This window comes from Oratosquilla oratoria, chromosome 6, assembly GCF_046742065.1.
Source record: "Oratosquilla oratoria isolate Oo_2021 chromosome 6, ASM4674206v1, whole genome shotgun sequence".
NCBI lineage: Eukaryota > Metazoa > Arthropoda > Malacostraca > Stomatopoda > Squillidae > Oratosquilla > Oratosquilla oratoria.
Genome location: NC_134782.1, coordinates 33837464 through 33942463, shown reverse-complemented (window position 1 = coordinate 33942463; position 105000 = coordinate 33837464). Strand labels below are relative to the sequence as shown.

Sequence of the window (105000 nt, the reverse complement as noted above, 5' to 3'; positions counted from 1 at the left end):
TTTGTTTTAAATTTATTCATGGTCCTAAATGTAGGTGCCATTTTAACTTGATAATTTTAAATCTATTCATATTAAATTGATGTACCACTGTATTTACCTAACTGTAGCACACAGGAAAAGGAGCAGCACTCATTGGATCCTGTCTCCTATTCTCTAATTACTTATCCTACCTAGCCTCAAATTCATGTACGGTTCCAACGTAACCTCTTCCATATGATAATAAAATGCGAGTGGGTATACAAGGATGCTGATGTTGGCGTCCTGATTATATTTATTTTGTAGTTGTAGCTGAGTGACCCCTGAATTCTATGAACTGACATTATTGCATTTTCTGTGTTTATAATTACTCAAGAGTAAAAGAGAATGAGTAAATTAGGAGTGACTTTATATTTTATAACATGAGTATTGTGATACATCATCAAATCATTGTACATCAGGCATCCAGTGTTGTGCATGAGAATTTGACTCATTTTGAAAAGGTTAATCTATATCCTTGATTTCCAATCATCATATTTAGATCTGAACTCATGTATTGTTTGAGCTTGGGCTATGTCACTTCCTAGGCTATTCCAGGTATTTCTGCATCTACATGGAAAACTGTATTTCTTCACATCCTTTAGACATAAGGTCTCTCTTAATTTGCTCCCATGACCTCTTCTGTCAATGCAACCTATCCCCTTTAGTGACCTGAAAATTGTAATCATATCACCTCTTTCTCTTTGATTTTTCAAAGCTGGCAGACCCAGTGCTTTTAGTCTTTCCTCGTATACTGCAATGTTGTATACAATTACATACTTTATTGCAGGAAGTAGAATTACACAACTAAAACCCAATCAACTTCCCCCACCTCAGCATGTTGACAATGAAAGATCTCCCTGTCCCCTGTCACACTGCTTGGATCAAAGGCAATGCAATTAGGCACAGCTCTTCCACAGCAAGGGCTGATGGCCGGAGCTGGTTTATACCCACAACTTCACTGTATGATGACCTCCACACTCATCCATACAGAATGATTCATGAATTAGATGAAAAGAATATATTTTCGGGCCACATCATCTCTAATATGTCATATGATAATTAAGGAAAAAAATACAGTAAGCAGCATCTGAATTACCTTACGGCCTCCCTTTTTTCGAATCCCTCGATTAGCTGCTTCATGATTTCTTGTGAAAAGCTTAAGAAGAAATGGTTCATCTTCTTTAATTGCATATATTCTATTACTTGTTAGGAAACCAGATGAAAACCATTCTGTGATCTGAAATGAATTCATATATATCAAAATCCATGAAGAAGGGTACAAAGATACATTAAAAAATGAAATAGATAATCACAATTTTATTTGAAACTTATTTCATCTATGACTAATGTCCCCATCCTTCTTCCTATAAAATACTCTTAAATTTTAAACCTCTTCCACCCTACTTCATTCATAGATATTCTATCATCCTCATCTAAGTTCTTCCTTGATCCAGTGGGGCTTTGACTTCTCACTCAGTGAAATAATATACTATACATAGTTGCTGAGCCAAACCCATCTGTTCCTCCTCAACCTTTTCTGTCTTGTTTTACCTCTTTCACATCTCCATTCCCACATACTTCCTAAACTCTGACCATCCAGCCATGCCCTAACCTTCCTCTTTTCTAATTCTGTATCATTCCTTCACTTTACATCATTGGGTGAAATTGTATAACTCTAATCTCTGAAAGTTGTATCATCATCTCATACACTATCTGTCTATTTACATACCAAAGGATTCTTCCACCTTATAAGGAAGTTAGCTAAGTCCCTACCTCATATACTGAATTGTCATACATATCTACCTGTAAATACTGACAATAGAGCCTAAGCAAAATTCTTTGCCTCAGGCAGTTAGTGATTTCATATTATATTCTTTTATTGATATAACACTATACATAGTGATAATGAATTTTAGTGAAATGTAAAACTTGTGTACATGAGACAACTTTTTTTTCTCAAACCAGAGGCCATAGCAACCGATTTACATCTTATGAAGAACACACCTGAAAAAAATTGGGAATCAACACATGTAAACATTATTGTCATATTCTATAAATCAGTCACCTAATTACAAGGCGACATTCAAAATTAGTAACTTGTAACTTATACCAAATATTTAAGATGAAGTGTTTTGGAAATATGATAGGTATTACAGGAATGGATAGTGAAAAATGTGAAGGCTGAGAATAGTGGTGGAAAGAGTGCTGTTGAATACAGTGGATTGAAGACTGCTGAGATGGATGGACTTGAGAGGACACTCAAGAATGAGACAGATAGATATGGACAGGATCTCTCAATTTCAGGTCCTGGAGCCGCAGCGTCTACGTCGTGGGACCACCCCCCAACCCCAAGAGTTGGGGGCCAAACGGCGGCAACCAGCCCTAGCCACCAGCTCTATGCAGGTGGCACCGATCCCCAAGAGGAGCTACGACTGCCTTGGGGAGTACCACAATTCTTTATCTCAACATGCAATGTTACGTTTTTTCTGCACCGAGGGGTGATTTTCCGGCGATCACCCCTCTTCTTCTACTTTTAGCCGGAGATGTAGAGAGCAATCCTGGGCCCACCACAAAATGCACATGCCCAACATGCTCTAAACCCATTACTTCGAGCAGACAGACAAAGGGCTCAGTTCAGTGCAATATGTGCAAAAACTGGGCCCACCTCACTTGTACAACACTTGCTGACACAAACCATTAAACAAACACTTGGACGTGTTCTACCTATCCTCCAGTAACCCCACTCCCACCTCCCCAACCACAGCCAGCACCCTTACCCACTCCCAATTTCCCTTTGCCCTTATCCCCAATCAGTACTCCCCTTCCTTTGTCCCCAATCTCTCCTTTCCCCCCCTCTAACCCAGATCCTATACCTTCCCCATTAACACCCCAACCTCAACCCCAAACAGCAACATACAACACATACAGAACACACAACATCAACATATTACAACACAACATTGACAGTATTAACACGAAAAAACATGAACTCAAACACTTTCTTAAACAACACAACATACACATTGCAATTATACAAGAAACAAAACTAAGACACTCACACAAAACACCATCATTTCATAATTACACCACCATCAGACAAGACCGGACTGACGGCAATGGCGGTGGACTCATCACCCTGATCCACCACTCCATCTGTTTTGTGGACACAAGTGCCACAACCAAAATTCTCCTCCCTACCACAGATAACACTACAGAAATCCAATCCATTCGAATCCGCACAGGCAACAAATCAACACTGACAATAGTTAACATGTACATTCCCCCCCAATCATCCCCCACAGTTCCAAACACCTTCAGACCTCAATTTAGCCAACTAGCCTCAATCCCCAACCTGATCATGGGTGGTGACTTCAATGCCCTGACACAGACAGAGGGCTTGATATACAGACTCAGTTGGACTCATTGACTATCATGAACAACACACATAATCATACACATATCCCACACCAAGCCCTCTACACTCCCTCCTCTCCTGATATCACCTTTTGCTCCCTCTGCCTAACCCCAACAATATCATGGAGAGTGGTCGGAACCCTTGGTTCTGACCACCTTCCAATCATCATCACCACCAAAACAAGATGCACCCCAGTTGGCCACAGACACATACACCAATTACAAGAGAGCTAACTGGGAAGCTTTTACTAAAGAGACAGAACAACATTTTGAAACACTTAACAGTACACCAATCACAAACATAAACAATGCTGTGCACACTTTTAATACAATCATACAAAACGCGGACAAGAGATACATCCCTAGAGGCAACAGAAAATCACACAACCCCAACTTCACACCAGAAATCCAAGGCCTCATCAGACAATGAGACACGCTTAAACACAATACCCCCACACCTATCCCTCAAAACATAGCAGACCAAATACAAACACTAAACACTGTGATTGCCAATAAAATACACAAACAAAAAACACAAAATTGGCAAAACTTTATCAATACACTTGATCACAAAACAAACACCAGCAAATTAAGCAAAACACTCAACAGCATTACACTATCCAACAGTAACACAACACGCTCTCACGCAGCAATAATCACAACAGACAATCTACCCTCAAACAGACAACAAGCAAACACACACATAAATCATTTTGCACAGACAAGCCATCTCACTTCTCACCCTGATGACCGACACACTATTTGACGTAAGAAAGACTTTCCCACAGACTCAGACTATACACCCTTCATAGACAGTCAGACAAAACACATAATACATAATCTCAAGCACTCATCTGCCTGTGGCCCTGATAACATAAGTAACATCCACCTAAAACACATTGGACCACAAGGTATACACGCACTCACAAACATTGCAAACTACAGCTATACCCGACATCTGGAAGCATGATAAAATAATCACCATTCCAAAACCAAACAAAGACCCAACAATCCCAACATCGCACTGCCCAGTCACACTTCTCTGCACCCCCTCTAAAGTCATTGAACGCCTAATACTTCAACTTGTCACACCACCTATTCCCCTTGCTGACTCACAACACGGTTTTAGGCCACTACACTCCACAAACACTTTTCTGATAAACCTCACACAAAGAATTTTAGATGGCATCAATTCAGATAGGCCCCACCACAGAACACTTCTTATAACATTAGACATTAGTAAAGCTTTTGATGCTATCCCCCGCCACAACCTAACAAATAAAATATATAACACAGACATGCACAATAACACCAAAAGATGGCTGGCCAATTATCTGGCATGTAGAAATGCTTATGTGTCATATAATGGCCAATCATCGCACATCAGAAACATTAAGAATGGAGTACCACAGGGCTCTGTTCTATCCCCCACGCTCTTTAATCTATACATGCATGACTTACCCACACCAGACACCTCAGAAATACAAATCTTTTCCTATGCAGACGACATAACAATCACATGCACACATCGTAACACAGACAAAGCTGCAGAAATAATTCAGCCATACCTTGATACACTCAACAAATGGTTCATCACAAACAGACTCAAAATAGCTCCAACCAAATCTACAGCAACACTTCTCACCAACTGGACAAAAGAACACAAATACATACCTCATCTCTACATCAACAACACTCTAATACCACACACAAACACACCGAAAATTCTTGGTGTAACATACGATACATCCATGTCTTTCAAACAACACATCACAACCATAAAAAACAAATGCACACCTAGACTTAATTTACTTAAGTCAATCACTGGAACAACATTTGGACAAACAAAGAAACTTATACAACAATATACAAACAATGCATAAGCTCAGTGATGAATTATGCGAGTCCTGCATGGGCTCCTAATCTCAGTGAGACACACCACAACACCATTCAAATCATACAAAACAAAGCCCTAAAAACAATTACAGGCTGCACAAATACAACACCTACAGACCATTTACACCATGAAACAAAAGTCCTCAAAGTCAAGGACCACCTCGACATGAGAGGCACACAAACACTTGCCGCAGCCACCACAAACACATCACACCTGCTACAATCTCAGGAATAAAAGAATTAAACGATTATCTAGTCTTAGAAGAACCAGACATAATGGGAATTGTAGAAACCAAATTAAAGTACACCCTAACACCCCACACTGTAGGACAAGGTGTATACAACTGTTGGACAAAGAATAGAAAGAACAAACAGGGCGGAGGAGTTCTAACATTGACCAAGAAAGATTTGATTGTAACTAAAATAACTGAAGGAAAAAACAATGTAGAATAAATTATAGTACAAGTCGAAGGTAAACAAATGAAGAAAAGAAAATTTGCAGTGGTATATGTACCTCCTAAAACACAAGCCTGGACAGAAAGGGATCATTCCGAGTTACTAGAAGATACAAAAGATGAATTAATTGAAACACTGAAAGATGGAGGAAATACAGTAATTATGGGTGACTTTAATTCAAAAGAAATATGCTGGGAAGAAATGACAGTGAAGGGGGGAGAGAAACACTGGGGCAATGTACTCCTTGACTTGACCATTGAATACATAATGACCCAATGGATTAAAGAAAATACTAGATACAGAGGAAATGAAGAACCCTCAAAATTGGACTTAATACTTACGACAGAACCTGAGATTATTGAAAAAAATTATTATAAAATTCCGATAGGAAAAAGTGACCATGTACTAATAGAAATGGAATTGAAAGAACAAATGGACCAAAGCAAAAATGATAAACATAGAATAGGAAGACGTATGTATAACAAAACAAACTTTGAGAAACTTAAAACATTCTTTCGCAATACAAACTGGGAAAAATTCCAAAACGAAGATACAGGGATAGAAGAAAAATAGAACATATTAAAAGAAATTTATAATGAAGGAGTGAACAAATATGTACCACAACAAAAAATGGAAAAGGCATACATAAAGAGCTGGTACAACAAAAGATGTAGTGAAGCTAAGGAAAAAAGAGACAAAGCTTGGAAAAAGTTGAAAAGATATAAGAAACAAAGCAAACGGCAAACGTACATCAAACTAAGAAAGGAATATGTAAAAATACGCAGAGATGTAAGGAGGAATTATGAAAAAAAGATAATAGACAAATGTAAGGAAGAACCCAAACTATTTTACAAATATGTAAATGGAAAACTGAAAAACAAACAAGAAATAGAAAAACTACGCCAAGATCAAAAGGAATATACAGAAGAACTGGAAATGGCTGAAATTATGAACAACCACTTCAGATCAGTATTCACAATAGAAAACTCGCCTAACAGTGTAGATAGAGAGAATTATCCCCAGCAATGAAAGAAATAAACGTAACACAAAAAGAAATCAGTGATCAAATTAAAACCCTTGAAAGAGTAAAAACAGAATATCAAAAGATTACAAAATTGGAGAAGAAAAATAAAAAAGCAAACTCTGAAAAAGATCTTGGAGTGATGATTGGAAAGGACATGAAACCTGATAAGCATATAAATAAAATATTAGGAGAAACCTACAATTTATTGAGGTCAATCAGTGGCACTTACTTATATGGATGAAGAAATGATAAAGAAAATACTAACTACACTAATAAGACCAAATCTTGAGTACGCAGCATCACTTTGGACACCCAGTACCAAAAAGAATATTAAGAAACTATAAAGATTACAAAGAGCGACAACCAAACTAGCACCGACTTTCGCCGAACTAACATATGAGCAAAGACTATCCAAACTGAACCTACCAACTCTGGAACAAAGAAGTGAAAGAGGAGATTTGCTGGCTATCTACAAAATAATGAAAGGAATGGAAGTTTTAGACAGGAACGACCTGTTAGTGTGGGACAACGGTAAAACGAGAGGACACGAAAAAAAACTGAAAAAGGATAGTTATAGAAAAAACTTGAAAAGGAACAGTTTCCCACACAGAGCGATTAATACATGGAACAAATTAGACAACAAAACAGTATGTGCAAACACTATACAAGATTTTAAGATAAAACTTGATGCGGAGAAATACAAAGACGGGTCACCACGAGCATAGCTCCCCTCCCGTATATTACAACTAGGTAAATACTACATAGCATAACACCCTCACACACCAAGAAACATTAAAACAACACCCAAAGACCTGTATCACACACAGATACTCTCTTCTCTTCCTCCACAACCACCAAATACCAGCCTCCGGAAACATATTCATAATCATATCACTCACCGCTCCATTAACATACTGAAAGACAACACACTGCTGCATGCCAGACCCCCTGATATTCACCCTTCTGAATCCTCTCTCCCACGAAAGGACAGAGTCCACTTGGCCAGACTGCGGTGCGGCCACCACCCAGCACTTCTAAGCTACCAGAAGAGGCTGGATGACCGCATTGTGAACAGCTGCCCAGGATATAACACTTCACCCCATACCATACAACACATAATGGAAGACTGCATTATACACAATCATGCATGCAAACAACACAACATACACTCTATAAAGGATTTGTGGGAAAACCCAGTTTCGGCTGTGGCATTCCTTGGGGAGACGGGACTGCTCGGACAGACAGTCTAGGGAACGACAACAACAACAACAACCTTTACTAATTCATCTGGGTGGATTATGGGACCAATCTAATAGTATTTTGAGTAGGATTTTACAATTACAGCTTTTGTATCTAGCCTATTAGACTTTTTTTTTGTGGGGTTGGATTCTCTAAATGTCATCTTCTTTGATGAAATATATAATATTTCTTCTAAATGGCTATCCAGTATATACATACACATATAAGGAAGGTAGGCAAGCCAAAGGCATGCACCCACTCTCATCCATCACCCTTGTTTCCCTCTCATTTTAGCACCTCTTGGATGAAGGGGCATCCCTGTCTCCATTGGTGACATAGATTATTCAACTGAAGACATATTATACAGTACCTTGTCTGGATTGGTACGTTCTCCATCTCCTTTACATCTTATGAAGAGCACACCTGAAAAAAATTGGGAATCAACACATGTAAACATTATTGTCATATTCTATAAATCAGTCACCTAATTACAAGGCGACATTCAAAATTAGTAACTTGTAACTTATACCAAATATTTAAGATGAAGTGTTTTGGAAATATGATAGGTGTTACAGGAATGGATAGTGAAAAATGTGAAGGCAGAGAATAGTGGTGGAAAGAGTGCTGTTGAATACAGTGGATTGAAGACTGCTGAGATGGATAGACTTGAGAGGACACTCAAGAATGAAACAGATAGATATGGACAGGAGCTCTCAATTTCAATTATTTCTTATATCTTTCCTAGTATGTGTCTTGCTACACTGCTTCTGATCCAGGGCAATGGGTGAGATGCAAGGATGACCTGTCATCCAGGTAGAGTCAAGATAAGAGGGAGGGATGGGGGTGAATGGGAGTAGAGTATGTAGGGATAAATGGGTGGGAGTGGACTTTATGCCTTTGTTTTTTGGCTACCTCCCTTGTAAAGGGGAAATGGCTGTTGGTATATATATGTATGTATGAAAAAATTACAGCCAGTAAATGCTCTCCTTCTACTACTTTAAGCTAGTGACATAGAAACAATCATATCAATACAACACAGAAAACAGCTCAAATTTTCTTTCTGGTGAGATCTTTGGGAGGTCCCAAGAACTGATGCCAGCCATTGTGAGGATGTGGGTTTTTTACTTAATAAAATTGGAGGCAATAATATTAATAAATTGGCTCTATAATATGGCAACACAAAATTATTAGTGTTTAAACATGAATGGTCATGAAATGGGACTTTGAGAAAACTTTACAATAATTGACAAATCTGTAAAATAAGCCTGGAAGATTATGGTATTTTAGAGTTCTTTATTCATCAGGGTACCACATGTAGGAAGGGAAGAGTGAAGGCATCTCATACATTGTAGGTACGCGCGAATCCACGCGCGGCACCACTGTCGACCATGTACTGTTTACATCGCCATTTTTTGCGGCCCACTAGCTTTTGTTTAGCTTGGTTTGAATGCTTGCTGCGTTCAGCGCATGCGCAAGATATTCAAATTACCTTGTTGTTTTGCAAATGTATGCCCAATTCTTAAAATAGAAACAATTTTTCAGCGATTTAAACGGAAATTTGGTTATCAAACTTGGCAACATAGTTTTCCGAGTAAAAATATTAAGGTAAGGCATCACTAAATATTATTTTAATTTACATAAACATGTTTATCAACTTATTTTCTCCCGGAAATGAGAAGCTTAAGATCGTTGATCACTTAATGTTTGAGCTTAGGGTCATCACATGTAGGCATATGGTCACGCGCGAAACCATGCGCGGCGCCGATATCGCCATCTTTTGCGCCCCGTTGGATTTTGATTTTTGTTTGGCTTAGTTTGAATGCTTGGAGCGTTCAGCACATCCGCAGGGTATTAAAATTATCTTGTTGTTAAACAAGTTTATGCCCAGTTCTTCAAAACTTTACTAATTCTTGCCGGTTTCAACGCAATTTTTTATATTAGCCTTGGCAAATTAGTTTTCCGAGTAAAAGTGTAAAGGCAAGAAGCTAAATCATTTAATATTGAATGTAATAATGTTGTTTATTAGCCTCTATTCTACCGGATATGAGCAACTTTGAAATCGTTGGTAATAGCGCAGTTATGCAATCTAAGTTTCTTGAAGCTTAGATGCCTATTCGACATATTGTTGCCATGGCAACATGATAGGTGTCAGTAAGAACGGTGTAAGAGGAAAGTCCTGCATTGTTTTTGACATGCTCAAGATATTTTTGGACCCATAAAACCTGTGCATGCCAAGTTGCATGTCAGTTGGGCCAGCGGTTTGGATTTTATTGATTATTTCTAAATTGACAACAGTCGCCATGGCAACGTGATAGATATTTGTAAGAATGGTGTCAGAAGAAGGTCCTGCAATGTTATTGACATACTCAGGTGTTTTATTGACCCATAAAACCTAAAAATGCCAAGTTGCATGTCAGTTGGGCCAGGGGTTTGGATTTTATTTATGATAATCTGAAAATTGACAACTTCATGGTTGCCATGAAAAGGCAAATATGGTATGATGGAGATGTCTTGCATTGTTTTTGACATACTCATGTGATTTGTTGATCCTTAAAACCCAAATATTCCAAATTTTAATAAAATTGGACCAGTGGTTTAGAGTTAACATGTATTTCTTTACCGAAATCTTTACAAATGACCACCCTTAATTCTAACATTTTGCTATGGTGAAGTCCAGCCAAAAATGCGGGCTAAAAAAATAATTCAAAAAATCGTATCTCACTTATTTTTTTAGCTATTTCAAAAATTTAAAAAGCATTTTGTTTCTAATAAAATTGCCTTTCATATGCAACAATAATTTAAGAGTTAAAAAAAATGAAAATTTTGTGCCCGTACCTATACATTGCATAACAATGTGGCAGCTCATCTGCCAAAACCCACCACAGTCCACAGCAACTGACTGTGGTGTATAATCCGTATTGTATACATTGTGACAGTAATGCTCACATCTAGGTACCAATTCAATTAAAAAATGGAAATAAGAATGAACATCATACATGCATCAAAATGATAAGGTATATAATATATTTAAACTAACCTGTGCTTTGAGGTATACCATCTAAAGTTATTTTCAATAGACTTCCATCATCTGCATCACTTATGTGATCAACAATAATATCTTCCTTTGAGTCAACTGTCACTGCACAGTCATTCACAGTTTTATCTCTTGTACTTAAATCATTTATATCAGTACTGCACTGAACTTCTTTTTCAGGCATAACTGAATCAATTGCATTGTATGAAGAATTTTGTGTAGGATTTTGATCTTCATTTAACTTTGCCTTTTGATCTTTACAACGAATGTCATTTCCTTCCACACTACTTTCCATGAGAGACATAAATTCTGGAAAAATTACACCATTAGTTTACCAATTCCAGGTGAACTAGGCATATACAGGCAAGAATCTATTTCGATGTTTGATTTCTACGATGAACTCAAAGACTTCTTCTTGCCCCCCATCTAATTTTAGTCCTACTACAACCCTAGATATATGCTATCAAAAATAAGGTTAACACATGTTTGAATTATATGAAAACATAATTAGATAGAATGTTTTTTCTTGTAATATGATCTAAAACAAAATACATATGTATATGGACAGATCTGAATTAGGTTTATATATAATTAATTTTTGTTTAATGCTCTAGTTTAGTGAAATCCCATAATTAATTCTGATCAGGTAATAAGAAAAGATTACGTATATAATATCAATTATTGTTGTATATAGCTGAAAGGCGGGTCACTGATAAATGTATCTGCAGTAAAAGACTGGTAAGGCGTTTGAAGCTTGCAGACTGTATAATGACAACATACATGTTTGTAAACATTGTCTCATAGTTCTTCGAAGTCTCAGTCTTTTGTGTATCTAATCACAGTATTTTGCATATTGCAAGATTATTAAAAATTATTCATATTTCGAATGAATACTCATAATTCTCAGCACCACATACAAAATGCAGTGGAAAATTAGTGCTACCTTCGGATTTTCATACATATACTAGTTGTAGTGAACAATTGGCTTGGACTTCGACTTCATAAATATTGAGTATTCACTGATTGTTTGTCTTACTTTAAACACCGCCAATAAATCATCTGCAACGGTACTTAAACAACATAAAAAATACGTAGTTGATCATTACATTGGTAATTTATGCAAAAAAATATCCTCCATAGTTGTGATGCGGTTTCCACACAAAAAGAAGCGTATAACAAAATCGGATATAATTCAAAGAGCGACTAGGAAATGTACACATGCCAGTGGAAAATATTAGATCAAATGGGATTGCCCACACAAGGAAAGAGAAGAGAAAGAGGTGGTACAACCTCTATCTTAAGAAATGTGAAAAGGATAGACGAATTGATGGAAAGGATCTATAACTATGTCTATGAGATGAAAGAATATCAAGTGAATATTATAAATTCTGTTTCTTGCTATATAGTATATTCAATATAGCAAGAAACTGAATTTATGAAGGACGTCAATAGGTCCATTCTTTTTGGGTTAATAATAATAACAATGAAAATAAAATACCTGTTGTTGAGAGCAGTAGAGATAAGCTTATTACTTACTTTCGGTAATTTTGTCTGTTAATGACACGGCTGAAGTCGGCTTCCGCACGTTCCAGTTGGCCCTACTATCTTCTCTCTCTCTTGGTTCTGTATTGCTTCTGGCAGGGTGTTGTGGTGGCTGTAGGGGTAGCCTGGTATCGGTGGATGGTCTGGTAGCCCATCCAGCCATTTGTCCAGCTTTCTCTTGAAGGTTTCCGGGCTAGTATCAGTCTGGTCTCTGAGATCTCTTGGGAGGCAGTTGAACAAACAGGGTCCATTGTGAGTGAAGGAGTTGTGTTTTAGTATCCTCACTCGTTGTAAGGAGCCTATAGTACCCTTTATGAAGCAGAGCCTTCCTTTTCTAGGATGATATTTTGACACTATCCCCACATTTGGTACTCTGCCTCCCAGGATTTTCCACACATAAATAATTATGTAGCGTTCCCTTTGTAGTGACGTAATGCATCCTACGACCCGTCACACACTGATCAAAGAAATCTTCAAGTTCATGTAGTTGGCAAGCGTAGTTCGCAAGGGTGTCCCTGCCAGCCAGCGGTCAGCCAATCAGGAACTTAGAAAGCTCCTCACGTTCCCGCCAGCCTCCCTTAAAAGGTCGGCGTTTCGCCGAGATGGGCAGAACAGTATCGACCAGCACACACAACAACATCTTCTCGTCCAATCTTCTAGCCGTCCCATCGAGCCTCGCCGTCATCGTCTGCTACCGCCTCGCTGACGTTAGGCTCCACGTCCAGCTACAGCCATAAGCTCCACTAAGCTGTGGCCTTAGTCCGAGCTTCACCTACATTTCTCATGTGACACTTCTAGTGTCGCACCTTGTGGCTAATTACCAAAAGAAAGAGATTAGATATTTTGTGTTGATTTTCATTTGTCCTGCCGTTGTTCCGAACTAAAACTACTACAAAGTGGTGACCCCGGTGAAGGACAACCAGGATTATGGAAAACACACAAGTGAAACTTCCCAGTTTCTCCCGTGACTTGGAGAGTTGGCTAGTTCACACAGAGGCCTATTTAGCCACTCAAGGTAACGTGCCGGACCTCCAAGCCTTCGGCGCGTACATCGCCGCTCTACCAACGGACGTCATCGCCCTTGTCCGTAACGTCGTCTCCTCTCCTCCGCAAGAGGGCAAGTGTTCCGCCCTCAAGACTGCCTTACGGAAGCTTTACACCAAGCCCGACGACCAGCTCTACCGAGATATCCAGCTTAGTGAACTCGGTGACATCACCCCGTCACAATTATACACCCGTATGGCCGCCCTCAACACCCGGGCAAAGGTGTCATTGCCCAAGGAACTCCTCCGCTCCATTCACCTCTCCAAGATGCCGGACGCCCTCCACTTACACCTGGAAGCTCTAGCCGGCGATAAGGACGACGAACAATACTGCGAAATAGCAGATAGATTGTTCCAACGTCATATCTCTGTACAAGTCTGGTCAGCCAGCAGCTTCCACCCCAGTGACAAACCAGTGTAAAGTGTTCAGTGTAGTGGCGACCCAGGTGTTAGTGACAATAGTGCTGTGAGTGAAAACATTCCCGTGTCATATAGTGCCAGTGACCAAAGTGTGCAGCAGCTACGACAGGGAGTGGCCGACATGAAGACTTTGCTCAACCAATTTTTAGCCGAGAAGGGAAGCCATCAACCACCACGTAGCCCCGCTCCACGACAGGATACTACCTCCTGCTGGTACCATACCCGCTTCGGAGCCAAGGCGCTCAGATGCACACAACCATGCAGCTGATCGCAGGGAAACGCCAAACGCGGGGGTCGGTAACCACCCCTACCCCCCCTCTAACCATACCCACACCCTCCTCTCAGTGCATGATCGCCATTCTGGCCTATCCTTCCTGGTAGACACAGGTTCAGCCGGCAGCATCATACCCCCGACGGAAGAATCCAACCACGGTACACGTTGGCCATCCTACGACCTGGTTGCAGCCAACGGTACGCCCATCGCAACGTACGGCAGCCACCACAGCGTCCTGGAACTCCACGATGTCAAGTTCCCTTGGACATTCGTCATAGCAGCGGTACAGCAACCCATTCTTGGCTACGACTTCCTCTAGCACTACAATATGGTAGTTAGCGCCAAGGATAACTGCTTGTATCACGGCACAACAAACATACCAGAAACCACCACTAACGCAACTTCCCACCAGATATCGTCACTCCAGCCCGATGGCGATTATGCACGCATCCTGCAGGAGATTCCCCCGGCTAACATCGCCAGACAAAACCAACACCACCACCACCCCTCACAACATCATGTACCACATCCAGAGATCTGGACCGCCAGTATACAGCAAGCCTCGACGACTTTCCCCAGAAAAGTTGGCCGCTGCCAAACAGGAGTTCCAAGAACTCCTAGACCAGGACATCATCCAACCATCGGAGAGTGCTTGGGCATCACCACTCCACATGGTTCCCAAGCCACCCCCACCGCCAAACCAATGGCGGGCTTGCGGTGACTACCATCAACTTAACCGCATCACGAAGCCCGACCGCTGCCCCATCCCTCACGCTCAGGACTTCCACTTCAAGCTTCACGGGAAACAGGTCTTCTCTAAGATCGACCTGGTCAGGGCGTTTCATCAAATCCCTGTAGCGCTGGAAGACGTCCAGAAGACAGCCATAGCCACTCCGTTCGGCCTCTTCGAATGGAAGATGATGGCCTTTGGCCTCCGAAATGCCGCCCAGACGTTCCAGAGGTTCATAGACCATGCCCTGAGAGACCTCGACTTCATCACCATTTACATCGACGACATCCTCGTAGCCTCCGATACTCACGACCAGCACCGCCAACACTTCCGCCTCCTCTTCCGCCGCCTCCAAGATTATGGCCTCCGGGTACACCCGTCCAAGTGTCTCCTCGGAGTTTCATCTCTCGACTTCCTCGGACACCGTATCTCAACGGCAGGCCTGTATCCTCTCCCTCAAAAAATCGACACCATAAAAGACTTCCCACAGCCAACATCCATCAAAATGCTCCGACGATTCCTAGGAATCGTCAATTATTACCATAGATTCGTCCCCGACGCAGCTGCAAAACTCGCTCCCTTGAACAACCTCACCAAGAACCACTCCAAGCGGTCGGTCAAACCTGTGAAGTGGTCTTCCGAAGCGACCCAAGCATTCGGGCAAGTCAAGGCGGCAATCGCTGAGGCCGCCTGCTTGTCCTACCCGGTAGCTCACGCCCCCACCTTCCTTACCACCGATGCCTCTTCATCAGCAATTGGCGCCGTCCTCCAACAGAAGATCAACGGCCAGCTCCAGCCTATCGCCTTTTTCTCCAAACGTCTGGACCCTCCTCAAATTCGCTACAGCGCCTTTGACAGGGAACTGCTAGCCATAGTCTCGGCCGTCAAGCACTTCCTTTACTTCCTTGAAGGCCGGCCTTTCGTCATCCTTACAGACCACAAGCCACTCGCCCATGCCCTAGACAGGGTCTCCGACCATCACTCTCCAAGAGTCTCCCGGCAGCTGTCATTCCTCTCCCAATTTGATACTCGAATTGAGTATATAAAGGGAGAGGATAACCAGGTGGCCGACGCCCTATCTAGAATCACCTCCAGCATCCTCCCTGACCACAACATAGACTACTCACGCATCGCCGCATCTCAGAATAACGACAGTGAACTCCGCCTCCTACGTATGCACGACACCTCATCTTTACAGCTAAGACAGCTTCCTAACAACCCCGTACCATTGTGGTGTGACGTCTCCACAGGCAAACCCCACCCCTACATCCCCGCCTGCCACCGTAAGGACGTCTTCTCCTCCTTCCATGACCACAGTCATCCGGGCATCCGCGCCACACAACGCCTCATCACGGATCGAGTCGTCTGGCCAGGCATTAACATGGATGTCAGACAATGGACCCGGACCTGCCTCCCCTGCCAGACGGCCAAGGTTACGCGCCACGTCCACGCACCACTCCAGCGTTTTCCTACACCCACGGCACGTTTCCAGTCAGTCCATGTGGACATTGTGGGCCCCCTTCCGCCTTCTCGTGGCATGTGTTACCTCCTTACGTGTATCGACAGGTACATCAGGTGGCCAGAAGCGATCCCCCTTCCGGATATATCCGCCGAGACGACCGCCCGTGCTTTCCTCTCCGGTTGGGTATCCAGATTCGGCGCACCTCACATCACTGTCACCGATAGGGGCCCTCAGTTCGAATCTGACCTATGGTCCAGCCTACTCAGGTTTCTTGGCACCAAACGCAACCGGACTACCGCTTACCACCCCCAAGCCAATGGACTCGTGGAACGGTTCCACCGCCAACTGAAGGAGTCGCTTACGGCACAACCCTCATGCGACTGGGTCGACGCCCTTCCCCTGGTGCTTCTCACGATCCGCGTCACACCAAAGGTCGACAACGACATTTCCCCATCTCAGCTACTTTACGCTGAGAACCTTCGCCTCCCTGGGGAAATTGGCACGCCTGCCGTCGGCGATCATGACCGTCACGCCCTCCTCCAACTTATCAAGGAGACATTCGCCAACACCCGTTCAACCCCCCCTCGCCCACCACAACCTCAACCGGAGCACCTTCCCCCGGCCCTGTCTACAAGTGACTACGTCTTCCTCAGGCGAGACTCCAAACGAACTCCTCTTCAACGCCCATACGATGGCCCCTTCCGAGTCCTCACCAGATCAACAAAACACTTTGTGATGCCAAACCGGATCGCGTCTCCATCGACAGGCTTAAGCCGGCCCACCTCCCACCACTCCCCCTACCAAACCTCCAGGGCCACTACAATACCTCTTTCAACATGGTCCTAACCCCATCCTCACCACCGAACCAAGTCATTCCCCACCCCCCAAAAAACTCTCCCCTCCAAACCAATACTCCCCTCCTGCCCCTAACTCCCCACCACCACAGCACCTGCAGCATCTCCCCCAAACTCACACAGATCACGCGTACGCGACGGCGAACCCTTATCCTTCTCCTATCCCACAACTATACCCTTCTACAACTGTTCCCAGCACCCCCCAAGATCCTCCCCACCCCACGCCCCCGCTCGACCATGCAATGCAACAACTCTCACCCAGCCTTATGTCTCCACAGCTCCATACTTAACCGACCTCCCATCACCAGGCCTCCGACCTCGACAATACCACCCTGCACTCGAGCCCCCCTCCATCAAGGCCCTCCTCGCCAGCCATGCCCCCTGACGGCATGACCACTCGTTCGGGGCGATTGATCCGAAGGCCAGACCGGTTCAAGTACGTCGCGCGCGTCGCTCCCTATCCTCCTCGACGCCCGCTTTCGAAGAGCGGGGGGAGTGGTGTAGGGACGTGATGCATCCTACGACCCGTCACACACTGATCAAATAAATCTTCAAGTTCATGTAGTTGGCAAGCGTAGTTCGCAAGGGTGTCCCTGCCAGCCAGCGGTCAGCCAATCAGGAACTTAGAAAGCTCCTCACGTTCCCGCCAGCCTCCCTTAAAAGGTCGGCGTTTCGTCGAGATGGGCAGAACAGTATCGACCAGCACACACAACAACATCTTCTCGTCCAATCTTCTAGCCGTCCCATCGAGCCTCGCCGTCATCATCTGCTACCGCCTCGCTGACGTTAGGCTCCACGTCCAGCTACAGCCATAAGCTCCACTAAGCTGTGGCCTTAGTCCGAGCTTCACCTACATTTCTCATGTGACACTTCTAGTGTCGCACCTTGTGGCTAATTACCAAAAGAAAGAGATTAGATATTTTGTGTTGATTTTCATTTGTCCTGCCGTTGTTCCGAACTAAAACTACTACACCTTCTCCTCTGCAAGGAGTACAGTTTTAACTGGCTTAGTCTTTCCCAATAGTTTAGGGGCTGCACTCCCTGAATTTTTGCAGTGAAAGAACGCGGGATAGCTTCTAGGTTGGCTATTTCTTGTACTTTGCTGGGAGACCATAGCTGGCAGCAGTACTCAAGCCTTGTGACTACCAGACACTTCCATAGTGTCTTCAGGCACTACCCTTCTCTGGAGTCGAAAGTTCTGAGCACTCACCCACTCAATTTTTTTCCTGCTTCTATTACTTTGTTGATGTGGTGTGAGAATGTTGCATCATCGCTCATGTATACTCCCAGGTCTTTGACATGCTTTTTTTCTTTGATGGGTTGATTGTTATACTTGTAGCTCGTGGAGTTTTTGAGATCTTCATTTCTCCCATAGCGTACAAGTTAAAATTTCTCACCATTCAGTACCATGTTGTTTGATGTTGCCCAAACTTGTATTTCTTTTAGGTCCTTCTGAATATTTGCTGCATCTTCTTGGCCTGCTATCTGCCGTTTCAGCCTGGTGTCATCGGCAAAAGAGGATGCTTCGGTATATTTCAGTTTATCAATATCTCCTACATGGATAATGAAGAGGAGTGGCCCTAGCACTGATCCTTGTGGTACTCCGCTTTTTACATTACTGGGCTCGGACAGTTCGCCTTGGACAGATACTTGTTGTGTTCTACCTATTAGAAAGCTGCGTAACCATCTTCCAAGTGAGCCCTTTATTCCGTGGTCTCGGAGTTTGTGCAGGAGTATAACAATAACTAGCGCTTCTATCCAACTCCGAAGTGATGGAGTCACAGAAGTGGTAATTGAAATATTTAAGGGGAGTTACAGAAGGAAGGAACAGTCAAAATTAAATGTGATCATTATTTTTTGTGAAGTTTCTAGTCATAAACGAACGCTGCGTGACTGATCCAGAGGGCAGGGCTGCCGTGTCGCGGTTTGGTTCGGTATGGATAAGCCAGGGAAAATGAGACTCACAATAACACTTAACTCTAAGATTTAATAGTTAATATGCTCGGAGGTCACGGGCGAGGGCTCATAGAGAGAAGGTCCTAAGTGAGGGCCTCATCAAGCGTCGTGGTCGAGAGCGAAGGGCCACAGGAGAGAACGAGGCGACTTGTTTGAGAGAACTGGTCCCGAGGCGTCTTGCTGGGGAGAACTGGTCCCGAGGCGTCCTGTTGGGGAGAAATGCTGCTTGGAGTTGAGCCCAGGAGAGAACTCCATAGAGAATTGCTGCTTGGAGTTGAGCCCTGGAGAGAGCTTGGTAGAGAACTGCTGCTTGAAGTTGAGCTCGGGAGAGAACTCGGTAGAGAATTGCTGCTTAGAGTTGAGCCCTGGAGAGAACTCGGTAGAGAATTGCTGCTTGGAGTTGAGCCCGGGGGAGAACTCGGTAGAGAACTGCTGCTTGGAGTTGAGCCCGGGAGATAACTCGGTAGAGAACTGCTGTTTGGAGTTGAGCCCGGGAGAGAACTCGGTAAAGAATTGCTGCTTGGAGTTGAGCCCGGGAGAGAACTCCATAGAGAACTGCTGCTTGGAGTTGAGCCCTGGAGAGAACTTGGTAGAGAACTGCTGCTTGGAGATGAGCCCTGGAGAGAACTGCTGCTTGGAGTTGAGCCCTGGAGAGAACTTGGTAGAGAACTGCTGCTTGGAGTTGAGCCCTGGAGAGAACTTGGTAGAGAACTGCTGCTTGGAGTTGAGCCCTGGAGAGAACTAACGGACTAGCTAGGTAAGACCACCCGCTCGCGCGGTTTTTGTGGAGGGGGAAGAATGTCAGTAAGAAAATGAAAAGATAGTAGTAGTGTATAAAAGAGGGCTTCTGCCACCGGGCGATTAGGGATAATTATTTCGTGGCTTTGGAGGTATGGGCAGGAGACTTGGGGTTGGAGACTGGGATTAATAGAAAATAATTTCAGTAGAAGAAAAAGTTTATGTAGTTGTTTGTGCATGTAGTTGTGTTAGTTTTGTTTGCGATGTGGTTGTGTGTGTATTCTGCACATAGAGGGTTGATGCCTCCAACGTGTATGCTTACAGCCTGACAAGTGGCTGTCCTTTACAGCCCACGCCGCCCACCTGAAGGAAAGGGGCCAGGCTGAACGTAATGCGATCCATGACATGACCCATCCTCCGACTGTACTTCGTACTTACAGTGCGCTCCCTGGTAGACTACAGCGCCCCAGTCCTCATATCGCTCTCCCGTAGCCAACAGGAGCGGCTCGAGGTGCTGCAAAACACCGCCATGAGGACGATGCTGGGAGCTCCGAGATGGACCAGTGCGTGCGTCATGCAGAACGAGACCCTCCTGATGCCACTCACCACGAGAGTAGAACAGATAGTGGCCTGCAGCGCGACTCCGAAGGAGTAGCACAGAGAAGACTACGGCTTGCAATGACGCAAGGGAACGATGTCCTCCACCACAACCCGTGGCTACTCCAGTCCACCCTGGCCACCCACAGCCTCGCCCACATTGACAGCTGGCGTTGGCAACACGCCGACCTCCCGACCCCCACCCCCGTGGGAGCCCCTCACAGCAGAGTTCTCCACCACCCGGCTACCGTCTAGCAAGGCGCTCTGCACCACCGAGGAGCTGCGGCATCACACCCTCATAGCGGTGGCGCGGGTGTCTGAGCCGGGTGGTGCCATACACTACACCGACGGCTCGGTCGACCCCGAAAGTGGCAAGACGGGCGCCGCTGCCATCACTGCTGGGACCGAATTGCTCGAGAGGACGCCGGATTACTGCTCCATCCTGCAGACGGAGCTCGTGGCCATCTACCTGGCCCTTGAGCACGCCCAGAGCCGCCAAGAGGCCACTGTGATCCTACACACAGACTCCAGGACGGCGTGGCAGGTCTTCCAGCAGCCGTACCCCAGCGACAACGTGGGACTCGTCACCGCCATCCTGGGCAGCCTGCAGAGCCTTGCCGCACAGGAACGTCGGGTAAGGCTGCACTGGATGCCCAGCCACGTGGGCATGCGAGGCAATGAGTCCGCCGACGTTGCTGCAAGAAGAGCCGCTGGCGCCCCCACGTGACCAGGCACGTGCCACCTAGTCTGTCGTACGTGAAGGCGCGAGCCAGGCGTGCCGCAGCCCACCGCGCCCACCAGACTCACCGGCAGTTAGAAGGAACAAAAATACAAGCTGGTTGGTACGCCGCCACCACCAAATATCAGACGTTGAGCGACTTCCAGCAACAACCCAGGGCGGACGGCGTACTGTTGCAGAGAGTCAGGCTGGGCTACTGCACCAGGGAGGAGCTGTACGACGGCTTCCAGGGGCAACAGTGCGATCACTGCGGAAGGCACAGCCCGCTGCTGCACTACCTACTGTCCTGGCCGGCCACGGAGGCCCTCCGACCAGCGCCGCAGACCCCCGCCCACCCTGCAGAAGACAGCCTCCTCAGCAGTCGGGCAACGAGAGCTGCCCTCCTTGTCCGCCACACGCCCATGGACGTGATGCTTGGGGTGCTCAGGGCGGCGCCCCCTCCTCGCTGACCTCCCCACGCCCTCACCTTCCACCCACTAGGGCACGACAACTCCCCCACTGGCGGGCTGTTGCCCGCATTGTATATTAATGTATATATCCCTGTACATATTTTATACAATAAACCTATATTAATTAAATGTGTGACGGCCAGTCTGGTTTTGACCAGCGGCGCGTCAGTACTGCTCTTGATAATAGCAAGATGGTACGCCAAGCTCTTCACTAATATGTTTGCAGATGATGCGAAGATCACGAGAAAAAATAAGGAAATGCTAATAATTACAATATCTGAGCAATATAAATTTATTGTGGCAAGTATGTATAAAGAGCACCAACGTTAAATAGATAATTAAACAAACATTTAGATAGAAGGTGAGGAGCCTACGCCAGGAGGCGCTGAGTAGATGAGACCGAAGCTGGCACATTTGCCCTATGTGACTGGACTGTTGAGGTGGGTAACAGTCACTGCTGGGAATCGGAGAGAAGTGCGGGATTCGAACACAAAACTAAGCGAATGTGGTACCCGCATGGTTCCGATTCCGCCACCAGACAGATAAATGGATAAGTAAATAAATTAATATATAAACAAATAAATCAATAGATGAATAAATATATAAATAAATTAATTTATTTATAGGATTGGAAATAAGTATAATGTCAAAAAGTCCTTCACTTAATTATTCATTGTAAAATGAGTTGGTTGCAAAGGCACAAGACGTACCATCAAAATCTATTGAGGAATACAATTTTTTCATTACATAGAAAAGAAGGCAAAAAATAATATATTGTTTAATCCAAACTATATTAGAATATACGTGCGTAGTATTGTCTTCTTACAGAGTGAATCGTATATACAAAAATAGAGAAAATAAGAGATTAACAATTGTTTGAAACTTTGTCGGTCATTACGTATAGTTTCGTTATTTTTTCGTTATAGTATACCAGTGCATGATTAATGAAAGTCAAACTGTAACTCATGTAGATAATGTAAATATATGTCTATGCGGCCAATTTGAAATGTGTATCTTAACATAATCTTATACCATTGACCATATATGTATAACATATTAAATTTTGCGCCTTCCCCCTACAAAAATTCTTGCGGGCGCCCCTGAACAACAGTTGTTTTCTAGCATTACAAACAAAATATACAGAGATACTAAGAACATTATACCTGATAGACTAATCATTGAAAGAAAGGAGGAAAAGTGTTCAAATCATGAAATGAAAAAGGTAAAACTAACAGGAGGACATCGCGACATTATGGGGGAAAATTTAAAGAATGTATGCCAGAAGAATCTAAATTAGAATTAACTTTCCGTATATAGGCCTGGACTAATTTAGATGATGGTGGACTAATTCAGATGGTGGTGGACTAATTTTGATGATGGTGGATCCGAATATGAAATCATAACCAAATCAAGTCTAAGTATGATAGTTGGAGAAAAAGATACGAAACCCCAGATCCGCAGTTCCTTACTGTATATTACAATGAATTAATATATGCAGAAAATCTAGAGAAAACGTGTTTGCAGGATATTTGACCAGCATCTATATTCGTGTATTGTTTGTTGCCATAGGATAAATACTAAGGGTTCAGACATGACTCACTGAGATTGAATCTGACGTGGATATTTATTTGTTTATACAAAAACTTACATTACGACAGTTTGATTGAAATATACGATACCCAAATTATTTTGTCTGTTTGAATAAGCGAATGCCCTGGTAAACAAACAATCAACTGTTAGCATTCACCATGAGAGGGCCTTCGTAGACGAAGAATACGGTGAGCAAAATTATATGTATATATCACCTACAATTGTCACAATGAGATTTCGGAAAACTGAAGAGGTATTTACTGAGGTAGATGATTTGGCATGGAGTATCCTGGTAGAGTAATATTGAAGACTAAATACGGTTACTACATTGGGAATTTTTCTTTGACTGCCCGTCTGCTGCTAGTAACTAGTTCTCTGGAGGATAAGTTATTTATTTGTTTACGTTCCTTCATATTATCATCATGCATATAATTTTGTAACATTAATTATTTTGACTTTAGTGACTGTGAAAAGATTATTTTTAAGGAAATAGGGAACTTACATGTTAAATATTTTTTATTAGGTAATTAGTAAATTGTTGGTTTTCAGCACTTGACTTGTCATTGAATGAATGATCAAATATGACAATTTATTTGTTGCAATAAGAATGTAATGCAGGAGCTCCAATGTATTTGAACTTATTTTATGGTTAATTATTAGGATAATGAAGTCTGAGGGAAAATAATCTGGAAAATTTAGATGAAAGTGTCAGTGCTGTTATGATGAAATGCCCACTAATTAAATATGTAAACAGTGTACTTTTGATCAGTAAATCATAGCCAACATTTGGTAATATTAATCCTATCCCGTCCTAGTGATCTAAGTTAATCTAGTCTGTAAAAGTTTTTTTACCCTGCAGCTCTGCCTTTTTTATGTATCTTACATTTACACCACAATGGAAATAAGCTTACATGCTTTTTTGTATTCTCCTTAGCAATTGTAATTTATATTTTGAACTATGTGTTCTTTTCATTATCTGCACTTCATGTATATTGTTTCAATGCCAAATAAAATTATTATTATTTTTATTATTAATACTTGTTCAAAAACTTTCATCTCCATTGAAAATATTTGTAAATTACTCACAATCAATTCGACCTCTTAAAGTTTTGTTAAGAATTTGGAAAATGCTTTGCAGACATTTTCTTTTGAAAAGATATTTATCCAATAATTTTCATGCATTATATTAGTATTATTATTATGTATATATTTTTACATTGTGATTTTCACCGCTTGTTGATTTTAGATCTTTCTGCGGGTTTCACAGTATGGTGATTATGGTCTGTTGGGCAATCTTAGGTGGCATTTCCTCTCATTCATGATTGGACAAAAATGTTTTTCCTTTGTTGAACTGCTTGGTTAGTTTAGAACAAGATTAGGGTAGTTAATTTTAGCCACAACATTCCAACCATTGCTGTTGTGGTTTCTTTAAAAAAAAAAAAATCTGCCAAAAGTATAAACAAGGCACACATATTTTTCCTGCTACCATGATAACCATAATCACTATGTTTAATCAATATTGCCATTAGAATAGAATCCAGTATCTATTTAAAAATATCCTAGCTAATATTTGGCAAAATATATTCTGACCTATTTAACTAACCTAATTATGGCTTAATATGCAGTCATGCCAGAAAGCCTTTTCCCCCTTAACCACTTCAGTATGAGTCAAATTCCTGTGCTCAGTATTGGCTGCCATATGTATGATGCATCACACTACTCACATTATAAAATATAAAGTCAGTGTTGTATTACTCATTCTCTTTTACTCTGAGTAATAATAAACACAGAAAATGTGATCAGGCCAGTTCACAGAATCCAGGGGTAACTCATATACAACTACAAAAAAATATATAATAAAAATGCTGATGCCAGCATCCTTGTGTACCCACTCATGCCTCATGATGCCTACATAGGCATCATCATACTGAAGTGGTTAAAAAGGGTGTGCCAAATCAAAGTATATACCCATTCTACACCCAGCCAAAACCTATTTATCATCCTTTTCATTACAATGCCTCATACATGAAAGTTACCCCTCATCTCAACCATTACCATCATAACCATACCACTTGAGTCAAAGGCAATACAGTGAAAAAATATAGTAGTAATGATAATAATGAGTAGATAAGAATATTCTTTTGAGCTGTGTTATTTCTTCACTTTCTACTTTCCATTCACTCTCTTTTGCACTCTCCTCTTTGCTTGACAAACATTGTATTTACTTCATCCCATCCACCCAAGTCATTGTTGGTCTGGTATCTGGTTGTTTCACTACATGGTCATTTCTTTACATTGTTTAGTCATTTCACTACATTTTTTGGTCATTTCACTACATTGTTCGGTTGTTTTGCTACACTTTTTTCACATTTGTTATCCAAATATAAGAATATGATGTATGCAGGATTATAAAGTAACTTTGCAGACAAATGTAGAATGTCATGTGTGAAATGAATGGGCATTCTAATAGTAATGTGCATGAAGTCACTTTCATATTTATCTGCTGGATAATCTGCCTGACGATTCTATTAAACAAGGCCCAATAAATCTATTTTATCTATTGCCAAATTGCCTCATTAGGCAAATTCTTCTGTTACCTACAAAGTTACTTTATAAACCTGCACACATTGCATTTTTTATCATATTCAGATCACAAATGCAAAAAAAACATTGTAGTGAAATATAGTGAAACAGCCGAACAATGTAGCAAAATGACCGAAACAATGTAGCGAAATGGTTGGTAGTGAAATGCCCTGTAACTGTTGGTCTGGCCTCAGGTTTACTTCATCCACATCTGCTTTCCACACTATTTTTACTAGTTTTTCTTCACCCATTCTCTCGTTATTCCCAAACCATCTTGGCAATCCTTTATTTACTTTATTCAACAGCTTTTTTTCCACTCCTGCTCTTTGTCTTACCTCCATGTTTCTTTATCCATCTTTGTAACACCTATCATACTTCCCAAACACTTGATTTCACTCATGTTTAGGCTCCTTTATTCATTCTGCTCCATGCAGTACTTTGGGCAAAATTAATCTCTAACACAGCTTTCTTTTTGCCTGTCCAGTAAAAAAAGGTAATAGTGGCAATAAACATAAATGATATTTTTGACATGATGCCAAGATATATCCTACAAAAATGTATACACTGATATTCACAAGAAGAAGAAATAGTTAACAAATTTCAAAGCTGGAAGAAAGTGGAATATCCCAGAACATCCATGTGTTAGTGATCAGTTGTACAATGGGAGTTCCCCAAGGTGCAATACTATCTCCTACTGTTTAACCTCTTCATGAGTGACCTCCCCACTTAAAATTCAGAGAATGTTATCAAAGCTCTCATCAATGCAGATGACCTGAAAATTATAGCCCAATGGAACAACTACAAAACAGCTACCAAAAATGCTGAAACATACCAGGGCAAACTGTGCTGTTACTCCTATCAGACAACCATGAATCAAAGAAACAGTCAAGTTGAATGTCCAATTTTTTCCTTTGGACTAAGGCTCAAAAGCTTTATACACATGGTCTTCAGCTCACACATCAAGTACCTGACAGCAAAAGCCTAGAAGAAAATAATTATAAGATTGGTAGCAAGCATAGGTTCTGGCCAGCAGACACTTTAATCACAATATACAAACACTAATCACTGTATATGAACAGTTCATATGATCGACTTTCTATAACATGGTTCCCACAATCAAAGAAACATTTTTAAATAATTTTGCTGACCACCCTTAAGTTTATCTATTACCATTCCTCTTCATTTTTCTTTGTTTCTTTGGTGAGTGATGAGAATGTAGCTATCATATTTCCATGCTGAGGGCTAAGGTGGTTTCAGTATGTGAAAAGAATGAATGAGGAAAATATTAACAAAAAGAATGTGGAAAACAAGTGGATGGACTGAGTTAGAGAGAAAGACTGAGAATGAAAAAAATGGATGGGGGGATTTGGTTGTAGACACCTGTAGTGAAGCAAATATCATTTATGGTGGTTAGGTGAATGAACAAATATCAGTACAAGTTTTAATAGAAATAAGCTCTGAGATTGTAAGTAGTTTATAAGAACTACACTCAACTATGCCTCCCTGGCATGGCTCCCTATAATCAAGAAAGTAAAGACATACACTGTAGAAATTATGCAAAACAAAGTACAGGTAAACGTCGACTTACGATGGCCGCGACTTACGATTGTTCGACTTTACGATGACGACGACGATATGATAATTTAACCCCTTCCATACGGTGCCGCACACGTAGGCGTCATGAGGAGCAAGTGGATTCGCGACGCTGCCATATCGGCGTCTTGTTTATATTTATTGTAGTCGCCCCTGTGTTTTTACATTCTCTCAAATGTGCCTTGAATCCCATTCTCTGTGGTTTTCAAAATTCGCGGGTGAAAGAGAGAACGATCGATATAAGCGGTGACTATATTTTATGATGCGAGTATTATTACGTCACGTCGTACGGCTGGCATTGGCTGCTGCCCGCGAGATTTAAGTCCGTACTGAAAATACATATTATAGTGTTTGAATATGGTAAAAAGGATAAAAATAATTAAATAAACTACTGTACATGTTTAATAGGCTATATTCAGTATCTCTGGTGGTTAATATACAGGTAGGCTAGGTACAGTGACCACGGAACAGTGATACACAAATTGGGGATCGACTTACGATGAAATCGTCTTACGATGGCTCTATCGAAACCTAATGCCATCGTAAGTCGACGTTTACCTGTATTAAGAATGATAACAGGATGCACTTACACTACCCCAATAAGTCATCACACAGAAACAAAAATCCTCCCCATAGAACCACACAAAAATGATAGGTACACAGTTCTATGCAGGATACCTCAATCCTATCCATCCATCCCATTACATAACACAATTATGACACTGAATAAAAACAAAAAAACAGCAGTGTACTACTCAAACATCTATAACAACCTACCACTTGTACTATGCTGTACATCCATACATGATTATACACACATAGATCATAAATCAATCACTCCAAGATGAACCACTAAATTCCCTTCTTCACCAAACTCATTCAAGTATCAGCTGTACATAGAAATTCTTCCTACAGTAAACAAGAACTTCACTAGCATGACTATGTTCAGGTCACCATCCAGTTTTAAAATTATATCAATGTAGAATAAGCTTGGGCACAGAAGTATATCACCCCAAAATGCAATCACCACAAAGGAGACATTGAGTACCTCATCCTACATTACCCCATTCTAGTCTTATCTATAGCAACTCTGTATCTCTTCCATGAGTGAATTACGGGCCAATCCAGTGGCTCTTGTCCAATACCTGGGGGCCATGGGTTTCCTTCAAAAGAAAGAGACCTTGGACAATGGATTGATTGGTTAACAAATGTTGCATTTTCCTTAGAGGAAGATTAGGCAGACTGATGCATACTTAATCATAGCATACTTTTGGCTTGATTCGTGTGGGAAAAAGAAAAAGAAAGGGTCTTTTGTCTTGTCTTATTTTTTATCTTTTATGTCATGCAGGGAACATTGTGACAGTATTCTTGTCTCCTGTCATAAGATGCTAAGGAAAAATGAATAGGTAGAGTCATTGAAGTGGCAAAGGAGAAATTGAAGGAAGGATAGTAGAAGTTAAAAGCAACAGCATTTTCTATGAGTCAAAATTAGTCATCAGTTATGATGTATAATATAATCTAGTGTAACTCTGGTCCATAGGGGTGTCATTGAAGTCCCTAAACTATTGAGTGCATAAAACTTATGTAGTCATTGCCCCCATTTAGACATTTTAGTTTAGATATTTGATCAGTAACAGTAATGCTACATTTATGTTATATTTTACTGGATAATTATTCTTTTTGTACTTTATAACATTTTACTGCCAATGGCAAGTATATATTTGCCATTATATAGATTCTTCATATTCATATTCTATAAATAGGAATGGAAAAACAAAAATGTTACTTGTGGACTTGAAATGTTTAACTTGTATGGCTTCAAGCAACATGTATGAAGATAAGCCTGAGCACTTCTCAGTGTGTCATGTGGCTTTCAAGAGGGGACATCTGCTTGGTGTTGTGCTGCTGTTCAATGCTTAGACAACCATGGCTTGGTTTACCTCTTGCACATCTCATCGACGACATGCTGCCAATACGAGTAAGACCACCAGCATGTGAAATAAAGTAAACTAGATGGTTCAACACTTGTTTTAGAATTGCATCACAGATACTGTTTACAAAATGCAAGTCTTTGGTTTGCATTTATCCATGAGTTCTTACATTGCTTGAAATAGTTAATTCTATTCAAAACCTAGTATATAGATACATAAACAGACAATTTTAGCTTTACAATAGGCTGTTGATGGAAACTTTGAAATTAATTTTCAGCTTTTGTCCCTCCATAAGTATGTTATCCATGTACCCCGTAATGAGGAAAAAAATATGTATAGAATAATAGTTATGTATGCCTATGAATAACTTTAGTAAATGTGTAACTGTATAACTATTTGATAATGTGCCTCTGTAGCATATACAGTAATTAGAAATTATGTGAAAGATTCATAGTTAAAGTGCAGCAGAACTAGAGGAAAACTGCAACTGTTAGTTCTCATCTTGTTGTATAATATTATCTTCTTGGTACCTGAACTGCAAAATGAATTAACAAGATGGGCTGGTGTTGCTTTTGATCTACTAATTTAGACAGCCAAGGGGCAGATTTAGTTAAGGCATAACAAAAGTCTGTTCCCTCAAACCCCTTAGACCTTACTGGTAATTTAGATTTCATGACAAGTAAGTTGGAAAATCTGGATTCACACAAATATGATGATGAGAACCATAAAAGAGTAAACAGCCTTCTGTTCAATTTAATGGGGAGTTATTTCTCAAAGAGATTGTGGTCACAACAATCATCCACATACCCAATAAATTCTTGAAGCAATGTCTGTATGAAAAAAAATTGTAATTGGGTTTAAATTCACTTCAAACATCTTGGGAAAATGTCTCTGTAGTTCATTTTGCAATGAGGAAAGGTGTTCCCCTTTTAAATCTGCCACCTGATCTGCCTTAAAGGTGTCTTGCCTGTTAGCAATTGTCTGAAACAAAAGTCCTTTCCTCACTTTTGCTAGCCACTGTTCAATTTTTATTAGAAAACTCCTCAGTTTATTAGCAGTCATTGACATCATCCCTTTGTTGAGAATACAGTATTTAGGTGAGTAAATATGCCAACAAGATAGGTAATGGGAGTGATCCACTTTAGTTTATTTAACTTTGCATAATATATCTGAAATTCCTGTACTGAAGAACTGCTTCAGCTCTGCTTTTAGTTAAAAAAAATACAGCATTTTCCTAAGATAATTAAGGAACTTTTATATGGTGCAAAAATGTTTCATGAGCAGAATTTAAATCTTGAGCACAAAAATGAAAACAGAAGTGTTGACATCCCTTTACTGTACAAAATCAACCATCTTTACTGTGGTATCAAACAGCTTTTTTAGTTCATTAAGTAGTGTCTTAGATGCTGAAGCTTCACTGTGTATCATACAGTGCAGATATTTTGCCTGACTGTCCACTGCTTTCATTCTTGTTTTAAATTTTGACTTCCCAGCTTGGCAGGAGCCCCACCCATTGTACAAATATAAATTGTTCTGCTGTAGTCCCTCTGCATCAAAGACAGAATTAAATAGTAGAGAATATTTGCACCTGTAACTGAAGCCTCAGAAGTCTGATAAAAATAAAGTTCCTTTAGAATTATATATAAATATTTTTGTATCTCATGATGGCTAATAAATTAGCACAATTTGCTACATTTGTAATTTTGTTCATCTGGATAGTAAATATACCTGTAGGATTGTTTTTACTTCAGAAGCAGAATCAACCTGGTTTTTATATCTGGACATGTCATATGCACATCTCATAACGATGTTATCTTACAGTGTAAAATTTTATTAGCATATTGTTTCTCTAGCATGAATTAGCAATTATACATACCATATTTTTTGGTGTAAGAGGCGTGGCTTTTTTTTTTATCTGGAAATGGGCTGAAAATGAGGGGTGTGCCTCATACACCAGTGCACCTTGTATATGGATTTTGACTATCATTAACCCCATGAAGAATTTTTTTTTTGTATGTGTCAAAAATTTGTTAGAATTATTTGATTATTAACAAGGAAATGACACAACACTTGAAAAAATAAATAACTAGTAAAGAAACACGGAAAAGCACAAGTTAATTATAGAGTAATTACAGATTTTCACAGTGAACTGTATATATTATCAAATAAAAAATATCTTAGAAACACCTATAAAAAGGACAGACTGGCAACCTATTTACCATCAAATACTCGTAGCACAGGTCTCAAGATTTGTACACTGGAACTGGTGGGCAAACTGAAGAGATTATTCCTGTAGGGGAGTCATGATGAGCAGCCAGCTACTCCATGATGAAGGCAGGAAGTAAAGGAGATGGGATAGTGAGCCTTGATGTTGGTTGAATCAAGACTCATTAGGCATGGGATAGTGAGCCTTTATGCTGGCTGAATGAAGATTCATTAGGCAAAGATGTTGGGAATGATTGTTCATCGCCATCTCAGTGAGATTGAATAGTTGGGAGTTAGATGTATGATAACTTCTCCATCAGGAAAATTCTTGTAGACATTAGGGAAACACAAGGAAAGTGGAAAGTGTTGAAATGATGAGTAGTAATCTATTTAATATTCAGATGACAACTGTGGCATTTTCTTATCTCTTCTTGGGACTCGTCTTCTCTTCAGTTTATCTCTCTCTCTGTCTTCGCTGTCTGTTGGCTGCCTTATATATTACTGCAAACGAGTCAGTCATCTTGATACCTAAATTTCAGTAGTTTGGGTTTCTAGCCAATGAGCAGCTAGTGCACCACATTCATCTGTGAGGAAATACATATTTGGCCCATAAATAATGGGGTTTGGGACCTGGGTCAGCATATCATGAAGTCGACAGGCATGTACAACTCAAGAATCAAGAACAAGTCAAAATCCAAGAACACTCGAGCTGCCTCCTGTGTCCAAGAAGAATAACCTTGCCAGAATTTGATAATGTGCAATATGTAGATTCGGATAGTAATGTTGACAGTTGCATAATGGATATGATTATACCAGAGCTAGCTGAACTGCATAACAATATGTTTTGGGATGACACAAAAGATGAGTATTTCAATGGCTGTCTTAGTAAGGAAGACAACAGCAATCAAGAATAGGCTTTAGGACTAGCGCTTACCAGTATGTATGCTAAGTGTGGTTAATTTTTCTGTGATGATGATACTGGCTGATCAGCTGATATTGTCAGATATTTTATGTCCTGGCATGGAAACTAGATTAGTATTGTCCCTGCACCTTGTACAAAGGTGTGCCTCTTCTATGGATTTGCTAGAGGCCTTGGAAGGGTATGCCTCTATCATCGGTGTGCCTGATACACTGAAAAATATGGTATATTATTTTTCTGAACTACATGGTCAATTGTACACAGCTTATCACCCTATGAAATATTGGCTAAATCACTAGTAGGGATACCAGCCAGATAAGAAGTGATGCCTAATGGTTATTGTTATTGAAGTTGTCAGTGTTGGATTTGTATATTCCAAATCAAAGCAATTTTGAGGAGTGACTCTTCAGTTATGTGCTTAAATTAAAAGCTTGTAAAGCTGCCTTCTGAAAGGCTCAGCTTTGAAAGATGTATAGGTAATGAATGTAAGATCACTTATTATGGAAAGTAGGAACCATGTGGAAAAAATACAAGAAATCTTTCAGTTTGATTGGAAATTTCTTTGATAATAGTTTGTAATGCTATAAACCACTGAATTACATTATTTCTTTTCAAACTGCTTGTATAAAAGGAATTCAGCAGTACAAAAGGTAAGGCTGTAATATCACAATTTACTTAGACTGTGTAAGTGTTGTTATAATAAAAATGTTACATCACATAGTTAAGTTGGAATTCTTATGACCATGAACTAGATTTGGAGGTTTTGTTTATGGTACTAGTTGCTCTCCTTGCTTCCTTTATAATACATCACTTGTTTCCTGTCTTTCTGATACTATATCCAACTTAAGATACTCAAACACTGCTACCTCTTCCATTTAGGTTTACTGTCATCTTTAAAACTGTTACCCACCCCCAAATTGGGTATAATTGCTGTTGGGTATAAGACTTGCAAACTGCTTTTACATTTTTCTGTTATTTGCTATTGAAAATGGTGATACCATACATTCACATGTCTTTATGACAACTTTTAGCATGCTACAAATATCAAGAAAAAAAAAATAAAAAAATGTACAAGTAAATTTAAAGGGATTAAGAAAGTCTTCTTGAATAGAAGGATTTATGTGACATTCATGCAGAGGAGAGCTTGCAAAAGATGGTGAGTTTGGTTAAGTTTGTTGTAGGAGAAAACAAAATTAATATATCCAAGAAGAAAGTTATGGGGTGGTATCCAAGAATAAGGGCGAGGGCACAAAGTTGATGTACAGTTGAATGGGAGAGAATGGAACAGATAGCTAAAGATAACAAGGAATTGATATACTTTCCATGATAGTGGATGAATGAAGGAAGAGATTGTCCATAGTGAAGGAGAGGGTGAAGTTAGAAGGTAGCTTGAGAGCTGTGTGAAAAAGGATAGGAGTGAATAAAGCAGTAATTGTGTCAGCTGTTATGCATGAGAGTGAGGTGTTGTTGAGAGAAAAATCATATGGAGGCAGAGGAAACGAGATACCTGAGTACTTTCTATGGAGTTATAAAATGTAATAAAGTATGGAATGATAGAATTCATGGGAGCTGGAACAGTTGTGAGGTTATGAAGAAAGGTAATACAACCCAACGTGAAGTGATTTGGTAATGATTGAAAATGGATGAAAGCAGGTATCCTTGGAACATTCATAGATTGGTAGTGTCAAGCGTGAGGGCAAGGGATAGACCAAGGAAAAGTTGGTTAAATAAAGTGAGTGAAACTAAAGGTTCATGATTAGGTTGTTGAACAAGTGAAAATGTGCATGGGTAAGGTGAGCTGGTTTAGGTGATAACATGTTCATTGAGGGGTTTGTACCAGGGGTGAATGAGCAGCATTGCTTGGGAGGGAATGTGGTGCAGTGTTTCTCTTGGTTTAAAACGGGAAGAATTGAAAGGGATGAACGAGCTCTGAGTGAAAGGGGAAAAGGATTTCTTTCACTTGTGCCTAGCTACCTCTCTGCTGGAATTAAAAATTAAATTGAATAGGCAGTGAATATGGTATTATAAGTTTTACTTTGAATGCATGTTTATTTTTCAGGAAGAAGATGCCATTTAAGGATTTATTCAGGGGAAAGGGTGGTGGCAAGTCCTTCCCTGTTAAGATCCTGACTCTTGATGCAGAACTTGAGTTTAATTTACCATGGCGAGCGACTGGACGAGATTTGTTTGAGTTGGTGTGCCGTACTATTGGTCTTCGGGAAACTTGGTACTTTGGGCTTCAGTTTGAAGACAGCAAAGGATACATAGCATGGCTCAAACTCGAGAAAAAGGTAAGAAAATTTTTGTATATTTTACAATACAGTCTCAGTTATTGTACAGATGATTGCAATAAGATTGGAAAACTGAATAGGTTGAGGTGACTGTAAATTGGAGGAATTTAGCTGCAAATGAAATAGTAATCTTTGTTTTTCAGTTTATTTTGTGTTTCTTTTTGCTTTCAGGTACAAGACCAGGACATCCCCAAAAGGTCTCCAGTTCCATTTGTGTTCCTGGCTAAATTTTACCCTGAGGGTGTGAGTGAAGAACTTGTCCAGGAAGTTACTCAACATCTGTTCTTTCTACAAGTAAATATATATCCTATATGTTTCACCTTTGAGATGAAGTGCAGAAATATTTCTGCCACCTGTCTTTAAACCCATTAACAACCTCACAAGCTCTTGGGGGTTGTCTTGTACATCGAGTTGTCCTATATACCACAATATATAGTAAAATTCCTTTTATCCAACCTTGGTGGGACCTACCCTAGATCAGATGTTTGAAAAAGGCAGATACAGTCAAACCTCGAAAGCCCGGACCCCGAATGCTCGGACCCTCGTATGACCGGTCGAAATGAACAAAGGGCGGACTTTTCAAGCAAAGTTCCCTATTTGTCCGGTAGGTGGCAACAACGGCCATACTCGTGTACTCAAACGGCCTAGTCAAGCTGCCACCAGGGCTGCCGTTTCGTAGAATTTTGTACCAAAACGTAGTAAAGTAGCGGCATGTGGCAACTGCACAAGGACTTGAGGAAATTTTTTCTACATATCAGCGGGCTGTTAAAAACGTTCAAAAACTCAAACTTTTGTTTAAAAATCATAGAACTAGTTATCAAATAATAAATGGTACATCAAAATATGACTTTTATTGATAATTGTGTTACTTATAAAATATTATACCCCAAAAGATACGTTTTTACCGTGTAGAAAAAATTCTACGCTAAAGTTTCAGTTTTCTTTTAGCGATAATAATATAAAAAAAAACTATATCTTACTGAATACGTTAGGGCATGGGGGCCTTATATACATTCAAGAATAAAAAAACTAGAACCAACATTTTGTCAAAGTTTGACAAGTATATCTTGCTATGAAAGTCTGCACACGCCTGAGAAAAATGTATGCCCCGGTATGGCAACACTCCCATTCTACACGGCAGTGTAGAAAACGCGGCAACCCTGGCCGCCACCACTGTCCCGCATGCATACCTTCTGATATTTACAGTGTACGTAATAAGAAATACAGTACAGTACACTGTATAAACAGTATGACTGTATTACAGTTATTATTACAGAATTATTAGTATTATATTATTATTACAGTGTTAGAGTATTATTCTTATGTTTCTATGCCATATCATACATTACCTATACTTATACCGCTACGAAAATCTACGGGTGTTCGGGCGATATTTTCGATGACCGGACTTTTGGCATGACCTGACCACACTTCCCCCCAATTAGTCCGGGCTTTCGAGGTTCGACTGTATTTAGACGTACACTAAAAAAGTAAATAAAGAAATAAATAAATCATTGGTTTGAAACATTTTCGCTTATTTACGGTACAATAAAGCATAATAAACGACACAGCAGAGTTGAGGAGAAATAACCACCAAAGGCCAAAAGTGAACAAATGCTGAAATGCCCGCAAAAATAACAGCCGACCTGAGCACCATGAGTCTGTAGCAGCGAGAGTAACAACTAAACAATCACTCGACGGTCGGATGCTTGGACAAATTCAACTTTTATCCATAGAAGTGGAAAGGGTGGGAGTGGATATGAGCTTTTTGACTTGGCTAACTCCCCTATAAGGGGGAGATAAATAGATACAGGAGTCCCTCAAATAACGCGGGGTTAGGTTCCTGAAATTACCGCGTATGCTGACTTTCCATATTAAATACCGAAAACTGTATGTATGTATTTACCTAGTTGTATTTACCTAGTTGTATTTTGCGGGAAGGGGAGCTATGCTCGTGTTGTCCCGCCTTTGTATCTTGCAGTGTCTAGTTTGTTTTTAAACTCATGAATGGTTTTTGCGCATACTATTTCATTGTCCAGTTTGTTCCAAGTGTCCAAAACTCTATGAGGAAAACTGTTTTTCTTCAGTTCTCTTCTATAGCTATGTTTTTTTATTTTCTTTCCATGTCCTCTTGTGTTTCTTTTGTCCCAGTTAAGTAAGTTCTCACTATCGAGTACCTCTGTGCCTTTCATGATTCTGTAGATGGTCAATAGGTCACCTCTCTCTCTTCTTTGCTCCAGTGTCGGTAACTCCAGTTTAGCCAATCTCTCTTCGTATGATAGGTTTGCAAGTGCAGGTGCCATTTTTGTAGCTGCTCTTTGGATTCTTTCTATTTTCTTTATATTCTTTTTGGTACTGGGGGACCACAATGTCGCTGCATACTCTAATCTAGGCCTTATCAATGTAACCAATATTTTTTTCATCATGTCTTCGTCCAAGTATGTAAACGCCACTTTTATTGATCTTAGCAAGTTGTAAGTCTCCCCGACAATTTTGTTAATCTGTATATCATAGGACAAGTCGTTCGTGATAATTACTCCCAAATCTTTTTCGGATCCTACTTTCTTTACTTCTTTGGTTCCAATTGTATATTTTCCTGATATTCTGTTTTTGCTTTTTCCAAACTCCATTATGCTACACTTCTTCGTATTAAAGTCCACTTCCCATTTCTGACTCCAGTTCCATACCCTATTTAGGTCTTCTTGCAGTGCTTCACAGTCCTCATCAGTTTCTATTTTCCTTAGCAGTTTGGCGTCATCGGCAAAGAAGCTCATGTAGCAGTTCACGTCCTCATCCATGTCATTCATATAGATAGCAAACATTATTGGTGCCAGCACAGATCCTTGCGGTACTCCACTGATCACCTCTTTCCAGTCTGAATATTTTTCTCTGAGCACTACTCTCATCTTTCTACCAGTCAGAAAGTCCTCTATCCATTTTAGTAGGTTTCCCTGTATTCCTCCTATGTGTTCCAGTTTTTTTAGTAGTTTTCTGTGTGGTACTTTGTCAAAGGCTTTTTGCAAGTCTAGGAATGCACAATCAGCCCATCCATTTCTTTCTTGCACTATGTCTATTAGTCTTGAGTAAAAGCATATTAAGTTTGTGGAGCATGATCTTCCTTGTCTGAATCCGAATTGTCTTGGGTTTAATATGTCATTGTCTTCCAGATGTTTTACCCATCTATTCTTGATTATTTTCTCACAAATTTTGGCAATGGTGCTTGTTAGTGATACTGGCCTATAGTTGGTGGGTTCTTCTTTGTTTCCTCCTTTGTGTATTGGTACAATGTTAGCGTTTTTCCAGTCCTCGGGTATCTTTCCTTCTTTGAGTGAGCTGTTTATTAAGATGTGTATTTTGTCTGTTAGTTCTTCTTTGCACTCCTTTAGAATCCAATTTGCAATACCGTCCGGGCCATGTGATTTTCTGACATCCAGCCTTGATAAATGTTCTGATATTTCCTTTAGTGATGCTGTAAACTCATTCATGAGGGGAGATTTCTTGTCTATGTCACAATTCGGTATTTTCTCTCTGGTGAAAACAGATTTAAAGTGATTGTTCATGACTTCGGCCATCTCTAAATCTTCTGTGTATTCTATGTTTCCTTGGCATAGTTTCACCAATTCCTGTTTGTTTTTAAGTTTACCATTCACATACCGATAGAATAGTTTGGGTTGCTCTTTGCATTTGTCTATAATATCCTTCTCATGGTTCCTTTTCTCCTCTCTTCTCACATTAACATACTCATTTCTATAGTTAACATAAATTTGCCATTTGCTTTGTTTTTTGTCTTTTCTCCACTTTTTCCAAGCTTTGTCCCTTCTGTCTTTTGCCTCACTGCATCTTTTGTTGAACCAACATTTAATGTACTCTCTCTCTCGCTTTTGTCTTGGTACATGCCTGTTTACCCCTTCATTGTAGTTTTCCATCAATATATTCCATTTCTCTTCCACTGCTGTTTCTTCCCTGTAAAATATTTCCCAGTTTGCATTCCGGAAGAATGTCTTTAGTTTTGTAAAGTCTGTTTTGTTGTACCTCAGTCTTCCTTTCCTATGCTTTTCGTTCCTCTCTATGTCTATTTCTTCCTTTAGTATAGTTTCGATGAGTACATGGTCACTCTTTCCAATTGGTGTCTCATACTGGACTTTATGCACTATTTCAGGCTCTGTTGTAAATATTAGATCTAGTTTCGATGGCTCTTCATTATTTCTGTACCTTGTGTTTTCATGGACCCATTGGGTCATTGTGTACTCCATGGTCATATCTAGCAGTACATTGCCCCACGAGTCATCTCCTCCTTGCACTGTCATGCTGTCCCAACAAATTTCTTTGCAATTGAAGTCCCCCATAACTACCAGATTACCCTTACCCATTAGTATCTCATTGAGTGATTTTCTTGTGTCATCTAGCATTTTTGTATGTTCAATTTCTTTCCAAGCGCTTACTTACTTTCCCACTACTCCACGAGCAATTTCCCCCCCCCTGCAAATACAAAAAGGCACTTCTCTTTGCGTTGGTATCCACAATCTGCACTTTTCTTCAGAGCGTTCTTCAAGCCGTCCGTTCGTTGAAAGTGTATTTACCTAGTTGTATTTACCTAGTTGTATTTTACGGGAAGGGGAGCTATGCTCGTGGGGTCCCGTCTTCATATCTCATTTTATCTAAACTATTTTTAAATTCATGTATTGTTTTTGCACACACCACTTTCTCATATAACTTGTTCCAACTGTCTATTGCTCTGTGAGGAAAGCTGTTCTTTTTAAAATCTCTTCTATAGCTGTCTTTTTTTATTTTCTTTCCGTGTCCTCTTGTATTTCTGTCATCCCATTTTATCAGATTCTCTCTATCAGTAATTTCTATGCCTTTCATGATTCTGTAAATAGCTATCAAATCTCCTCTCTCTCTTCTTTGCTCTAGTGTCTGTAGTTTAAGTTTTTGTAGTCTCTCTTCATATGATAGTTTTGAGAGTGTTGGTGCCAGTTTTGTAATTGCTCTTTGTATTCTTTCAAGTTTTTTTATACATTTTTTTGTACTTGGTGACCATATCGTTGCTGCATATTCCAATCTTGGTCTTATCAGGGTGATTAGGATTTTCCTCACCATTTCTTCATCCAGGTATGTAAATGCCACTTTGATTGTTCTTATTAAATTATAAGTTTCTCCAAAAATCTTATTTATATGTTTCTCAGGTGACATATTATTCATAACAATGACTCCCAGGTCCTTCTCATTTTCTACTTTTTTTATTCCTTCTTTTCCCAAATTATATGATCCTGTTATTCTGTTTTTGCTTTTTCCAAATTCCATTATACTACACTTTTTTGTATTGAACTCCATCTCCCACTTCCTACTCCATTCTTGTACTTTATTTAGATCTCTCTGTAGTGATTCACAATCTTCTTCAGTTTTCACTCTTTTCAGTAATTTTGCATCATCTGCAAAGAAGCTCATATAGCTTTCAATTCCTTCATCCATATCATTAATATATATAGCAAACATTATTGGGGCCAGAACTGTTCCCTGCGGGACACCGCTTATTACTTCATTCCATTTTGAGTGCTGATCTCTTATCACTACTCTCATTTTTCTTTCTTGCAAAAAGTCTTCCATCCAATTTAGCAATTTACCTTGTATTCCTCCTTCATATTCTAATTTCTTAAGCAACTTCTTATGTGGTACTTTGTCAAAAGCTTTTTTTAGGTCTAGAAATGCACAATCAGCCCATCCATCTCTTTCTTGTATTATATCTATTAGCCTTGAATAGAAACATATTAAATTGGTGACGCATGATCGTCCTTGTCTGAATCCAAATTGCCTTGGATTTAGTACGTTGTTTTTTTCCAAGTATTTTACCCATCTACTTTTGATAATTCTTTCACATATTTTTGCTATTGTACTTGTTAGAGAGACTGGTCTATAGTTGGTAGGTTCTTCTTTATTTCCTCCTTTATATATAGGTACTATATTTGCTTTTTTCCAATCTTCTGGAACTTTTCCTTCTTTTAAGGAACTGCTTATTATGCTATGTATTTTGTCTGCCAGTTCATTCCTGCATTCTTTCAGAATCCAGTTTGCTATTTCATCTGGCCCATGCGATTTTCTGACATCAAAATTACCCAAGTGTGTCAATATTTCATTCTTTGTTACTTCTATTTCTTCCATAGGGGGGACTTTTTCCTTCCACTCAATCTCTTCAGGTTGTATATTTTCCCTTGTAAACACTGATTTAAAATGTTTGTTCATAATTTCTGCCATTTCCATTTCCTCAGTGTATTCAACTCCTCCTTGTCTTAATTTCTCTAAGTCTTGTTTGTTTTTCAGTTTATTGTTTACAAATCTGTAGAATAGTTTTGGTTGATCTTTACACTTTTCTATAACATCTTTTTCATATTTTCTTTTTTCCTCTCTGCACTTTTGTACATATTCATTTCTATAACCAGTATATATTTTCCATTTTTCAGGTCTTCTGTCTTTTTTCCATCTGTTCCAGGCTTTGTCTCTTTTGTCCTTTAACTCCCTACAACTTTTGTTGTACCAGCATTTTACATATTCTTTTTCTTGTTTTTGTCTTGGGACATACTTTTCCACTCCTTTTTTGTAAATTTTTGTCAAAATATTCCATTTCTCTTCCACTGTTGTTTCTTCTTTGTATATTTCTTCCCAGTTTTCTTGTTGGAAGAATTCTCTTATTTTATCAAAGTTTGTTTTTTCATACATCATTCTTCCTTTTCTATATTGTTCATTTCTTTTCATATATTTTTCTTCATTAAGTTCCAGTTCAATCAATATGTGGTCACTTTTACCTATTGGTGTTTTATATTCAATCCTGTCCACTATTCTAGGTTCAGATGTAATTATTAAGTCTAGCCTCGATGGTTCTTCTTCATTTCTATACCTAGTGTTCTCTTGTATCCATTGTGTCATTGAATGGTCAGTAATCATCTCAAGTAGAGCATTTCCCCATGAGTCATCACCACTCTTTACTGTCATTTCTTCCCAGCAGATTTCTTTGCAATTAAAGTCGCCCATCATAACTATTCTTCCTCCGTCTTCCATTATTTTAGTTAATGCTATCTTTGTGTCCTCTAACATACTTTTATGTTCACTCTCCTCCCATGAGGCTGTTTTCGGAGGCACATAATTGATCACAAATTTTCTGCTCTTCTTATCTCGGTCTTCCACTTCTATCATAATCATCTCTACTGTATTCTTTCCATATATGACACCTTTCACGTTTATATCCTTCTTAGTCAGGAACATAACTCCACCCCCTTGTTTTTTCTCTCTGTTTCTAATCCAATAATTGTATGTATCATGTCCTACACTGTTGGGTGGTAGTGGGCCTTTTAATTTTGTTTCTACAATTCCCATTATGTCCGGTTCTTTTTCTTTCAAATAATCATTCAGTTCATTCAATCCTGTTATCAATCCATCTATATTTGTGTAAGACACTCTTAGTTTTCTGCCACTTCCATTGTATTCTCTGTTTCCCTTATGTTTTTCTTTAGTATGTCGAACTGCTTTATTTTCATGTTCACTACTCTCCAATAGAATCTCTCTTTCTCTGACTCCGTTCTTTCCTCGTTTTTTGCCTTAGCTTCAATTCTTTTCTGCTTTTCTGCCTCTCTTTCCTCCTTATTCATTTCTCTTTTTATCCATACCTTTTTATATTGATCATTTGTTGCTAGTTTCCCTGTCTTGGATAGAATTTTCTCTGCTGTTGTTTGTGACCTGAATTTAATCTTAATTGGTCTGGTCTTATCTGTACTATATTTTCCGAGTCTGAATTTTTCCTCAATTTCCTTTATAATTTCTGGTTCATCTTCCTGGACTAATTTTAATAAACTGCTTACTCTTTCATTTTCCTCCTTGATTCTTGCAGTTCTATCTGGGTTATGTTTCTCTTCCATTCCTAATATAATTATACATTTCTTTTTGTCAGCTAATTCTCTTACTATATTCTCCTTCTGTCTCATCACTTTAATAACTGAGTCTTCATTATGTTCTTTCAATTGCTGTTTGACTATGTCAGTGAATGAAACCTTATTCCCTTCTTGAGTTATTCTCCAATTTTTAGCTTCTGTAGCTAGTTTCTCTCTGTTTTCATTACTATTCTTCTTCAATTTCTCATTCTCCTCCTTTACATTTCCTAACTGTCTTTTTAGGTCCTCTATTTCTTCAGTTAAGTTTCTGTTAGCCTTCTCTAGTTGTTCCAACCTTTCAATTCTTTGAAAAATGGAGTCTACGTTACCTAACTTACGCTCCAAGTCCTCGATCACCTTATCAACTCTCTCCTCTAGTCTTATCAGTCGGGGGGGGGGGGGGGGGGGTTGTTTCCCCCCCACCCACTTTAAAACCCTGGAAAATATTCTCATCACTTTCTTCTGTATTGCTCCTCTCTATACTTCTAATCTTTACATTTTTATTAGACATTTGATCCTCGCTAAGTCTTTTGTTTACCTTCCGCTTGTCTGGCTGGTCAAAGTCTACTCCCTCCTCATTTCCTTCCATTTCCCTCAGTAATCCCTCCCCTTTTCCTCTTTCCCTACGTTCCCACTACTCCACGAGCAATTTCCCCCCCACCCTGCAAAAACACTAGGCACTTCTCTTTGCGTTGGGATCCACAGACTTCACTTTTCTTCAGAACGTCTTCTAAGCCGTCCATTCGTTGAAGTGTGTGTGTGTGTATGTGGCGTATGTATGTGTGTGTGGTGTGTGTATCTACCTAGTTGTATTTTACGGGAAGAGGAGCTATGTTCGTGGTGTCCCGTCTTCATATCTCATTTTATCTAAACTATTTTTAAATTCATGTATTGTTTTTGCACACACCACTTTCTCATCTAACTTGTTCCAACTGTCTATCACTCTGAGGAAAGCTGTTCTTTTTCAGATCTCTTCTATAGCTGTCTTTCTTGATTTTCTTTCCGTGCCCTGTTGTATTTCTATCATCCCATTTTATCAGATTCTCTCTATCAGTAATTTCTATGCCTTTCATGATTCTGTAAATAGCTATCAAATCTCCTCTCTCTCTTCTTTGCTCTAGTGTCTGTAGTTCAAGTTTTGCTAGTCTCTCTTCATATGATAGTTTTGAGAGTGTTGGTGCCAATTTTGTAATTGCTCTTTGTATTCTTTCAAGTTTTTTTATACATTTTTTTGTACTTGGTGACCACATCGTTGCTGCATATTCCAATCTTGGTCTTATCAGAGTGATTAGAATTTTCTTCACCATTTCTTCATCCAGGTATGTAAATGCCACTGATTGTTCTTATTAAATTATAAGTTTCTCAAAAAATCTTATTTATATGTTTCTCAGGTGACATATTATTCATAACAATGACTCCCAGGTCCTTCTCATTTTCTACTTTTTTTTATTCCTTCTTCTCCCAATTTATATGATCCTGTTATTCTGTTTTTGCTTTTTCCAAATTCCATTATACTACACTTTTTAGTGTTGAACTCCATCTCCCACTTCCTACTCCATACCCATACTTTATTTAGATCACTCTGTAGTGACTCACAATCTTCTTCCGTGTTCACTTTTTTTTAATAGTTTTGGATCATCTGCAAAGAAGCTCATATAACTTTCAATTTCTTCATCCATATCATTAATATATATAGCAAACATTATTGGGGCCAGAACTGTTCCTTGTGGAACACCGCTTATTACGTCATCCCATTTTGAGTGTTTGCCTATCACCACTACTCTCATTTTTCTTTCTTGCAAAAAGTCTTCCATCCATTTAAGCAGTTTTCCCTGTATTCCTCCTTCAGTTTCTAATTTCTTAAGCAACTTCTTATGTGGTACTTTGTCAAAAGCTTTTTTTAGGTCTAGAAATGCACAATCAGCCCATCCATCTCTTTCTTGTATTATATCTATTAGCCTTGAATAGAAACATATTAAATTAGTGACGCATGATCGTCCTTGTCTGAATCCAAATTGCCTTGAATTTAGCACGCTGTTTTTTTCTTCTAAATATTTTTCCCATTTACTTTTGATAATTCTTTCACAAATTTTTGCTATTGTACTTGTTAGAGAGACTGGTCTATAGTTGGTAGGGTCTTCTTTATATATAGGTACTATATTTGCTTTTTTCCAATCTTTTGGAACTTTTCCTTCTTTCAAGGAACTATTTATTATGCTATGTATTTTGTCTGCCAGTTCATTTCTGCATTCTTTCAAAATCCAGTTTGCTATTTCATCTGGTCCATGCAATTTTCTAACATCAAGATTACTCAAGTGTTTCATTATTTCATTCTTTGTTACTTCTATTTCTTTCATAGGGGGGGACTTTCTCCTTCCATTCGATCTCTTCGGGTTGTATATTCTCCCTTGTAAACACTGATTTTAAATGCCTGTTCATAATTTCCGCCATTTCTATTACTTCTGTGTATTCAACTCCTCCTTGTCTTAATTTCTCCAAGTCTTGTTTGTTTTTCAGTTTGTTGTTTACAAATCTGTAGAATAGTTTTGGTTGATCTTTATATTTTTCTATGACATCTTTTTCATATTTTCTCTTTTCCTCTCTGCACGCTTGTACATATTCATTTCTATAACAAGTATATATTTTCCATTTTTCAGGTCTTTTGTCTTTCTTCAGTTTGGTCCAAGCTTTGTCTCTTTTGTCTTTTAACTCCCTACATCTTTTGTTGTAGCACTTTACATATTCTTTTTCTTGTTTTTGTCTTGGGATATACTTTTCCACTCCTTTTATAAATTTTTGTCAAAATATTCCATTTCTCTTCTACTGTTGTATCTTCTTTGTGTATTCTTTCCCAGTTTTCATTTTGAAAGAATTCTCTTATTTTATCAAAATTTGTTTTTTCATACATCAATCTTCCTTTTCAATATTGTTCATTTCTTTTCATGTATTTTTTCTCATTTAGTTCTAGTTCTATCAATATGTGGTCACTTTTACTTATTGGTGCCTGGTATTCTATCTTTTCCACTATTTGAGGTTCTGATGTGATTATTAGGTCTAGTCTCAATGGTTCTTCTTCATTTCTATACCTAGTGTTCTCCTGAATCCATTGTGTCATTGTGTGGTCAATAATCATCTCAAGTAGAACATTTCCCCATGAGTCTTCTCCACCCTTTACTGTCATCTCTTCCCAGCAGATTTCTTTGCAATTAAAGTCGCCCATCATAACTATTCTTCCTCCATCTTCCATTATCTTGTTTAATGTTATTCTTGTGTCTTCTAACATACTTTTATGTTCACTTTCTTTCCACGAGGCTGTTTTTGGGGGCACGTAGTTTATTACAAACTTTTTGCTCTTCTTATCTCTGTCTTCTACTTCTATCATAATCATCTCTACTCTATTCTTTCCATATGTGACACTCCTCACGTTTATATCCTTCTTAGTCAGGAACATAACTCCACCCCCTTGTTTTATCTCTCTGTTTCTAATCCAATAATTATATGTATTGTGTCCTATGCTGTTGGGTGGTAGTGGACCTTTTAATTTTGTCTCTACAATTCCCATTGTGTCTGGTTCTTTTTCCTTCAGATACTCGTTCAGTTCATTCAGTCCTGTTATTAATCCATCTATATTTGTGTAGGACACTCTAAACTTTCTGTTATTTCCATTGTATTCTCTGTTTCTTTTTTGTTTCTCTGTTATGGTCCATTTCCTCAATTTCATATTCACTACTCTCCAGTAGAATTCTTGTTTTTCTGACTCCGTAATGGTCTCGTTTTTTTCTTTAGCTTCTTTCCTTTTCCTTTTTTCTTCCTCTCTTTCCTCTTTATTCATTTCTCTTTTTATCCATACCTTTTTATATTGTTCACTTGCTGCTAGCTTCCCTGTTTTTGCTAAGATATTCTCTGCTGTTGTTTGTGACCTGAATTTAATCTTAATTGGTCTGGTCTTATCTGTACTATATTTTCCGAGCCTAAACATCTCTTCAATTTGTTTCATTATTTCAGGTTCATCTTCTTGAACTAATTCTAGTAAGCTGCTTACTTTTTCTTTTTCCTCACTGATTCTTGAAGTTCTATCTGGGTTATGTTTCTCTTCCATTCCTAATATAATTATACATTTCTTTTTATCTGCTAAGTCTCTTACTATATTCTCCTTCTGTCTCATCACTTTGATAACTGAGTCTTCAGTTTGTTCTTTCATTTGCTGTTTAATTATGTCAGTAAATGCAACTTTACTGTTTTCTTGGATTTTTTTCCAACCCTGAGCTTCTTTTTGCTATGGCCTCTTTATTGTCTTTATTATTCCTCTTTAATTCCTCATTCTCCTCTTTTACTTCTTTTAACTGTCTTTTTAATTCTTCTATTTCATTAGTTAAATTTTTGTTCACCTTCTCTAGTTCTTCCTACTTTTCAACTCTGCGCAATGTTGGTTACGTTACCGAACCTGTCTTCCCAATGTTCGATCATCTTATCAAGTTTCTCCTCTAGTCTTGTCAATTGGGGGAGGTTGGTATCCCCCCCACCCTTATTAAATCCCTGGAAATTGTTATCCTCACCTTCCATTGTGCTGCTCTTATCTATATTTCTAATCTTTACAATTTCGTTAATCCCATCACGAGAATCATCGGTCCTTCGTTTGTTTACAAGACGTCTGGCCTCTTGGACCAAGTCCTCCCCTTCCTCATTTTCTTCCATTTCCCTCAGTAATCCCTCCCCTTCTCCTTTTTCCTCACTTTCCCACAACACCACGAGTTATCCCCTTCAATGTAAATACAATAGGTACTTCCTTTGCGTTGAGGTCCACGAAAATTTAACTTTTTCTTCAGAACTCTAATCCTCGCCGTCCATCCGACAAAAGTGTGTGTGTGTGTGTGTGTCTGTGTTCACATGTACAAGTAAGCATGTACGTGCGTGTGTCTGTGTTCATATTTGTGTGTACACGCACGTGCATTCACAACATACACTGGTTGTCTAACATGTGTCTACGTGTGCGTGTCTCCACGTGTGTAAGCATGTATATGTCTGTTTTTGGTCTCCCAAACCACCACCGCCAGTAACAACAAGAACCTCATAAGAGAAATTAAGACATGAGAAGCGCAGTCATTATCAGACTTATTAGTTGTGTTCCAAACGAAAGAAACATTACACTTCAACAGGTTAGGGCAGTAAAATTTCACGATAGCACAGCGCAGGTGGTGGAAACGACAAGCTAAAGCTTGTTGGCTACCCCCCTACCACCCCCTACTTCCCCTCTCCTCCCCTCCCTCCCTCCTGCATCAGTACCCGGAGGTTGACACGTAACCGCAGGCAGCCACCCACGGCTATCCCCTCGCCCCACACCCTTGTTTGAGCAGTTCCCAGTGTACATAATGACCGCGTTATATGAGGATCGACTGTATATGGTAAAATAGAAAGTCACCACAAATGTTTGCGATGTTGCCGCGTGTGTGTGTATGCATGCCCGACTTAGCACGAATTTTAAAATGGTTCTCTACATTTGAGATGGTTTTGAAATAAAATCCGTGTTATTCGAATCCGCGTTATTTGAGGGACTCCTGTATAGATAGAATAGTGTGGAGGGGGCTGTCCAGACCTTGTTTACCAAGGTGCTAAGTTGTGAAAGGTGATAGATTATTGACTTGTCCACCTTCCATATAAGGGGAGAGTCATAGTCATTTGCATCTGTTACTAGGAATTCCCTGTCTTCTCCTTTTCTGCATGAGGGGATGGAGGGGGGGGGTCGCCGATTTAATGAAGCAGCCTTGCTGTGGATGTACTGTGTCTTGTGACACTGCTTGTGACCCAGGGCAGTGGACAAGATGCAGGGATGACCCATCATCCAGGAGGTGCCAAGATAAGAGGGGCAGAGGGTGGAGGGAAGTGGAGTGTATTAGGGATGGAATGGGTGGGAATGGTTTTTATGCCTTTGATTTTTGGCTATCTCCCTTGTAAGGGGGAAAAAGCCTTTGGTATATGTATGTATGTACTAGGAATTTTTTAATAAGTTTCTTTCACTATATAAGAGTAAATGGCTGTGTTTAGCTGGTATTTGAATTTGAATTGTATCATTAACTATTTTTCATGTTATACACAGGTGAAACAGAGTATATTGAACATGGACATATATTGCCCACCTGAGATGTCAGTATTGCTTGCCTCTTATGCAGTGCAAGCAAAGTATGGAGACTACAATCCTGCCACATATCAGTTGGGTATGCTCTCCATGGAAGAACTCCTTCCTCAACGTGTCATCAGGTATAAAGGCCATCCCATTTACATATTACCTCTTTCTTTCTTTAGTTTCCAGAGCAGCTTATATAAGCTTACCTGCCATTTAAAGCCTTCTTTTGTTTGCAAAATGACTTGCAGTATTTAATTATTTTATTTTATTTTATTTTTTTATTAACAAGTTTTCTTTATCTCCCAATGAACTTGTACTCCAGTACTTTTTTTTCATGAGATTATTTGGAAAATGAGTGACACTGTAGCCTTCATTGAATCCTGGAGTTAAAGTGCTTAATATAGTGTATCCATCCTACAGCCAGTACCAGATGACCCCTGAGATGTGGGAGGAGAGGATTCGCATTTGGTATGAGGACCACAGAGGGATGACCCGAGATGAGGCTGAAATGGAATACCTCAAGATTGCTCAGGACCTTGGAATGTATGGCGTCAACTACTTTAAGATCACAAACAAGAAACAAACTGAATTATGGCTTGGTATGTTAATAGTGCATGGATGTGGTACAGATGATAGTAAAATGGAAGAGATAGGTAGTATGTTTGTGAGAAGAAAGATGGATGTGTTGGCTTTGAGTGAAACTAAGTTGAGAGGGAAGGGCGAGTGTGAGTTTGGGAGTGTAATTGGGAGGTTCTCAAAAGTGAAGAGAGGGTGAGGGAGAGAAGGGGTGGCTATACTAGTTAGTGAAGAGAGAGGTAAACGTGTAGTGGAGTGGAAGGAGGTTTCCTCAAGGATAATGTGGATGAAGGTGAAACTGGGAAAGGAGATGTGGGTTTTTGTAAGTGCATATGGGCCTGGTAGTAAGTGTAGAAGAAAGGGAGGCTTTTTGGATAGATTTAAATGAGTGCATAGAGGGGTTAGGGAGGAACATCAATGTAGTAGTATTGGGAGACCTTAATGCTAGGGTAGGAAATGAACCAATTGACAGAGTGGTTGGGAAATGTGGAGTTCCAGGAAAGAATCGTAGTGGAGAGTGTCTAGAAAGAGAGTTGATGATAGCAAATACAGTGTTTCAGAAGAAAGTCAAGCATAAGTACACATGGGAGAGGATGATGGATGGAAGGGTGGTAGATAGAGCATTAATGGACTATGTAGTGGTAGATAGGAGTATAATAGGAAGAGTTAAGGATGTACATGTTCTAAGGGGAGAGAGTGGGGGAATATCAGATCATTTTTTGGTGGTAGGTAAGTTGAGAGTGGAGGATAGATGGAGAAAGAGGAAAAGGACAAAAGGTAGGGAGGTGCTTAGAGTGAACTCTTTAAAGGAAAAGGAGAAGGAGCACAAGAAGTGGCTGAGAGGAATGGGAGGGAGTGAAGGATAGAGTAGAGCTAGAAGTGGAGGAGGAATGGGGATGGTTCAAGGAGGGAGTCATAAGGTGTGCAAAGATGGTGTGTGGAACAAGAAGGACGGGAGAAAATAGAAGGGCAGTGAATGGTGGGATGAGGAAACAAAGAAGGTTGTAGAAGAGAAGAAGCGAGCTTTCACAGATTGGTTACAAAATAGGACAAGGGAATCATATGAGAGGTACAAAGAAAAGAGAAGAGAAGTAAAGCAAAAGGTAAAGGAGGCAAAGAGGAGAGCAGATGTGAAATGGGGTAAGAGTTTGATAGGAAATTTTGAGAGTAATAAAAAGATGTTTTGGAAAGAAAATAAGAGAGGAAGAGGAGGTGAATCAAGTAGAGAAGAAAAGGTAAAAGGTGCAGATGGAGAGATGATAATGGAAGAGAAGGCAGTAAGGGGAAGATGGGCAGAATATTTTAGGGAGTTGCTAAATGTGAAGGAGTATAGGGAGGGAAAGATAGTTGCAGTGGGAAGTGCTAAGAAAATGATTGTGATGAGTGAGGAAAATGGAGGAGAAATAAGGAAGGATGAAGTGAAAGCAGTTGTTAAGATGATGAGAGCAGGTAAGGCACCTGGTCTGGATGGATGCCATGCAGAATGTCTAATAAAAGGAGGTACAGTGATGGTGGACTGGCTGGTGAGGTTATTTAATGTTTGTTTAAGAGAGGGTAGAGTGCCGGAGGACTGGAGGAGTGCCTGTATAGTTCTACTTTACAAGGGAAAAGGGGACAAGTGTGAGTGTAGTAGTTTCAGCAGGATTAGCTTATTAAGTGTAGTTGGGAAGGCTTATGGAAGGATCTTGATTGAGAGGATTAGGAGAGGAACAGAGGGAGTAATTGGCAAAGAACAGTGTGGATTTAGGACGGGTAGAGGTTGCATAGATCAGATCTTTGTGGTAAGACAGATATGTGAGAAAGCTATAGGAAAAGGTAAGGATGTTTTTTGGGCTTATGTATCTGGAAAAGGCTTATGACAGGGTAGACAGGAGGCACTGTGGGAGGTTTTGCAGATATACAGGATAGGAGGAAAGCTTCTAGGAGCTGTCAAGAGTTTAACGAGAGTAGTAGAGCATGTCTCAGGATTAGAAATGGAGAGACTGAATGGTTTGAGGTAAAGGTGGGACTTCGTCAGGGATGTGTTATGTTGCCCTGGCTTTTCAACTTATACATACATGGATGGGGTGGTTTGAGAGGTACATGCAAATGTGGTGGGTCAGGGATTGGAGATGTTTAAAGTAAATGGAGAAAAGTGGGAGGTGAGCCTGCTGTTGTTTGCAGACGACACTTCGTTTGTAGCAGGATCAGAGGACGGATTGAAGAAGTTGGTGACAGAGTTTGGGTGAGTGTGTGAAAGAAGAAAGCTAAACATAAATGTGGGTAAAAGTAATGTGATGAGATGTACAAGGGGTGAAAGTGGCAGCAGACTGGAAGTGAGCATAAAGGGAGAGCGACTGGAGGAAGTGGATAGTTTTAGATACTTGGGTGTGAATTTGGCAGGAAAGGGAGGAGTGAAGGTGGAGGTAGAATGTAGATTGAGAGAAGCGAGTAAATGGCTTGGTGGATTAAAAAGTGTAATGAGGAATAGACATTTGGGAATGGAGGCTAAGAGGAGATTGTATGAAGGAGTTTAAATGTGTTTGAGATGAGGTGTCTGAGAAGTATGATAGGGATTACTATGCTGGATAGAGTGAGAAATGAGGTGAGGAGGAGAACAGGGGTGGTAAGGGAGTTGGGACATAGGGTTGATGAAAGAGTATTGGGATGGTTTGGACACATGGAAAGAATGAGTGAAGAAAGGCTAGTAAAAGAGGTATGTAAGGCAAATGTGAAGGTATTGAACATGAGGGGGTGACTAAGGATGAGATGGATGGATGGGGTGGAAGGGGCTTTGGGGAAGAGGGGAATGTCTGTTGAAGAAGGGCAGGAGAGGACAGAAGACAGGGGTGAATGGAAAATGGTTGTATATGGATGATGTTGTGATGCATGAGGTGGAATGGGTAGGGGGATGGGTGGTGAAGTAGTATGTGTGAGAAAAATTTGATGCAGCCCGAAGGGATTTCTCCTTGTCTTCTCCTTTTCTGCATGAGTGGACGGAGAAGGGGGGGGTCACTGATTTAATGAAGCGGCATTGCTGTGGATGTGCTGTGTCTTGTGACACTGCCTCTGACCCAGGGCAGTGGACAAGATACAGGGATGACCCATCATCCAGGAGGTGCCAAGATAAGAGGGAGGGTATAGGGTGGAGGGGAGTGGAGTGTATTTAGGGATGGAATGGGTGGGAATGGTTTTTATGCCTTTTTCTTTTTGGCTACCTCCCTTGTAAGGGGGAAAAAGCCTTTGGTATATGTATGTATGTGTATGTTAATAGTAGTTCTAGATATTTCACAGTTGTAGTGTTCAGTGAACAACATTAACATTGAGTTACTGTATGCATCTGTCAGTGTATAAACAGGTTCCTGAATAAGTGCAGTAAAAATCTAAGGATGAGAGATTGGTGGACCTATTTCTGTCACACTGTTTTAACATCATTATGGAATGGTTGAAAAATGAGGAGAAAATAGTAATGTTATGTAGATGTGTTAATGGCATAGGAAGGGGGGTAGAGGAAATACAAAGAAGTGGGGATAGTAGTTTCCACTTATTATGCGGTTTAATTTGTTGAGTGGTTGTAGTTGAAATATGTATCCTTGGGATGTTAGTGGTATGTAGATGTTTGTGATGATAAATGGATGACATGGCATAAAAGGAAGTTTTTCTGGTCTGTTTAGTTACTTTTTTGTTCCAAGTGCATGAGGAGGAAGCTTGTCTTATGTTGTGGGGGTAAAGCAATTCTGGCTATTGAGCCCAGATGTGGGAGCACTGTGTTGTGCTGCATTGCCGTTGACATGAGCAATGTGGAGTAGAACAGGCTCTGTGATACTATGGCCATATGAAAACAGGTGGATGGCAGTAAGTTTCCTTGGAGGGTACATGAAATGGTGATAATGAGAGTGAGAGCAATGGGAAGACCAAGGAAAAGGTGATCTTACCCCAGACAGGTAATTTCTCTTAAATCTTATTTTAGTTATTTGAAATTGTCTTCCAGGTGTGACAGCCCTTGGCCTCAATGTTTATGAAAACGAAAACAAGCTCGAACCCAAGATAAGCTTTCCTTGGTCTGAAATTCGAAATATGATTGTTGATGATAAGAAGTTCACCATTCGACCCACCGATAAATGCTCGCCCAACTTTGTAGTTTTCTCTAAGAACAGCCGCATGAACAAACTTATCCTTGACTTGAGTATAGGTAATCATGATTTGTTCAAACGAAGAAGAAAGCCAGACACAATAGAAGTGCAGCAGATGAAAGCTGCAGCACGCGAAGAAAAAATGAGAAGACAGGTAAGCTTTTGTCAAATGTGGTATTAAATATTGAGAAAAAAATTTGTATTACTTCCATTAGTACTGAATGCTATATCTCCTTGCTTTCATTACAATTTTTTTTTATTTGTTATGCTGAGCTCAGGTGGAGAAGGATAAACTGGCAAGAGAGAAACAGCTGCGTGAAGAAGTCGAACGACAGAAGGCAGAATTAGAACAAAGACTCTTACAGTATCAGGAAGAAATGAGAGCTGCTAATGAGGCCTTACATAGGTAGGTATTGATCATAAAAGACATATTATTTTGGAAAGTAAATGTTGCAGCAATGATTCTATCAATATACCAAAGGCTTTTTTCCAAATATAAGGGAGGTAACCAAGTCAAAAGGCAAATATCCGCTCCTACCCATTCTACTCCCATCCACCACCCTTTCCTCCCTCTCATCTCAGCTCCTCATGGATGATGGGTCATCCATATATCCTGCCCACTGCCCTGGGCCAGAAGCAATGTAGCAAGACACAGCACATCCACAGCAAGGCCACATCTCTTATCAGCAACACCCTTCTCCATCCCCTCATGCAGAAAGAAGAGAAGACTGGTAGAAATCATGTTGGTCTGCATCAAAATATCATTCATACATAACCACTCCCTAACCACCCCCATCCTCTACCCCTCCCTTCCATGCATCACAGTATCATCTATACACAGCCATTCTCAACTCACCTCTATATTGTGGCTTCCTCCTTCCTTGTTCAACAGATATTACCTTCGTACTCAATGCCCAATTGATCCCATCCATCCATCTTATCCTCTGTCATTCCCTCAAGTTCACTCTCCCCAGTTCTGCCTTCCACACCCATCTGGGGTATTGACTACATGTTATTGTGTAGTAAAATTTGCACAGTAATATGCAGCTGATACTTTAGGGACCAAAGCCATATATAATTTTGTCTGTGTTAGAGGAAATCTCTACTCAGAGAAATTATGCTACTTTATTGTACTGCGATTATCCCTCCATTATGCAGTCTCCTCCCCTCATAATAATGTCCTGTACCTCTTCTTTGAGTATGTAATTACATTGTCATTTCTGTTCCCTGTGGTAAAGGGAAGAAAAAATACTGCCACTGAATCTTCCCACTTGAGTTGTAAAGGCAGTTAAAACAGGACAGAGTGATGGGACTAGGCATCCTACTTGCTGTAACCCCAAGCGGTACATTCCTACGAGAGGTCAAGAAACCAGCAATGATTAGGACAGTCATTTGGTACTGCTTTTACTATTTGTATTGAGTAGATTACATATATTTGGAGGTGGAGGTAAATTGTAGATTGAGAGAAGCAAGTAAATACATACATATACCAAAGGTTTTTTCCCCCTTACAAGGGAGGTAGCCAAAAAACAGACATAAAAACCATTTTCTTGGCTTCTCATGGATGACAGGTCATTCCTGCATCTTGTCCGCTGCCCTGGGTCAGAAGCAGTGTCGCAAGACACAGCACATCAACAACAGGGCTGCTTCATTAAATTAGCGACCCACCCTATCTGTCCCCTCATGCAGAAATGGAGAAGATGGGGAGAAATCCCTTCGGGTTGCGTCAATTTATTTATCATGCATACTCCCTCACCCCCCATCCCCCACCCACTCCCCCTCATGCATCACAGCATCATCCATACACAACCATCCTCCATTCATCCCTATCTTCTGTCCTCTCCTGTCCTTCCTCAACAGACATTCCCCTCTTTCCCAGTGCCCCTTTTACCCCATCCATCCATCTCCTCCTTGGTTTCCCCCTCATGTTCACTCCTTCCACACCTCTTTTACTAATGTTTCTTCACTCTTTCTTTCCATGTGTCCAAACCATCCCAATAATCTTTCATCAACCCTATCTTCCAACTCCCTTTCTACCCCTGTTCTCCTCCACCTCTCCTCATTTCTCACTCTATCCAGCCTAGTAACCCTATCATACTTCTCAGACACCTCATCTCAAATGCATTCAAACTCCTCCTCTCTTCCTCTCTTATGTTCCATGTTTCTGCCCCATACAATGCTGTTGGCACAATCACTCCATACAATCTCCTCTTAACATCCAAGTAAATGCATTAGATAATTAAAAAATGTTATGAGAAATAGGCAACTGGGAATGGATGCAAAGAGGAGATTGTATTAAAGGGTGATTGTGCTGGGATTGTATGGACCAGATACTTCGAATTTAAGAGAGGCAGAGAAGGGGAATCACAGATTAAGTGAAATGGCCTTACTATGGATGTACTGTGTCTTGCTACATTGCTTCTGACCCAGGGCAGTGGGCAGGATACATAGATGACCTGTCATCCATGAGGAGCTGAAATGAGAGGGAGGAAAAGAGTGGTGGATGGGAGTGGAATGGGTAGGAGTGGATAGGTGACTTTGACTTGGCTGCCTCCCTCATAAGGAGTTAAAAGTTCTTGGTATATAGATATATAGACTTATGAATTTATGATTTTTAGGGTGTAGGGAGCAATGATACTTGTAGGTACCTGTTTGTCTTATAAGGTAAATATTGAAAAATCATCTGCTTTCTACTGTCATTTTACAAGTAAAAGATAGTTTGAATGATTTATATTAATCAGTTGATCTGTCATCTTAGATTTCTCTAATGGGAGACCCATGGCTCCCAAAAATTATTCATATAATCAGCTAGTCAGATGTTGCTTCGAGTTTCTCAGACCATACCTGGCAGTTTTCAGGTCTTTCCATAGATCTTTGTGGAAACACTCAATATTTGTATATACGAGGTCTGTTGAAAAATATGTGGACTGCCATCATAATGCAAAATGTACTTTATTTAGAAGTTACAGATCTGGGTCCTCTTCAAAGTACTCTCCTTCCCAATGCGTGCATTTATCCCAACAGTGTTTCCACTTGTTGAAATAGTCCTGGTACGCTTCTTTTGTAATGTCCTTCAGCTCCTTCGTTGCATTTGCCTTAATCTCGGGAATCGTCTCAAATCTTCTTCCTTTCAAGGGTCTTTTGAGTATGGGGAACAAGAAAAAATCACAAGGAGAAAGGTCAGGTGAGTAGGGGGGGGGGGATGGGGGAAGAACAGTGATTGAGTGTTTGGCCAAAAACTCACAAGTTCTTAGGGCTGAATGGGCTGGAGCGTTGTCATGATGGAAAAACCAGTTGCCACTCCTCCACATTTCTGGCCTTTTGTGATGGATGGTGTCCCTCAGATGTTTCAAAACTTCAGTGTAGTAAGTCTAGTTCACTGGAGCCTTCGGGGTGGTACTCGTGATGAACAACACTCTTAGCATCGAAGAAAACTGTCAGTATCACCTTGACCTTGGATTGAACTTGGTGAGCTTTTTTGGGTCTGGGAGATGTTTCACTCATCCACTGGGATGATTGGACCTTTGTTTCAGTGTCAAAACCATAAACCCACAATTCATCACCTTGTTATGATCCTGGACAAAAAGTTTTCATCTTCTGAATGATCAAGCAGTTCCTGACAAACCTGGACACGATGGGCATTTTGTTTGTCCGTTATCAGGCATGGCACAAATTTTGCAGCAATATGGTGCATCTTCAATCTTTTTGTCAAAATCTCGTAACAAGATTACCACACTCTTCAGCAAGCTCCCTGACAGTCAGATGTCGATTTGCCTGCAGTAGGGTGTTGATTTTGTTGACTTGTGGGTCATCGCTTGACGTGGAAGGACATCCAGGATGATCATCTTCAATGGACCGTCGACCATCCTTAAAATGCTCATACATATACCAAGGCTTTTTCCCCCTTACAAGGGAGGTAGCCAAAAAGGAAAAGGCATAAAATCATTCCTATCCATTCCATCCCTAAATACACTCCACACCCCCTCCACCCTCCCTCTTACCTTAGCACCTCCTGGATGATGGGTCATCCCTGCACCTTGTCCACTGCCCTGGGTCAGAAGCAGTGTCGCAAGACACAGCACATCCACAGCAAGGCCGCTTCATTAAATCGGCGACCCCCCCCCTCTCCGTCCCCCCATGCATAAAAGGAGAAGACGAGGAGAAATCCCTTTAGGCTGCGTCAAATTTTGCTCACACATACTACCTCATCCCCCATCCCCCCACCCATTCCACCTCATGCATCACAACATCATCCATATACAACCATTCTCCATTTACCCCTGTCTTCTGTCCTCTCCCGTCCTTCCTCAACAGACATTCCCCTCTTCCCCAAAGCCCTCTTCACCCCATCCATCCACCTCATCCAAGGATGTCCCCTCATGTTCACTCCCTCCGCATCTGCCTTCCATACCTCTTTTACTAGTCTCTCTTCACTCATTCTTTCCATGTGTCCAAACCATCCTAATACTCTTTCATCAACCCTATCTCCCAACTCCCATTCCACCCCTGTTCTCCTCCTCACCTCCTCATTTCTCACTCTATCTAGCCTAGTAACCCCCATCATACTTCTCAGACACCTCATCTCAAACACATTCAAACTCCTTCTCTCTTCCTCTCTTATGTTCCATGTTTCTGCCACATACAGTGCTGTTGGCACAATCACTCCTTCATATAGTCTCCTCTTCGCATCCATTCCCAAATGTCTATTCCTCATTACACTCTTCAATCTACCAAGGCATTTACTCACTTCTCTCAATCTACATTCTACCTCCACCTTCACTCCACCTTTTCCTGCCACATTTGCACCCAAGTGTCTAAAACTATCCACTTCCTCCAGTCGCTCTCCCTTAATGCTCGCTTCCAGTCTACTGCCACTTTCACCCCTTGTACATCTCATCACCTTACTTTTACCCACATTTCTCTTCAGCTTTCTTCTATCACGCACTCTCCCAAACTCTGTCACTAACTTCCTCAATCCCTCCTCCGATCCTGCCACAAGCGCAGTGTCGTCTGCAAACAACAGCAGGCTCACCTCCCATTTTTCTCCATTTTCTTTAACCATCTCCAATCCCTGACCCACTACCCTTGCATTTACCTCTCGCACTACCCTATCCATGTATAAGTTGAACAGCCAGGGCGACATAACGCATCCTTGACAAAGTCCCACCTTTACCTCAAACCACTCACTCTCTCCATTTCTAATCCTGACACATGCTCTACTACTCTCATAAAAACTCTCTGACAGCTCCTAGAAGCTTTCCTCCTATCCCATATATCTGCATAACCTCCCACAGTGCCTTTCTGTCTACCCTATCGTAAGCCTTTTCCAGATCCATAAAAGCCCAAAAAACATCCTTCCCCTTTCCTATAGCTTTCTCACATATCTGTCTTACCACAAATATCTGATCTACACAACCTCTACCCGTCCTAAATCCACACTGTTCCTCACCAATTACTCCTTCTGTTCCTCTCCTAATCCTCTCAATCAAGTTCCTCCCATAAGCCTTCCCAACTACACTTAACAGACTAATCCCTCTGAAACTACTACATTCACACTTGTCCCCTTTTCCCTTGTAAAGTGGAACTATACAGGTACTCCTCCAGTCCTCCGGCACTCTACACCTCTCTCCAGCAAACATTAAATAACCTCACCAGCCAGTCCACCATCACTGTACCTCCTTTTTTTAGACATTCTGCATGGCATCCATCCAAACCAGGTGCCTTACCTGCTTTCATCATCTTAACAACTGTCTTCACTTCATCCTTCCTTATTTCTCCTCCATTTTCCTCACTCATCACAGTCATTTTCTTAACATTTCCCACCACAGCTATCTTTCCCTCCTTATCCTCCTTCACATTTAGTAACTCCCTAAAATATTCTGCCCATCTTCCCCTTACTGCCTTCTCTTCCATTATCATCTCTCCATCTGCACCTTTTACCTTTTCTTCTCTACTTGATTCGCCTCCTCTTCCTCTCTTAATTTCTTTCCAAAACATCTTTTTATTACTTTCAAAATTTTCTGTCATACTCTTACCCCACTTTACATCTGCTCTCCTCTTTGCCTCCTTTACCTTTTGCTTTACTTCTCTTTTCTTTTCTTTGTACCTCTCATATGACTCCCTCGTCCTATTTTGTAACCAATCTGTGAAAGCTCGCTTCTTCTCTTCTACAACCTTCTTTGTTTCTTCCTCCCATTATTCACTACCCTTCTATTTCCTCCTGTCCTTCTTGTTCCACAAACCATTCTTGCACACTTTGTGACTCCCTCCTTGAACCATCCCCATTCCTCCTCCAGACCTAGCTCTACTCTATCCTTCACTCCCTCCTACTCTCTCAGCTTCTTCTTGTACTCCTTCTCCTTTTCCTTTTCAGTTAAAGAGTTCACTCTAAGCACCTCCCTACCTTTTGTCCCTTTCCTCTTTCTCCATCAATCCTCCACTCTCAACTTACCTTCCACCAAAAAATGATCTGATATTCCCCCACTCTCTCCCCTTAGCACATGTACATCCTTAACTCTTCCTATCATGAAAAAAAAAATATATATATTCCTATCATAATCCTATTTACCACTACATAATCCATTAACGCTCTATCTACCACCCTTCCATCCACCACCCTCTCCCATGTGTACTTATGCTTGACTTTCTTCCAAAACACTGTATTTGCTATCATCAACTCTCTTTCTAGACACATTTCCACCATCAACTCTCCACTACGATTATTTCCTGGAACTCCACATTTCCCAACCACTCCATCAATTGGACCATTTCCTACCCTAGCATTAAGGTCTCCCAGCACTATTACATTGACATTTCTCCCTAAATCCTCTATGCACTCCTTTAAATCTATCCAAAAGGCCTCCCTTTCCTCTACACTCTTCTCACTGCCAGGCCCATATGCACTTACAAAGACCAATATCTCCTTTCCCAGTTTCACCTTCATCCACATTATCCTTGAGGAAACCTCCTTCCACTCCACTACATGTTTACCTATCTCTTCACTTACTAGAATAGCCACCCCTTCCCTCCCTCACCCTCTCTTCACTCCTGATAACCTCCCACTTACACTCCCAAACTTACACTCAACCTTCCCTTTTAACTTAGTTTCACTCAAAGCCAACACATCCATCGTTCTTCTCACTAACATACTACCTATCTCTTCCCTTTTACTCTCATCTGTACCACATCCACGCACATTAAAAGACCCAAATCATAGGGTGATGGTCAGAAAACTCCCAGACCTTCTTATGCCTTTACTTTTTCTTTTAGGAATGTCCCCTGTGGAGCTACAAGGAGAAGGATGCCTAGTCCTAATCCCCATCCCTTTCTTCTCGCCTCTTACGATCCAAGTGGAAAAACTTGGTGGCAGTATTCTTTTCCCCCACCACAGAAAATGAATACTTAGAGAAATGGTACAGGACAGCAAACAAGGGGTTGGGGGACAGCATAACTGAGGGACAGTCGTAGTATAAAAGTGTCATCATTTCTCTATGATTTTCTTGGTGACAATTACTTACTTCAGCATGTAAAAGAGCCCACAAGATATGGAAACTTACTCGATCTTTTGATCACTAGCCGCGAAAGCATGGCAACTGATGTAGAAGGCGGTGAATCTGTTGCAAATAGCGATCACAACTTAGTTAGATTCAAACTCCTAAACAATTTTAGAATAGATACTTGTGTTTCTAAAATACCCGATTTTAGTAAAGCTCAGTTCATAGGACTACGTCAGGAGCTTCAGCTTACAGATTGGGAGGCAAAATTAAACGAAAGACCTGTAGATCAGATGTGGGAAATATTTCAAAATACGCTCACTAAGATGATTCAAACTTACATTCCTTTTAAGGACAGACGTCCCCCAAATCAGGCTCACCCAAAGTGGCTCGACAAAGAAACTGAAAAAAGGATTGCTAAAAAGAGACAGGCTTATAAGAAATATAAGTGCTCGGGTGCATCTAACGACTATGAAAGTTATGTATCAATACAGAGAGATTTAAAAAAGACAAGAAAATGAAAACGACAATACGAAATGAACATCGCTGATAAATCCAAAGAGAATCCCAAAGAATTCTATAGTTACATTAGAGATAAAAAGGTTGTTAGGAATCACATTGGTCCACTATTATCTGCTGACGGTCAACTTGAATATTCAAATGAAGGAATGTGTAATATCTTAAACAATTATTTTAGCTTGGTATTCGTAAACGAAACACCTCAAAGTGAATTCCAAACTGAAACCTGTGAAAAGTCTGGGGTAAACTTACTACAGTAAATATAACAAAAGAAAACATTAAAAGGTGTATAGAGAAACTCAAAGTTAATAAAACACCAGGGCCTGACGGTTGGCATCCAAGAATCTTAAAGGAAATGAAAAATGAGATTGTTGTTCCATTAGAAATTATTTTCAAGAAATCCATCATATCCGGAGATGTCCCAAGAGAATGGAAGCTAGCTAATGTTACTCCCATATTCAAAAAAGGTGACAAAAAGAAACCAAATAACTATAGGCCTATAAGTTTGACTTCAATCGTAGGAAAAATAATGGAAACTATCATCAGAGATGCTATCGAACATCATTTAGAAAGTAACCGTTTGATAAATGATAGCCAGCATGGTTTCAGACGGAAACGTTCTTGCGTGACTAACTTACTCGAATTCTACAACACAGTTATCTCGACTTATGACAAAAGAAACAATATAGATTTATTATATCTAGACTTTGCAAAAGCTTTTGATACCGTCCCACACGAAAGACTACTTACTAAATTAGCTTTACACGGAATAAGTGGTAGCCTATTAGGTTGGACTAGTAATTGGTTGAATGGTCGAAAACAGAGAGTTGTTTTAAATGGAAAAACTTCTGGATGGAAAAGTGTTGCAAGTGGAGTTCCTCAGGGTTCCATTCTTGGGCCACTTCTATTCATAGTATATATAAATGATATAGACCATGGACTAAAATCTACTGTTTCCAAATTTGCTAATGATACAAAACTGTGCGGAGTGGCAAATGATCACTCAAACCAATTAGATATTCAAGAAGATTTAGATAAATTACAGCAATGGTCTGAAAAGTGGCTAATGAAATTTAACACAAGTAAATGTAAGGTAACGCACATAGGTAAAAATAACAGTAAGTACGATTACAAGTTATTTGGAAATTCGTTAACAAATGTGGATATTGAAAAAGACCTCGGCGTAATTATCAGTAACGACCTCAAATCATCCAAGCAGTGTATTTCAGCCTCTGAGAAAGCAAATAAGATTCTGGGACTGATTGCACGATCTTTTGATTTCAAAAGTCCATCACTCATTAACAAGCTATATAAATCGTTAGTTCGTCCACATTTGGAATATGCTGTTTCCGTATGGTCACCGAATCTCATTAAAGACATTGACAGACAAAAAGTACAACGGCGAGCCACAAAACTGATTCCAAATATCAAAAATAAATCATACGAAAATCGACTAAAACACATGAATCTGTTTTCCCTAAAAAAGCGTAGACTCGGAGGTGACTTGATACAGGTCTTTAAGATTTTAAAGAGAATTGATAACATCATAAGTGACAAAATTTTCACATTGAATGAGAATCAGACAAGAAACAATGGTCTCAAACTGTCCGGAAATAGATTCAATTTGGAAGTAGGTAGAAACAACTTTGCCAACCGTGTAGTTAATGAATGGAATAAACTTCCTGCACAGGTAGTGCAATGTAGTTCAGTTCGAAGCTTTAAGAATCATTAAGATGCTGTAATGATTATAATTTATCTTATATTATTTTTTTTTTTGTTATCATTTGTCTGTCTGATTTTCATTTATTACTAGTTATATGTCAATTTATTACTATTTACTATTTACCTGTTTGTTTATTATTTAACTATATCTATGCATTTATTTATGTATTTTATTTGTTATTTATATTATTATAGTTTTTATTTATTGTTTTATTATTAATATGATTTTTTTTTCGCATCCGACCTAGATATGGATCAAAAGGTCTCCTGTCGGCATGCTCCGCCTTTGTAATCCTTTGTAAAATGATGTGTGGCTCTGGTCCGTAGGGGCGCCCCATATAGACCCTAAAGTATCAACTGTATGCTACTTTGCCACAATAACAAGCAGCCAATACCACTTGAAATATACTGTATGCTTCATAGCAACATCACTGTAAGCTGTGTTAAGCATAGCAAAAGTTTCAGTCACAGATTTCCCAAGTTTAACACAAAATTTCACAGCAAGTCGTTGCTCCTTCATGTCATTCATTCTGAAATCCGCCAAACGAAAAATCCTACTTCACTAGAAATCACATAGCTAATACAGAAATAAAGATATCTACAATCAGGAAATGGCACAGCTGATCTGTGCGAACCTAGCGGCACCAAGCGGATTCCCCTGAAACCAAATGGAGCCATGCAATTCAAACAGTCCATGTATTTTTTTCAACAGACCTCGTATTGTGTGAGTGAGTGGGTGTTTTTCTTTACCCAGGTGGGGGAGGAAGAGGAAAAGGAGGGAGGTTGTAGTATTTAATGGTTGTCAGCTCCCCATGTAGGAAAAAGTGGTGGAAAAATAGTAAATACTGAAAAAGAAAGATAAATCTTGGGTCCAGGATGAAGGGTCACCCTTGGGTAGAGGTTAGGGTGTTGATAATCTCAGGAAGTGGATAGCAGAGGGATGAGCCTCCCCAGCATGTCTAATGCAAGTGACCAACACTGATTCTCAGCATTGATGTTTATAGTAACAACATTGAACTTGTGTTTTGTTGTCAATAACCATTGCTTCTGACCTTGGTGATAGATAGTATTGCACTGAGAAGGCAGAGTCACAGGTGTGGTAAGGAAGAGGATTAAGGAACAGCATTAATGCTGAGTGTTGGTACTGATAAGTTTGATGATTAGTGACAAAATGTTAATAGACACTTGTGACATTTTTGCCCTTATTTTATATGAACAGATAGGATTTCATCTATTTATTTTTCATACACAAAACCTGTACTTGTGCTGATAATTACAAACCCTCTAGCTTTCTAAACCTCCACTTTGGGTTAGGATATTTTGGTTGGCAATTTGTTTGTGGATGGGGTCCAGTTTCTGACTAGTGGCTCTTGCTGGCTTTCTGGATGCTGCAAGCTTCTTGTTTTTCCCCATGCCACTATATATTGGTACTGCTCAGAATACATAGGATATAGATTTTTGTTATTTCTCATATCAACAGGTCTGAAGAAACAGCTGAGCTTTTAGCAGAAAAATCACAAATTGCTGAAGAAGAAGCGAGACTCTTGACTCAGAAAGCTACTGAGGCCGAGCAGGAGTGCCAGCGAATACGTATGTTGAGTGCAAAAACTGAGGAGGAAAAAATGCATATGGAACAAAAGGTCTGTTTAAAAAAGCTTATGTATTCTGGGTCTTCATTCTTTTGCTCAGTCATATGTGGTGATAGAAAATGTAAAGGGAATAGAATTTTTGTGGAATACAAATTTTACAGTGTAATAGAATACTGGCTCATTAACAAGAGTGCCCAGAGGCTACCCATAAGTGAAAGAAAATTGTTTGGCATGCCAAAACAAGATCTTTAAAGGTGACACCATGGGTCTTCAAGGGTTAATATTGAGATTCAGTATGTATGACTAGAAATTTTATACCATTGAATTTAACATTCAACAGAGGGGAATGTCTGCTGAGGAAGGACGGGAGAGGACAGAAGACGGGTGAATGGAGAATGGTTGTATATGGATGATGTTGTGATGCATGAGGTGGAATGGGTGGGGGGATGGGGGGTGAGGTAGTATGTGTGAGAAAATTTTTATGCAGCCTGAAGGGATTTCTCCCCGTCTTCACCTTTTATGCATGGGGGGGAGAGGGGGGGTCGCCGATTTAATGAAGCAGCCTTGCTGTGGATGTGCTGTGCCTTGCAACATTGCCTCTGACCCAGGGCAGTGGACAAGGTGCAGGGAAGACCCGTCATCCAGGAGGTGCTAAGATGGGAGAGAGGGTGGAGGGGAGTGGAGTGTATTTAGGGATGGAATGAGTGGGAATGAATTTATGCCTTTTTCTTTTTGGCTACCTCCCTTGTAAGGGGGAAAAAGCCTTGGTATATATATATATGAATTTAACATTGCAAATTTTGTTCAACCAGTATCCTCAGGATGAATTTTCAGTTCATCAAACTTTAATGGTTCAATAGCTTATTTTCAGTATAGCATGTTTTACTGAACTTTTATTACAATTAGATGTGTTTGGAATGACTTTTTCCATTAATATTCCAAAGGCTTCTTCCCCCTCATAAGGGAGGTAGCCAAGTCAAAGACATGTACTCACTCCCACCTATTCTATTCCCATCCACCACCCTTGTCTCCCTCTTGTCTTTGCTCCTCATGGATGAAGGGTCATCCCTCTCCTGCTCACTGCCTGAGTCAGAAGCAATGCAGCAAAACATAGAACATCCACAGCAGGGCCACTTCACTTACACGGCGACCCCCATATCATATAATATTTTGTGGGGTGACTAGGGTCTGTTGAAAAAGGAAGGGAGAAGAAAGGGAGATAGGGGTGAGTGGAGAATGGTTGTGTATAAATGATGCTGTGATGCATGGAAGGGAGTGGGTGGGGGGATGGGGGGATTAGGGAGTGGTTATGTGTGAATGATATTTTGACACCGCCTGAAGGGATTTCTCCCTGTGTTCTCTTTTTCTGCATGAGGAGGACAGAGAGGGGGGTTGCCAATTAAATGAAGCGGCCTTGCTATGGATGTGCTGTGTCATGCTGCATTGCTTCTGACCCAGCGCATTGGGTGAGGTGCATGGATGACATGTCATTTAGGAGGAGCCAAGAAAAGAGGGAGGGTGGGGTGGGGATGAAATGGGTGAGAGTGAAATTATGCCTTTTGACTTTGGCTACCTCCCTTGTATGGGGGGAAAAGCCCTTGGTGTGTTTATGTATGTATGACAAGGGTGGATGAGAACAGTGTCCAATTTGTGTGGAGCAGAGGGTATGATTGTTAATGTGGATGAAAGAAATATTTGCAAGTATACAAATAAATAGTGTAAATGAACAAAGTATGATTGAGCTTGTGGCCTTGGAATGAAACCTGATAATAGAGATATTGTACATGAGTATTGAAAAGGGCAGGAAGGGGTATATAGACAAGGAGGATCATGTGTCACAAACTTGATGTGTTTCTCTTCTAGACAAATAGATATAATACAAGAAAGAGATGGATGGGCTGATTGTGCATTTCTAGACCTGAAAAAAGCTTTTGATAAGGTGCCACATAAGAAATTGCTAAAGAAATTAGAAACAGCAGGAGGAATACAGGGCAAACTACTGTAGTGAATGGAAGACTTCTTGCATGAAAGGAAAATGAGAGTGGTGATAAGAGACAGACATTCTAATTGGGATGAAGTAATTAGTGAAGTTCCACAAGGAACAGTTTTGGGCCCAATATAATTTGATATATTAATGATATGGATAAAGGAATTGAAAGTTATATGAGCTTCTTTGTGGACAATGGAAAACAGTTGAAAAAAGTTAACACTTTAGAAGATTGTGAGTCACTACAGAGTGATCTCAGTAAAGTATGGGAATGGAGTAGGAAGTGGGAGATGGAATTCAGTATTAAGAAGTGTAGTATAATGGAATTTGGAAAAAGCAAAGAAAGAATAGTGGGATCATATTAATTGGGAGAGGAAGAAATAAAAAAAGTAGAAACTGAGAAGGACCTGGAAGTCATTATTATGAATAATATGACCCCTGACAAACATATAAACAAAATTTTTGGAGAAACTTATAATTTAATACATACATACATATACCAAGGCTCTTTCCCCCTTACCAGGGAGGTAGCCAAAAAGGACAAGGCATAAAATCATTCCCACCCATTCCATCCCCAAAAACACTCCACACCCCTCCACCCTCCCTCCCATCTTAGCACCTCCTAGATGACGGGTCATCCCTGCACCCTGTCCACTGCCCTGGGTCAGAAGCAGTGTCGCAGGACACAGCACATCCACAGCAAGGCTACTTCATTAAAACGGCGACCCCCCTCTCCGTCCCCCCATATAAAGGAGAGGACGGGGAGAACTCCCTTCCGGCTGCGTCAAAATTTTTGCTCACACACACTACCTCACCCCCCATTCCCCCGTCCATTCCACCTCATTCCACCTCATGCATCACAATTAAAGTGGCATTTACATACCTGTATGAAGAAATGGTGAAGAAAATACTAGTCACTTTGATAAGACCAAGATTGGAGTATGCAGTGATGACATGGTCACCAAGTACAAAAAAAATGTATAACAAGACTTGAAAGAATACAAAGAGCAATTACGACATTGGCACCAATGGTCTCAGAACTATCATATGAGGAGAGACTGGCAAAACTTGAGCTATAGACATTAGAGCAAAAAGAGAGAGGAGACTTGATAACTATTTATAGAATCATTTAAGGCATAGAAACTATTGATATAGAGGATCTGATAAAATGGGATAGTAGAGATACAAGAGGACACAGAAAAAAAAAAAAGAGACAATTATAGAAGAGACCTGAAAAAGAACAGCTTCCCCCTCAGGATAATAGAATTTGGAACAAGTTAGATGAAAATGTGGTGTGTGCAAAAACAATACACAAATTTAAAAACAGTGTAGATAAAATGAGATATGGAGACGGGACATCACGAGCATAGCTCCCCTTCCCGTAAAATACAAGGTAAATACATACCTAAATATTGGGCTCTGTCTAGAGATCAAATGGCTCACTAAATAAAGGTAAGTGTGGTGATGGGATTTGGAGACAAGGATCAGGGAGATAACCCTCTGACATTCATTTTGCAAGACCACCATGTGCAGGATCCTGTTGTTGGTGAAATACTGTTGGATTGACATTTTACTGTCAATAGACATATTGAAGCAACTTTAGATAGTTTATTTACAAATCCAGTATTACATACACCAAGGGCTTTTCCCCCCCATGCAAGGGTGGTAGCCAAAGTCAAAAGGCATAATTCCACTCCACTCCCATTCACCACCCTACCCTCATTCCCTCTTTTCTTGGCTCCTCCTGGATGACAGGTCATCCTTGCATCTCACCCATTGCCTGGGTCAGAAGCAATGAAGCAAAACACAACACATCCACAGCAAGACTGGTTCATTAAATTGGTAACCCCCCCCCCCCCTCTTCATCCCCTCTTGCAGAAAAAGAGAAGATGGGGAGAAATCCCCTCAGGCTGTGCCAAAACATTATCCACACATAACCTGTCCCCAACCCACTCCCATCCCCCAACCACCCCCCCCCTTCTATCCATCCCATCTCCAGTCACCCCCACCCTCCATGCCTCTTCCACTAATCCCTCCCCACTCACTCCTTTCATATATTTAAACTGTCCCAACACTCCTTTATCAATCCTATTTCCCAATTCCACCCCGTACTCTCCTCCTAACTCCTTCATCTTCCACTCCATCCAGTGTAGTAACCATCACCATACTTTTCAGAGATTTCAACTCAAACACATTTAAACTCTTCCTCTCTCCCTCTGTCAAGTTTCATGCTTCTGCTCCACACAACACTGTTGGCACAGTCACCCCTTCACACAATCTCCTCCCAGTATCCATTCCCAAATATCTATTTTTCATTACACTTTTTAATCCCCAAGGCATTTACTTGCCTCTCTCAATCCACAATCCACCTCCACCTCAACTCCCCCCTCCTGCCACATGCACTCCGAAGTATCCAAAACTGTCCACTTCCTCCATCCACTATCCTTTAATACTCACCTCCAAGTTCCTGCCATCTCCCTTTGTACATCTCATCACCCCACTTTCACCCCCCCCCCCCGAACTTTCTCATATCGCAGACCTTCCCAAAATCCATCAACCTCCTTAATCCCTCCTCTGGTCCTGCTACAAGTGCAGTGTCATCAGCAAACAACAACTGGCTTATCTCCCATTTTTCTCCATTTTCTCCAACTATCTCCAGTCCCCTGCCCATCACCCCTGCACCCACCTCCCACACCACTCCATGTACATACTGAACAGCCACAACAACATGACACATCCCTGGCAAAGTCCCACCTTCACCTCAAACCATTTGCTCTTCCCATTTCCAATTCCAACACAGGCTTCACCACTCATGTAAAAACTCTTGACTGCTCTTAACAGATTTCCTCCCATCCCATAGATCTGCAAAACCACCCTCCTGTCCACCCTGTCACAAGCCCCTTCCAAATCCATGAAGGCCCCAAAAAATCCTTACCCTTTGCTAAAAGCTTTCTCATATATCCGTCCTTCCACAAAAATTTAATCCATGCAACCCCTACCTTTCCTAAACTCTTCCGGCATCCCACCAACCACTCCCCCTGTTTCCCCCCCAATCCTTTCAAAACCCTCCCACAAGCCCTCCCAACTACACTCAACAAACTGATCCCTCTGAAACTACCACACTTACACCTGTCCCCCCTTCCCACTCAAAGCAGAACCACACAGGCACACCACCCTCCCCCAGACAAACACCAAACAGGCCCACAAGCCAGTCCACCACCCACATCCAGTATTAGAAGTTGTATATATCTCTTCTAAAAGAAATACATGTTTTGGCTGAAAGTGGGAAAACATCTTGTGCACGCAGGTAATATCTGGGTGGTAGAGCAGGGCACTGAGCCTGAGCATTTGGGAAATATCTGGTGAGCCAGACCTGAAGGGTTCAGTGTGATGACCTCTGTACTAGGTAGGCTGAAGTGTATGTTGGCTTAGCGTGATGAATGAGTTTGGTTACAGGCATGATATGTTAGTATTGTATTACTGTGTACATTTGATATTCATTATCAAGTGATTTACAAGTAAACAAACAGCTAAGTGGCTGCTGATATTAAAGCCCCACTTGTTTAGCAAGGAATAAATACCTTGGTTTGTTGTGGAGTCATGCTGTACAGCCTTATTCAGAACTCAGAAATTGCATTAAAAATGAGGCAAGGTGCTTTACTTTCTAAGACCTCTGATATTTTCAAATTGCACTTTTGTATTTAATGTCAAGCTTACATGATAGAATAATTGTGAATTTGTTTTTATCTAACAGAACTCTGATTTTCTTTGAATAATCATTTATCTCCTTATTGCATGTGTGTGTTGCATGTTGTGTTTCTAATGTATACTAGAGTGATCAGTAGTTGAGTAGCTTTTAGTTGAAATTGATTAAGATCATCTATCAATTAGGGAGGTACTTCTGAGTCATCCCTAGACTAGGGAAGGACCAATGATAAGTACCTGAAAGTAATAGCCTTGTGAAATGTGCATTGAGACAGTCATCTGTCTGACACTTGTCCCCCAAACCTGTTGACTCTGTCATCTCTATCTGGAAGTGCAGTTCTATGGTGCTGATACTTGATCTACAGACCAGGCCTAGGATCTCTTTATCAACTATATAGTTCCTCCACCTTTTCCTCTGTGGATCATAGTCATGTAGCATTCTTTATAATTGGAGACTAATCTCTGCTCAAATAATGTTGATCTTGCTTAAATTCTGCTATTCCTCTATGACTACTGAAGTATAGAAGCAGACTTTTGCCTATGAAATACTAAAACTTATAATTTATGTTAAATCAGTCCTTTGTCTTGTTAGTTTTAATTAAGCCTTGATATGTACTTGTTTGCCCCTGAGTTGTGGTTAAGATTTCCCAAAGTATAGAAGCAGACTTTTGCCTATGAAATACTAAAACTTGTAATTTATGTTAAATCAGTCTTTTATCTCGATAGTTGTTTAAGCTTTGGTATGTACTTCTTTGCTACTGAGTTGTAGTTTATAAAGATTTCCCATTTCTTCTCTCTCTTGTATTCATGAATTCCTTTCAGTGTATTTCTTTTAAACATTTCAGACCTTTGGTATATATTTTTCCTGAAATTGTATCTGTCTTGTCAGTATTATTAATTTTTTGGCTTTATATCTCTATTGAAATTCAAGCATTACATGGTCACTTTTTCTAATGGGATATATATACTTTAAGGAATCAGTAATATTGGGAGCTTTGATAAATAGCAAGTCCAATCTCAATGGAGTGTGATCTCCTCTTACTCATGCCACATCTTTGACTCATTGGGTCATTGTTTAATCCATTGTAATGTATCTCAATATTGTTGGCTAAGAGGAGCTAAGATAAGAGGGAAACAAAGGATGGTGGATGTGGGTGGGATGGGTACGTGCCTTGATTGGCTACTTCACATATAAAGGTGAAGAAGATAGACCATTTGTTGGTACTCATCATTGGTCCTTTGCCTCTTATTTATTTAATACATAATAGATATGATTCTTTGTTATATAATTTTTTATGAGATGCTATGTGAGATGTATGAGATGCTTTTTATGTACTGTGTCTTGGTACTTTGGTTTTGACCCAGGGCAGTGGATGGGATACAGGGATGACCTATCATCCATGAGGAGCTAAGATGAGAGGGAGGTAAGGGGAGTGGAATAGGTGGGAGTAGGTATATGCCTTTTGGCTTGGGTACCTCCCTTATAAGGGGGAAGAAGCTCATGGTATATAGATAGATAGTCTTGCTGCATTGCTTCTGACCCAGGCAGTAGGCAGGAGACAGGGATGACCCTTCATCTATGAGGTAAGATAAGAGGGAAACAAGGGTGGTGGAAGGGAGTGAGTGCAAGCCTTTGACTTGGCTACTTCTCTTATCAGGAGGAAGAAGCCCGTGGTATATAGGTAGTAACATAGTTGATAGTTTATAGTGGGAACCAATGATAGGTAACTGCTTATGGTGGTTCTGTGAGAAAGAGGTTGGAGAGAATCATCTTTCCCTGCTCATCCTTAAATCCCATGAATACTCTCACCATTATTTGGAGGTGCAATCTGAATATTTCGAACATCTTCAGTTTGAGGCCCTCCCCTCACTTGAATGAAATTGTCTGTCATTAGTGAGGATGGAATCTGAGATCTGCATTATATATCATTACAAAGAGGTTAAATGAGATTGCCTTAATCCCTTCAGAATAAGGTCCTCCCCTTGACTGAATAAAATCAGTAGCCAGAACAAAATCTAAGGAGTGCATCATTTTAGCAAGGGTGTTGAGCCCATAATATTGATAAAATAATTAAGATGGATCACCAATGTAAGACTTATTTCAACTTGATTATACTATTTTTAGAACAGATTTTTGCATATGTGACTTGTATTTATAGGAATATAGGTATAAGAAGTGAACATTCATTGACTGGTTGGAAAATAGGACAAGAGAAATGTATAAGAGGTGCAAAGAAAAAAGAGAAACAAAACATTAGAGGAGACAAAAAAGAGGTAGATGTAAAAGGGGGGAAAAGTATAACAGAAAGTTTATAAAGTAACAAAAAGATGTTCTGGAAGGAAATTAAGAGAGGAAGAAGAGGCGAATCAAGTAGAGAAAAAAGGTATAAGATGCAGATGAACAGATGATAATGGAAGAGGCAGCAGTAAGGGGAAGATGGGCAGAGTATTGTAGGGAATTACTAAATGTAGAGGAGGATAGGGAGGGAATGGTGGTTGCAGTGGGAAGTGTTAAGAAAATGACAGTGTTGGATGAAGAAAATGGAACAGAAGAAAAGATTAGGTGCAAGCAGTTATTAAAATGATGAGAGCAGGTAAGGCACCTGGGTTAGTTGGGTGTCATTTGGAGTGCTTGAAGAAGGGACTGGTTGTTGAGGTTGTTTAATGTATGTCTGAGGGAGGGTAGAGTGCTGGAGGACTGGAGGAGTCTGAATAGTTCTGCTTTACAAGGGAAAAGGGAGCAAATATGAGTGTAGTAGTTTCAGAGGGGTCAATTTGTTGAGTGCATTTGGGAAGGCTTATGGGAGGGTTTTAATAGAGAAGATTAGGAGTTGAACAGAGGAAGTAATTGATGAAGAACAGTGGGTTTAGGAAAAGTAAGGGTTGCACGGATCAGTTTTTTGTGGTAAGACAGATAAGTGAGAAAGCTTTAGCAAAGATAAGGATATTTTTCTGGGCCTATGTGGATTTGGAAAAGTTATATGACAGGGTGGACAGGAAGGCAATGTGGGAGGTTTTACAGTTATATGGGACTGGAGGAAAGCTGGTAAAGGCAGTCAAGAGTTTTTACAAGAGTAGTAGAGCCTGTTCAGTATGTACATTGATGGGTTGGTGCAAGAGGTAAATGTGAGAGTAATGGGCTTGGGGTTGGAGATGGTTAAAGAAAATGGAGAAATATGAAAGGGCCAGTTCTTGTTTGCTGACAATACTGCGCTTGTGAAAGGATCAGAGGGGGGATTAAGGGAGTTATTGATGGAGTTTAGGAGGTGTGCAAGAGAAGAAAGTTGAAGGTAAATGTTTGTTAAAGTAAGGTGGTGAGATGTACAAGGGGAGAGGATGGCAGCAATTTGGAAGTGAGTCTTAAAGGAGAGAGGCTGGAGGAAGTGGATGTTTCTAGGTGCTTGGGGTTGCATATAGTAGGAAAGGGAGGAGTGGATATAGAGGTAGATTGTAGATTGAGAGAAACAAATAAGTACCATGGGTGATTAAAAAGTGTAGTGAGAAATAGACATTTAGGAATGGATGCGAAAATGAGATTGTATGTAGGGGTGATTATGCTGATAGCATTGTATGGGGCAGAGACATGGAACATAAGAGAGGAAGAGTTTAAATATGTTTGAGATGAAATGTGTGAGAAGTATGGTAGGGGTTACAAGTTTGGATAGAATGAGAAACAAGGAGGTTAGGAGGAGAGCAAAGGTGGAAAAGGAGATGGCAGATAGGGTTGATGATAGAGTATTGGGATGGTTTGGACACATGGAAAGAATGACTGAAGAAAGATTAGTAAAAATAAGTGTGGAAGGCAGAGATGATGAGGTGAATATGAAGGGATGATCGAGGATGAGATGGATGGATGGGGTGAAAGGGGCATTGAGTAAGAGAGGGATCTCTGTTAAGGAAGGGAGAAGACATAAGATAGGGGTGAATTGAGAATGGCTGCATATAGATGATACTGTGATGTATGGAAGGGAGTGGGTTGGGGATAAGGGGGGTCATGGAGTGGTTATGTGTGAATGTTATTTTGACATAACCTGAAGGGATTTCTTCCCGTCATCTCTTGTTCTGTATGAGGGGAAGGAGAAGGGGGGGGGATCACTAATTAAATGAAACTGCTTTGCTGTGGATGTACTGTCTCTTGCTGCATTGCTTCTGACCCATGGCGATGGGTTAAGATGCAGGGATGACCCATCATCCATGAGGAGCCAAGATGAGAGGGATGGAGGGGTGGTGGATGGGAGTGGAATGGGTGGGGATGAAATAGGTGGGAGTGGAATTGTGCCTTTTGTTTTTTGGCTACCTCCCTGGTAAGGAAAAAAAAAAAGCCCTTGGTACATGTATATATGTATTTATAGGTGCGAGAAGTAGAGCTACTCGTGTCAACAATGGTTGATGAAGGCGAGAGAAGAGCAAGTGAGGCTGAACGACTGAAACAGGAGCTTATTGGTGCAAGAAAATCTGAGAAGATTGCAAGGGAAAAACTTCATGATTTTTTGCAAGTTGTTAACACATCAACATTGCACAATTCAATGCAGAACATATCTACTCTTAATTCATCAGTCCTAAACACAACTAGAAACCCGTTAACCCTTCCATATGCACATAGCACAAGGTAAGAAGTTTTGTGGTTATTCAGAATTTGTGTTAGTGTAGGTTGCATAATAGAGATGGAATTTATTAGATTAAAAAATCAGAATGTTTAGAGTATTATCAACCAAGTATGGTGACTTAGGTGAAACACTTACATTAGCAGAAAGGAGGAAGATGAAAATGTATGTGTACATTTTGATTATATGTAGACTGAAGAAACCCAGTGTAATTGGGAATGAGGGGTGAAGAATGTGTTTTGGATGGGTGTTTGGTGAGTGTATACTTTGACTTGGCCACCCCCAATGTTTAAAACTTACATTTTCTTGCATACCTTCACATCTAAATAAATTTTATTCAGTCCTATTCATGAATTTGCTTCACAAGCCTTTATTCATTCCAGTGTTTTAGCAACAAGTATGGGAGGAAGCAACATGGATATGACCTCAGCATCAGAACTCCATGAATTGACTATGGAAAACGGGGAGCCTCTTAGCACGACTTTGAGTCAACCAGAGCTCACCTCGCTAGAGCTGTTCAATAATACTGATGTGGAGCAGCTCAGCCTAGAGATTGAGAAGGAACGAATGGAGTATGTTGAGAAATCAAGGCATTTACAGAATCAGCTTCGTCACCTAAAATCTGAAATTGAGGTTAGTTATTGAGGAGGGAGAATAGAACTGTTCAACAAGTTTGAGAAAATAGAAAAATTATATTAGTGATGGCATGTGGGGTACTGGTGTTTTATTTTCTCTTTGGTCTGTTGTTTGTGTGTGTAACCATATTGAGTGGTGTGTGTACAGGCACTAGTTCAGCTCATATCTCACTGAAGAGGTTTTGCAGTACTGTTTGGTGTGAGTGTAGGACAGTGTGTAGTAATATGTTTTGTGTCTTCTCTTTGGTGGTGAAATCAAGGGAATTTGGTTTCTGTTGCTCTTTCATTTCTTAGCCTCTGTTTTAATACTGGATGATGACTCTAGCCATGACTTGTTGTGAAGGGGACCTTGAGTAAAAGGGAAATATCTGTTAAGCAGGGAAGGGAGAGTGCAAGTGATAAGTTTGAGTGGAAAATGTGTATGAATGGATTATGAATTAATGTAACTCAAATGGATTTCCCCTTGTCTTCTCAATTTTTGTGTGGGGGATGAGGAGGGAGGGTTATCAAGGAAATTAAGTGGTGGAGCCCTGCTTTGGATGTGCTTTGTCTTGCTGCATTGCCTCTGACCCAGGCAATGGGTGGGAGACAGAGTTGACCCTCCATTCACAAGGAGCTCAAATAAAAAGGAAAGAAGTAGGTGATGGATGACAGTGGGAAGAGTGGGGTGAGTGAAGGCTTTATAAGGAGGAAAAAGGTTTTGCAATATAGATAGAGGCCCCAACAGGTGTACTTATGTCATTATTACTTGTTTTGGGCATTATCTCTGGATGTATGGTGAAATATAGGATTTGTTTCTTGTGAAGAGTGTTGGTTTTGTGATCTGTGTTTTTGAATGGATGTGTTGTTGGGTGTGAGTGGTAAGTGTTATAGATATCTGGGTAGAATAGTGTTGGAGTTGTTTTGATGTTGAACTTTGTGGACTGTGCTCTCATATACAAGACTGCTAGAAATGAGAAAACATTTCAAAGTAATGTAAAAGTAAAGCTTGTTATTTCAAAGTAATACCATGCACATGAATAGAAGTGCTTTATTTATCTGCAACTTTCCTAGTTGTTTGACTTTAGAAGTTGTCTATTTTTGTTCTTCAGGTGCTGAAGCTGGAAGAGAAGCATACCATCCTTGATGAGTTGTATGATGAACAAGTGCGCACAGGGGAAACCAAATACTCAACACTTAGAAGAACAAGATCAGGAAATACTAAAACTAGAGTTGCATTCTTTGAGGAGCTGTGATGGATGTTTTGTCTTTATTGTTAAGGACGAGCAAATGGGTTTGCATATAGTGCCATGAATGACATTTTCTCATACTTATTTAGTTTTTGTGTTTTCCCATATTTCATGCAAACATTTGCTTGTGCTTCTCTTGTTTCAGATTTGTTTTGTTCATATTTCTATGCTGGTATGATTTCTCTGTTTCAGCTTTTTTATTTTTTATTCTTTTATTTATTTTTTTACAAGCCTTTTTTCCATGCATTTATTTATCATCATCATTATTATTTTTATTATTATTCTAAGATGATCTGAATTGTTAGATGATATTTGGTTCTTTGTTCCTGTTTAAATTTAAATATGTTTTATACCAAACAAGTATTTTACAAAGAATTACAGCTAAGATTAAGGATCTTGTGTTGATATAGATCTGAATAACACATTTTACAATTAATTTGTAATTATAATCTTTCTCATTTTATTACTGTCCAATGATAATCATTGTTGTTGTATTATTGCTGAAAATCTTGTAGTAAGATCAAGATGACAGGTCACAAGTGTATCATGGATAAGGATATATTTGAAATTTTAGAAAATGAACTTGAATGGTAATTGTCTTAAAACAATTTAGGTAAAATTTTATATGTATTTTTTTTTTTTTTTTTTTTTTTTTTTTTTTTTTTTCAGAAGTTGTATTCCAAAGATATACACATGTTTTCATATTCTACATCAAAATGGAGCCAACCAGGTTGTGTGCTTGCTCATTTTATGCACATAACCCAAGGAATGATATGACAGCCACAATCATTGGGATATATATAGTATTTTTTTTTTCATAATGTGTGGTATTGTCACAATACAGAAATTATAAGAAGTGCTCTTGATAGGATATTTTGAACATTGAATGTGTATAATATGATCACAAACAAAAATTTGTACATACCATTCTGCTTCTGATGCAGTTTTATTTCCGATTTTCACTTCTAGAATACCGCATCTTTTTTCTTTTTTCTCTTTTGCAATTTATTTTTTCTTTATTTTGTGAAAAACTCAAAGCTTGAAGTAATCTAGAATTATGATATTCTTAAAATGATGAACCATCTAGTCATTTGGAAAAAAAAAGAAAGAAAAGAATGCAATGTATTGAGAATGGCTTTGCTCAAACCCATTGGTAACTTATGACAATGTTTGGTGAATGACATGTTTGGTATTCACTGTCATTTTTGGTATGTTTAATAATCATGATATTAACAAAGTAATATGAATTAACAAAGTAACATGTATCAGAAATTTTGGTTTGATTGCAAGGAAGGATCTTCCCTCCAATGCCCCCTGCTCTCTCTCTCTCTCTCTCTCTCTCTCTCTCTCTCTCTCTCTCTCTCTCTCTCTCTCTCTCTCTCTCTCTCTCTCTCTCTCTCTCTCTCTCTCTCTCTCTCTCTCTCTCTCTCTCTCTCTCTCTCTCTCTCTCTCTCTCTCTCTCTCTCTCTCTCTCTCTCTCTCTCTCTCTCTCTCTCTCTCTCTCTCTCTCTCTCTCTTCTCTCTAACTAATTTATAATGATGTGCCATAAGTTGTAATACACCTATTACGTGCCTTCCGCATCAGTGTCTTCCAGTGCCTTTCTTCAAAATAACATTTCCCTCACCAGAATTCATGTTTGGGAAGGTTCCAAGTATGTCAAGAATTTAATCCTAATTGTACTTTACCCCCCAGCCAATGTTATTTTCTTTTTCTATAGAAGAATTATACGTGTGTGTGCTGAAGATTTTGATGTTTTTGAGATTAAATTGTGACAAGAATGAATAAAGTGAGAAATAAGGAGATGAGGCAGAAAATGGGTTGGGAAAAAGCTTTTGGGTACAAAAAAAAAGTGCTGACATAGTGCTGACAGTTGGAAAGAATGTTCAAGGAAAGATTTGTAAAGAGAAGTGGAAACCAGAAATGGATGGAGTGAGATTGAGAGGAAGACCAAAAATGAGATTGATGGCTTTGGATACACATGGAATATCTTTTGAATTGGAGGCTGTGGATCTTCTGCAAAAGAGACCTGGGACATTTGATGGATTGATTTATTGGTTGTCTTTTGAGTTGGCAAAAGCATCATTAATCAGTTGCCTCAGGCCTCTCTTGTAGGAGATTCACACCTCCCAAGTAACTGACAATGGCCCCTGGGCAGGCCCATAGGTCACATAAGGAAGAAATGCTGCGTTGTTATTGAGGGATTGTTAGCGTGGGGGATTGTAGAATGAGGTGTTCTGCATCTTCTGTGAGGTAAGGGTGTAAAAGGTAGAAGTGAATGGAGGGAGGTTGTAAATGAATGAAGGGAGGGTACAGGCCAAAGGGATGTTCTTCTCATCTACTTCTTAATTTATATTGGGTAGATGAGGAGTCGTCACTGTACAATGAAGCAATGGGGATAAACCAGCTCTGGCTATTGGGTGGTGCTGTGGATATGCTGTGCCTTACTGCATTGTTCTTGACATGAGCAGTGTGGTGGGGGACAGGATGACTTTTCCTCCCCAAGGTACTGAGATGGGAGAAGTAGATGTGTTTATATGCCTAATTGTAGTATACAGGAAAGGAGCAGCACTCATTGAGTCCCATTTCCTGCTCTCCAGTTTTATCATTGTACTTTGTTGTGGCCGTGCCCTATACAAGGGGGAAAGGGCATTTGGTATATATATATATGTATTTACCAATATGTTCCTTATTTACTACTTACATCAAGTATCTATTCATTTACCTTAAGGACCTGGAATCTGATGATGAACAGTCTGACATAGAAAGAATTTAGAAAATAGCTATAATTTCCAAGAAAATGTAATTCCATATTGTTGAATAAGAAATAGGTAATTGTAAGTGTGAACCTTGAATATAAGATAGGTTATTGTGAGTGTGACCATAGTAATTCGTTTGTCAGAATTGTATTTTTAAAACCGTTTTTACAATCTTGGTTTATTCATTCTTTAGGTACATTGATAAATGGTTTTAATGTTGAAAACTTTTGTGAACTTTATGGTGACACAATGGCAAGGATTTTTTTTTTTTTTTTCTCTCTTTTTTTGTTTTTTTTTCTTTCTTTCTTCATACTCCTCAGTGCCCACTTATATCAAATTCTAACTCTTGTTTCCTTATGTTGATGGTAGCTATTGTGTTCATGGTCTGTCCATGCATTTTTTTTTAATTCATTTTATTTATTTATTTTTTCCTTCCAGTCACAGTTTGAATTACAATTTGACCTGAAGGCAGAGATGAGTAATCATTATTTTCATATAGTTATTTAGTCATTGGTCTTCATATGTACACAAAAAGATATTTGCCAATTGATTCAATATCATGTTCCCTCTCTCTCCCACATTTCTTTTTAGCATCTATATTTTTCTATTTATTTTATTTTATATTATTTATTTATTTATTTATTCATTTTTTATCATCCATATCTTTTTTGTGGTGTCACATCCTCTATGTTCCATTTCCTCTTTTTAATCATTCTTTTCTTTCCAATTGTTACTATTCTTCTCCCTCTTCTCAGACCATGTCAAATTGAAGAGTAGGCAAGTTAATTGGAGATTTTAGATTGTTATAATAAAAAATGGAAAACAGGAACTTCACAATATGGATGCATCTAAATAAATGCCTATATTTTATTTTTTGTGTTATTAGTATTTCAACTTTTAAATGAGGACCCAATCAGAATTTTGTACATGAAGACTGGTTTATGTCATATGAAATAAAAAGTATAGTCTGACCTCCCACTGTTCAAAGAAAGTTACATTTGTAAGGCTTTGTGCTCTTAACTTTGACAATATAGTAACTTGCCGTACATTGAAAGTGTGTGTGTTATAGAGGAATGCATAGAGGGCAGTATTTCAGAGATGGGTTCAAATTGACTTGGTAAAAGTAAAACAAAATACAATGACACCATGGAGAAAGTTTAAGTAAAGTTGGACAGTGGTGCATTTTCCACTCCTTGGCATACAATTTGAAAATGGGAAGGAAAATCATAGATGACCTTGCCAATTTACTTATTTTTGAAATCAGGCAAAATTACAGTGCATCTGATTTCTGTGATACCAAAGGATAGCATAACATGAATATAGGATTAGACATTTGGGTTCTGTCATTTAGATTCTATCATTTGGATTTTAGACTGTATCAAACCACATATACATACATATACCAAGGCTTTTTCCCCCTTACAAGGGAGGTAGCCAAAACCACATATACATGCTGTTATTGAATGTAGTATAATGAGTTATTGTGAGAAGTGCATCTATCTTTAATATCTTCACCCATGTTTTTCTCATATCCTATGGGGTTTGAAATTAATCTTATTTGTACTTTCTATGACTGTAAGAGCTTGCTCTTTTTCCCTCTGTTTTCCTTCCATTCTGTGATCTTCCTTCATATTCTTCCACTCTGAATATTTAGAATATAGTGGATTGAAAATGATTTAGGTGCATAAACCAAAATTTTTCATTGTGGCATTGCATAGAATGTCAAATTGTAATCCAGTCCAAATTCTATGGTACTAACTATTTCTGGTAATATGGAATTGTATTTTGATCAGCTAAGGTAGCAAGCTTATGTGCGATTTCATTGTGATGTTTTTAATGATTGCTGCACCATATGCTTGATGATATGGCTTTATTTTGATGCTTGTTTAAAAAAAAAGCTGTAATACCGGTTTTTAATGTATACATTTAAGATACAGTACTGTCATGCAGAAATATTAAGAGTTGGTGACAAGTAGCATGTTCAATGTTTCATAATTTTTTACAACACATCACAAAGATTGTAAACCTCTGGTAGGTTCTAATAAGTCGTAAGACTGGAAGTGCAAATCATTAGGTGCCTTACATGTCACTGAGTGTGACTCATGTATATGAATGGTTTGTGCTTTTAACTTTATGGTTAGGAAGAATTCAAAAGTATAAGGTATTGCAAATTATGTAGCACAAAGTAGACATAATTCTAAGGATCAGTGATTTTCTTTTATTTTTTAATTTTTTTTTTATTATTATTATTATTATACTATTATTATTATTATTATTATTATGATTATTTTTTCCCTTGGGAAGGGTAAGAATATTTTTATATAAACTTAAGAAACTAGGATAGACCATTCTCACACAACATTTTAAATTGGGGAGGACATATTAAGTTTTGGAAAGTCAAAATCATTTATACATATCCTGTGCGGTATTCATTTCATAACTTCTACACTACCCATACACCAATCAGAGTATACTTTTGCTGTGGTTGTTTCATGCCACTCTTGACATACCAACACAGGTTAGGTAGCACAACAGATAACACACAGCAATACTGCCGAGATTCTTCAGAATACACAGCATTGGCAGCCTACACAAACACACAGGAATGCTCGGCTAGACAGTCTAAGGAGCAACAACAATAAACACAATATATCAGGAGAGGATGACCTTTGGTGGAAGCTGATGAGGGCAATTAGTGTCCTCTATTTTTCCAATGTTCTGATATAATGATGCCATTGGCAGATCAACAAGACAGTCATGATAAAGACTTTCTTTCCATAAGTGTAGTCTAGCTTCCACTATGTATGAAATGGTTAATAGCTATGTTGATTTGTATACTTATTTTGTGTAACTCAAATTCAGGAATGTACATTAATTGTTGATCTGCCTTGTTACAAGGGTTGAGGATTTAACTTGTTGCTGCTGCTATTAGGGGCAGAGTGGGGAATAGTGTGTGCATCTGCAGGTGGTCTGAGTAGTTTAGAATGTATGGGTAAATAATTTTTATATGTACCCATGCTTACTGTAATCAAAAGTTTAAAAAGAAATTATATGATATTAGCAGATTGTTTTCCTTATCCATTACATATTGTTATTGCATGTAAGAGGAATGTCTGTTGAGCAAGGGAGAAAATGTGCAAAATATAGAAATGAATGGAGAATGGTTGTATGTGGATGAGGACATTACATGACCCAAGAGGATGTTCTTGTTTGCCCTATGGATTTCTTAAGAAGATAAGATGGTGGAGGGGAGGAGGTGCTATGTAATGAAGCAATGGAGGTGTACCAACTGGCTGTCATGCTTTGCTGTGGAAGCACTGCATCTTGCTGCATTGCCTAAGGCCCAACCAATGTGGTGGGGGAGAAGGATGACCATTCTTCCAGAAAGTACTAAGAAGGGAGGGGCAATGAATGGGTTTTGGATGGGTCTGTGACAGGTTAGGGTGGGTGTGTGCATCAACCTGGCCACCCTCTTGTAAAATGGAAAAGATCATCATGCATATATATCATTGTTGCTATTGTCTTTTTTATCACTAGTGGCAGTTCACTAGTGCTTTTATTCTGATAGACAATATTGCACTGATGTCAAAATATATATATATTTTTTCTGATTTGTCTATTAGGAGGTGTATTTACCTAGTTGCATTTTATGGGAAGGGGAGCTATGCTCGTGGTGTCCTGTCTTCATATCTCATTTTATCTAAACGGTTTTTAAATTCATGTATTGTTTTTGCACACACCAGTTTCTCATCTAACTTGTTCCAAATGTCTATTACTCTGTGAGGAAAGCTGTTCTTTTTCAGATCTCTTCTATAACTGTCTTTCTTGATTTTCTTTCTGTGTCCTCTTGTATTTCTATCATCCCATTTTATTAGATTCTATCAATAGTTTCTATACCTTTCATGATTCTATAAATAGTTATCAAATCTCCTCTCTCTCTTCTTTGCTCTAATGTCTGCAGCTCAAGTTTTGCTAGTCTCTCTTCATATGATAGTTTTGAGAGTGTTGGTGCCAACTTTGTAATTGCTCTTTGTATTCTTTCAAGTTTTGTTATACATTTTTTTGTACTTGGTGACCACATCGTTGCTGCATATTCCAATCTTGGTCTTATCAAAGTGACTAGTATTTTCTTCACCATTTCTTCATCCAGGTATGTAACTGTCACTTTGACTGTTCTTATTAAATCATAAGTTTCCCCAAAAATCTTGTTTATATGTTTCTCAGGTGACATATTATTCATGATAATGACTCCCAGGTCCTTCTCATTTTCTACTTTTTTTATTCCTTCTTCTCCCAATTTATATGATCCTATTATTCTTTTTTGCTTCTTCCAAATTCCATTATACTACACTTCTTAGTATTGAACTCCATCTCCCACTTCCTACTCCATTCCCATACTTTGTTGAGATCACTCTGTAGTGACTCACAATCTTCTTCAGTGTTCACTTTTTTTTAACAGTTTTGCATCATCTGCAAAGAAGCTCATATAACTTTCAATTCCTTCATCCATATCATTAATATATATAGCAAAGATTATTGGGGCTAGAACTGTTCCTTGTGGAACACCACTTATCACTTCATCCCAATTAGTGTTTGTCTCTTATCACCACTCATTTTTCTTTCTTGCAAAAAGTCTTCCATCCATTTCAGCAGTTTGCCCTGTATTCCTCCTTCAGTTTCTAATTCTTAAGCAACTTCAAACGAGCCAGAGATGGTCTTTTGTCTAGAGAATTTTTAGCGATGTTCTTTAGGCTCTTCGTCTGCTGCTGGCGATCTGAAGCATCAAGCAAGGACCTTGGAGCTACAGCAGGGACACCAAGGATAGCGAGGACAGGACAAAGAAAAGTTCGAGGAAGGAGAAAAGTATCCACCTGAAGGTAAATGGAAGTCGAGGGTCCAGAAAGAATGCAATGAGCCCAACGACTATTCCAATGTGTCCTGCAACAATATTCCCTCCCCGTGAGCATATGGAAAGAAACAAAGAAAAAACAAAAGCTCATAGAAGAAACAAGAACTAGGAGGACGTCAAATATCTTGACGTAGGTGCCTTCGGCCACGTCAAGCTTCTCAAGAACGCCGAGACTGGTGAGCTTCTGGCCGTCAAGGAGCTAAAGTGCAAATCCATCTCCTCCGAGGAACTCTACGAAGCAATCATCCATACACAGCTGAACCACGAGAATATCATCCAGCTCTTCTTCTGGAGGAAACACTACGAGAAGCTCTTCATGTACCTGGAGTACGCAAGCGGCGGCTCCCTAGGAGATGTGAAAGGCCCTTTGGCCAAAGAAGACGCCCTTCGTTACTTCGAGCAAATCAGGAAAGGCGTCGACTTTTTGCACTCAAGAGGAGTCATTCACAGGGACCTGAAACACGACAACGTCCTCCTGACAGAAGAGGGAGTCATCAAGATTGCGGATCTGGGACTCTGCAGCCTGTACATCTGGAAGGGAGTTGAAACTTATTTGTCGGATTTCTTGGGCACCCAGAGGTCTTCACTGGCATGAAGTACAGGGGCCCGCCAATCGACGTGTGGGCCTGCGGCATCATCTTCTTCAATATGCTGATGGCGGGTCATCCTTTGGTGGACAGCTGACCCTGAAGACAGGAACTAAAGCCTCTGGGTCCAGAGGAAGAAGAAGATTTTCAAGAAAAAATTCTGGGACAAAGTTGAAGGTTTGTCCTCTTGGTCGCTGTTGAAGAGCATACTGGCAGTTGACCCCGAGAAGAGAATCTGTGGATGGCGTCAGCTCCGCCACGAGGAAAAGCCGCACCAGTGAATGTATATAATCAACAAATACAAATTCACTCATAAAACATCCGGATAAATTGAAAAACCTCTCAAGTGAATGTGAATGAGCCACCTTTCCTGCCTCGACGTCTAATATATACTGTCCTCACTAAAGGTCACTACCAATAATTTTCTATAGCCTTACTTATCATCCGAAACCGAGGAGGAATATCCCCTCAGCTGAATAAAGTCGCCTACCTTTAGCCAAAATAAATACGCATTCATATATATATATATATATATATATACATATATATATATATATGTATATATATATAATGTATATATATATATATATATATATATATACATACATACATATACCAAGGCTTTTTCCCCCTTACAAGGGAGGTAGCCAAAAAGGGAAAGGCATAAAATCATTTCCACCCATTCCATCCCTGAATACACTCCACACTCCTCCACCCTCCCTCCTATCTGAGCACCTCCTGGATGACGGGTCATCCCTGCACCTTGTCCACTGCCCTGGGTCAGAAGCAGTGTTGCAAGACACAGCACATCCACAGCAAGGCTGTTTCATTAAGTCAGCGACCCCCACTCTCCGTCTCCCCATGCATAAAAGGAGAGGATGGGGAGAAATCCCTTCGGGCTGCGTCAAATTTTTCTCACACATACTACCTCACCCCCCATCACCCCGCCCATTCCACCTCATGCAATCACATCATCCATATACAACCATTCTCCATTCACCCCTGTCTTCTGTCCTCTCCCGTCCTTCCTCAACAGACATTCCCCTCTTCCCCAAAGCCCCCTTCACCCTATCCATCCACCTCATCCTAGGACGTCCCCTCATGTTCACTCCCTCCACATCTGCCTTCCATACCTCTTTTACTAGTCTTTCTTCACTCATTCTTTCCATGTGTCCAAACCATCCTAATACTCTTTCATCAACCCTATCTCCCAGCTCCTTTTCCACCCCTGTTCTCCTCACCTCCTCATTTCTCACTCTAGCCTAGTAACCCCCATCATACTTCTCAGACACCTCATCTCAAACACATTCAAAGTCCTTCTCTCTTCTTCTCTTATGTTCCATGTTTCTGCCCCATACAGTGCTGTTGGCACAATCACTCCTTCATACAGTCTCCTCTTCGCATCCATTCCCAAATGTCTATTCCTCATTACACTCTTTAATCCACCAAGACATTTTTCTCGCTTCTCTCAATCTACATTCTACCTCCACCTTCACTCCACGTTTTCCTGCCACATTTGCATCCAAGTATCTAAAACTATCCACTTCCTCACAAGCTCTACTACTCTCATAAAAACTCTTGACAGCTCCCAGAAGCTTTCCTCCTATACCGTATAACCTCCCACAGTGCCTTTCTGTCTACCCTATCATAAGCCTTTTCCAGATCCATAAAAGCCCAAAAAACATCCTTCCCCTTTCCTATAGCTTTCTCACATATCTGTCTTACCACAAAGATCTGATCTACACAACCTCTACCCGTCCTAAATCCACACTGTTCCTCACCAATTACTCCTTCTGTTCCTCTCCTAATCCTCTCAATCAAGATCCTCCCATAAGCCTTCCCAACTACAATTAACAAGCTAATCCCTCTGAAACTACTACATTCACACTTGTCCCCTTTTCCCTTGTAAAGAGGGACTATACAGGCACTCCTCCAGTCCTCTGGCACTCTACCCTCTCTCCAGCAAACATTAAACAACCTCACCAGCCAGTCCACCATCACTGTACCTCCCTTTTTCAGACATTCTGCATGGCATCCATCCAAACCAGGTGCCTTACCTGCTTTCATCATCTTAACAACTGCCCTCACCTCATCCTTCCTTATTTCTTCTCCATTCTCCTCACTCATCACTCTCATTTTCTTCGCATTTCCCACTGCAGCTATCTTTCCCTCCCTATCCTCCTTCACATTTAGCAACTCCCTAAAATATTCTGCCCATCTTCCCCTTACTGCCTTCTCTTCCATTATCATCTCTCCATCTGCACCTTTTACCTTTTCTTCTCTACTTGATTCGCCTCCTCTTCCTCTCTTAATTTCTTTCCAAAACATTTTATTACTTTCAAAATTTTCTGTCACACTCTTACCCCATTTCATATCTGCTCTCCTCTTTGCCTCCTTTACCTTTTGCTTTACTTCTCTTCTCTTTTCTTTGTACCTCTCATATGACTCCCTCGTCCTATTTTGTAACCAATCTGTGAAAGCTCGCTTCTTCTCTTCTACAACCTTCTTTGTTTCCTCATCCCACCATTCACTACCCTTTCTTCTATTTCCCCCTGTCCTTCTTGTTCCACACACCATCCTTGCACACTTTATGACTCCCTCCTTGAACCATCTCCATTCCTCCTCCACACCCAGCCCCACTCTATCCTTTACTCCTTCCCACTCCTCCTTCAGCTTCTTTTCGTACTCCTTCTCCTTTTCATTTTCATTCAAAGAGTTCACTCTAAGCACCTCCCTACCTTTTGTCCCTTTCCTCTTTCTCCATCTATCCTCCACTCTCAACTTACCTTCCACCAAAAAATGATCTGATATTCCCCCACCCTCTCCCCTTAGCACATGTACATCCTTAACTCTTCCTATCATAATCCAACTTACCACTACATAATCCATTAGCGCTCTACCACCCTTCCCTCCACCACCCTCTCCCATGTGTACTTATGCTTGACTTTCTTCCAAAACACTGTATTTACTATCATCAACTCTCTTTCTAGACACATTTCCACCATCAACTCTCCACTACGATTCTTTCCTGGAACTCCACATTTCCCAACCATTCCATCGATTGGACCATTTCCTACCCTAGCATTAAGGTCTCCCAGTACTATTACATTGACATTTCTTCCTAAATCCTCTATGCACTCATTTAAATCTATCCAAAAGGCCTCCCTTTCTTCTACACACTTCTCACTGCCAGGCCCATATGCACTTACAAAGACCCACATCTCCTTTCCCAGTTTCACCTTCATTCACATTATCCTTGAGGAAACCTTCCACTCCACTACCCGTTTACCTACCTCATCACTTACTAGAATAGCCACCCCTTCCCTCCCTCACCCTCTCTTCACTCCTGACAACCTCCCACTTACACTCCCAAACTTACACGCACCCTTTCCTTTCAACTTAGTTTCACTCAAAGCCAACACATCCATCGTTCTTCTCACAAACATACTACCTATCTCTTCCCTTTTACTCTCATCTGTACCACATCCACGCACATTAAAAGACCCAAACCTTAGGGTGCTGGTCCGAAAACTCCCAGACCATCTTATGCCTTCTCTTTTTTTGTTTAGGAATGTCCCCTGTGGAGCTACAAGGAGAAGGATGCCTAGTCCCAATCCCCGTCCCTTTCTTCTCGCCTCTTACGATCCAAGTGGAAAAACTTGGTGGCAGTATTCTTTTCCCCCACCACAGGGAATTCCCCCACCACAGAAAAAGAATACTAATAGAAATGGTACAGGACAGCAACAAGGGTTTGGGGGACAGCATAACGGAGGGACAGTCGTAGTATAAAAGTGTCATCATTTCTCTATGAAGAGTTTTCCTCTATCATAGACAAAATGATGTGTGGCTCTGGTCCGTAGGGGCGCCCCATATAGACCCTAAAGTATCAACTGCATGCTACTTTGCCACAATAACAAGCAGCCAATACCCCAGACGGGTATATATATATATATATATATATATATATATATATATATATATATATATATATATATATATATATATGTATGTATATATATATGTATTTATATATATATATATATATATATATATATATATATATATATGTGTGTGTGTGTGTGTGTGTGTGTGTGTGTGTGTGTATTCACCTCGGATCTGCTGCAGCCTCTTTTCGAGACAGCCAGACACCACCCTACGGCAGTGAGCTCAGAGCTCATTATTAGCAGATCTCTGGGTAGGTCTGAGACCACTCACACTCCACACACCGGGACAGCAAGGTCACAACTCCTTGACTAACGTCCCGTACCTACTCGCTGCTAGGTGAACAGGGGCTACACGTGAAAGGAGACAAACCCAACTTGTCTCCGCCCGGCCGGGGAATCGAACCCCGGTTCTCCGGCTTGTGAGGCCAGTGCTTTACCAATCTGCCACCGGGTGTGTATGTGTGTGTGTGTGTATAGCCACCCTTCGTAGCTATTTACGTATCCTCTTGGAATTACAGATACGATCTTGAGTTTCTTCGCTTTATTACACAATTCTAAGGGGAGTTCACTACACTTTTATACACAGTTTTACATAGAGTTTGCAGTATAGTATTATACATAGTTTTTCACAGAGTTTCCAGTATAGTATTATACATAGTTTTTCACAGAGTTTGCAGTACACTACTTTACACAGGGCACGTCTCTCAGACCGACGTCTCTCAGAGCGGTGCATCGGCTTTTTGTTGTCCGGAAGTCCTGAACTCAGCAAAATAGGGAGGTGCTGTCAGTCACTTTAGTAAGACTTTTAATAGGAATGTTTGGTCCTTCACAAATAAACTTTCATGTTCCCAATCACTACCTATATCCCTTTTTATTGTGTATAATATATCCAGGGGGCAAGGGTTGATTACTACTGTGTTATCGTGTGTTATTCGGAATTGGCGATCGACCACATTTATGTGTGTGTTTGTGCGTCAGTGTGTGTGTGTGCTTCCGTGCGCTACGTATATATTGCTGAGCTAGGTGGCGCCAGCCAGACGGTGAGGTCGGACGTCGAGTGGTGTTGGTGTTGCATGAGAATGGTGATGTATACAGTGTGTGTGTGTGTGTGTGTACAACACTGAATGGGTCCCAGTGATTAGGGATACATTTTTATCAACCACAATGCACTTTAATTCTAAGCCATATAGGCGCATGCAGAAATTGTAACGTATGCCCGAGGACTCGAACCTATGCGGCGAGAACGTTACCAGTGCCGAGTGACTTAGACCAATCTTGATGGTGTATTGGTCTAAGTCACTCGGCACTGGTAACGTTCTCGCTGCATAGGTTCGAGTCCTAGGGCGTACCACGTTACAATTTCTGCATGCGCCTATATGGCTTAGAATTAAAGTGCATTGTGGTTGATAGAAAAAAAAAAAAAAAAAAAAAAAAAAAAAAATGTATATATATATATATATATATATATATATATATATATATATATATATATATATATATATATATATATATATATATATATATACAACGGATAGTAGAAAGATACCGCGGCTGTTATTGCAGCCATCTTTCTCTCCTTTACCTTTGTATATAAGTATAACATCAGGGTCCACCTATAATTTAGGCATCTGCTGTTCTCTCCACAATATGTGTATGTCCTGATGTTTACCACTTATTTTAGATAAGTGGTAAACATCAGGACATACAACATAAGAAGCTGGAAAGATTGTGTAAAAATAGTGTGGGGTCTAAATTCTCTGTGATAGAAAATGTAGTTAATCTATCAGATGTTACCTTCACGCGCCATGAACTATGGGTGTTAGGTTTAGGCGTCAATTTTGCCTTGATGCCTACAAAACATCAAATATTAGACAATATTGTGGAATTTGATAGGTATTTGGCGTCCAATAATTGTGATAAAGAGCTATTGTGTCTAAAAGGGATTCTATTACAAGGCACAGTGGATTGTTTTAAAGAAGAATGTGGGTTGCCAAAGCGTTATAAATTAGCGGTAAACAGCCTCACGAATCGTAAAGATGTCATCATTTCCCGTGCAGATAAGGGGTGGTGGGGAATAGTTATTCTCAATCAGTCAGAATATGAAAGTAAAGCTTTTGATCTTTTAAATGATATCGAAACTTATGAAAAACTAACAAAAAACCCTCTCAACAATACTGCCTCGGAATTCAATAGAAGAGCACGCAATATCGTGGGAAAAGAATTTTTTAATAATAATTTATTAGTCATAAACCCACAGCTACCTGATTTTTATGGACTCCCAAAAATTCATAAAGAAAGTGTCCCCCCTAAGACCCATTATTTCAAATAGAAACTCTTGTACGAGTAAGACATCAAAATGGCTCACGAACATTTTGTCACAATTTGTAGAGTGTTTTTCCGACTCACATATAAAACATTCAGAAGATTTCATGAGTAAGATCAAGAGTCATCATTTACTGGGGCAGAGAAAATTACTAAGTCTTTATGTAGTTTCTTTGTTTACGTGCATCAACGTAGCTGAGGTTTTGGCTTTCTTGGAAACAAAATTACAACATTATCGGGACTAACTTCCAATCTCTGTCAGCAAAATCATTAAATTAACGGAATTATGTGCTAACACAAATACTTTCTCATTTAAAGATCAATATTATAAAAAACAGTTCGGCTTTTCAATGGGATCCAATCTCTCCCCAGTGTTAGCTAACTTATATATGGAGTATTTCGAGACAGTACTTTTACAGGACATTAAGCCACAAGGTATGTTTTAGTACAGGTACGTGGACGACATCTTTACGATTTGGGATGATGAGTGGGGATCTTTCAATGCTTTCTTTGAACAACTCAACAACTTAACCACTAATATAAAATTTAAAGTTGAATGGGAGGTGGATAATAGACTGCCATTTCTAGATATTCTATTAATACGACATCAGGATCATTTGTCCTTTACAGTGTACAGAAAACCCACATACGGGGAGTTATGTACACTTTTTCAGCCACCATCCTGATAAAATTAGATATAGTGTTGCCTCGGGTCTTTTCCTGAGGGCACCCAGAATATGTAGTCCACATTGTTTGGAAATTGAGATAACAACCATCAGGAATCAATTAAAAAGAATAGGGTATCCTGATTGATTTTTAAATAGAGCCCTAAGCAAAGCCAAAACTAGTCACTTTGGATCCACTTCCCATTCCAGTAAGAATTTCGTTTGGGACAAAAACTGTATCAAATTGCCTTATAATAAGTCCTTAAATGATATTTCGCAATTTCTACCACAGAAAGACATAAACTTTGTTTTTAGTTTTCCCAATAACTTGTCTAAGAAAATAGTTAATGTACATCAAAGACCTAGAGAAGAAATACATCAAGGTATTTATAAACTTCCATGCTCGGATTGTAATAATGTATATTGGGGACAAAAAGTTAGAGATGAAAGAACACAAAAATTCAGTCAAATATGCAAAACAAAATTCCGCTGTCTTCCAACACGTAGACAAGGAAGGCCATCGTATGGATTTGAACGAGGCAAAAATTATTTTCAATTCAAAGTGCAGTTTTAAAAGGAAAATAATAGAATCATCCTTGATAAATAAATTTCCTAATTTAAATATTTCAAATGGACAATGGTCACCAGACTGCATTACTACCTGGGCAGTCAACAAATTATTACCATCTTTGGTGAAGGCGGGTGACTTGCCCCGCAAAGCATTAGACGCTACCTGAGTCCTACCCATGTTCCTTCTTCTTTCTCTGTATGTAAGACATGCCTTTTGGTCCACTACTCGACAACAGTCTGCCCGCTGTATCGGTCACACACATTCACCCGACACCACGCAACACCCCCGGGCTGACCGCATGGCTGGTCAGGACCCAACTAGGAGCACCTTCTCCATCTTCTCCTCCAGCGAGGAAGAAGATGAGTCGACTCTACCACAAAAGAGACGACGATCCACTCCGGATAAGGAGAAAACCCTCCTTGAAATGGAGTCCAGTGAACTGGGCATCATCGCCACCACCTCCGCTGAGGACGGTTACTCTCACCCGTCCTCTCAGCTAGCCACCACGCTGAAACCCCTCCCAATCAGGGGACACTGGAGCGAAGGAGGAAGGCAACCCCGAGCGTATGACATACGCAGCCGTCACCAAGGAGGCCAAAGGACCTCAAGGAGGTGAATGGCAGGTGGTTATTAACCGCTGCCATCGAGGCAAGCAACCCCCTACTGCACCACCACCCTCCAAATTCCCAGTCATAATCCGCCCTGAGGACGGGTCCACTAATTTTGTCAAGATAGGCTCCTGGAGACAGGCCCAAATTATCAAAAACACAGTTGGGCCTGTTGGACGTATACGACAGATCCCTAGTGGGAAATGGTTGATCAGCTGTACCTCGGAGAAACAACAGGGAAATCTACTGCGCTGACGATGGACTCCAAGCAGAGGATCAAGATATCGATCCGCATCCCCAAGACAATCGTGGTTGGGGTAATCAAGGGGGTCCCCATAGACAGCGATGCAGAACACCTTCTACGAGCTGACCTAGAAGCACAGGACCTGCCAATTGATTCTCTTCAACGCCTAAGAAGCAGAGACGGTGTAGAGACGGGATCTGTGTGAGTCGCCTTCCTATCGGCTGAGCTTCCCACCTCTGTAAAGTTGGGGGTACACCCAGCACCAGGTGGTGCCCTACGTTGCCCCTGTAAAGCGATGCACAAACTGCCAGCTGCTCGGCCATCCAAAAAAGGAGTGCCGACGCAAGTCTCCCCGGTGCGCTCGCTGCGGAAAAGGGCACATAACACAAGATTGCCAGGAGAAACATCTCTTCTGCATCAATTGCTGTGGCAATCACTCTGCAGCCAGCCCTGATTGCCCAGAAATCTCCATCAGGAAGATAGCGCATGAGCTTAAAAACCAGCGCTACTCTACCTTCTCAGAAGCTCTCCTAGCTGCCAGAGAAAAGTGGAACACGCAGCTCAAGGAAGAGAAGGCCATGGGAAGAGACTTCACTGCAGTCCCACAAGCCTCCTCCCGCAACGTGTCCAAAACCCACCCACACAGGAAAACGCCAGCGACCTCCCCACCCTCCCCCGAGGCACCTTCGGGGAAGGAGTCTGCGGGTCCTGAAGACATAGAGGTGGAGACAGTGACTCCTCCGATATCTAACCCCCCACAAACGAGGAGTAAACAGAAGAAACTGCGCAAGCGGAGGAAGATAACTAAGACACCCCAGTCTGAGCACTCTGATGCCGCGCCCCTTGCACCCCCAACCCAAACATGGCCCCCAGCACCCAACGACTCCCCGTTAGCTGAAATCAAACTTGGCCCAGCAGCTCCCAGCCCTCCAGCGGAAGGCACCCCCACCCTCAATAGTTCCATCAACGCCATGCATGACGCTATGCGTGCGTGGCAGAAACAGATTGCCCAGACCAATCCACAAGCAGCCCGCCTCCTCGATGGAATCTTCGTGATCCTAAACACAGTACTGGACCTCGCCAACCATGGCTGCGCTTAGGATGCTACAGTGGAATTGTCGGGCAATCAACACTGCCCGCGACTTACTAGTCCAACACCTCGCCGAACACACCTACGATGTGGTTGCTCTACAATCACTAGTTCGTAAGCCTAGGCTACTCCCCTCCCTCCCGGGTTTCCACTATCCACCATTTTACGAGACGGACGCAGACGGGGAAGTCCGTGTCGCCACGTACGTCACAAACGGACTCTCGTCCCAGCGCGGGACCCTTCCTGACAAGATTGAGGAAGGATATGCGGTTGTCACCACTGTAAGTATGGAAAGCAACCAGGACATATCCATACTAAACTATTACAACCCCGCCACAACTCGGCACTTCGACTGGCTGGCAAAGCTAACCGGACAGTGGGTCGTCCTTGGAGACTTTAATCGCCGAGACGCCCTGTGGGAAGATGGCTACCCCAACTCCTCACCAACCATAGCCTCACAGCTGGATCTGGTTGACCTAGTCCTTCTCAACAACGGCAGTCACACCAGGGTCCCTGATGTCTCGTCCCACAGTACGTCAGCCATTGATCTCTCCTTTGTGTCCCCAAACCTAGCTGGAGCGACGGACTGGTCCCCCCTGGATGACCCCCTTTCTTCAGACCATCTCCCCATACAAGTAACGATCCACCTGGCACCCACAACCTACCTACCTCCAGCAAGACAGCAGCTCAATCTAAATAAAGCAGATTGGAAAAAATACAAAGCATACCTCGCCAACTCCCAGTACTGTCCGGACCTCACAAGAACAGCGGATGATATCAATGCAGAATTTACTGAACTTCTGCTCATCGCAGCACGTCAAGACATCCCACTGACGAGGGACCTCCAGGGTAGACGTGGGCACCCCTGGTGGACTCTCTCGCGCAAAGAAGCGGTTCAACGGAAACGACGAGCCTATCAACGCTTCATGGAGGAAGGCTCCGACGCCAGTCACAAGGAAATGAAACAAAGTAAGGCACAATGCAAAAAGATCATTGCACAAGCCAAACTACAATACTGGGAAGACACCAAAGGGAAGGACGAAGACCTCGGTGCAGCCTGGAGGAAATTCAAGGTACTCAAGAGGCGTTAAAACCCCCCCCGACAGGGACCTGACCACCACAGACGGGAGAATCCTTCGCACACTTGAAGAAAAAACCGAAGGATTCCTCCACCACTTCGGGAACGCCAGTAGCACTGATCACCTACCAGAAGAGCAGCAGAGCAGGCGCCGAGAAGAGGAGAGCCACATGGACCTCTCTCCACCAAAGGGCTCGGACACCCACCTTACATTGTTTGAACTTCGCAGAGCCTTGAGGGTCACCCAGGGTTCCACGGCATCCCCGGGAGCTGACGAAATCACCTACCCCCTACTGAGACATCTCCCTCCTCCACTCCAGGACACCCTCCTGTCTATTTTTAACAAATATTGGGCAGAGGGAATAGTCCCGGGTGCCTGGAAGGTAGCCACGGTCACCCCAATCCCCAAAACCAACAAGCCACGTCACATGGTGGCCAGCCACAGACCCATATCCCTCACCTCACACGTTGGGAAAATCTACGAGAGGATGGTCTTAAATCGCCTCACTCACACCATCGAGACCAAGGGTGCACTCCCGAAGCTTCAAGCAGGGTTCCGAAGAGGAAGAAGCATCAATGACCACATCGTGCGACTCGCAGAACATGTCCGTAAGGCCCAGTGGCAGAAGAGGATTCTGCACACCTGCTTCCTGGACATCGCCCGAGCCTTCGACACCGTATGGCACGCCAAACTTCTGCTGAAGCTTAAATCTATCGGAGTCTCCCCAGCGCTGTATTCCTTCGTTCGCTCCTTTCTCTCCGGCCGCTCAATAATAGTGCGCTGGAAGGGAGTCCTGAGCGGGCGAATGCCTGTCGACATGGGAGTCCCCCAAGGCTCAGTGGTAGCACCCACTCTCTTCGCCCTAATGTTAGCCGACATCGGGAAAGGGCTGAGGAAGGACACCACCATTACCGCCTATGCCGACGATATAGCCGTATGGCGCCGATCAAGGCATAGACGTCCGAAGAAGGACTCTGCCCAGCACAAGGCAGAACTCCGCCTCTTCCAAAGTCAAGTAGACAGTGTTGTCCGCCACCTCGAAAGCCTCGGCTTCCTACTCTCTCCAAATAAGACGGTGTACATGCCTGTGCACCTTCCTGGCTACAACAGAGGCCATTACCCAACCTGGAACGTCCTCAGCATCTGCGGCACAGAAGTGCCCCCCTCACCCTCAGTCAGGTACCTGGGCGTCATCTTTCAAAAAGATGGTCGCTGGACTAGTCAGGTCCAACAAGCCATAAATAATGCAAGACGTGCCCTCAACCTCATTAGGGCCGTCCGACACGAACCATGGGGGCAGCGGAGAGAAACACTCATCCACCTCACCCAGAGTCTAGTCCGCTCCCGGCTTCTGTTTGGCGCACAAGTTTTGCACGACCTGCCGATGTCGGCCATCCGTTGCATGGCTACAGTCGAGTGCCAAGCACTTAGGCTAGGACTCGGACTCCCGTAGTCTGTCCCTCAGGAGCAAGTATACTGTGAAGCCGGAATCCTCCCACTTTGGCATCGCCTGAAGAGAGATACCTGCAGGTACCTCTTCAGCTCAGCGAGGGTACCTAACTCCACGGACACTGAACTAGGCGAAGGCTGGAACCCAGCTCCACCTACTGTATCAGGACATGGTCTGGTCTCCTCTGTCTCCGGTCTATGTTCAAGAGCGGGAATAGAGCCAGCCGACCGCCTCCGTGTCCCCCAAGCCCAAATCGATCCATACCCACCCTGGATCATGAAGCCGCCGGAGGTACGAACCAATGTCCCTGGAGTAGCCAAAGAAGATCCCCCACACCAAATCGCCACCTGTACTCGAGAACTGCTGGCTAAGAAACACGCGGACGACTTCAAGATCTTCACAGACGGATCGGTGCTCAGTGACGGCAGAACAGGAGCAGGACTGTTCTTTGAGACCACGCGAGAGCACTTCGAAGTGAAGCTCCCACCCACCACCATCCTAACTGCCGAACTCGTCGCCATCAGAGAAGCTTTGAATAACGTCAAAACTCTCCCCCGTTCCCCAACGCAAGTAGTCATTCTATCGGACTCCCAGTCCAGCCTAGATGTAATACAGAGTGAGTACTGCAAAACAAGACCGGAAATCCTAATCCTTTCAGAAGAAATCGCACGACGCGGACTCCGTCTTCGTTTCCAGTGGGTGCCCTCCCATGTAGGCATCCATGGAAACGAGATGGCCGACCGAGCCGCCAAACGAGGGGCCCTAACCTCTGAAGAGGATTGCATCTCGCTCTGCTTTTCAACAAGTGATGCCAACAAAAAATTTGACCAAGCAACATGGGATCTCTGGTCAGAGGAATATGCCGGGACTGCCGCTACCCGAGGCTGGCCCATCAAGACATGCAACAAGGGAACTTTCTGGACCCACCCTCATCCACTTCCAACCCACATTCTTCACCTCATCTCAAGAATCCGTGTCAACCACTGGCGAACCCGATATCTGAAGACTGTCTGTGCCTGCGGGACGGAGCTGGTCTCTTTCCTCCACTGCATATTTCTATGCCCTATCCTTCGTGACCACTTTCAACCGCTGCCGAACCTCCTTGGAAAGAACCCCCCAAGAATGTCTAAGTTATATTCAATCACCGATCACCACATCATCATCATGGCAGCCCACCTAATCTCCACCTCACCAGTTGGACACTTATTATAGCGCCATCGGCGCTCGCCATTTTCCCGGAGACGAATTAGATGTACTAAATGTACACACTAGTACCTCCAACTGTCTAGCAACACATCACACACAGCCAATATTGAGAAACTAAAAGACAGTCCCTAAATCGGATCCCTCAGCTGGGACTAAAAAAAAAAAAAAAAAAAAAAAAAAAAAAAAAAAAAAAAAAAAAAAAAAAAAAAAAAAAAAAAAAAAAAAAAAAAAAAAAAAAAAAAATCCACTACTCTGTATTCCACTGAAGAGGATCACAGTCCGTGATCGAAATATATGGATGTCATCTATTTCATTTCTTCTTATCCAACACAGTGGGTTCGTGTTGAATTTTACGAATGTGTTACGACATTACTTTGTAGTTTTATATATAATATTTATATATTTATATATATATATTTATATATATATATATATTTATATGTATATATATATATATATTATCAGTGTATTTGGGCAGGAGTTTTTCTCTAATGCATATATCATTAAAAGTGATGGCTAGTTTTGCATTAATTATTTTCTTATAGGTATTTTCCATATACCTTATTATAAATTTATGTTCCTTAGAAAGGAAATTTATGACTTGGCTGTATGTAGTCATATTAGCTAGATCGCGATTTCGGGTTCTAGACCTTTCCTCAGTAGCTATTGGGATGTACTATCTTATAGGATAAGAATTAATCCGATGAGTCTTATGAAAGTTCTAAGTTTTATACTAAGCCTTCTTACTGGCTGAACACTCTAGGGGAGGCCACCCGGTATTTCGGGCAGTGACGAAATGTCACGTGCACTAGGAGAGCCTCCGGGTGAGTGTTGTGGCGGAATGTGGCATGCTTGTGGTTATGGCGTTTTATTTTGTGTTTGCACTGGTGGCGTTTTGTCCCATATTGTCGTTTGTGGTGTTATGTCTCATGTTTGGATTTGCACCGGTTTGTCTCATGCTTGGGAGGGCTCTAAGGTCGTCTGCTTGTTTATTTAGATCTGGGCTTAACTCCTTAATATATAATGCTTCTAAAATTGGGAGCCGTCTATTGTCAATACATAAATCCAAAATTTCAGTGTTTTCCTCTAGGTTCTCTCTTGATAGTGTTATGCCATGTGCTTCTCTTAAGTAGTTTTTAGGGGCTCCAGATGTCAAGTGATATGAGAGGCGACGGGACAACCTCATTGTCGTCATGCCAATATAGGTGGATGGGAGGGCTTCACAGTTCCCTCGTGTACATGTGAACCTATAGATGACATGGCATTTCTGAAGTTCCCTTTTCTCTTGTTGGGGGCTGTTTCTAATAAGGAGGTGGCCAGTTTTCTTGATTTTATAATAAATTATCAGGTTGAGTATATTCTCTGGATTGACTGGTTTGATGTTTCTTTTAATAATTTGTTTCATTATGCGTTCGTCTTCTTTATATGCTGACGAAAAAATATATTTATAATAGATGTTAATTTTCTTTTTATTCTGGTTATTATTGTTGTTTTTATGCCAGCCGTCCATTATTCTCTTTATTTGGTGGCTTATCTCTTTTTCACTGAACCCATTATTGAGCAGTACTTGGGTAGAACGTTCTATTTCATTATGCACTTGTTTCCATGTGCTACAGTGAGTTAGTGCTCTTCGGATATAGGCACTGATGGTGGAGTCCTTATATCTTTGGGGGCACTCACTAGAACCATTAAGGCAGTGTCCAGGGTTTGTGGGTGTTCTGTACACCGTAGTATTAAAATTATGTTCTATTTTTTCGTCAGCATATAAAGAAGACGAACGCATAATGAAACAAATTATTAAAATAAACATCAAACCAGTCAATCCAGAGAAAATACGCCTAAGGGACTATCCATAGCAACGCCATCTGTTTGGAAATAGATGGCGTTGCTATGTGTAGTCCCTTAGGCGTACTATTTGCTTAGACCTACATGTGCCATCTTGAAAACCACGTCCTCAACACTTTAAGCCAGAAACCCAATATGTACCTTAGATACATTGACGACATCTTCGTAGATATTGAAGGAGAGGAACAACCAGAATGCCTTAAAAACAAAATGGAAGAAAACTCATGCCTTAGTTTCACCGTAGAGAAGAGCATTAATAACAGAATTCCCTTTCTAGATGTGCGGGTAGATGGCTCAGAAGGTGCATTCATCACTAGTGTATACAGAAAACCGAGCAACTCAGGAAGATGTCTGAATGGATCGAGTGAATGCCCTTCCATATATAAAATGAGCGTGGTACGTGCCTATGTCACAAGAGCCTTTAAAATTTCTTCCAATTGGCTCTCCTCCACCAAGAACTAAATAGAGTGAAAAAAAATCCTTACTAATAATGGATTCACAATGACAGACATCGACAAAGAGATTAAAATTAATATGGAAAAAGCCAATAGCAACAATATCAAGGTAGATAATAAGGTGAATATATTAATTTTTTTTTACCAAAATACAATGTCCCCTGCATACAAAACAGATGAAAAAGTACTAAAACACATAATATACAAGAACTGTAAACCCAAAAAAACAAGAGGATAAACTGAATTTAATTATTTATTATCGCAATCCGAGAACTTCGTCTCTTGTTATGAAAAATAATATGACTGCCACTAGAGACAAATTAAAACAAGACCACGTTGTGTATAAGTACTCATGCAATCTTAACAAAGACGGTGTGCTTTGCAACGAAGAGTACATAAGCCACACAACGCAAACATTAACACAAAGACTGACATTTCACATGCAAAACGGTGCTATAAAAAATCACATCACAAATACACACAACACTATCATATCACGAGACCAATTAAACGAAAACACAGTCATAATTTCAAAAACCAACGACAAAAGAAAATTAAAATGTTTGGAGGCAGTTTTGATAAAAAACCATATGCCAAATATCAACATCCAGCAAAACATGTGCGGACATTTGGAACTTTTCGGGGCATCCCACGTCGCGCCACGAAGATGAAAAGTCCGGCAACACTCTTGCACCACCATCTCTCCTAGTATTTCACATTTTGTAACTTTTTGTATTTATAAGCATGTATGTATCTTTAGAAAATAAAACTTACCAGAAGATGCCTAAGGTATAGGCGAAACGTCGTAAAGTTCTAGTTTTCATTTCCACAATGGACTCCATCGGAAATATTATTTATCATTTACCAAGTTCTAAGAAGAGAATAATTAGAAGAATTGAAAGTGTTAAGAAAAATACCACGAACGCTGAGTATGCTGTGATATTCAATAGAAAATGTCTTGATGAAGACCTGCTCCCTAAATTCACTAATATATATATATATATACATGTGTGTGTGTGCATATATATATATATATATATATATGTGTATATATGTGTGTGTGTGTGTGTGTGTGTGTATGTGTGTGTATGTTTACCTAGTTGTATTTTACGGGAAGGGGAGATATGCTCGTGGTGTCCCATCTTCATATCTCATTTTATCTAAACTATTCTTAAATTCATGTATTTTTTTGCACACACTACTTTCTCATCTAACTTGTTCCAAATGTCTATTACTCTGTGAGGAAAGCTGTTCTTTTTCAGATCTCTTCTATAACTGTCTTTCTTGATTTTCTTTCCGTGTCCTCTTGTATTTCTATCATTCCATTTTATTAGATCCTCTCTATCAATAATTTCTATGCCTTTCATGATTCTGTAAATAGCTATCAAATCTCCTCTCTCTCTTCTTTGCTCTAGTGTCTGTAGCTCAAGTTTTGCTAGTCTCTCTTCATATGATAGTTTTGAGAGTGTTGGTGCCAATTTTGTAATTGCTCTTTGTATTCTTTCAAGTTTTTTTTATACTTTTTTTTTTGTACTTGGTGACCACATCGTTGCTGCATATTCCAATCTTGGTCTTATCAAAGTGATTAGTATTTTCTTCACCATTTCTTCATCCAGGTATGTAAATGCCACTTTGATTGTTCTTATTAAATTATAAGTTTCACCAAAAATCTTGTTTATATGTTTCTCAGGTGACATATTATTCATAATAATGACTCCCAGGTCCTTCTCATTTTCTACTTTTTTTATTCCTTCTTCTCCCAATTTATATGATCCTGTTATTCTGTTTTTGCTTTTTCCAAATTCCATTATACTACACTTTTTAGTATTGAACTCCATCTCCCACTTCCTACTCCATTCCCATACTTTATTTAGATCACTCTGTAGTGACTCACAATCTTCTTCCGTGTTCACTTTTTTTTTAATAGTTTTGCATCATCTGCAAAGAAGCTCATATAACTTTCAATTTCTTCATCCATATCATTAATATATATAGCAAACATTATTGGGGCCAGAACTGTTCCTTGTGGAACACCACTTATTACTTCATCCCAATTTGAGTGTTTGTCTCTTATCACTACTCTCATTTTTCTAAGCAGTTTGCCCTGTATTCCTCCTTCGGTTTCTAATATCTTAAGCAACTTCTTATGTGGTACTTTGTCAAAAGCTTTTTTTTTTAGGTCTAGAAATGCACAATCAGCCCATCCATCTCTTTCTTGTATTATATCTATTAGCCTTGAATAGAAACATATTAAATTGGTGACGCATGATCGTCCTTGTCTGAATCCAAATTGCCTTGGATTTAGCACATTTTTTTTCTAAATATTTTACCCATCTACTTTTGACAATTCTTTCACAAATTTTTGCTATTGTACTTGTTAGAGAGACTGGTCTATAGTTGTTAGGGTCTTCTTTATTTCCCCCTTTATATATAGGTACTATATTTGATTTTTTCCAATCTTCTGGAACTTTTCCTTCTTTCAAGGAACTGTTTATTATGCTATGTATTTTGTCTGCCAGTTCATTCCTGCATTCTTTCAAAATCCAGTTTGCTATTTCATCTGGTCCATGCGATTTTCTGACATCAAGATTACTCAAGTGTTTCATTACTTCATTCCTTGTTACTTCTATTTCTTTCATAGGGGGGATTTTCTCTTCCCATTCGATCTCTTCAGGTTGTATGTTCTCCCTTGTAAACACTGATTTAAAATGCTTATTCATAATTTCCGCCATTTCTATTTCCTCTGTGTATTCAACTCCTCCTTGTCTTAATTTCTCCAAGTCTTGTTTGTTTTTCAGTTTGTTGTTTACAAATATGTAAAATAGTTTTGGTTGATCTTTACATTTTTCTATGACATCTTTTTCATATTTTCTTTTTTCTTCTCTGCACACTTGTACATATTCATTTCTATAACTAGTATATATTTTCCATTTTTCAGGTCTTCTGTCTTTCTTCTATTTAGTCCAAGCTTTGTCTCTTTTGTCTTTTAACTCCCTACAACTTTTGTTGTACCAGCACTTTACATATTCTTTTTCTTGTTTTTGTCTTGGGGCATACTTTTCCATTTTTTTTTTTTTTTTTTAATTTTTGTCAAAATATTCCATTTCTCTTCCACTGTTGTTTCTTCTTTGTATATTCCTTCCCAGTTTTCTTTTTGAAAGAATTCTCTTATTTGATCAAAGTTTGTTTTTTCATAAATCGTTCTTCCTTTTCTATATTATTCATTTCTTTTCATGTATTTTTCCTCATTTAGTTCCAGTTCAATCAATATGTGGTCACTTTTACTTATTGGTGTTTTGTATTCAATCTTTTCCACTATTCTAGGTTAAGATGTGATTATTAGGTCTAGTCTCGATGGTTCGTCTTCATTTCTATACCTAGTGTTCTCCTGTATCCACTGTGTCATTGTATGGTCAATAATCATCTCAAGTAGAACATTTCCCCATGAGCTGTCTCCACCCTTTACTGTCATCTCTTCCCAGCAGACTTCTTTGCAATTAAAGTCGCCCATCATAACTATTCTTCCTCCATCTTCCATTATCTTATTTAATGTTATCCTTGTGTCTTCTAACATACTCTTATGTTGACTCTCTTCCCACGAGGCTGTTTTTGGAGGCACAAAATTTATCACAAACTCTGCTCTTCTTATCTCTGTCTTCCACTTCCATCATAATCATCTCTACTGTATTCTTTCCATATGTGATACACCTGACGTTTATATCCTTCTTAGTCAGGAACATAACTCCACTCCCTTGTTTTGTCTCTCTGTTTCTAATCCAATAATTATATGCATCATGTCCTACACTGTTGGGTGGTAGTGGACCTTTTAATTTTGTCTCTACAATTCCCATTATGTCCGGTTCTTTTTCCTTCAAATAATCATTCAGCTCATTCAATCCTGTTCTTAACCCATCTATATTTGTGTAAGACACTTTTAGTTTTCTGCTACTTCCATCGTATTCTCTGTTTCCCTTTTGTTTTTCTCTAGTATGTCGTATTTCCTTACTTTCATATTCACTACTCTCCAATAGAATTTCTCTTTTTTTGACTCTGTTCTGTT

The 105000-nt window shown here is 40.3% G+C and overlaps 2 protein-coding genes across 2 annotated transcripts in view; one reads left to right on the top strand and one right to left on the bottom strand.

The window, feature by feature from the left end:
• The window catches only part of LOC143026376 (uncharacterized), a 23417-nt gene extending 11606 nt beyond the window's left edge, over positions 1-11811 (bottom strand). Inside the window, exons 1-3 of the mRNA XM_076186644.1 lie at positions 11085-11811; positions 8418-8470; positions 1115-1255 (exon numbers count right to left, since the gene is read on the bottom strand). Of these exons, the coding sequence (XP_076042759.1) occupies positions 1115-1255; positions 8418-8470; positions 11085-11385 (495 nt within the window). The 5' untranslated portion in view covers positions 11386-11811. The remainder of the gene's footprint in view (positions 1-1114; positions 1256-8417; positions 8471-11084) is intronic.
• Positions 11812-23618: 11807 nt separating this feature from the next.
• Positions 23619-78590, top strand: Mer (ezrin/radixin/moesin family protein merlin). The gene is made up of 11 exons (XM_076186643.1): positions 23619-23663; positions 34766-34997; positions 35169-35291; positions 49011-49171; positions 49458-49636; positions 53584-53879; positions 54004-54131; positions 64940-65099; positions 75093-75349; positions 75728-75977; positions 77071-78590. Exons 2-11 carry the CDS (start codon positions 34773-34775, stop codon positions 77212-77214), a joined length of 1923 nt encoding a protein of 640 aa, XP_076042758.1. The 5' UTR covers positions 23619-23663; positions 34766-34772; the 3' UTR covers positions 77215-78590.
• The last annotated feature ends 26410 nt before the right edge of the window (positions 78591-105000 follow it).

Coding starts and splice junctions, on each gene's coding strand:
- Mer (XM_076186643.1), top strand. CDS start 34,773: ATGCCATTTAAGGATTTATTCAGGGGAAAGGGTGGTGGCAAGTCCTTC. Junction 35,292..49,010: donor AACATCTGTTCTTTCTACAA/GTAAATATATAT, acceptor TGTTATACACAG/GTGAAACAGAGTATATTGAA. Junction 75,978..77,070: donor ACCTAAAATCTGAAATTGAG/GTTAGTTATTGA, acceptor TTTGTTCTTCAG/GTGCTGAAGCTGGAAGAGAA.